This window comes from Cupressus sempervirens, chromosome 3 (genome assembly GCF_028749045.1).
Source record: "Cupressus sempervirens isolate cs-2001-9-10 chromosome 3, ASM2874904v1, whole genome shotgun sequence".
NCBI classification, from domain to species: Eukaryota; Viridiplantae; Streptophyta; class Pinopsida; order Cupressales; family Cupressaceae; genus Cupressus; species Cupressus sempervirens.
The window spans coordinates 481,130,728-481,274,906 of record NC_143120.1 but is presented as its reverse complement, the minus strand read 5'-3'; the positions used below and the strand labels follow the sequence as shown (position 1 = coordinate 481,274,906).

General features: G+C 34.1%; 1 protein-coding gene across 9 annotated transcripts; it reads left to right on the top strand.

Moving 5' to 3' along the window:
- The first annotated feature begins 37,859 nt into the window (after positions 1 to 37,859).
- On the top strand, positions 37,860 to 114,352 carry LOC149567256 (Homeodomain-like transcriptional regulator). 9 transcript variants are annotated; one of them, XR_016362386.1, is made up of 20 exons: positions 37,860 to 38,320; positions 38,834 to 38,945; positions 39,161 to 39,769; positions 40,977 to 41,053; positions 41,922 to 42,350; positions 55,591 to 55,674; positions 55,858 to 56,047; positions 64,498 to 64,598; positions 65,609 to 65,695; positions 74,413 to 74,562; positions 76,376 to 76,522; positions 97,542 to 97,664; positions 97,789 to 98,089; positions 98,171 to 98,427; positions 99,002 to 99,346; positions 99,485 to 100,096; positions 100,468 to 100,572; positions 100,680 to 100,905; positions 113,768 to 113,894; positions 113,989 to 114,352. XR_016362386.1 is itself a non-coding variant. In XM_089820429.1 (19 exons), exons 1-19 carry the CDS (start codon positions 38,219 to 38,221, stop codon positions 113,785 to 113,787), a joined length of 4,077 nt encoding a protein of 1,358 aa, XP_089676555.1. In that variant the 5' UTR covers positions 37,860 to 38,218; the 3' UTR covers positions 113,788 to 114,352. The 9 variants fall into 9 exon arrangements, 3 of the variants coding, with proteins under 3 accessions (XP_089676555.1, XP_089676554.1, XP_089676556.1); XR_016362390.1 differs by having other exon boundaries at positions 55,852 to 56,047; positions 100,759 to 100,905; positions 113,992 to 114,352; XR_016362389.1 differs by having other exon boundaries at positions 55,852 to 56,047; positions 100,759 to 100,905.
- The last annotated feature ends 29,827 nt before the right edge of the window (positions 114,353 to 144,179 follow it).

Here is a 144,179-nt window from a genome sequence, read left to right as displayed (position 1 = left end):
ATTTTGGAGTGTAACAAAAGGAATTACCACTATATTCAATCATAAGCTTTTGAAATATCAAGTTTAAAATCATACCTATCTTCTCATTGTTATATATACACTGGAGAATATCATGGATTGTTAAGATAACATCCAAAAATCATATTCCCTAATTAAATCTCTTTTGAGTTTCAAAGTAAAGTGAGAAAGAAGAGGCATTATGTGGCTAACAATTAGCTTATAAAGTTTTGTAAATTTTTTTGCATAAGCTAATCAATATGACAAATAGGGTATCCATATTTGATGTTTTTTATTAGTTAAACCAATAGAAGTTGTGTTAGCTTGATTTGAAAAATTTCATGGGTCAAATAAATCTTTAATAACAACAGTAACATCTCCTCTAACAATTTACAATATTCTTGAAAGAACATAAAAGGGAACCTATTAGGACTAAACACTTTGAAGGTTCCAAAAGAGAAGAGAACAACTTTGACATCATCCTTTGAAATCTCCTTAGTTAACTTGTTGTTATCACGGTTTATTGGGACTAGGAGTAACATCAAAGATTTTTTGTTGACTAACTCCACCACTTTCATGGTAAGTGTCTAGAAAGAGAGAAATAACCACCTGTTAATTTTCCTCCTCATCCTCCCAAATATACTCATTAGTATTATACTTCTTGTAATAATGTTTCTTTTCTTGTGATCTAAAGTACTTTGATGGAAAAGTTTAGTGATCTTTCCTCCTCCCATATCCATTGAACTCTACATTCTTTCTTCTACTACATCTCTTCCAATTTGAGAAGGTAGTATAAGTTGTCTCTTAATTATTTTCCTTTAAGGATAATTTCAAGCTCAATATTCCTTGCAACCATAGAATCTTAGGTTTCCTTTAGATCATTTAAGACTTGGGATTTTTGAATTGAAAAATGTTTCCAATCGTATATTGGTTCCAACCTCTAACTTAGTTTTTTTTCCTTCAACCTTTTATCTATTCACTATAGCTAGGTCCCATAGATAGGGGTGATCAACGAGGCAAAAATTAGATGTCCAAAGTTAGGCTTGTTCACATGTCTTGTGTGTTTGAGTGTTTAGATCATCCTTTTTGTTTGAAACCAAAATGGGGGGAAGAAATGAAATTGGCCAAAGTGAATGTCTTTTGTGTTTCATTTTTGGAACATGCACTTGCATATTAGTCAAATTTTAAAGAGGAAAAATCATAAAATTTAAAATTATTAAGTTCGAACAAATAATTTGCTTTGCATCTTTTAATCTAAGTAAATAATTTTCTTTGTATCTTTTAATTTAAGGATACATATGTATTTTGCATTCTCTATGAAAGCATAAAAATTTGTAGAATTAGGTCAATTTTTAAGAAACTCTTGTGCAAAGAATGACACAACCATTTCCAAAAATGAAAAATATATTAAAGGTCTCATTTGGGTTCTAAAACTACACATTTGTCATCCTATTGGGCTTCAATGACTTAAGCTTACTTTTTTAATTAAAACATATTTTTGTGCTTGGTACATATACTTGTAGTTTTCTCAACATCATTATTGTTCTAAATTTTTAAGTCAAACACCAAAAATAGATGTTCACGCTCTCAAAACATAAAAAGTTGTAGATAAACATAAATAGGACATCACTAAAAACTTGTAAGCTTGGGCTTAAACTTTATATCTTGATTTTAAAAAAATGGAGAAAAAAGAGCATAGTTTAAGAATCTTTCCATATCATTACTCAAATTTATCCAATTCTAAGTTGGATCTCCTCTCTTTTGATTCATTGATCATTTATTTTTGCTATTTTCTCTTTGCTTGGTCTCACGTGTCTATTACAAGTTGAAAAGATTGATTATCTTTTGTTAGTGGTGACTATATTATCTTTTTGACTCTTTTACTACTCTCGAGCTAGTATATTTCACTTTTTATCTATTTTATTGGACTCACATGTATAGTTCAAGTAAACTTATCTTTATCATTTTGTAGATATAGTTTAAAATTGATCATTTCTAGCTTTGAAGCAACACAAATATTGCATGTAAATTAAAGCATTCAATCTTTTTCAATATATTATATTTTTACAACCTAATTTTGGTATAGAACAACACGTCTTTGTGGCCCATGTCAACATCTAGGGTTGAGCACAAATTATGTCCTATTTAGTTGAGGAAATCCTCGTATCAATATTCAAATGGTAGATGGTACAAATTTAATTCAATTAGACATGCACGTGGTGTAATTTTATGGGGGTTGAAATCAGGAATCCACCTTTCTATATAAGTAAATGTAGCCCCAAATCTCCATTGGTCATCTTCAATGATCCGCTCTTGATCTTCCTTTGAGTTATAGTGGACCACAAAAAACCTTTGAGTTAAAAAGCTTGTGTTTGTAATGGTTTTCTATTTATCTTCAACTTAATCTTGGATTACAAGCCTAGTTGTAGTCTTCATAATGATCCACCATATGATCATAATGTGTTCCATAGCTTTAGCATCTACATTGATCATAGCCAAGACATTTACTACGATCTCCTTTGATTGTTTTCCTCACCACTTGAGCTACCTTAAATTTCTTTCTCTTTCTAGGCAGTACATAATGACCCTCTTTATTGTTGAAAATTTGTGCTACTTATTTTTTGGTCACTTAAAATTTAAAATTGGATATAAACAGAAGGTTTATTTTTAAATCCAAACTATAGTGTTGTAAAATTACACCTAGTGTAATTTTATCATTATGTGATGCTCCTACTTTAGCTAAAAAATAAAATTCCACATAAGCTTTTGTGCCCATCCATCTTTGTTATATTTTTCAGCTCATATTCTTGCCACTCAACTTGGTCAACATAGCATGAGTGTGTGCTATAAATACATCCATGCAATGCACATTTGTTTTCAAATCTACATATGTGATGCAAGGCATTAACACATTAGAATGACCACCCTTGTAGTTTAACACCTCCTATCACCATTCACTGATGTCCATATTCATCTTAAAAGCTTAAAATTCATCTTTTGCCTTCATTTGATCTTCTTCTACATTCTTGCTTTATAGGCTACATTTTCACTTCCCTTTCATTCTTGCAATTTTTAGGAGGATTCTTGCAATCTCTTGAGCTTGCTATTGTATTTGGGACAACTAGTGTATCAACTCTCTTATCCCTTACATGTAACTTCTATTTCTTTGTCAACTAACGTTCACTTTATTGAGCTTCAACTTCTTGGCTTTGAAGGGGGGTCATAATGCATGTATATTTTAATAGTATTGTCTTTACCATTTATACATAATATTTACAATTATCTATCAATAGTTATTTTGTCTATTAGACTGTTGTGGAGGCGAAAACACAAAGTAAAGACTTAACTGAGGCAAGTCTCAAAATAACCACCCAACATTTTTATTATTTCCATGTGTGCAAGTTTCATTGGAGGAGGAAGTAGAACAAATTTTTCCACCTCATCAACCTTCTCCATTTATGAGTGTTCCTCGCCTTTTGTTCATTCACGTCATATTTTTTCTTTTGTAGTCAGTTGTTCTCTTCAAGTTTCTATCATTAGTTCATATGTTTTATTATTATTTTAGTTAGTCTCTAGTTTTTTTCCTATTCTCTGTACACTAACACTATGTGTAATGGACAAATTCATGCCATGTAGACATCCTACATCCATGCTATCATCCTTGACTTGTGTTGGTGTTTGAGGCACCAAGCTTATAGAGCTTGGTAGTTAACTTGATAGTTAGTTTTTTTTTCTTCCAATTGTCTAGAATATTTTTATTTATTATTATAGTGTAGTTATTCTCGTTCTTTCATTTCCACACCATTTTTTCTTGAACCTTGGAATCCTTATCTATTATTAACTCGTCTTGATCACCCTATCTTACTAAAGTGCTAATAAAAATTAAGGTGACACAATTTGTCCTTTAAGTGGTTGACAAATTTATGTTAGCCACACATGTATAATAGTAACTTAATCTTAGTAAGAAAAATAATTTTATTAAATTTCCATAATAATATTTTTTAACATTATTATTATTATTATTTTATTAAATTAATATACAACTAAAATACATAACTATTAACAATTTCATAATATTTTTAATAATTGCACTGAGATAATTTAAAAGAATAGGTGCCTCAAGAAGGATATCTCTTGGCTTATTTTATATATATATAAGCTAGTAGTATTTGTGACACAAAATGAAAGACATTATTATTGTTATTCTAAAAGAGTACATTATAGTTATTAAAAATATGATATTCTATATGTTCACTTCAAAAATATATTTAATACAATAGATTCCCTTTGAAAAGGGAAAATGTATTACCACATATATGATAATCAATATAATAAAAATATTATGTAAGTAATTAAAATTAAATTTAGAATTGAAATTAGAGTTTATGATTTGCATTAGCTTGAGCATATGTTTCATCCTTAAGAGTAGATTAAACTTTGAAATAGATAAAAGCTCGTACTAGGCTCTCTCTCTCTCTCTCTCTCTCTCTCTCTCTCTCTCTCTCTCTCTCTCTCTCTCTCTCTCTCTCTCTCTCTCTCTCTCTCTCTCTCTCTCTCTATTACATGCCCTAACTATTATCTTTCTCTCTTCCTCATTGGTCTTCCCATTCCCATTCTCTCTCTCTACCTCATCTATCCACTTCCCACCTTTCTCCCAAATCCCTCCCCCTCTCACCATCTCTTCCTCCTAATATAATATATCTATACCCCCCTACTCCCCTTGCCGCCCCGCCTCCTCTCTCCCCTCTTCCTTCCCCCATCATCATGTCTATCTATCCTCTGCCCTAATTATTATCTTTATCTCTCTACCTAATATGTCTTGGGCCATTCCCATTCTTTGTCTAAAACATTGCTCCCCATTTTCCTTTCTTCCATCTGCCTCCCCTTCCAACCATTTCTTCCCCATACTTATCATATATATCTTTACCTCATGTCTTTCACTCTTAAACACATCTCTCTCCCCCATCTCTTCCCCACCACCATGTCCGTCTACTCCATGCTTTGATTATTATCTTTGTCTCTCTACCTAATATGTCTCTCCATCCCCATTCTATCTCTATAGATCATTACTTTTTACCCCTTCTTCCATATCCCTCCCACTCAAACCATTTCTTCCCCTTATTTATCATATATATCTTTACCTCACATCTCTCTCTCTCTCTCTCTCTCTCTCTCTCTCTCTCTCTCTCTCTCTCTCTCTCTCTCTCTCTCTCTCTCTCTCTCTCTCTCTCTCTCTCTCTCTCTCTCTCTCTCTCTCTCTCTCTCTCACACACACACACACACACACATCTTTGCCTCTCCTAAACACATATCTCTCTCTCTGCTCTTCCTTCCCCTAACACCATGTATGTCTATTCCATGTCATAATTAATATTTATCTCTCTAACTAATATGTGTCCCTATCCCAATTCTCTCTCTAAGTTATCACTTTCCTTTCCCCCTTCTTCAACCTCTCTCTCTCTCTCTCTCTCTCTCTCTCTCTCTCTCTCTCTCTCTCTCTCTCTCTCTCTCTCTCTCTCTCTCTCTCTCTCTCTCTCTCTCTCCTAAAGGCATATACAATTCTCACCCTATAATTACTCTCTGTGTGTGTCTTTTTTTTCCTCCGCTCTTCCTTCTCCTAACACCATGTATGGCTATTCCATGTTGTAATTATTATATTTATCTCTCTAACTAATATGTCTCCCTATCCCAATTCTCTCTCTAAACCATCACTTTATTTACTTTATTTAGGGTTTGGTTTAGTTTAGTGTTAGGTTTGGAGTTTAATTTAGTATACCATTAAGATATTAAGTGGTTTAATTTTAAGTTTCATTTTGACATTTATATAAGAGATTGATTATTTCTAAATATTTATAGTTATATTTTTCTCATATAACAAAAGTTTTCTTTAAAAAAGGTCAAATATATTTTTTATATTTTGAAAGCAATGAATTGCTCATATGTTTCAACCTTTCAAAATTGTATAATTTATGAAATTGATGAAACTACAACATTGCATTTATTTTTAGAAAGGGGACTGATATTTAAATATTTCTCAATATTTTATTCAAATAAAAATATCAAATTGATTTGCAATACATAATGATATTCTATTAAAAATCAAAGTTGAACATCTCAAAAACATCATTCATTTTTTTAATTATTAATTTATTAAATATTTTGTTCTTTAATTTTTTACTTTATTCAATATTTCAAACACTACACAATCATAATAAAAAACCATTCTTTAACAATCAGCCCTCCAAAACTATAAGCTCACATTTTAAAGATCTCCATTTATGTGCAAAAATGAATCAAAATCACTCTACTCTATTCATCAAAGGATTCAAGACTGATTACATCCAAGATGAATGCAATTGCTTAAATATAAATATTAAAGAAATAATAGATGAGGGATATTTAGGATCAATCCCCTAACCACAAAGAGGAAATCAGTGTAGATGTTTATATCTCAACCTTGCTATCTAGAAGATCTCTTCAATTAATCATTCTAGATCAAATTCATCTAGAAAAAATCAATAGACTTGGAATGGAGAACAAGTATTAAATTAAATATTTTTCATTTAGGTCAAAAAGCTAGATCAGAAGAAGTCAACTTTAAAATCTTAGAAAGATTGCAAATATTATTTGAAATTCTCTCCATTGCTGAGTTCCACCAACAATGTTTAACAAAGCCCCCCAGCACATGGATGAGATAGGATCATTAGTTGAGACACCAACCCTCTGATAACAAGGCCCTTCTCTCCCACTCTCTTCAAACCCCTATTTCTAAAAAAAATAATGGAACTTTCAAAATCTAAATATCAAAATCAGTGCCATAGAGTAGTGTAGCTTTTCTAACATAAATGTCGTCCTCCCTAGTTTTGGGTCTTTACCTAGGGGTAATGCAGAGCATCAAGAAATTCTTGCCAAATTGCATATCTTTAATTCAATATTTATGTAAAAACATCCAATTAAAGGCAAATAAACATTCTCCAATCCATTATTACACATTTGACCACATTAAAATTATGTACCACCAATCATAAAAATCCATAAATTAGACACATATCAAACTTTAACCAATCAAAGATTCTTCAATAAAAAATAAAAATGGCCAGTTATCCAATACTTCTATCTTTACCCAAAACACCATTATCACTTCATTCACACTTCATTCCTATAATGTATAGTCAAGTCATCATATCTTTCCATTAACATATTCATATTACTATCTCAAACCACTCCCTTTAGTAGCTCAATTCTCTACTTCAACTCATGCCTTTACAAATTTTATTAAATTATTAAATTCCAATGATGTTAAAAAATTGAACTTTCATCTTTCTAATAATATTTTACCCCATTACTCTATGGCATTAACTAATGTTTTGACCAAAATTAGCCCATTGAAAATATTTTCATAAATAAAACTTAAAGCTTGGTCTTCATCTTTTCTAAACTCAATACCATGGTGTAAAATCTAAATCATGACATTGTATTGAACTTGTACTTATACATGATTTTAGAGCTCAATATCACATCCCCAAATCAGATTTTTGAATCTCTTAACAAAGTTGTAAGAATAATACTTTGTGATGTCTAATTATTTACCAAACCAAAATAGATATTGATCAAAATAAGTATTTAAATCTATCTTTCATATGTAATAACCAATTCTTTGTTCTTGGTTTCACAAAACATTTATTTTCCAAAACATGATGTACAGATGAAAAGATAAAAAGAAGGAGAAATGAGCTTTGCTAGGATTTGTACGGCCTCCATTTGAATCCTTGTTGGTTTCCACTATTTGTCATACTACATTTATTGTAGGAATACTTTCATTTATAATGAATTCGGCCTTCTCTGGCCCAACAGTTGATGCTGGTGCTAGAGTTGCTGCTGTTACTAGAGAAAATAGTTCCACCGACCAAACACCCATACAAGTTTGCTCCCAAAGTGTTCCACGAGGTAATTCCTCTCATGATATTATTTTGAATGCCAAGGAGTTTGATAATGCATGCACTTAGTCAGAAAAACAAACCCTTATTGGGTATTTTGTGGGTTGTACTCCTTTTGAAAGAACATTATGGGAATGGGTTTCCAAGATTTGGACACCTCAAGGTGTTCACCTTGAAGGCGTTCAAAGCCTTACCAAAGGCTTTTTTCTTTTTCACTTTGGAAATGCAGGCCAAGTTGAACATGTTTTTGTGCGAAGCCCCTGGACTATAAGGTCCTCCCTCCTAATTTTTCAGCGCTAGTGGTGAGATTTTGCTATCTTCGATGATCAAAAAACTTAAGGTACTCATCTGGGTGGAGTTCCCAAGGCTTCCCATTCCTTGCTAGTCTTTTTTACTTGCTATTGTGCAAACTATTGGCAAGGTTGTTTGCCTTGAACCAAACAAGTTTTTCAACACTCATCCCCAATGTAGGGTTTGTGTTGAGGTTGACCTCTCTAGGGACCTCAAAGATACAGTGGATAAATAGATAGGTGGTACCACTTTTACTCAGAAGGTGCTTTACCTTAACCTTCTAGATACCTGCTACCAGTGCTAGTCAGCTAAGCATAAGATTAGGGATTGTCCCTTGTTGGATTATAACCATCTTTCTACCTTAGAAACCAAGCCCACTCTGGCCACCAAGAAAGATGAATGGGCTACGGTGGTGAAAAAAGGGAAAGGTTCGGCTACAACTAAGGCGAGTTCTGTGCCTGTGGATCATGGTAAATAAAGCTCAAGCCAAATACCCATAGAATCTCCCATTCCATTGCTCCCTCCACCTCCTATTTCAAATCCTGGAGGCTAGGGGATAGTGGGTGTTCATACCCCAGATCTGTGCCCTCTATGGACTCAAGCACCACAAGTGATGTTGATGATTGCCCAACAAAAGCTATACCGATCTCGCAGCCCAGATGACTGTGATGAGTTTTTTGACATTGGGGAGAAGCTTCGAATGGTCATTGCTATTGATGACCCCTCTTTTGAACCTCCCTCTTTTTTGCACAAAAACTTCTCTTCTCTTGGGGACAAGGATGACATGCAAGCTGGGTTACCATGAATTGCATGTCATGGAATGTGTGGGGGTTGTCATACCTCCCCAGAAAATATTATGTGCATGATACCAAGTGTCAGTTTGATATTGATGTGCTTTGTCTCTAGGAAGTTAAAGTTGTCGGGGTTCTTCTTACCTCAGCCTATCATGTTATTTGGTTGAATAGTGTTGTTTTTGCTTCTCAACATGAAGCTAGTCAAGGTGGTGTTGTTACTCTTCTCTCCCCTCGTTTAGTTTTCTCTATTGTTTCACATGGTTTCGACCCTTTGCATAAGGTGGTTTGGATTTTGTTGTCTTTTCAGAATCATTCTTTTGGTATTGTTAACATTTATGCTCCCAATGATGCTATTGAATGTTCACACCTATGGAATTGGTTAGTGGATCATTTACCACCTATGACATGGTTTTTTGTGGGGACTTCAATATGGTTGAACTAGCCTCTGACAAGGAAGGCCTTCTGCCCTTTAAATGGGCAACTAGTGAATGGGAGGCCTAGTTTTACATATGGAACAAATTATGACTTTTTGATCCTAATGTTACTCCTCGCTGCCATGATGGGATTTGGCACACTTGATCCAATTTTTGAGCTGGATCTGATAGCGTTTTTAAAAGATTTGATAGGGCTATGATTTTTGCACAATCCTTTTTTTTTCCTTTTCTCAAAAGCATACCTTGCCTGTCATTCCTTTGCCTGATGTGATGCTATTAGATCACTCCCCCCATCCTCTTATCCATAACTTGGCAATCATCTCAACCTCGCCCGAATAAAACCCAATTTTACCTCAACACATCTTTGTTGTCCCATCCACCAACTATTGCTCACATCCTATGTGTTTGGAATCTTAAGCCTCGACCCTTCAATCACCATGGATGGATTAAATGGTGGAATGATGCTATCCTTCATACTGCGAGATTTCTTCACATTTACGACAGACAACTAGCTATGTAATGCAGGAGATCTTATGAAGCCACTACTCTTGATCTACGTACAGCCTTTGAGGATCTTGCCATGAATTCATTTGATACAGATCTCCAAGTTTGGCTTGCCAACCTTCAGCACCAAAAATAGGTTGTAGATAGTTATGCTGCTAGGGGAGCTTAGATCAAAGCCCATCTCCATTGGTTGGAGGTCAACGATCAAGCTTCCAAGGAATTTTTTAATGCTTTGACAGCTTGTCATACGACTATGGGTATCAAATGCATCTAAGAAGATCAACAAGTTCTCACTAACCTATAGAATATTCTCCAAGCTTTTGTGCATCATCATGAGTAGGTTTTTTCAGGGGCCCTCTATTGCACATGATCCTATGCTGCAAGCCTACCTTGATGTTACTCCCAATAGGCTTGCGCCTGAGCAATATGCCTTTTGTGAACAAAAGCTTACTCTTACAAACTTAAAGGAAGCTATCTTATTCATGGTTGATGACAAAGCCCCTAGATGTGATGGCTTCCCTTATGAGTTTTACAAGATGCTTTGGGATGACATTGGCCCTAATTTGCTTCAGGTTTATTTTGAAGCTTACAATTCTAATTCATTGGAAAACTTCATCAACAGAGAGAATATTAAATTCATACCTAAAGTTGTAGATCCTGAAGAAATTTGCAATTGGAGGCCCATCACTTTGTTGAATGTCTCCTACAAAATCATTGCCAAAGCCCTCTCTCTTAAAATTTGGCATTTGCTCCCTCAGATTATTCGATTTGAACAAACTGGATTCGTTAAGTCCCATTATATCTTAGAGAACATCATTGTTGTCTAGGAAGAAATGGAATGGGCCAGGCAATCCAAACAGCAAGCCCTTTTCTTGAAGATTGATTTTGCCAAAGCATATGACTGTATTGAATGGCCTTTTATTCTTTCTATGCTTGAAGCTCTAGGCTTTGGCCCAATTTTTTGTCAGTTAGTGTAGATGCTATTTGGAGATGCTTCTGTTTGCATCACCATTAATGGTCATCAGTCTGAAGCTTTTGGGCTCTTCAGATCTATCCATCAATGTTGTCCTCTAGCACCTTCTCTCTATGTTTTGGCAGCAGAGGGTTTTGGTTATTTGTTGTCCAATGCCATCTCACGTGGTCTGGTGCATGGTATTTTTTTACCAGAATCAACCACTCAGCTGGTTAATGGCCATTTTGCAGATGATTCCTTCCTCACGTTGGTTGAGGATGAGGAAAATATTACAAATGCTTTGCAGTGTTTAGATACTTTTTGTCTTGCTTTAGTGTTGGTTATCCAATGGCACAAAACCCTTTGCTACTGATAATTTTTGCCAGGCCCTCACTGGTTGTAGCAATATGGATGGAAATGGATCCAACATGGGGAAATTTTTTAATTTTTGGGCATTCCCTTTGCTTTTCAAGCATCTCCTGTTGAGTTGTGGAATGATGTGCTCGCTCAAATTGAGAAGCTAGAATATTGGATCACTAAGCCTCTTTCACTTGCGGGAAAGCTTCAAATATGCTCCAAAGTGCTTGTTGGTACTTGTGTTTATTATTCTTCTTGTTGGGCTCCTTCCAAAGCCTCATACCTCAAGCTTGAACGTCTTCTCAGGGACTTTATCTAAGCCTTTGATGCTGTGCATCATGGCTTTCATAGAGTGGCCTGGGACTTTTGTTGTTTACCCAAGGACTTTGGTGGTCCTAGCTTGCTTTCCACCTACAAGCAAGGGATAGCCCTCTGTGCCAAATGGGTCATACGAGCTCTCACTAGAGATGAGGCCTACAAAATTTTATTATGTCACTACATTTCTTCAAGCTTTTCGGTCAACCACCTAGTCTGGAAGGGGATTGGTTTTCAAACCCTTCTTGTGACTTCTAAACTCGCTCAAATTCAGGGCACTTTTGTTGCTAAGAGCATTTGGAAATCCTAGGAAGCCATTAAACCTTGGCTTTGTTGGGCTAGTAATGGATTCAGAGATGGGCTCTCTATGAATCATCAGAACCTTTGGTGGTCGCCCTTGTTTTCCACTCAAGGGGTGCCTTTAGCCAAGCTTCAAGGAGCTAGTGCTTTGCATTTATTTCGCAGGGGTATCAAAACACCCAAAGATTTATTCTCCAAGATTATAATGAATCTTTGCTCATGGGAGGATTTGTAGGTGCATTTTAGGCTTATTCATCTAGATTGACAAATAATAGATCTTTTAGTTTTTGTGATTCCTCCCAATTTGTTACACAAGCTTGGAATTCACTCATCCCACCCTTGGTGGAAAGATTGGAAGTGGTACCCTGCCACTCCAATGGCCATTTATAAGCCCATATTGGGGTATTGATGCCTGGTGCCCCATCTTTCGATGGTTGATACCCTCAATTAGTGTTGGCATTTACATTCTTTACATAAGACTTGGAGTCTTAGATTTTCCACTATTTGGCATACTATCACTGAGCCAAAGATAGCTCACTTCACCTGGTGTCTCCTCTTCCAGGGATTACCTTTGGGTCCTCGGCTTTGACATCTGGGAGGTCCTGATCCTAGATGCCCTTTTATGGCCAACCTGAAAGCTTTCTGCATATCTTTTGGTTTTGCAAAAGAGCTTAGAATTACTGGCTTTGGACTTTTGATTTCTTCAGGCCTTTTCATCTAGAGGCCCTCACTTGGCATATGGTGGTTTTGGGTGATGCTCCTAGACTATCCTTTAGATATGCCCAGATTTGGCATGCTTTTAGAATGGATATATTGTTCACAATTTGGAAAGATTGCAATGCTATTTGATTATCTCATAGCTTTCTTGATATTTATGTTTTAATGTACTCTAAATCACGTATATGTAATAATGTCATTATGCAAATTCAAGTACAAACTGACAAAGTCGCACTAAAAATGGCTCACCTGTAGGAGCTACTTGCTCACTGGGGAAATACCCCTTGTACAATTGCCCAAGTGCCTCCGGATGCTTTTTCTAGTGATTGTAATCCTCCTCGCGGTCCCTAGTGAGGCCAGAGCAATTTTGCTCACCACTCACAGACCCCTAGGTTGTAGCCTTATCATTGCTCTCCCAATGGTGGCTCTCATGGTCATTGTTGCTTGGCTTCGCCTCCTAGGAGGTTAGGCTTGAGTTGGTCACCGAGGGCTCCCCCTATTGCCACTGATGTGAGTTGGCTATCTTCTCATCATGACCCCAAGTGGGCTTTCCTCCGATTGGATTTAGCCATTTCTCCTCCTAGGGTTGAGGAAGATAAAGACAAGGATAAAGATGTTGTTGCCCTTGATGATTGAGCTCCCCCTAAGCCAACCAATAACCCCAAGGATTTCTAGGGTTCTAATGACAAAGACCCTCCTTCGTTTGGCATTGCTCTTGCAGCTTGAAGTTTTATATTTTTGTTTATATATGTTTTTTTTATGAATAGTTGATCTCTGGCCTTGAGCCATTTGAACTCATAGGGTGATCATGTATCCCCTGGCCCCTTTTTTTGTGAATATGTATTTTTAAAGTTTTAAATTAATGGAAAAGGTCTATTCATGAAAAAACATAATGTATAGGCAAGAGCCTACAACACAATGGTAAATTGTGAGACTCTTATCAAAGAGGTCTTGGGTTCAAATCTACCCGTGCTTAATAAAATAATAATTAATAATAATACACAATAATTAATCTTGGATAAAAACAAAAAAAAACATAATGTACGAATTGATGTCTTTCAACTTGAACCGGTTGGCATAAATTCACCTCAATCCATGTTCCCAAAGACGTAAACTAAATGGCATAGTATCTGATTTAATAAGTATCATGATATCTTGCATAGATGAGAGATTCAAGAACAAAATTTCATGCCCAATATTGAATCAATTATTTAAAAAACCATAGAATTGATTTAAATCAGTCTCTTTTGCCTAAATTAATAAACTGACTCAATATCAACAAGCCATAATCAACTTAATACCTTGAATTAAACCATGCATAATAACTCGATACTTAGTAAACATAAGTACAACAACAAACAACACTTTATTGCCTACATGTATATGATACATAACTTAATAAACATGGTCCAAACCTTTGAAACATATGCATTCTATATTCTGCTTTCTTCTGAACTGTCCTTTCCTACAAGTGAGAGCCAGAGATCAATGTATAATAATTACATTTCTTTCATCTCTAAATTGTGTCTCTCCATCAATTTCCAACCCCTTTTTATAGCATTTGCGGGCAGTTGCAAATTTACTTTATTTTGGCAGAGGTACAACTAGCCCAAGCTGGCAATCTATGCATCCCTCTCCCTTCCTTGTGAATGGGCTCTTTTTAGTCCCTGCCATAAGGCAGGAGACTAAAGTTATCAAGCTTCTTTATAGTATTAATTCTTTCATTGGAAATAGTGTTCTTTCTAACTATGACAGTTAAGGCTATTGTTTGTAAGATATATTAAAATTAGTTGATGTCATACATAGAAATTAATATTCTCCCATTGGTTGTTATGCTTTTTGCGGGTGGTTTTTTCCTTTATAACTGAAAATATTAACCAAAATTTTGCAATATGGCAATTGTCATTTGGGAAAGATAGCTATGTGTCTGTTGTTGCAATTTTCCAAACATGTGATGTCTACAAAAAATAAAACTTGGTCTCCAACCATTACTTGCATGGAATGAGGTGTAAGCTTCTTATAAAATTTATAACATAAATCTATGTGTGAACCATACATAAAATTAACATAGAAAAAGATTAAAAGGAGGAAAAAAAGCAAACAAGACCTTGTGCTATACTATGTTGTTCCAATGCAGTAAAGTTGTTGTTCTAGTGCAATAAAATTGTGTAATTGTTAAGGTTATAAACAATTTCCACTAGCAATAATCTATTTCCATCCTCTCTAATATATTGAAATCTTATATGAATATTGAAAACCAGTCAAATTCTTTTTTTGCAGGTGAAGATATTTTGGACACATTTCGTTCCCGCCAAGTGGGCACTAGGGCATAGTAAGAAGGTTCCCATTCCCCAGATCTCTTCAAATTTCTATTTTACTTAGAGAAGAAATAGGCACATAACATAAATAGGATTTGACAACATAGTTTGATAGATGAATGTTTTACTTTTGAATCACCCTAATTTATCCATCATAAGAATTAGATCATGATTAATAAAAATTGTGCAAAATAAAGATTGCTTTTGTTCCAATGATTCATGTTTCAACTGCTTTTTAAGTTCTTGTTGGCCAAAAAAAAAAAAAAAAATTTTGTCTGGAGATTTCAACTCGACCGTTTCTTGAAACATTTTAAGGTTTTGCATGCAGGAAGACATGGTTCAGTTAAGGCTACAGAGGCTTCGATTTCTAAAGGGAGTTCAAGACACAATTGATTTCCTCGTAAGAGCTTTGAATTGGACGCATGCATTTTGGTCACACATGGATTGGTTGCAAGTTCCAATAATATGGGGATTGCTCCTAATAAAAAGATGAATCTCTTTATCTCAAAAACTAATTAAAATTATTGGAAAATGAGAAATAATCATTTTATAATGGAAACTATATCTACAATAGAAAAAAAATGTCAGAAATTAAGGGAGAGGAGATAAGGTTTGAGTCAAAGATAATGTTTATTCCATATTACTGGACATACTATCTTGGAGAATTGATAGTGAAAGATGGGATCTATTCCGAGAGTCACAAATGAATAAATTTTTAGGAAAACACAAAGGTATTGGTGCCGTGTGTGAACTAGCTACATCCTTTATAAATAATAGAAATCATTTCTCACTCAGTGGGAGGCCATGAAAGTTTCCATGCCCACCTTAAAAAAAACTCCTCTCACTTCAGATAATGCACACTATAAAATGATATTTCTCATTTCTCGTAATTTTCATTAGTTGTACATTCTTGGGAATCGCAGACTAGAGAGCAACTTTCCAATGGTGAATCCACATGCAACATTTTGGCAGATCAAACTATGTAGGTGATTCAATGTCTAAAATTTGGAAATTTTAGGCCCCAATAAAGGACCTACTTTCATATAAAATATTGAATATAATGGTCTAAAAGAATGTATCTTAAATGACTTATATAATTTGACCTAAAAGACTAAGTACAATCTAATCTAAAAGGCTCATGTATGCATGATGCCACAGTGTTTGCACTAGCTTAGGTGTTAATTGAAAGATAAAATTCCTCTAGGATGATCCTATTTAAAATTAAATTACATGTACTTTTAGGTTGTAAAGATTACTACTTACCCACCCAAAAGAGGTTAGACTATGATGTTGACCATATAAATTTCTTTCATTGGAGTCCCTCATGTTTGGATGATGCTCGAATACCATTTATATTGGATAAAATCAAAATGCAGTACCTTAAACCATAAACTACTCATAAGCATTGTATTCATATTAATATAGCTTTTTGATAGCTTCCACACGTTTATGATATATTTACTACATAAGCTTGTACAAGTTGGAATTTTTTTTGATATATTTACTAGATAAGCTCGTACAAGTTGGGAATTTTGGAGAAAATTTGCTAACAATCTTCCTCTGCCCATTCCTCCAAATTTATATTTGTAGGAATAACTTGCACTTCAGTTGCGATCACTCAATAACACTATAATAGAATCAACATAATACACCAAACTGACATTTCACTATATTAAAAACCAAAACCTTAATATATATTATTGTTATACCATCTTGCATTTCAAAGACAAATATTGAAGTGCCTTATCATCTAAAAAATATATGTTTGTAGAGGATTGACCTAATGAAAAAAATTAAAATTCGATTAGAAGATGATGCAAATGTGATCTTTCAATTCATGCATTTAAAGGTTCTAGCTAAAATGTTGATATATTTATCCTAGAGGTTATACATTATAATAAATTGTAAGAGTTGGAAATATACAAGAATTAAATTTTGTATCAGACAGTGACTTTCTATCATTGTGGGCATATTTATTTTGAGCTCTTGATTTTCAACTCTCTAGTGTAGAAAAATTTCTCATGAATTACTTTGTGAACTACATAATTTCATTTCAACAAGCAATATCAAAGTTGACTTCAACTAGTTTCTACATTTTAATTAATCAATATACTCATGATTCACTTGAGTAATTTCCATTGTATGTATGGATCATTTGTTAGCCACCGAATAGTAGGGCCCATGAAGAGGTTCTTTGTAACAAGTATCAATACTATAGATCCTACCTGCCTAGTAACTTACGTCTGTGATCTCTGAGCTTCTAAGTTGCATTCGACTTTTGTCTTTAGAATAGAATGATTGGGATTGGAACAAATACTGCATTCTTCAAGCACATATTATAAGTTTTATTGCAAGAAATCTATGTAGCTATAATTAGAATTCTATGCTTTTAAACATTGGACTTTATAGCAGTAAAGTCTCTGCATCTGCTTAGTTTATCTAATAATTGGCTTGATTGGCTTGATGGTGAAGTGCACATTCCTTTGCCTCTTCCACACTTCTTTCTTGTTCCTAGACAGTAGGTAGGGACTCAAGTTGCTCGTGCAACCTTTGTTATTATTGTTCATTAATAAGAATGTTACAGTATCATGCTCTTTTAATTTATTTTTCATTTAATGTGGTAGTAATTGATTTAAAACATTACAAATCTTTGTCCATAATGGTTAAATTGATGAATGCTTTTAGTGTAGAAATGATGTGTTTAATTATTATTATTTATTAAACTTGGGTAGAGTTGAACTCAAGACCTCTCCGATAAGAAACTCACAATTTATTGTTGTATTGTAGGCTCCTGCCTAAGCAAAATCTAATGTTAAATAATAATAACAATATACTTAAAAAAATAGATTATATATATAAACAAGGACGCAAAGCATCTAGTTCCTGCCTTCTTGTCTTGTGATTTGAAGTTTATAGTGTTGAAATAAAACACCTTTTTCAATTGGCCACATATTTGATTTGTTTGTATTTGTTTAGTTGAATTAATAAATAAGCATGATTTTTTTCTAATTTTTTAGTTAGATTATATTGGGAGGAAATTAACTTTAAATTGGAAATTTAGGCTTATAATGCTTCATAATTGTTTAAATTATTACATTGTAAGAAGTTGTAAATAATGGTAACAGTTGTTTTGATAGCTAATAAAATGTAGTAATACCCAATGACATGTACTAGTAGCTTATTATTATTTTTTGTATTTGTATGTACCAGTATTTATTTTCATATTTCTAATTTTCTCTTTCTCATAAAACAGCTAATCTTTGTTAATAAATGCGTATCTATATTTTTTAATGAACAAAATGTCGTTATCATGAATAAAAAAACTTTTCCTACTAACATTTCCATTGTGCTACATTTTCGAATTACTGTTACTTGCAGATCGATGTCACCATATTGGAAATCATTGGAGAGAGGTGGAATGACATTTCTGTTATTTTTTTTTATTGTTTTCATTATTGACAAAAATGCTATCTATTTTAGCTCTATGTTTTGTTTGAGTTTTTGGTTGTATTTGTGAAGTAAATTGTATGTTTTGTTTTATTGTTTCTTATTTTCATCTTTGACCTTTTGCTGAAGATGTGTTAGGTAGTGTAGTTATTGTCAAAAGCATTCAATACAAATTCTTTTGCAAGTTCTTGAATGGGCTATTTGATTTGTAACTATTTGTATTATATTGATGCATTTGCATAACAAGCATTAGATTGAGAAGATAGTTGTGTAATTTTTTAATCTACTTTATACTGTATCAAATTACTAATTAAAAAAAAAAAATTTATCAATATATGGCCAAGGCCTTCATTAATTTTATTTAAATTAACTAAAAAGTTACAATAGCTTATCTCCATTCAAACGGGCACTGGTAGGAAAGAACGGAGAAGAAAACCTCCAGTCTAGCCCGAGAATAAAATTACTTATTTTATAGGTTTTATGTTGTACAGAATTACAAAGGAGTTAAACTTGAGCAACCATTGACATTGTAGTTTATGAGGTTTGCAAGCATTTTGTAGCAGAGATTCTTTTCATATGGTAGGCTGTACTTTATTCATTCTTCTTTAGCCTGCAATATCACCCACAAAATAATGTTACATAGTTGTTGTTGACATATAAAACATATCTCTACTAATTCCTATTTGTGATTTTCTTAAAATGTATTTGTTAACTTACTTTATGACTTGCTTGAGTGTTCTGCTTCAGGTTGACATGCATAATTGCATTGGCCTAGGTCAAGGTGAAAGTGCCTTCAATGCAAAGCTCTCTAAGCATGAAGATGATATTGGATTTCTGTTGCATATATTCCTCATACTTGATGCTGTGGAGTCGTGGGATTAACTGTTCAATTAATGTGTTGTCAATGAAGCATTGGATTGGTTGTTTATTTTCAGTAAGAAGCAATGTCTTCAAGTGTAACTTGTGCACATAGTTGACATCTTTCTTGCATCCAATGCAGTGTGCAGTTTCTTCATCAAGGATTCCATATCCTTCAAATTTGTGGTGGCAGTGTGGACAAAATGCAGCAAATGGATTAGAGAATGGATTTGCAATTTTCAATTTTCCATGTTCCTGTTGCAAAGTGTAGGGTGTAAGTGTTGGTCACATTTAATAGAGACAATTGTTAGATTTTCATATTGCTTATACGTTACCTCTCTATTTTTCTGCATTATGTCATGTAACATTTGCAATGTCATTTTGTCATTTAGCTTGCAAATAAATGTGGAAAGGCCTGTACGAAGTGTATGCTTTTTGTCTATCTTTGTTACAATATTTCTAAAAAGCAATGTTGGTGTTTCATTTTGAGCAAGATGTTCTTCTGCTGAGGTGTAGTGCTGAAGAAAATTTGGATGGATTTCTAGCTGCATAAAATATACATATACAGAGTTGAAATGATTACGTGGATTATTTGCATATTCAATGCTTTATTGATTAGAATAAGTATAGTTTGAGAAATAATTGCCATTAATTCTTACCTGTGCTTTGTCTTCCTCAGAGTGACCATCCTTTATTTCTAGAATGTTGAGATTGCCTTGCTTTTTTGTTGCAAACACCAATGCACCTATTGTTCCAATTGGGTAGTTGCTTGTGCTATTCAATAGGCTCCTTATTGTAGTGTTGGGGATGAAATTGTAGTCATTGCATATGCGATTGATTGTTTCCACTGTGCTTGTTTCCTTTAGTACAATAATGTAGTCGCAATCACCTCTATCAAAGTCTGATTTTGGTTGAATGTCAAATCCGCTAATACAAACACCCATGCCTAGGATTATTTTGTCTTCATATTGCTGTACTAAGTTTGGATTGACACTGACTGTTATTGTCATTTCTGCTTTATGATCTGTCAGATCTGCTCGTAGCACTTCTCGTGTTTTGTTGACTTTGTCCAGGTTGACTTTGTAGACAACCAAAACATCTCCTTCAAATATTTTACCTCCTTTTCTTGCATTCAACTCTTCTATTGTAATGGAGCCAATAGTTTTCACTTTTGTCCTGTATCGACATGTATGTTAGTGCATTTTCCATGTGCATATAGAATTATAAAATTCATGAAAGCAAGTAGATGTTACCTTTTTGTAGATTGTTCTTGCCTCGTTTGTGTAGCCTTTCCTGCTCTTTTGTTTGCATCCATTGATTTCTGTGCATAATTGTGGATACGAGAAATTGGTTTAGTGCATCAAATTTCTTGTTACCATAGACATTTTTCATAATTTGTAGAATGCAATTATTGAAATTTAAAGTTTAATGTTCATATAGTAGTTAATAAAATTTGTTATGTGGAATTGTTTTGAATGTAGAAAATGAATCTTGTGAGTAAATTTGTATTTAAAGTTTTATGATAGAATGACGAAAATGTCATTTTTTTATAGTCATTGTGTCAGGTAAATGTATTTTAAGAAATGTAGAGAAATGATCTGACCAATATGCCTCTATTTTATGGATAAAGCATACATTTGATGTTGCATTTGACCAGATGTGATCTATGAGTGGCTTATTCATGCTATGTCTATGTTGAAGCAGAAATTTGTATTTCATTTGTTGCATATGATTATTTATCTCTTTTGTATTTTTTGTATTAGCTAACATGTCAATGTTAAAATCTCCTAGAATATAAGTGAGTGCAGTTGGATGCATTTTGGAAGTTAGAGTGTCTAACACATTTTTAATATCTGTGAAGGGAGTATTTGGCCTTGTATAGATATTGCAAATATTCAATATATTGGTAGATTTTGTTATGGTTAATGTGATTGCTTCTACATGTTTTGATGTGTGAGTTGATGATGTTGTTACATTGATATTGTTTCTTACTAATGTCATAATGCCATGTATCCCATGGTTGACATGAATAGTGAAGTCTTTTAGAACTAAATTTTGCTTTATTGAATTTATGTGAATTTCTTGTAAACATATAATGTCTAAAGACATAATTTCAATATCATTGAATAAATCATTCTCATGAGCATGTAGACTTCGTGTGTTTAATGTGCACAATAGTAAATGTTCAGTATTATTTGTGCATGAAGCCTCGTTTTCAAGTTTCCAACAAGCACTTGTTTGTAGGCGTTCCATTTCCATGTTTATTTTTGGTTTTACATGAAAATGTTTTTGAGTGAGTGGTTTCACAAGATATAGGTTTTCTATTGTTTTTGTACGTGATAATGCAGTATATGTTATTCCATGTTGTCGTATACTTGTTGGATCAAAAGATAATCTTTCCATTGTCAATCCTTGAGATCTATGAATTGTGCGTGCAGATGCTAATTGTATTGAAAATTGTTTTCTAATAGTAATTTTTTTGCTTGTTGAGATTTTTTGGATTGGTATTGCAATTCGTACAATAGGGATCCATGCTTTCTCAATACTTTGGTTGTAGTATTGTGCATATTTTATTTTTTGGAGATTTCCAATATTAGAATCGTTAAATTTGATCCAAACAATTTCTAAATTGTTGTGGTTTGTGTAATCTTTGAATATTCCATCTGAACCATTGACTAATCCATCAGTTGTATTGTAGTTTCCTGAGTATAACTCTATCAACATGTTTCATTTTAGTTGTATTTCAATTGGGAGAGTTGTCGTATGGTTGTAGAGTCCTATGCCATTTATGTTGTCCTCGTATTCATCTATGGCCCTTAGAACAATAACTTCTCCAGACATATTTGCTAACATTTTTTGGTTGTGTAGATATACATCATTTTTTCTATAGAAAAGGAAAGGAAGTGTTGGGTCATTTGGTATTGGCCGTAGGCATTGTTGGTTAAGATATGTTATATCATCTATTGTCTGTTTTGCCAATCAAATTCTATTAAGTATATGTATAAAATTTTGATCCTTTTGACGCATTGTGCTATGCAATGTGTAACATTTGATGTTATCATTCCAAAATTTGTAAGGCATTAAGTCTTTGTCTGTAGTTCTATTTTCAAATACTGAAGAGTTAAGAACTGGTTGGGCTTGATATAGGTCACCACAAAAAATTGTGTCCAGATTGCCAAAATAAGAGGTTGGTGTGCGCATTATTTCTCTTAGTCGTTTGTCTATATAGCGTAGGAATGTTGAACCCACTAAAGATATTTCGTCAATCAATATAACTCTGAGTTGTTCATAATGTTTGGACATTTTTTCTAGTGTGTCACTATTTAGTGGAAGAAATTCTGATTTATTGAAAGGAATATGAAATGCAGAGTGTATAGTCATCCCACCGATGTTGTATGTTGCTTTTCTTGTATAAGCTATGACTATTCCCTTTGGTTTATCTGGGTTGTTGTTAATTGTGTTGTTATATATACACAAGAATGCTTGATAGATCATCTTTGCCGTAAAGGTCTTACCAGTGCCTGCTCCGCCAGTAAGGAATAAGTGAAGTGGTGTTTTATTTGTGACCTTTTTGTAGACAATGTCTTTCACTATTGCATGTTGTTCTGTATTTAGCTTTTGTCGAATTTTAAAGTATTCATCATTATCAATTATTTCCAGGTGTTTTCCTATTTCGAAACCTACATATTTTGTATTTGTAATTTTGTTATATTTTTCAATTTGAATATCATCATGAATGTCATATATGTCATCTATGACAGTTGTTTTATTTGTTTTATTATTGTGATTGTTTTCTAATAATCGACTATTGATTTCTGTAGCTTCTTTATCAATGTCACCCCATGCTTGATTTAATCTGTAGTAGAATTTTGAACTATTTTGTCTTATTATATTTTTATGAAAAGTATATGCACTTTCCCAAGTTTTGAAAATTTCTTTTAGTTGAGATTCGTTATTTGTAAATGGTACGAAAAGAAGTAGTTTTTCTCTGCAATAGTTTTCTAAGTCATTGTGTTTATTGTAACTAATAAAGCGTATAATATTTTCTTTTTGTTTTAGTTTTTTATTTTTTCTTCTAACATTATAGTTTGAGATGTACTCAACTAGGCATATGTTTTGTACACTATCATGGCGATTTTTATAATGGTCTATTAATGATTTTGCTATTACATTTTCTGAGTTATCTGCTTTTTGGTTTAATTCTGAGGCAGATTTGAGTACAAATACTTGCTCATTGTCTGATCTTGTATCAATGAAAACACATTTTCGTGAACTCTTATTAAGAGGAAGTGATAGAACTAAATGTGTAGCTTGTTGTGCTGACATTTGTTGCAAATTTAGTAAAGCATTTCCTAATTTTGTTATCATTTTAACCGCATCTATATTTTCACTTTGGTGATCATCTCTTATTCTTTTGAATGCACGTGTCATAGACTTGTAAACCTTTACCATATATGAACTACAATACATGGCAACAACATATGCATTTAACACAAATTGGGCATCTATGTTAGCTCTCCATAGTTTTGGTATTTGTTTGCAGAAACTGTTGTTCCATATTTGGGAAGGATTTCTTTGAAGGAATATAGTTGGCTTGTCTATTGTTGATCATAGTAGAATGATGTACTCACTCTCTGTTATTTGCAATTCATCAATTAACATTTGAAATGTGAAGGAGCTATTGAAGTCTCTTTTTTCCAAAGATTGAAAAATTTGATTGGCAGTTTTGTTAATAGTAGAGTCTTTATCAGACAATGGGTCCAAAATCATTGTATTTGGCATAGGCGAGATTGGGAAATTATATCTACATTTTTTGTACAAAGTTCTTTTGCATTGTCTAGTATGGTGATGTTTATGCAAATTAGCATATTGTGCTTCTAAGTTATCAGTATTGCATGTGATGTGCATGTTCACAAAGTCTACTATTTCATCGTTTGTTTTCTTTCCATAGATAGGTGCATTTTCGACCCAGATTAACATGTGCTCATGTTCATTTCCCCTATTTTGAAATTAAGTCACCAAAAAATAATCTACAACTTTTCCAAATAGTGAATTTTTTAAAAATAGTAGTTTTCTTAAAGCATTAATCCTATGTCGATAGTACCTTGCACATGTTATTGGGTCTTTTTTCACAAGTATTGTTTTGTCGGTGTCATTGCATTGAAATGTGTCGTTTGTTTTTATTTTTTCTTGACGTAATTTTTGTAAATATTAGAGAGTCGACATTAGGGGCTCCCAATTCTCTTTCGCACTTGTAAAAGTGAGGAACAATGTAGGTGGCCCAAGTTGTCGAATCATAGCAAATATGTTTTTTTTCAATTGATGCATTTAGTTTGGGGATATTCGAATTCTTTTGAAATCTACATATCCAATGTTTGATCTTAAAAATTCTTCCAAATTTGGTTTTTGCTTTACATCTTTTGCGAGTAACTTGCGTACTTTTAATTGTCCTTTTCTAATTCGTATCCATAGTGTCGATAAGACCTGATGTATAATTATTTTTATGGCTTTGAAGAAAAGATTTGTTGTATGAAGTGAAAAATCTTGCTTGTAATGAAGTAATTCCCACTGTGATAATTTTTTATAACTAAATTTGTCCATTATGTCATTATTGCGTGGCTCACCAAAGAAAAGGGTTGGAAAATTCATTTCTTCTGCATACTTGTCTTTGAAAATACCAATAGGATAACAATTCTCAGCAGGAGCAATTTGAATGATTTTGTCATCCATATTGTGGATGCATGTAGAGTCTGTGTATCCATGTATTAAAGAATCAGTTGGATTGTTATATTGAAGATCACTTTCACTTTCACTTTCAGAACAACTTTTTTTTTCACAACCATTGTCTTCATTGTTGATATCTAATGTTTCTATCCACTTTTCATTTATTTGTACATTTTGCATTTGGTAAAGGGTTGTTTTGCTTAAATTGAATAGAGCTTGCATTATTATATATGGTCGTACCATGCCTTTTTGAAATGCATTTTTATATTGTAATTGTCTTTTAAGAGCCACTGCAATTGTTGTTGTGTTTGATAGTGATAGTGGTAGAGCATTTTGAATATTGTATATGTTTACAGGGACATTTATGATGGAACCACTTAGTCCAAGTTGAGACTTTTTATATCCTAATTCCCAAATTTGTGCAAACGCAATTCTTAGTGAAACTAAACGTTCCTCTAGTTGTGTCATTTTTTGTACAGTTGGTAATGGCTTATTTTTGCATATGTTGTGAGGAACTACATATTTAGGTTTTTTTTTTTTATTGAGAGAATCGTTGCATATTTTACATATGTACTTGGTAAGCAGTGGTATGTAAGATTTTGTCAAATTGCGGTATACAACTCTATGTTCCTCTTTGTATTGTTTTATATCTTTCTTGAAATGGAGCATTTGACAAATTGTGCAAGGATATTTTGGTGTGTCTTCTATTGTGAAAAAAAAATTATCAATTGGTGTCAAAGTTGTCTTAGTTGATTTCCTTTTACTATTTATTGTTCTTGTGGATTTTGTTTGTGCTTTTATATTATTTTGGTTATTGGTTGAGAAAATATTATTGTTTTCGTTTGTCATTATTTGTTGATTAATGTTGCAAGCTTTATTTCTAATTAATCTTTTCACTGCACGCAATGTTATATTGTCTTGATTTTTTACAATATTATGCTTATCATTGGTAGACATATTGTAGTTCTTTAATGTTTCTTTCTTTCTTTTTCTTTCTCTGAGTGGTGTCTTGCCATTGTTTCTTATGATTTTTTTTAATTTGTGCAATTTAATATTATGTTGTTTTTGTTCTAAGATTGCATTTGTTAGAAATGGTTCAAAGTGCCCTGACAAAGGATTTGCATCATGAAACAGGATATTGAATGGAGTAGAATCAAGTTGGTTGTTAAAATCTAAATATCATTTTCCATAAGATGCAGACCAAACACATATACAAATATTGAGCCACTTTGATATCCAATGTATGCAAAATATATCCCCCCACAAACCATTTTGCTTTGTCTTATTTGATGGTTTTGCGGATAAACGCATTCTTTGCAAATAAGTTGTAATGTCTTCTACATTGTGAAGCTCTCTCAGGCTTTGAGGGTGGAGTTCATGGTTATAGGAATTGATAGCTTCCTCATCTCCATTTTGGAGGCAAGCAATGAAGAAATCTATTTTTCCATTACAAATTTCATTTGATGTATGTTGAAATTTTAGTAGATATTCAAATGTATCAAATAAAAAATCATCGATATTGTATTTGAAGTCGTGAGGCCTATATAAGCCATGCTTTAGAAGAGTTTTGTCAATGTGAGTTGAATGTACATTACAGTTACATTTGTTTTGGTCTCGTTGCATTATTTGTAGATGTTAGATTGTTCAATTTGTTTATATAATGAAGTCTTCTACTAATGAGTTTGATTTTTTTTTTTTTTATTGTTAAATTGCAAGTTGTAGTTTTTTGTTTGTTTCAAATGTAGTATGTTGATACTTATGTGCTACATTCTGATTGTACACCATATGCTATAGGTTGGCATCCTGCATTTATTAGGAATCAATGTTTACATTAATGTTTCATTTATATTGGGTCACTTTATAAATAGAATATTTTTTGTAGAAAATTTTGTTAGTTTACTCAAAAACTGCTATCATTTGAACATTGCTATTATACTATTTCAACCAATAGTACTAGATATATAGAATGTTTTGAATTATGGACAATAGTATTTTACAAATTCACTCATTTACACATGATCTATTACAGTATTAGTAATTGTAATATTCTACAAATTTTGATAATCTAAGAATACAAGGCACTATTTTTGAATTATTTTTCAAGAAATATTTCTTTAAATGTTGGAAAATAGTGACTAGTTATAAGATTGGCTAATAATTGAATAAATTTGATAATCTAAGTAACAAAGTAATAACATTTCTAAATAAATTTTATGTCAAAGACATTGGAACAGTATTTTTTTGCACACTTTTACACAAACATTTATACTTTTTATGAATATTGTTTTGTAAACTCTCCAAATAATCACTGTTGAAGCTTTAAATATTATTCAATTCTCTTTGAAAAGCTTCATTGGAGTAAATCCATTATATTGTCATTGAATAAGAAAGCCAAATGTAAGAGTGAGAATTCTATTTTGTTGTCAACTTCAATTTGCAAATTCACTTTTACATTTGTAAAGCATTGTCCTCCTACATCATATATATTTAAATTGTTAAATAACAAGACCTTTGATATAAATGTCTCAAGACATTTCATAGTGGTTGGCTACTTCCATTGAGAGCATTAAATAGACAGTTTTCAATATTAGTTACAATGCTCTCAATTTTCGATACCTTGCACTTTATGACATTCATTTCCAAATTAATTTTCTCATACAATGCAAGGTGTTTATTGTCAAGATTGTCTGAGGCATGCAAATCACCAGATGTTGAGCTTATTCTTTGTTTGTTTGTTGCATAGGTAGAACCGCTTCTATGGTGCATACTATGTTCAATGTTCATTGAACTCAAGTCTTAATTGTATGTATTTGTCTGGATGACTGGGCTAGTTGGGTTCCATGGCAGTCTTTCTTGTCTTGTAGGCCTTGCCATAGTATCATTTCCTACATTAGATCGTGGAACAATATAGTTAGATAAAGTAGCTAATAGAAATGAGGATATGTACAGAGCCAATATTTTGATTGTAGTAACTATTTGTTTACATTTACAAATGCTAATCAATTAATCTATTAATATAAAATGTAGCAATAGGTTTGAGGACATACCAATGCTACCATGTACTTTCATCCATTCTAAGTCTTTAGATTTGAGAATTTCGATAGCTGCTTGGTCAAAATTTGAATCTCCAACATTGGAACTGTATGTTAATGTTGGCTTTGTGGTAACAACTTTGTGAATGGTTGAAGTACTATATGGCTGGCATATGGTTTCTTGTTGTTCTATTTGTTGTGGATTCTGGGTATCTATGGTGTATAATGGTTGTTGTTGAGGATAACTATATTGTGTGCAACAGTTGGGTTCATATGAGTTAGATAATTTTGTTGGACATTGTAAATGTTGACAATTCCAAGATTGACAGTGATTCATATCTATAGATGTCAGTAAATATTCTGCATCAGAAGCCACTATATTGTCAAATGCAATATCATCAAGGCATGGTGAGTGGAATTTTTTTCCTTAAGAGATATCAGTCAACTCTCCACAGACATGACTTTCCATGTTTTTTGAAATATGCTTACTTTGACAAAGAGATTCTGTCATTGTCATTATATCACCACTATGAATTGCTTCACTATTTGCTCCCAACAAATTTATATGACAATCTATACAATCTGTTACACCTTTCATGGAGAGAGCTGCTTCTCTATATGCATTTGCAGCTTCCTCAGGAGTTTGAAATGTTCCAAGCCATTTTTTATCTTTAGTCTTTGGATTTGTTATTTCTGCACCATAGCTACCCCAAGGTCGTCTCCTCACACCCTTGTACTTTTTATTCTTGGAACATTTTCTTCTTTTGCTACAGGTCTGCTTGTTTTTTTCAAAAGCTGATGTTTCTTCATTATCTAAATCAACAATTGGTATTTGCATCAAAGTAGTCATGGTTTTGATTGCTTCTGTGAAGAGAATAAACAATTTACATAAACATTATTATTTTAACAGATGAAATAGGGAGAAGTCATTATTTTCAAACATTGTCAGCACCCTATATTATAACAACTAGAAGATTACTTTGTTACTAAAAGGGGAATTCTTTATGAATAGCATATATAAAACATGAATGAATATAATTATGCTTTAATATTAAAGACACATTATAAACAAATAATGACAATGCATATATCATTATATTTGATAATTTTAAATTACTTTAATTACAAGATACACTTATTCATTAGATTGGGTGATGCAGTCATGTCATGACATCATCAACATTAACTACATTTGAATGTAATAATATTTACTTTATTGTCTATGAAATTCTTCTTCGCAATGGACATTACATATATTTCTCAAATAAATAGAGAATTACATAGAAGAGTACTACATTCAAAGTCAACAAATAAATGAAAGTAGGTGTTTCATTCACAGTGAAAAATAGAACCAAGAGAGAGAAAAATTCAACTCCCAATACTATTTCAAGAAGTTCCATTGTCTGCTGAGAGTTTCACACAGTGACTTTTGAACAACTTGAATGGCTCTCGATGTGAAATTGAAATTTATAGAAAATAGATGTGTCCCTCAAATGTGTCAATCCTGCCACATGAATATATTCACTTCAACTGGCCATTGAAAAGCAGATTATGGCTCAATGATGACTATGTCTACATTGGAACTTTGAATGCTTTTGCTTTAATTATAACAAGACATTGTTGCAACTCTATTGAATGAGAAAATTGCAATTGGATTTCTAATGAAGAAATTTATATTTTTAAAAAGATCACAACCTTCCAAACTGAAGAGATTATTATCCGTCCACATTAAGTGCAATTCATGAAATTGCTATAAGTTTGTAATAGTAAAAGACATAGTTAGGTAAACTTAGATATGCAGACATTATTGACATGCCAATGAGCAGATACATATTGCTCTAGATTTTTTCAACTTTTCAGAAATGGAGGCTAATCTTATACATCATAAGTATTGGCTTCTGTCAATTGTCATGATGTAATAGTTAATTCATCCATTTGGGATGTGTCATCTTCCAATATCTGCTACAAGATGAATGCTAGGTGACATGTCACTATTTGAAAATTCAAACAAATAATGGTATGAGTAATGATGCTTAATGGTTTTAGTTGCTAGATGTCCTCTATCATCATCATACCATTGTCCTACAAGCTCTATATTATCATATCTTATAATCCATTCAAGTGAAAGAGTTTGATATGAGATGATAAGGTTTATTATGTATATAAGTGTGTCACTTTCATTACTTTCCCTAAATGGTGATAGCTGACAAAATAGTGTTTTAGATGCTGGATTGAAAATGGCAGTCAATTCTTCAACAGTATGATTTTCGTGAGGGAAATGAATTAAAATATCTTGACAACGAATTATTATATGAGCTTCCCTATATATCCGCACCAGATATTTTAGGTAAATTAATTCTCCATTTGTCATGAATGGAGACAAAACATGAATTTCATTGGTCTCTTGTATCGGCTCAATGTTTCCCCATCCATGATATCGAAACATTAGAGCATGGTTGTCATAAAAATAGCTTTCCAATATTTTTCTTTGGCATTCACTTGGAAGTTGTTGGATTCTTTCAAGGATACAAAGTTGTGGAATTTCAGAGAATTCATCTGTTCGAGGGTATGTTAAAGTAGATGCATTTACAGTATTCATACTGATGCAATGTGGACAGAGGAAAACCTGTTGAAAACGAGCAACATTTCTTAGTTTTTTCTACGAATAATTGAATTCTAAGATATAACTTAAGTTCAACGTTATCCATTTTTTTAGAGATATTCTTTGTGGGAAATTCATATGCATCTAATTAATGTGTAGGTTTCTATACATAGATAGCACAAAAATTTCAGATATGTACAATAAAAAGTAAGATGATGTAGGAGGACCCTATACATTGTTACTATTTATAGAAAAATATGCATTTTGAGGAATATGAATGCATTGCAAATATTTGAGAAACCACAAATTATAAATGCATTTTAATTCAATGACATATGATAGTACAATTTTCAACTTGTAAAAAAAATTCTACTCATCTTCTTTTATTTATTCACTAATTAAGTTCTCATTTTTAAAACTAAATCTAAATTATATGTTTTTCGTAATACTTGTGTTATTTTGTAAGCAAAAAAGGATGGAAACATACCAGTTACTTATCAATTGTTTCTGAGACGTTGTTCTACTTTCACAACCTTCAGTGTCTCTTTTACAACCTTTGCACTTGAAAAACAAATAAAGGAGAACAATTAATTACATAATTCACAAAATCATTCCTTACAAATCTATTATATTTATTTTGATAAAGATTGCTAAACGAAAAATTGTATAAAACATAAATAATAAGAAATTTTATATAAATATTTGAATCATGGAATGCATTATAGAATATTTCAAAATGAAGAGGAATGTGTACTAAATAATATTAACTTATAAAAAAAAAGAGTACAAATATGGCTCATATCACTTTTTCAATATTCATTTTGAAATTTTCAAAATGATCAAGTTCTGGTTTAATTTTTAATTAATTTGGTTTATGACTTATACATTGTGATAATCTAAATAAAAATAAATACAATGCATCTAAAACAAAATTAGGTTGTGGATAAGGAAAAGCAAGACGAGAAAAAGGAGAAGGACACTAAAAAGCATAAGACTGTGGATAAGGATAAGTGATAGAAGGAAAAGGACAAGGATGCTAAAAAGGGAAAAACAATGAGCAAGGAAAAGGAAGACAAGAATAAGGAGAAAGACAATGCTATAGAAAAGAAAATGGTTAAGAGTGTGAGTAATGAAAAAAAAGGAAGACGATAAGAAGGGTAAACATAATGCTAAAGAAAATAACTATGAGAACAAAGAGAGAAATAGTGACCAACAAAAGAAGGAAAAGAGAAAAGATGGGGAAAATAATGATGAGGGCAAGAACAGAGATGATAAGAAAAAAGAGCAAATCTACATTAAATTGATCAAGTTTTGGTTTAATTCAAGGAATATAAATGCATTGCAAATATTTGAGAAACCATAAATTATAAATGCATTTTAATTCACTGACATGTGATAGTACAATTTTCAACTTATAAAAAAAAACTCCTAATCTCCTTTTATTTATTCACTAATTGAGTTCTCATTTTTGAAACTAAATCTAAATTATATGTTTTCTGTAATACTTGTGTTATTTTGTGAGCAAAAAAGGATGGAAACATACCAGTTAATTATCAATTGTTTCTAAGACGTTGTTCCAGTTTGACAACCTTCAATGTCTCTTTCATGACCTTTGCACTTGAGAAACAAGTAGAGAAGAACAATTAATTACATAGTTCACAAAATCATTTCTTACAAATGTATTATATTTATTTTCATAAAGATTACTAAACCAAAAATTGTACAATATATAAAGAATAACAAACTTTCTATAAATTTTTCAATCATGGAATGCATTATACAATATTTGAAAATGAAGTGCAATATGTACTAAATAATATTAACTTCTAAAAAAATATAGTACAAATATGGCTCATATCACTTTTTCAATATCTGATTAATTTGGTTTATGACTTATACATTGTGATAGTCTAAATGAAAATAAATATGATGCATCCATAACAAGATAATTATATTATGTATTTTTATTGCAAAAGTTATGAAACATTTTCATTTATCCATTGCATATGTTCTTTACTATGTACATATATGTCTAATATGCTCATCTACTACAATTCCGTATAGATGAATGTGTAATAGGTTATATAACATCCCCAGCAGGTAGAGGTTTTGTTGAGCAAATGGTGCTTACATAAGGTGAAATTACAGGAGGAGAAATATGTAGTTGTAGAAGTATCATTGCATTGCAAACATCTGAGATTCTTGATGCACTTAGCTCACAGAAATGAGTTTGGTGAGCAAGTAATGCATGGTCCACTAGAGGTTTGTACTTACTACTTATTGCAATTTTCAGGGAATAATAGACACAAGTCGTAACATCACAAGAGCTCAAAGATTCAAGAGAGAACAAGCCACCTATGAGGCTAGTACTCATCTCTATAACATATGCATTGATGTATGCATCATAGTCTTCGAGAGGTTTGAAACATGGCTTCACGTATGCATTTGCCATTTTCTTTACAATTTCAGAATTTTCTAAAAGATCCATGCAATTGGTGAGGAATTTAGAAACAATATCTGCATAAGTTGTTCTCCCAGATTTATTTTTCAAGAATTCTTCACCAGGTACATTGCGTAATGCTTTCTCAACATTTCTGCATTCTATGACAAATACATGCTCCAAAGTTGTAGACTGAATTGCACCAATGATTGGACAATCCCACTAAGGATCGGGACTTGGAATATAAATTCGTTCAGACATTTTGATAACACAATATCTGTCACATATTCAAAATGAATAAACACTTTTAAGACAAGTCACATGGTTGACCTAAAATTTTAAAATTCAAACAAAATTATAAAATGCACCTTAGAAACTAGAGTAGTTTTGGAAAATACTAAATAAATCCATGTGTTATTTACTAAATAAATCCATGTGTTATGTTATTTCAAAAAGTCACAATTTAAGCTGTCATTTATAATTTATTGTCTTTTAATATTTTCACAAATTATAATCATCAATTATATTTGTTTTCTCAAAATAAATATAAATAATATATAAAATCAAATATATGTTGTCATATTCCTATTTAAACTAAAATAATTGTTTTTGATTCATCATGACAAGAACCCATCTCCTATCCATGTTCTTTTTATATTTTGTAAAATTAAATAAAACTTATGAAAAATAAAGAACATTTCATTTTCTATTTTAGAACAACTATTTTCTAATATATTTTTGTAATGCTAATATACATTCCTTTTAGTTACATTAAACACAACACGCTATAATTACAAATAGCTTAATATTTCTTTACATTATAAGAAATATTTCTCCAAATTTAAATTGAAATCAGAAAATGAAATCACATATATTTTGCAATTAAATAAGCTAATATATATTTTCAGTTTCCTTTAATTTTTAATTGTACTAATACCCTAACCTTACTTCATCAAACACTGTGTTCAACTGTCTGCAAAGGACATTAAATATTAATCTTTAGTACCACCTAGAGTTTTGTTATGGCAAATGTTGTATACACTGCACACTTTCTGCAAATAAACTTAATAATGATTTATGTTAAAAACATAGAGCAATAAACTTTAATAAAGTCTTAAAAGAGCCTAAGTATCCATCTGGTATGAAAAAATATATGTTTCATCCTAAATTCTTATTTCCTACACAGAATTGGGTTTACTCAGATTTTCGTTCTTAAATCGTTGCCTTCAATAAAGCATGGAATGCTTTCAAAGGAAGTCTGGGAGCTCAACACTCTCCTCCAAGGCTTCAAGCTTTTTTATAGTAGAGAAGAGAATCTCTTTGGATGGGATCTAAAATGGACATGGCTCTATTATGTTAACTTGTTACGGTAGGGTATATTAAGCTTCACCTTACCACTAATCCCTCTACCTTTAACTGGAACAAGATAGGGAAATCCAAAACTTGACGCAAACTGGATACTGTCCCGAGGCTTGCGTGTCACTCTTGGATGCTCAAAGGGGCTCAGCTTCAAAGAAAAGGTTAAAGTCATGATAAATTCAGCACTCACCGAGCTCTCCACTATGGTCACATGAGAGCAATTGGAATAGATTTCTTAATAGTTCTAATCTAAAATGGGCATTCTTGCTGTATTTCAACAATTCTATTGAAGCCTAGTAATGTCTAGTAGTTCTTATTATCTTACTGGAATTATTGAATATGGTTTCAGGTTTTATTGTCTGGAAAGTATGGTTGAAACTAAACAACAAAATGAGAAGTTTCAACGGAAAAGAAAGGAACCATGTCCAAATATAGGAAAAGGAGGCTTGCTTCGAAAGCATATCTAGTTAAGCTTATCAAATCTAAACAAAATAACCCTTAATACACTGTTATATTAAGAAGCGATAAATAACTCATAAAGCCCAGAGAATTGATCTTGAAAGAGATTCGGTATATTAAAAATCATCAAAGTTTGGTTAGAGAGCATGTGATCTATCACATCGCTCGAAGATGGTAGTGGGTTAAGCTAAATTTTGGTGGTACTGACCAGAAGAATCCATAACTTTCTAGGACTGAAGCTATTATCAGGAGTCATGAAAGCACGTTATTTGCACTTGCTACTCATTTTACACGTCCTAACATGAAAAATGTTGTTGAAGGTGTAGACACAGGTAATGGAGGTGAGGGTGAGCATATTCTAAGAGCCAACTTGGAGAGTTTTGACACCTGAATCTTTTATTTATTTCAACTATAATACCATCTCAAACGACCTTTGGCATTTCAAGAAGCCTTTGATTTCACAGCAGGCCAACTTTGGGTGTCAACTTTTGGTCCTAGATTAACAGAAACAATCCTACTGGCAACTTACTACTGCATCCTTGACCCTCAACTGGTTCCTCAACTAATACATTTCAATTAAAGTGCCATCTCCTTAGCCCTTTAGATTTTGTAGAGATTTTCATTTGAAAGTAGGCTCACCTTGGGTGTGAACCATGTGACCTAGATTTTCCATGAACATCCCTGTGACCCAAAATCTGCACAATCTACACCCATGACAAACTGAAATACAAACAGAGACCAGAAATAGTAGAGCCTGGATTTGGACCTCTATTAGACTGAACCACTTAACATTAAAAAAGAATATAAGAAAAATGATTCTTCGAAAATAGCTTTAAATAAGAGCCTTAAAACAAATAAAAAATAACAACTCATACGAAAATTAAAGTCTGTTGTAGAGATCGAAACTGGCTATCAGCCATTCAATATTAACAGCCAAGTTTGTTTTGTACACATGCTTCAATGTTCTAAATGATATATACCTCAAAATATTGTGTAAAATCTATGATACAGCGGAATGAACACCCATAAGTCAACAAATGAGATACAAGTACAACCAATTAGAAAAATAAACAATACAACTTTTACAGAGACGAGCCAACTACTCTAATGTATTTGGCTTGTTTCCTGCAAGAATGAGGGAGATCTCAAGGCCACGAGTAAAAGCTTGACTGACAGATGACCATCATGATCATGAGGCTCTTGATGATTGTTTGAGTTATGAAGATTTCACCGAAATCCCCTACAAATTGGAAGTTGAGGAGGGTGCTAAAGAGCTAGCAGCTTCTGAAATCAGCTCTGTGGAAGAGAATTATGACTCCAAAATGGATCCAATTTTAAATATGGGAACGTGTTGGTTCCTACCGGTCATTATTTGATCTTAATATTTGCATACAATCACTAAAGGTCAGTCTAATTTATGAAATACCCTGGGAAGCCTATATAAGAGCATCCTCTCATTTATTTTCATCATCCTACATCCACAAGTCTTTAAGAGCAAGCTTTACTGGCAAAATTATTCAGATCTGAGCACTGAGCAACGATCCTCTAGCTGGGCAGATTCTGGTGGACGGTGTTGACAGGGTGCATATGTCGGGGCAAAAGCAGAGGATAGCCATTGCGAAGGCCATGGTTACAGATGCACGACTGCTAGTGCTGGATGAGGCAAATAAAATCAAGAAAGATGGTAACAGAGTAAAAATTCAGAATTCTCTAAGCAAAATAGACAGTGAAGATACTGATTTAAAAATTACATACTGAGATCTCTGAAAAGAATGAAAAATGCTTCAAATCATGAATGAAGGAATGATAAATTGAATACATTAAATAAGATCTCCTTTTCCTTACAAAACTCCTAAAAATCTATTCAAAAAAATCCTAAGCAAAATACATTACAGAAGGAGAAAAAATACCTATTCTCTGCAACAAAACTACTTCTCAGAAGCACACAGAAGGGACTGTCCAATTTTCCCGATGCCTCCGAAATCAATAATTACTAATAAATAAGAACTTTAGATGACCAGAATTCAAGAATCCAATTAAATGCAGTCGACAGACATTCGGAAAACATTCCCCAAGACAATGAGTAAAAGACAGACCAAAGAATTATGACCACATTTTCTCCCAAAACTGACATCTTCGCTGACAATATGACACCTATACAGTGCACAGTATAAATCCAAATCAAAATATGGTGGATTTGCTACAGATTTAGATATGGGAATTGGCTGAGAATAGTTGTTCAGATAAGACAATTGATGAAACATAAAGCCAAGCAATAAATACTACAAAGAAAAAAATGTCATTGACAATACGCTTATTTAATGTTAGATCAAATGTTGTCAAAATTGGCCAGATACTGTTCAAAGATAGGTGAATAATATTAATGAAATCACTATTGCTATGTTCCATCCATAGGCCACCACTGCCACAAATTGATTTTTTTTTAATAGAATCGAAAAAGCTCAATACCCTATTGTTCACCACAACAGTCAATGGGAAATTCAAATTTAACATGTTCTTATAAATTCAAATAATGACCTGAATTCAAAAACATTATGAAACTAGGTTGGAATGCATTAATAAAACATTTCAATTGGTAAAACTTATTGAAAATTTGCATCCACTTGGATGCTATAGTATCCTGCCATACGACAGGAACTAATAATATCATCTAAATATTATTCCCCTCAAGACTTTTTACAATCAAATATACAACAAAAAGACATCTCTAACCTTCTAAATGTAAAAATGCGAGTTCTTATAGCTTAATCTTTATAAAATTTAAAAAAGTTCCTCGTGCCCTAAAAGGGGAGAAGAAAGGGGAAACACGAAAATTCGCGAGTGAATTCTTTTGAAAAGGATATAGAATTTATTTAATGGTATGACAAATAACCATTTAAAAAAAGAATATTCTCGAATATTTTAACGCTAATGAAGTCAAGGGCGACAGATATTTTTCTGTTATGGAAAGTTCGTGGTCACATTGGACTCCATAAGCCTAAAGGCAAACCCACTAACTAATGAAGTACGTACACTTAATAAAAATATATAACCGCTAACAATTTATGTAGTGCAAGGGTTTAGGGTTTTAGAACATCCGGAAAATTCCCTAAAATGTGAGGCTGTTTCTTCAGCGGGTGGGGCCAAGGCAAGCCTCACATAAGCCCTCAAAAGATTTTTTTTCCCTCGTGGATGGTTCAAAGCCTGGAAACCTATCAAAAACCGAGCGTTAATTCTTGCTCGCTTTAGCGACCGGACGTATGGTTGCGTTTGAGTCCTCCGCTCTTAAACCCTTAAAACCCTTGCTTAATCAGTACCGCCGAGCACGGAAATGCGAATTTTCCGAAAAAATGGTGGTGCTCCGAGCAACATCAGTGCAACATGGAACACTCATTCGAGCGAGCTGGAAAATCGTTTTCACGTGCACATGGTCTGGAGCTTGTTTTAGTTCATCATTCCGTGACATGTGATCGTTGTTTTTACGTAAGTTGCTTCGCACCAGATGTTATTTTAGACTTGTTGGGGATAGTGTGATCGGCAATTATAAGACAATCTGATGCTAAATTTCTCAGTAACCGTGACACTTGGTTCTAAACGGAATTATCGAAAATTTGTTGACAGCAGGTAGAATAACAGGTAAAACTACTAAATGGCTTCTATCGTATTCTAATTAAAATTGCAAGACGAGACCTTCAAAAGTTTATTAGTTTACTTAGGGCTAGAGACATGCATAAAATGACGGAGGAACTGACATGTCGTATAACATAAGATAACTACATCATCGTTTAATTAAAATGAAGTAAAATTTCTGTCCTTGCCAGTACCGAAAATGAAATTTGATGCCAAGCACTATAAATGCAAGAACTGGGGGAGATTTTTAAACTAAATATCGACAACGCGATCTTTGATATTTTGCCAATTTGACTAAGATTCGGTAATTCCGTACTTTGATTTAAGTTTTATATTTACAAAGAACTATTGTCGTGATTTTTACAGCTTGATACAAATATTGATAAAATGGTCAAGTATAAGCTTTTTATGGACAAAAATGTTGGAAAAAAATTCAAGAGTCGAGAACAAGTTGAGGCTTTGGAGCGATTCTATTCAGGTAGGTTCTGACTGTTCACTAACATCCGTTCTATTAGCCTTGAAATTAATCAACCGATAAGTTTGTAATTAGATCTCTTAGAATGTGACCAATATATGGTATAGAGCTTGAATTTCTCATCAACTTCTTGAGGTCCTATTATGGAAAGGTTGTTTCTTTCCCTTTATCATGTAAAGTCATTGCAGATGTTTTTCTTTTGTAAATTTGGAATGCAGAGTTCATGTATCCTTCGGAAGATATGAAAGCTAAGCTGGCAGTAGAATTAGTGCTATCGAAAGAACAGGTCCACAAATGGTTTTGCCATAGAAGACAGAAGGAGAAAAAGCTAAAGAAAGCTGATCCAAGAATGAGAAGTAACCCACATACCAATTTGAAAAGAGAAAATAGGAAAAAGGTGAAACACCTTTGGCTGTCCAGATTGAAGGAGGGAGAAAGCAGGGGGCTCTTAAGTGCCAAGGATTATCCGAATGCTATAGAGAACACTGACATGGGAATTAGTTCATCACAAGAAATATTGACATCACAGAATGCAAGGCCTCGTGAAATGGAATCAATCAGAAGTCAGTTTCAGAGTGCCAATAACTTTCCAGTTAATCCAGATAGACAGCTTCGAAAAAGGCGAAATCCTTATTGTCTTGAATCAAAGAGAACAAAAAACAGAGCATTGGATTTGGATATGGAGCTGAATGATCTGCAAGAGGACGGTGATAATGAAGATTTTAGAATATCTAGAACTCATTTACGTATGGGAATTTGTAAAGACGGTCCACTGCTGAGTGCTGAGTTTGATTCCCTTCCTCATGGTGCTTTTGGTGTTCCTATAGGTAATTCTGACTCTGTATGTCTTTGTCTATAGCCTTTTTCCACTTGGAGTCTCTTTCCTATATTTTGTAATTTAAGCTTTTGTATCCAGTTTTACCTCTGGATCCTAATAATGCCATCATATGCATGCTGTTTGTGATTAAATTGTGTATAGCATTCAGAGATACATGTATGAAGTTTGGTGTATTAAGTTTGTCCGCTTGGTACTATGCACTAGTAGATGCTTGAATAAAGCATATTCTCCTTGAAATGCTTTGTGAGGGTAATATCATATATGCAACAGAAAAATCCTGGATAGATATTGAAGGGGTGTTTTAGAAGGATATCTTAGGCACGATGTCTAGTTTTTATAAGTATTTTATGGACTTTTGTCCATTTAAAGATATCTTCCAAATTTACCATTACTGTCAGGTTTGGTCAATAAAATGGAACAAATTTATTTCCCTCCAAACTATGAACTATCATGGTCAAAATGCATAACACATTTGATGCAAATAATATTTTGGTAGGGCAAATTTCACACCTTGATTGGACATTTCAATCCTTATTGTGAACCACACCCATTTGATGCAAGTAATTTGTTTGCATGACACATTTTACTCCTCCATTGCATTTTTTACCAGCAGTTGAGATATTCAATAATCACTGTTTTATTGTACCTAAAAATTTCACCATCCAGCTCTTGTTTTAAACAGGATGGCAGATGCTATTCCTAACTGATGATCTTTTCAGTGCTCCATCTTGCTTTAACTTTTGAAGAGTGTTGACATAGACCTGTGGTGCTCTTGATTGATTGATGCCTTCCCCAAGTGTCTAATAATACATATTTAGTTCAGACGGTTGTTTTTAGCTTTCATGAATACATTTTCTTCGTGTCATATTTGTCACCTTACCATCCCATGCTGTTTTTATCTATACTACTGATAAGAATTAATCGCTTGCAGGTAGTGGCCATTTTGGTGTGCTTTGCTGTCATCCAGAAAGTTGTATTAGTGTTATACAACAGTTTAACTTGATAAAGTTCATTTTCTGGGATTCTTATTTTAGTAGTTTTTTGCCTTGGGATTCTGATTTTAGTAGTATTTCTTTGGGAAGTCTTGTTTATATCTGTACAGATATTCTGATATTATTAGCTGCAGTTGTTTTGGTCCACTGGTATAGCTCGAGGATTCTAATATATATTTACTGGATGAATTTTCTTTTGGACAGAGTCATGCCATGAGGACATTCACATTTCTCGGGATCAGTTACAAATGCCAAAAAAGAAAAATGTAGAAAAAAGAAAAGTAAGTGTCAGTTTGATCTCTCTGATTGTACTTGGTGAATGCAAGACAATCTTCTTTTTCTCATTGGGATCATAGGAGATATTTTAGGGAGTAATTATTTGGAATTTTAATATGATTGAACATTACAATTTGATATACAGATTATGGCCTTCGGTGTTTATGAATTGAGGAATCTTGAAAATGTGCAATGTTGTGTTCAACCATTCTGTTTGATCCTAATTTCTAAATGCAATCTTGGAAAGAAGTCACCACTGACATCTGTTTTTTGTCATAATTATTGATTCCATGCGCGGCATTAGATCTTATGAACTGATTTATGATTTTTTCTTCATCTATTTGCATGTACATCAATTGCCACAACTCCCTTAGAATTGCTTAGTTGGATGAATGACATATCATATGAGTTTTCTCTTGCAATTGTTCTTCATTTCACTGAGTTTTATTAAGTGATTTCCAGGCACTGGACAGTAATACTATTTATAGCTTCCTTTGTATAACTATATTTATCTGGATCAAATTCTATAGAATGTAATAACATGAATCATTTCCTTCCCTTGTTGGATGGAATTCAATAGTTTTAAATAAATTTTAAATTAAAATTGCTCTGGTTTTTAATACTTTAGATTTAGGCAATATGTGTTTTGTCTCTGTGCTTTAATAAGTTGCAATATGTGATTAGCCAAGTTATGTGTTATGCACAAGCTTGAAGTATATGGCGAGTAGGAAGGATTCTGTACCATGTGTATTGGGGGTAAATGAATGCTTTACAGCAACTCTTTGCTGTGAATCTAGTCTTGATAATTCACTGTTTTAATCATTATCTGTTGAAATCTTAGACTAACTTGAGTAATGCAAATAATTGTTACAGATGGAAAGAAACTCCCTGTCTTGGCACAAGAAATCTTCATCAGAAAGATCAGGTTGGAAGGGGAAGGATTTATTGGTATCAATATCTGGTGGGATGGGGAAAGCCTTTTTGCCACCAAGATCTGGTGGGATGGGGAAGGCCTTTCTGCCTCCAAAATCTGGTGGGATGGGGAAGGCCTTTTTGCCTCCTAGATCGGGTGGTATGGGGAAGGTTTTGTTGCCACCTCAGTATTCTTCACCAACTGCAGAAGCTGAAAACGAGAGTATGGAAGTGGATGCTTATGCCCAAAATAATATTGATGGTCTTTATGCTGATGTTGGAGCATATCAGGGAAACAAAGGTGTGAACCAAGAAAGGCCTGATGGGGAACAGTGCCATCTGTTTTCATCTCAAGGGAGTGATAAATTTCAGCCTCAAGGCAAGAATAAGGTATGTGGTTTTGCTCTGTTATTGAACTTATTTGTATATTTTCATGTAGATGAATAATAACACATGCCTGTATGTATAGTAGTCTGCAGTCTCTGTCACCGTGTAGATGTTTTAAAATAATAAAAGAAGATAAGTGAACATTGAGACACTTAAATGATAGTATGATTATGATATAAAATTAATTAATATACATCTTTGATTGAGAATTCCTTGATATACAGATGTTAATTTACAATTTTACATGACTTTTGCCGATAAGTAAGTAACATGGATGAGTTTGTGTAGGCTTGTATGCAGTTCTATCTTTAGGATACTTATGTTTATAGTATGGGCATAAGTCTTCTAGGCGCAGATTAGTAGGAAAAGGAATAATGTCATTTTGTTTGGCAAATGAAAAAGATAGCATGTAGTATGTTACAAAAGAGTAATAGTTTACATGAATCTAACGATTCATATTCGTGACGTGGATGAGTTTGAGTACATATATATGTGGTAAAAATTCAGTGTTCTGTGGGGACATGTTCCCCCCAAAACACTCTGTGTCCCTTGAACGGGGATGTTTCCAAGGGTCGGGGACTTGGTTAAAACATCTCCCCATTGCACCACTACCTCTGCCACCTTTGCAAGGGGTGCTGCTGGGTCGCTTGCTATGTGGCACATGCCTTTACATACTAATTTCAACTCTAACTTTGTGACAACTAACTTGCTTTTTATGGGCACTTGCAGAGATGTATTGCAGATTTTTCCTTGAAGATTTCAATTCGCTTCAATTTGTATATCAGTGCCACTCCCCCACTGCTGCTTCACCATTGTTCCCTTTCTGTCACCAAATATGGGTCCTTTGTCGTCCCTAAGACCTGTCCCTGCTTCTCCCCACCCCGTCTGGAAACTTTGTGGAACTATGTAAAAATTACAATAACGTACTCAGGATAAATATTTTAATTGTAATGGGTACAATTCTTTTATGTTTTTGTGCTTAGTGAATTGAATAATGCCATTTTTGTTTGTTTAAAAAAAAGTAGGCCTGTATGTTTCAAAAGAGTAGTATAGGCCAAAATTTCTATAGCCAAATGACAGCCTGCACTGTTTTTCTCAAAACAGTAGGGTAAAGATAAAACAAATATTGCCTATTTGAGAAGATGGCCTTTTAAATATCCTCATGTAATGGTGAAATTAAAATGACATATAAATAAATTAAAGATTCCGATATCAGGATGAGTATATGATGCTGCTGAGGAACCATCCAATGAGAGGAATTTTGAGAACATGAATGCATTAAAGATTGCAATTATGCCCTCACAATAAATATGTTAATTGTAATGGGCATGGGTCTTCTATGTTTGTGTGATTAGGACAATGATCAGTATGATTTTTGTTTGGTAAACTTAGAACTAAAGTATAAATGTGGTATGTTAGAAAAGAGTAAAATATAGGCCAAAAGTCCTACAATCTAAAGGTTGGCTCACAATATTTTCTCAAAATAATAGAGTAACGATAAACAAATTGTCTTTTTTGTGCAGACTTGGGCTTAAAAAATTTCTGTATACTATACATATCGAACTTCAAATGTTAGTTATGAAATGACGTTTCATTAAAATGTACCAAATATCATGGACATATCACAACCAGAACCGTTCAACATTCAACATAGTGGACATAGCACATACCCGAGAGTAATTTAAAAAAATCAAAATTCAACTAACCTTCCCAATGGCGGCATGGTTTTGGAATGGCAGAGGCGGGGGAACTCGGGTAATCCAAGTTAGTGTTTTGGGACTTTGCGAGTCCGAGGCAGAGGTGGCCTTTCCGAGGCAAATGGCCTCTAGACTCTGACTCAGCCGAGTCCTGGCAGAGTCCACGCGGACTCGCCGAGTCCCGAGCCTAGGACTCTCCTGAATTTTTAAAAAAAAATATATAAATAAATAAATAAATAAATATATATATATATATATATATATATATATATATATATATATATATATATATATATATATATATATATATATATATATATATATATATATATATATATTTTTATTTATTTATTTAAAAAGATAGAGATTTCTGGAAGGTGTTTTTTTTTCAGTTTATTTTAATTCTGAAAATGATGTTGTGGTATGTCACGAATTTATTAAGGATTGAATCTTAAATTTTAAATCTTCAACTTTATATTATGTTATTCAGCTTTTTTCCTTCAAAAATTCGCTGTTATACTTATGTAATCTATGCAAAATTGTGTATGAGTGTTAAGTAGCTTCTATTTATCTCAATTATTGTGTATTTGATGTTAATTGACTAAATGATGCATGAAAAAATTGTTAAATCCTTAAAAATCTTTGAATTTCATGGGTTTTCCAATTTTTCGAGTCCGGTCGCCGAGTCTGAGTCAGAGTCAAATTTTGACTTTCTGAGTCAAAGGCGAGTTCGAGTCCTGTAACTATGATCCAAGTACCGTGTGCCAGGGCATCTCAATGACAAGTGCTTAAAGGATTTGGGTGGTTAAAGGATTTGGGTGGGGTTGGGCGTGAGTTTCTTAGTTTCTATGAGTTTAACAAAGTCTTAGATCACGGAGCTGACTCTAACTCAAGTCATTAGCCCAATCATGTGGCTTTACAACTTGCTAGTTATGAAATGATGTTTCAGTAAAATGTACCAAATTGAAATACATGAACATAGCACAACCAAAACCATTGATCATTCAACATAGTGGACATAGTACATACCCTAGAGTAACATTCAAAAATTAAAATTCAAGTAACCTTCCCAATGATGGCATGGTGGCAGAGGTGGGGGTACTCAGGTAATCCAAATACACAGTGCTAGGGCATCTCAGTGATAGGTACTTTGAGGTTTTGGGTGGGTGGGGTGTGAGTTTTTGAGTTTCTTTGAGTTTAACAAAGTATTAGGTTACGGATCCAACTCTAACTCAAGTCGTTAGCCCAACCATGTGGCTTTACAACCTACAATGACAACCGTGTTGTGCCTTGCTTCATTTTAGACAAGGTAATTGTATGGTGGTGTTTGCTTTGATTTGAGTCCTAGGTAGCTGATTTGGGTTCAAGTACAATTGTTTGGTATGTGTATTTGGCAAAATATATTTTAGATTTGGGTTTATTTAAATTTTGTTTTAACAAAAATCATGCAGTTATTTATGGGCAGACCAAAAACAAGAATAAAGAATAGAATGGTACATAACATAATTAACAAAACGGTCATAAAAATAAAAACTACTTCAATGACAATTTGCCAAGATTGAAAGAAACAAAAAATAAAAAATACGGTCGCCACTTAAATTATGGAGCAAAGAAAGTTAGAGCAATGGCCTAAGAAAGGACTCCAAGAAGACTAAGAGAAAGATTGACAGCATTGTGATTGAGGTTAGGATATTAGAATGCCACAATATTGGCATTCTTTCCTTGGATGGGAATGACCAAATTGATCCCAACATTGTAGATATGAATAACACTTCCCATCCTGAAGGCAAGTTTAAATAAGCACTTGTAGAGACCCTTTGATTGTGATCCCCTTCCAATATGGTGTTTGTGCCACCACAACATACCATTTGCTGTGCTTATCATCTCTTTCGTACCTCTCGTCTTTTTGTCTTTCCTGGGCATACTTAGAGTTAGTTTTTTTTTTTGAATAAAAAAATTAAAAGTTTTATTTTGCTCAAAGTCTTGATGGATTTCCTTTTGATTTTGCTCAAAGTCTTGATGGATTTCCTTTCGTACCTCTCGTCTTTTTGTCTTTCCTAGGCATACTTAAGAGTTAGTTTTTTTTTTTTGAATAAAAAAATTAAAAGTTTTATTTTGCTCAAAGTCTTGATGGATTTCCTTTTGATATTGCTATTAGGATTCAATTGTGTAGTTTTTGAGTTGAATTCATTGACCCATGTTTCATGAGTAGTGTTTCACAATAATACATCTCTCATGACAATGAATACAACACTTAGCACTCATTGCATCTAGGAGAGCTCTCAGGGGTGAAGCATTGAGATTTCCTGGGAGGTCGCCCATCTCATTACTACTCTAACTCAAGCACGCTTAACTACATGCTTACATGGTGACGCACTAAGACTTCCTGGGAAGTCACCCATCCTTGTTCTACTCTTGCTCAAGTCCCCGTCCTTCACTCTTTTGAGAATTGCTTAGATGCAATGAGTGCTAAGTGTTCCATTGATTCTCATGAGAGATGAGTTATTGTGAATGAGTACTCATGAAACATGGGTCAATGAGATTGACTTAGAAACTACATAGTTGAGTCATGATAGAAATAACACAATTTGACTTGTTGTGGATATCTCCTACTTATCAATTTATGAGCTTAAGGGGTTCTCTATTGAATGGTTCATAAGGCATAACACTTGTTGAAGGTTTTGCAAATGGAGTTCCAAGCAAAGTGGGCTCAACCATGGAGGAAACTCCACAGTTAAGAATGCTTGAGTTAAAATAATACTTGGATGGGTGACCTCCTTGACAATTGTTCACCTCGGCGAGCATTGCCTAAATGTAATGATTGCCAAGTGTTCCATTCATAGATGGGTTCACCGGTACTTATGAATCATGGGTCAATGAGTTTGACTCAAAAACTACATGGGTGAATCTTGATATCAATATCACAATTTGACTTCTTGTGGAAAATACCTCCTACTTATCAATTGATGAGTTGAAGGGGGCTTTCTAGTGAAGGGTTCTTAAGGCATAACACTTGCTGAAGGATTTGCAAAAGTGATTGCAAGCAAAGTGGGCCTAACCATGGAGGAAACTCCATAGTTAAGTGCACGTGAGCTAGAGTAGTACTGGGATGGGTGACCTCCTGGTAAGTCATGACGCTTCACCATTGTGAGCACCACATATATGCAATGAGTGCTAAGTGTTCTATTCATACTCATGAGAGATGAGTTTTTGCAAAGCACTACTCATGAAACATGGGTCAATGAGTTTGACTAAAAAACTACATTGTTGAATCGTAGTAGCAATATCACAATTTGACTTGCTATGGAAAATATCTCATACTTATCGAATTTTCCTTTGTTCATCCATTATCAATAAATACCCCCACAAGAATGGCTTGGATTGACTCAAAATCTAGGTCGAGTTCAAAACAAATCTAGTTCTAGGGCCTAAAGGGGATGAATAGGCTACATAACATGAGACAACTCTTGAATTCATATCTAGGACATGGCCAATAGTAGATTCTACTTGTCAACAAATTTTTTCAATTAGTGTCGAGGAGATTGACAATGTGAATTTTGAAGATTGGTGGTACATGATGCCAATTTCAAGTGCACTTTTGACATATTAGTTTTTTTAAAGCTTCCTATTGGATTATTTTAGTTATACCAAAATTGAGAGATATGATAGCTGAAAATAGATATGGTTTAGTGGATGTAAGATGAATGAAACTACCCTCCAAATGTTTGAGTGTTGGTGCATTGATTAGTGGTGAATTAAGGTGGGCTGGAAGTTTTAAGTCTATCAACCTCTATAGGTGTAGATGGAGGATTATAATTGTCCGTCTTGAAGTTCTTTAGAAATATTTATACATATTTGGTCTAAGAGATAAAGATTGCATGGCTGAGTTGCTAAAATTCTACAACTAAGTAAATTGTAGGAAGCTCTAGTCTATCGTTTCAAAAGATAGGCATAAGTTCAATTTGTAGAGTTGGTATAGAGTGGTCACACCATGTAAAATTTGTCTATAAAGGTATCCACTAGAGGTCTAGGAGCTTCAATAGAAGCACAATAGAGACCCACATCAGATTATAGTTCATTTCTATCAAAGGATGCAAATATTTATGTGTACATGATGTAGTACATTATGAGATTACTAGGAGAAGGCCTTGGTTAAATAGGCCAAGGTGAGACATGGCAAAGCATAACCCGAGGCATTATGAGACATTATGACACGTTTTTTAATCTTATAACTTGAGGCATACATTAAAAATGCCCTAAGGATGCTTTATTAAACTAGTGTGAATTGTACCTAATAGGGAAACTAATTAAGAAATATACACCCTTCACAACAATACCCTCACTCAAGTGCACCTTTTAGAGAATGAGAAAACTTGCATAGACGGAATGATGCAAGGAGGGTCTCAAGTATGAGGCCATGTTAGCTATGTGTGTACGAAAGAACCTCTCACAAATGGAGAAAGGAGGAAAAATTATAGGAGAAAAAACCCTTCACAACAATACCCTCCCTCAAGTGCACCTTTTAGAGAATGAGGACACCTGCATAGATGGAATGATGCAAGGATGAGTCTCAACTATGAGGCCATGTTAGCTATCCATGTCCAAAAGAATCTCTCACAAATGGAGAAAAGGAGAAAAATTTATAGGAGAAAAATTGTCTTCTAGAAAGAGAAAATCCAAGATGTTCTTAGAAAGGATAAGACCAAGAAAATCCCATGTGAGGAAAGGTCCATATCATAAGAGAGGAGAGACTATGCATATCCCCCCGCAAAGTAGAATTTCTTGCACTATTGGAAAATACATGGCAATGGATGTTGAAGATGATCCAAAATCGTTGAATACCATTTCTCCCCTTAAGAATAAACAAAACCAAAGGTTGATGCAAGATGTCTTCCCATTCTTGAAAGGAATATGAGGCAAACACAAGTTGAGTGAAGTCTTTGAACTCTATGTAAGCGTTATTGTGCCAATTCCAAAAGATGTTGTATTCAAATTAGGAGTATTAAAAATAATTAATGAAGGTGACAATTGACAACATTGTTGAAATGAATGTAGGACATGATTTGAAGACGAGGATGACTCCTCCAAATGTGCAAGGGTCTCCAAGCTAATGCAAAATTGTGACAAATGAATCAGTGTAGAAAGCACAAGAGGGTCTAAAGATGTCCTAATAACATTTGGAGAAGATAATGCAACTTCATAGGATATCCTCATTAATGTTCTTCAAGCCTATAGGATAGGACTTACAAAACAAACCATCAATGCTTGTATCTAGAAGGCAAATGTCTTGATGCATTGATTCACTAGAAGTGATGGATTTATCAATCTTGCTCTCATTAAAAGCAATAATAGATGAAGCGGAAATGTTGGTGCATGTCTCTAGAATCTTAGTTGATGAAAGAATATTGAGATTCAAATGACAATATTGTGTCTAATCAAAATTTCTTTGAGATGCTTGAGCATGTAGATTAGTTGAATAAAATTTGAGGTGTATGTTCAAGATATGATCTGTGTCCCCAATTGTGACTATTTCCTCACTATGGGAATCTCAAATAACTAAAAAATTAACTTGAACTGAACACCCTTCCTTGCTTCACACTGTGTGTTTTGATAGATAGAAAGGATATTGGTTGACAATGACGACACACAAATAACATCATTAACGATACTTTGACCATGTCAGTAGGCCCTTTCCCACAAACATATGTGTTTTTTATCCATTAGGATGTGTGGTGACAAATGCCAAATGAAAATTATGTACTTTGTGATGAATCCATATGATTGAAGCCCCAAAATCAATTATCCATTTGTTTGACTTTGAGCCCCTTTCTGTCTTTTTAACTTGAAATAATAAGAAGATGATGAACCCTTAGACCTACTTGAAGTCAAAGTGATTTGACTTTTCTTTCGAAGATGGTTCTATTCCTTAATTTGTTTTGAATGATTGATTTTCATCATGCCTTGGTTTCTCGCAATATTTGCATTTCTTCTCCTTGGATGATTCTCTTTTGGAAGAGAGGGAGTGTTGTTTGTGTGCCCTTAGCTTCGTTCTCTTTCCTTTGTTTTGTTAGAAAGCTTCTCATCATGCGCAATCAAAGTTTGTCATTTTCAATATTTCAAGGTGCCCATGTGAGCAAGCTTATCTTATTCCCTAGTCAACGACATGGTAAAACACTTGAAAGGAAGCATCTCAAACTCACTAGCCAAAAGCACTCCTTGTAGCATAGAATATAGATACATACATTGAATGATTAGGACCATTCTTGGAGAGAAGACTTAATAACAACTATTTATATGATTTTCCAGTTTTACAATTCTTCCATTGTTGCTCTTTATGTCTTGAATTTGGTGACAGATTGTTCTTGTGATTGGTGCTGTTTTACAATTCTTCCAAAGGTACTTATCCTATGAGCCCAAAGGGCTCTTAAAAAGTAATGACCACCCACAGAAAGTAACTTTGAAATTCTGTTTTTCTGGGTATAGTCTGCTGGTTTTTGCTTTTTTTCCCCTAATTTTGGTAGCTTTAAAAAAAATAAAAATATTATTTGTGTTTTGTAATATACCTGATAGGATATTCGCTCCAAAACCCTTAATGATAACTCAGAAATTTTAAACAAATAGCCTCATGCAATAACTTTCAAAAGTTTCCCGCAAAATTCCAATAAACAACCAGATAAAGAAGTCCCAAAATATTATTGCATTAAATCTTCAGCAAAAATACATTTCAGAATTAACATTTCATTGAAGTTCTTTAATAAAACAAGCCAGAAATCCAATTGTAGATACAAAAACTAAAGCGAGATTGGATAATAGGAAAAGTGAACTTGGAATACAATGTGAAACACCTGCGTGATGTCTCCAACCGACAATGGGTTTTCGTCCATTGCCCAAGCTTGAGGGTTTCCACCCTCTCACCTGCTGAAAGCTGAAGCTTTCAAGAAAAACTCTCCACAAGAGAAAAGTGAAAATCAAATCACTAAAATCAAGTATATTGAAAATGAGCTCCTTTTTTTTTGAAGCACAAACATGTGACTCTTTGCATTCCCCACTTAAGGAAATAAAGTGCCCATAGGTAATAAAGTGACATTAACAATTAAATCTTTAGGCATAAATTTTTTAACCGAATGGAGTCGGATATGCATGTGTGATAGCTTGCCGAAAAGTTCTTGGCAAGATGCTCCAAATAATGGAGAGCAGATTTCCACAATCCATAGGCTAATTCTTTGAATGTTTCGGGATTCAATTGTGTCACAGTTTTTGCATCAATGTTTTGGATCACACTCTGTGATCCATCATCATTCTTGTTCTCTATCTTTCATCCTGATGATGAATCACAAAGTGTGATCTGAAACGTTGATGCGAAAACTGTGACACAATTGAATCCAGAAACTTTCAAAGAAAACACTCCTAGTCCAACCCTGAAATGTAAAGAATGCTAAGCCGGCTGTCTTACTAAAAATAGTAAGTGTCTGGAAACCCCACTGGAATAACCCTGATTAGCTTGCAACTGACCTAGGCCAAAAACTGCTCCGTCCGCATAGAAAACCTGGTTTGCCCATGGGACCAAGGCAAAACAGGCTAATGGCGCAACAAAACTCACTGGTTAGAAAAGGGGACATGACATATTCTTTGACAGTGATTGAAATTGGTGGAAATAACATAAGCTTATGCTGCTAAAACTCACTACTATATTCACCCCCACGATGAACAAATTCAGATTTTTTTTATATCATAAAAATTTGAAAAAGTGATTATTCCAGAAAACCCTAGTGTCAAAATTAGTAATTTGGATCTGTTACAACACATACCAGGTATTCTGTTCCTATCTCAGATTGCAACTATGGTTTATTTTCTGCTTCTGCAAGTTGGTAACGCCCAGATCTGGCAGAAAGGGGGCTGTCTGAAGGTGTATGGGTGGATTGAAAACCAAATTCTCCTTACAAATTGCTGCAGCTTCAAAGCAGTCCTCATTTTCCACTGTTTTCTTCCCCAAACATGCCGTAACATTGTTCTGATCTGATTTTTCCTGACCTTGTCCAAGATTGATGTGTCTCATCAAGCCCTGGGCTGTATGACTAGACAGGGGGTCTGAGATACTTAGCAAACTTTTGATTTTCACTGGTAAATTACTGGAAGTATTCAATCTGCAACAGCGTGAAGGAAATTATACCAAAATCTGCCCTATTTATATCAGACATCCAAGATGGGAAACAATAAAATCCTTTCTGACTTTGTATGGCTGGTCTGGTATAATACTATGACGTAATGATTGCTTTCAAACCCTGATCTGCACTATAGACTCTAAATTGACTTACAAATCAGGTCTGATGATTACTCCACTGATATTGATCTCTTTCTTCTCTTTCCCAAACTGGTATATGCTGGAATGTCGATCTCCAAGGGGGGTGATTTCGTCCACCACGTAATCTCTCGGAGAGGCTACATTCCTGTAGATCTGATTGCTGAAGAACTCACAGCAAAAGCTCCATCACCAAAAGCTTGATTAGGAAATACCTGGTATGAATCAATTTTCTCCCAATTTGCCTCCTTTATTCTTGTTACTTTTCCTCCAAGCTCATATGAATCACTTAGGGATTCTCTTCATTTTGTTTAGTAACTTTTGCTAAGTTTAATTTTAAATTTCTTCCCACCTAGGAGTTTGACCACACGAGTGTCCTGTTTATCATTAAAACATGGCCATTTTAAGCTACAACTCATGTTATTGCCTAGGGAGGTGTGCCTTAAACCCCTTTATATTATATTTTAAAGTGACTATGATAATCACTTTTATTATTATTTTATTTACATCCAACTTAGGAAATAATTAAATTATTTCCCAAATTATTCATAGTTTACTCATCTAGACTCCAATCCGAGTTTTGTCTGATGGCACCCATCCACTGATGCTGTATGGCTACTGCATGCTAACTGGCAGTCTTCTCCTAAAATTTAAGAACCCTCCTAAAAATAAGAACTGCGCCAAATGTCTCTAGGCTGATCGTGGAGGTCTCTTTGTGTGTCCTGGTCAACTCCCAGTCCGTTACTTAAAAATAGGAGATTCCTTCTAAAATCTAGGAGATCGTCCCAAACTGGTCAAACTGGCTCACAAAACTCTGATGTCTATATAAGCTCCTGAATGGGTTGATTACACAATCTGCTGGCGTACAGGATCACATAATGGGTGAACCCTGCTAGAAACACCTAAGTTGCTGAATCTTCCAGTTTAACTGCCGATTCCAGATACAGTATGTATCAGAATCAGGTACCTCTTGGAAACCACTGCACTAGATATATCCTGAACCTCTTCCAACCTAGTAACCCATTCATTTATAATATGATCAAGTCTATTTGCTAGACACCTGATTTTTGTGACAGCATTTAAAGTAAGGCACATTTCTATCTTGGAATGTCCTTCTTGGACCCTTCCATAATATCTTCTCTTGCCAAACATGAAGCTTGTTGTGCTACAATGTGCGTTCCTTGCTCTAGAATGTCATCTGCCAAGCCATCTTTTTGAATAGGAGAGGCAATCTTCTTAGGGAGGCTTAGTGGCATCTCTATCTTCCAATATATTCCCAAAACTTATGCATTCCCAGTTCAAAAGTTTATCCTCAATAATAAAAAGCTTACAGGCAAAACAAAACACGGGAGTTTCTCTTGCTAGTGCACTAGACTTCTGCTAGATTTGAGACTGAGAAAGAATGTTATGATGGAACATCTACATTAAGTCCTATTTGAAAGGTGATTGAGTTGTACTATATTAAGAGGGATTTTGATACACAGAGGGTAATGATTTGATCTTGACACAAGTAGAGCGTTGGACTTGAAAATACCCCTTTGTGTCGCAACCATCTGACGGAGATCACAGATCTATGTAATTTTTCTGCTGTGTAATAAGGCCCGTTTTTCTATTATTCTAGGCAAAGGACCTTCCTTTATGTTGCAACCATCAGACGGAGATCACAGATCTATCTGATTTCCCTTCTTTGTAATAAAGGACATTTATTCTATTATTCTAGGCAAAGGGCCTTCTTTGGGAATCAAATCATATAAGCTATATCTATCCACAAATGTACGAAAATCAATTTTAGATTGAGAGGGCTGTTGCAAAGCTTCTCTCTTATCCATAAGCTCCTAAAATAGCATTGAAATTTTCCTAAAATTTAATGTCCCCGTTTTAATTTTTTCTTATTTTCGTTTAAATAATAAAATCTAACAAAAAATCAGTTGTATAATTAATTAGTATATAAGAAATCAACTTAGAAAATCGTAGCTGAATAGTAAATATAGAACTTATTCTCTTATGAGTTATCTCTACTGTAAACCTTCCTTCAGCCTGAAGCAATTTCTCTTTATTTAAACGACATTGAAATGTTTTAGATTTTCCCTGGCCAAAATAGCATTGAAATCCCCCTAAAATGCAATGACCCCTTTTTAATCATTTCTTATTTTTTATTCAGATAATAGAATCTAACTCAATATTAGTTGCATAATTAATTAAGAAATTAACCTAAAAATTTTCGTTGAGCAAATAATATAGAACTTATTCTCTTGTCAGTTATCTCTACTGTAAACATTCCTCCAATCTGAAGTGGTTTCTCTTTATTTAAATGCCCTTGAAATGTCTTAGATTTTGCGTGAATCAGGAGTTTTCATCCACTAACTTAGCAATATTCTGAATAAGCCTTCGATCATAAATACAGACTGATTTCAATAGTTCAAGTTTTAAATTTCAGATCTTTGTCTCGTTTGACAACTGAAATTGAAAAAACCAGTTGCTGTAACATTAAAAAAATTTAATTATATTGTTGAAATTTTGTGCTACTTTAATATCCAACTATTGCATTTATGCTGTCTTTTATTTTTAGATTGAAGTGCTGCCATGAGACACTTAAAGTCTGTTCATGTCCTAAATTGTTCATTCTTCAGTTTGTGATGGCTCCGAGAGGTGAAATCCATAAATTTTCTCATCTGAACATCAATTTGTTAACTAAGTGCAGCCTATTGGCTAAATTTTCATTCACCGTGTTGGCCACTGTTTGGTGTATGTGATGTTAATATTCCCAAAAAACTTTATCATGTTCTATATATGCTTTGCACATGTTCTAAAATATGATAAAATTTTTTATTTGTTCTTTTCCTTGAATAACATACCAGTGGCGATCTACAGGTCATGATCAATAATCAGGTTCTTTATCCTCAATCAGAGTGCTATTTCCAGCTAATTAATAACCCCTCTATAGTTGAATTATATCCCTGATAGCTTAGAGTTCTGTAGCAAGGGTGCAAAGCCTTGTCTGCAGTGTTCAATTACACTTCTTTGCCTCCTTCCTTCTTGTTACAATTTATTGAAATGTGCTTGGATTTGAAGGATGCATGGATGCTTTCACTTGTTACCATTCTATTTAGATTTTCAATTTATATATTATGAATTTTTTATACCTTTTTCAGGCATTGCCTTAGTTTAGGTTCCTAGTCTAGTTGATAATGGATTGCTTTTTTAAAATTATTTTGGTTTGTGGCTTGTCTGTTTTTATGGATTTTAGAGGAGCAACTGTGAGAAGAAAGCGCCACAGAAAAATCAGAATTATGCATTGAGGGAGAAACAGAACTCAATTCAGAAAAAAAAGGTGAGTAAAGATTTACTGTTGCTTAAAGTGGAAGATAATTAAGGGAGTTTGCCATGGAAATTATTACAAATTTGGAATTTATATTATCCTCTTTGGGAACGTTCATATTCAGGAAAGCAATTATGAAGTCCTGGTCCTATTTCCTCTTAAAAATATTTCCCTGAATGGCGTTGGCAGGTGCAGATTATTCAGAAGCAAAGATGTGTAATAAACGGCAATGCTGGTGTTCAAAAAGGAAAGGCAAGGAAAAAATCTACGAAGTTGGTTAATTTAGTTAACAACGAGTACTTGGAATTGCAAGAACATCAAAATGTTTTGTCAGTTGGAGCTGAAATCAATGAAATTGGCACAACATTTGCTGAACGCAATGAAGGTTCTACTTCAGACTTTTAATACTTTGTCTAGAAATCTTTGTTTTACTTTTAACTTGGCGAGGTCATTTGTTCTGATGTGAAAGCTTAAGACGTGTGGCTTTGTGATTGTCTCCCATTTTGCTGACACTGACCAATGCCAAACACACCAATGTAAGGGGCTTTACATACATTACCGTTTAAACGAGCATGGATATCTTAAATACATCCATCTAAAAAATACCAAGAGATATTAGCTCCAAGGCAGCTATCAAAATCTGTATTGTGAATTCAGTATAAATGTCTGAAGACTGATATATTTGACATCTTTTAGATGTATTCAAGATATCTGTGCTAGTTTGCTTTCACTTTTAATTCAAGATCTGTTAAATTACTCTATATGGATTATAAATTATAATTATTATTTTCCAAACTACTACACAGGTTACTTATTTATTTGACGATTTATTTAAACATTGTTTTTACTTAATCTATTTGTGTTTTTTACAAATTTGAAAGTTTTATTCATAAAGTTGAAAGGGTAGAGGCCAGATAGAGAGCGATGAGAAGCTTAAGAAAAAATAGAAAATTAAACTACTCCAAGAACCTTAAGAATTTTTAATGTGGTTATCCTCCTTTTTAATAGTCAAATTGTTTGGTCTAGCAATTAGGCCTTCATCAATAAAGTGAATCTAAGCATTTATTTGGTCATAGTTTGCAAATGTTGCCTCATATCTTCAGGGTCTCTTATAACCCCTGTCCCCGTCCCCTGAGGCATTTCAAGGATGGGGGGCCATCAGGGGACATCTTTTAGCCATCCCTCCACTACGAGAGAGTCTAGAAACGTCCCAGAATGCATCCTCATAATGGTGGATGGCTGGAAACATGGAGGGAATGCCTAGTTGTCCCCAAGGTTGCTAGGGACTTCTCAGATATCGGGGATGACTAGACATCCCCTACAAAAAGGCAATTTTTTATTATGTTATAAAGGTTCATAATAAGTAAATAGAGACTGCTATATAAAACTTTGCAGCATTATTACAGAAATATAACATGACAGCATTTATAGCAGCAGCAATAAATATATCATGTCAACATTATAACAGCAATTAAATTATCATGATATCAGTAAAGGCAAAACTATATGAATATATCCCAATTCAAGTTTATTATAGCTGATGATATTACAGTTCAGACTAACAGCAATAATTTGTATTTCTGGTTTCATTTTTAAAAGAAGTTGTAGACTTCAAAGTTCTTTAATGGTATTTAAGGTGTATTTGTCAGAGTTTGGTATAGTGTGATTTTTCTTGAGAAGTATAAACAAATAATTCCTTTACTGATTGTGGTTGGCATGCAGGCTTCTGCAGACATTGTCCAACATCTTCTTTAACATTGTCAAGTTATATTACTGCCATTATATTGCTGTTATATATAAATATAAAATTATCCCCCCACTGCTCAAAAATGGCCTTAAGGCTTCTGTCCCCAAAATGTATCCCATACCGCCTTCCATCACTGTTCTTGAAATACAGTGGAACATAAGCTTGTAGTTTCATTCGCCAAATTATCAAACATCTTCCTATCTCTAAAGGCAGGCGCGAATAAGAAATAAAAGGTAGAGAGATTTAGGTGCATCCTCTGATCTGTACCATCAACTTCTTAAGTATTTTGTTCCAATCATTGGTATTGGAACAAGCAATATTGCTATTCCTGTTAAGCCAGAAACTAGCCAAGAGGCGAGGGTAATTATCAAGGGTTGTAGCAATCTCTTGAATTTCAGCACCTTCATGAAGACTTTGAGAGGGAAACTTCATTGAATTCACAATGATCAAAGCTCTGTGAGCCAAGGAGAACAAACCCATTGGAGGATTGTGAACCTTAATAGGTTTCGCCATCTTTTGCCAAACATCTATTAAGACAGTCAGAAATAGACACTAGAGGACAAAATGATCCAAGATCTTAAAGGGGAGAAGTGATCGGTAGAAGTAGGCAATATGAAATGGAATCATATTAATGAGATGCATGTGTTTTTTTCAGCGATGAATGAAGGTACAACTATGGGATATAATGCAGAGGAGCTAACAAAAATGCCAAATGCAAGGCATTAAAGAACCAACAAATAAAGGAGAGCAAGCTTCCAAAAAGTAGGAATAAACAACCACCAAGAGACAAACATTGAGAATGGATACATCCTTTGCCATCATTGAAGAGTATAAAAAGTTGTCACGAGAAGGCATGAGAAAAAAAGAAAAAGAAAGTGGCCAGCTTGGCTAGGTTCACAAAAAACCTAGGTTGGCGGTTTGGGTTCAGGTTCAGATTCTGGTTTGGAGAGCCGGTTTGCCGATATGACAAAGGTTTTAAACGGGGTTTGGGTTCATTAGTACAAAAGCATGTAAAAATTCCATGCATATATATATGTGTGTGTGTGTGTGAATAGTTCTCCAATAGATTTGAAGTTAAATTATTTAAAAAAATAATATAGTAGAATGTATTATGTATTAATATATGATAATATAATATTTAATTTAAAATTGATACACTTAGTTTACACATTAAATTAAAATTATTAATATTAGAAGGATATTAATCTATTAGATTATTACATTTAAAACAATATAGAAAAGTTACCATCAATTTACATCACTAATTCTTCTTTTAACATTCATATAAATTATAAACAGTAATAATAATTTTTTTACATTCATATGTAATAATATTGTGATAATAAATAAACCTAGTGTTGGACGGTAATAAATCCTCGACGGCAATTAATGACGATAAATCCTTGGGCATAATCATCTAGTGTGAAAGTACTGAGGTGATTGCCTAGTGCAGAAAACATGTTGATGTGGGTGCTCTTCTCAAGTGTACACACAAGGAGCCCATTTTTTTTATGGTTGCACACAGAAAGGGCTTTTTCCACAAGTGTTGGACAGTAGAAATTGGCAAACTTTGAACCAAGTTGACACAATACCCGGACCTGGTGCAAACCTAACCCTGGTACAGCCACAAAACTCATGTACTTGGTAAGATAGCAAAAAAGTGCGGTTGCCACCAAAAGTGAAACAACTAGCATAGGCCAAAAAATTGTGAAGAGTTGTTAGAAGAGGCAAAATAGCAAGGGCATGATAGAAGTCTCACCAAAAGGAGAGAGTAATGTGAAAGATGCTAATCCAGATAGAAATTTCCTTTCGGACAAAAAAAGTAATCAAATAAATAGTCATTCTAATAATTAGAAAGATACTCTAAAGCACCCTTTAGATAGAAACTAAAAAGCACTTCAACTAATTTTTGTAAGTATTATTCCAATGTTTATTGTATGCATTAATCATGTCCAAAAAATAGATACATTTTTTCCCAATCATGGGGTTGGTACTAATAGCTGAAATATGAATGTAAACGATTTTGTGGACTAAGGTTGTTCACCGGTTTGCCTCTTTATTCCTTTTTCAGGGAATTTGTTTAACATAGTATCAGCCAAACATGTCAGAATTCTTTTAGCCTTCCTAATATAACTTTGTAATTCTAATGGGAAGATTTTTTAGTAAGCAAGCCACCGATAAGTAAAGAGGAATTATCTTAATACAATGAGCGACTACATGTAAGATGAGCAAAAATCGTTAAACCCGAAGAGAGACCCTATACATCTATTGTGTTTCAACTTTTGTTAGCACTTGTTTTAAGAGTACTAGTGACAAGTCATTTGTTGAATTCTAGATTAGGGCACCCACCATTGGCATATCATGGTTATTTTGTCATTTTAACAAATCCTTTAGGGTTTGTTTGTTTGCGGGAATAGAAATATGGAAATTGTTATTGTTATTCTGGAATAGAAAATGGGGATACATATTCCTATGTTTGGTTCAGTCAGAATTTGATGGGGAATTCACAGACCCAAAAATTTATGTTTTCTAAAATAAATAAAATTGGAATAGGAATACATATTCCAAATCCACCTATTTAGGTGGAATTGCAAATTATCATTTTTGGGCCAAAATTGGAATACACATTCCTATTCGCAATTCCAATTTGGTGCACCCAAACAAAGAATTCAAAATTATAAGAATTTACATAAGCCTATTCCACTCATATTCCTACTGCCAAATAGGCCCTTAGAGATAGACTACAATGATCATTGGGCCTTGGGATTGAAACTTTAAGCTGTGAGTCTTCTACTTGTCTTTTCGCATATAACCAAATCCTCAAATAGCTTTTCTTGCAGTGTTCATCTGTTTATACTTTTAAGGTCACAAAATGAAAGTTGTCCCCCTCAAACATGAGATATTAAAGGAGAACTTCATTTGAAAATGGGGAGAGAGGAACAAAGAGAAAAGGGAAGATGTGAATCAAGAAAGAATTAATGGAAGAGAAACAAGGAATGTGAAGAAAATAAGTAACCGAGTCTTCAAAAGGCAAAAGTTAAGAAGGGTTGTGACTATTTCAAAGGGTAGAGATGATAAAGCGTTATTACTCTTCCAAAGGGGTTTTAATTATGAAAGGCCACAACTTAAAAAAATGGAAGTCATGATGAATTGTTGGAAGTCTTTGAAAGAGTGATAATTATGAAAGGTTGTGATTCTCTCTAAGGGCAGCAATAATTAAGGGTTGTGACTCTTTCAAAAGAGTGACAATAATGGAAGTTTGTGACTCTTTCAAAGGGCAGTAATGTTAAAGGGTTGTGACTCTTCCAAAGTTTGGTAGTTGTGAAAGGTTGTGACCATTGGAAAAGGTAGACGTGATGAAGAAGTGTGACTCTACTACCCATTGGAGGATATAAATGGGAGAAGGTTTCAATTGCGGAGGACATCCAATGGAGATCAATTTGTGGAATAATATATTATTCTCATAGGCAATAACAAAAGTGGTCATTCAATTCTTATGAAAGTTGGCAACCCTTTCACCAATAAAGTGTAAAGAAGATTTCATTTTAAGCATTGGAGACTTATCAACCATCACTTGTGAATCCATCCAACAAATCCTTCATTTATCAGTCATTAACCCCTGAAGAAATTAAGCAAACAATCAGTGAGAAGGACCAATCACACAATCATCAATTCATCTAGAGATCAAGGAAACATACAATTCAGCAATCAGGCATCACTGTATTGAATCAACTTCCATTCTACCATAAAACTAGAATTCATTATATCATCATTTTCAATCATCTAATCAACAATTACTTAATCATAACTCACCAATAGATCAAACTATCGAATCAAAGGAATTCATTCAATAAATCAATCATTTAACAACAATCGAATGGTCACTCAAGGAAGGAATTCAATCAACATTGGTGCTCATAAAGAGCAGATCAGTTCGCAAGATATCAGCATGAGGCACATAGATTAGATAAAAAGTTAATATTAATTGCAGCCAAATAGCATTCTTGCTAATGTGTGGTATGCATTAGTATAGGTTTGTTATGTATGCTTAGTATATGCAATGTGGATAAATGTTATCCTATGCATCTATGCTCTTTATTGTTCTCTTACCATATTTTATTAAACTTGTTATTATGCTTATTAATTTATCCCCATTAGCAATCATATGAGAATGAGAGGAAATATGTTAGGGAGAGGCGCTATACATAGATTTCCACAAATTAAGTAGTCCACCACAAGGGATGGAATCACAAAATCTTCTTGCTGCTTGTGGGCCAAAGGGCGAGTTGTCTTAGTCAAGTGCTACACACTTTTGGACTTAGTTGGGCTGAATAGTCTTCCTTGCTTATCCATGTTCCCTCAAATTAAGTAGTCGACCCTAAGGGATTGAATAATCACAGAATGTTTCTTCCACTTGTGGGCCAAGGAACAAGTTGTGTTGGTCACGCATTACATGCTCTTGGGCTTAATTGGGCTAAACAATAACCGATCACCCTTTATGGATCCCCTCTCCAAATTATAAATATGATTTTTTATGGGAAATGGAACCGTGGATTGGTATTGCATGATTTATCTAAATAGTATAAGATAGGTATGTATGTGCTTATAATTGTTGATTAGGATCCGTAACCCTATTAAATTGTGATCAAGTCCCAAGTTGGGTGGGAAACTATAGCTAGGTCAGGTGGGCCCTACGGCTTCTAGGAGCCTTACTATTATTAGGGGCAAATTGTAGGGAGATTAATGAAAAACAAATATTTATGTATGTACGTAGAGGTGGTAGATTTGGGTTCCCCTGAATTAAAAAGGCCACCCCAAGGGATGGAATCGTCAAGATGGACATTCTTGTTGCTTGTGGATCAAGGGCTGAGTTCTCGTTAGACATTGCACACTCTTGGGCTTAATTGGGCTAAACAGTCTTCCTCAATGACTCGAGACCCCTCAATTTAAGTAGGCTAACCCAAGGGATGGAATCATTGAGGTAGATGTTCTTGCTGCTCGTGGGCCAAGGGGTGAGTCATCTTGGAAAGACGCTGTGTGCGCTTGGGGTTAATTAGGCTGAATAGTAACTTGGTACCCTTTATGACTTTCCTCTCCAAACCCTATTATGCTTGATTTAGGGAAACTTAACCCTTGGTGCTTAATTTCTAAGATCAACAAGTTGTATGGTGTGTCTAAATAGGGTAATATGATTAGGGACACACACACACACACACACACATTTTGTTGAACCCCTAACCCTAATAGAAATGACTAATCTATTTTAAATATGACATAACATGATTGCATGACATTAATTGGGATTTGTGTTGATAATTTTTAACATTCAAAATTTCAGTAGGTGATTTTAGGGCAAGATCGAGGATCATCCAAAAAGGAGACATTACAATGATTTTGAGCAATTGGGCTTTCTCAAGTTTCAATTACCTATGCAAGGGAAACTAGGAAAAAATAAATTCCCATTTAATATGAAAGCTTTGAATGGCTCTATTTTAGATGTTTTCTTCAAAGTCACTTTGAAGAGTTAGGTGAGCACCCTCTTCCTATGATATAAGCATAGAAGACATGGACTAGGACTTTATAAGCTTCTTCTTTGTTGTTGATCACTTTTTCTTTTTTACTTTATTTCCACTTAAGGATTTGTTTTTATTGTTCTACAACTTTCGAAATAAACATGTGCAATTGAATTCTACACAGGTATAGTAAAATGTGTTGTTGAAATCTAGTTTGTTTTTTAATAAATATAATTATCTACTCCGTAGTTGCAAGATATGTATTCAATATACCATGCATACAAGCACAATATACTTAAGTAAATTGAATGTGCACAGACATCAAGTGAAATCTATAACTAAATTATATTGTGCAATGAAATATAGTTTGTTTTTAATAAATATGATTGAAATCTACATGCTAAATGACATAGGTAAATCAAATGTGGAGTGAAATCCACTTATGTGAAGGGTGTAATTTTGATAGCAATATCAAATTATGCTGTTGTATTTGGATTCAACTGTGTACTTTATTTTTGTCGATATAATAATCTACTCTGCAGTTAAAAGATATGCATTTAAGATACCGTGCATACAGTTCAAATTTACATAAGTAAATTAAAATGTGCAGGCTGGTTAGTTTCTTCCCACAAATCCTAAAATCATATAAAAGATATACCAAATTTAATTAAAAAATTTATTGTTTGCGTAACATTACACCTTTGAATTTTGTTTATCTGAGATAATCTCTACTCTCATGTGCTTTTGCTCTTTTCTTTTCATATCTGTCTTGATTTGAAAATTTTTAACATCAAAAACTTAATATATACATGATTAATTTTATTTGTATTGGCATTAGTATATATTTAATTCCAGGCTGCCATTGTAGCTATTCCTCTCAGCATAAATATATGATCGAATTGATTCCAACTTTTTCACATTAAGAAGGCAACCCCTGATTAGTGACTGGGATCTATCGCCTTGTGGTGTATTACAAGATGCAAAATATCATTAATAGACCATATACTTAGCAAGCTTTTGCAATGATAACTATAAACATAAAAATAGACCAATCCATAGTGGGTACTGAAAACAGTTCTCAGCAATTTATGGTGGTTAATATAGCTAGGGTTGTCTTCACCTGAAAGCCTAAATCAGAGATTCTAAACTTGTGCCACTCACAGAAAATTCGTCCGATTATTAAAATATAGGTTTGCCTGCCTTTAGAAATGTTGATTTACCTTCAGATCAAGCATTATTTTCAGGAAGCCTTTAAATTGAGATGGTGTATTGGAAATACAGGTAAAATGGTTTTTTGGATTCAAACTCATCTGAATGAGTGTCTATTCATCCTTCAAAATTAAAATAGTCATTTTTTAATGTTATTACTTACATTAAATATACGATTGCTAAAAATTTCGTTGTGATGTTCTTTCTAGTCATCTGATAAAATCTCTCACAATTTGCTTTTTATCTCCTAATTTACAACTAATGGAATTGTTTCCTTAAAGTCAAATCCTCTATTATAAGTTATGAATATTAATTATATCTGTATCCAAGCTTGGTGTTTATAAATGAGTTTGGATGCTTTTCTAGGTCCATTGGCAAGGTTCCCACCCTCTACATTCAGAATGAAAAGGCCCTTGGCGGCCCATCCATGGATAGATTCGAAAGAGAATGTGAAAAAATTGTTCATGGTAACTTCATCTCCTATCACGATTTGTTGTATTTGTATTATTATAAGAATGGTTGCCACAGTGGCAGTTTAGGCTTATTCAAAGGAAATTGCTTTTGACTGAGTTAAGGAACAAGTATTTGTAAAATGGAATATGAAATATGTAAGGCATAGGGGGCCCACAAGGTCCTCCGTCAATTATAAAACCAATTTGCATTTTGCACTTTTCATAGTGTAATGCAATGAAAATTTAATTATTTGCTGCTACCATATTTGAATCAATGAACGTTGAAGCTTGAATTTGATGCAGTATGTGAATGTGTAAATTGAATCTTAATGTCATCTGCAGGTGAGTATTAAAAATTTGAATTTTCCTGACACACATATATGCATATGCATACATGTATGTTCATGATATATAATTTATGAATTTATTATAAGTAGATATTTATGCATGTATTATATTTTATTCATGCACGAAAGATTTTTAAGCTTGTGGAACAGGAATTGATAATATGTTTTGGTTGTGGATTCTAGATTTGTTTTAATTTTATATGCAAAAAAAGTAGCTGAATATAAATCATGGGCCCAAATTTAGGGTGTTGGATCATATTTAGAAGTTTTATGGTGTTTATTTTGATTTTTTCTGCTAAAATAACCATAAGTTCTTGTAGTAGAATTTCTGATCTCGTTATACCTTCATAGAATTGAATCTGTTATTTAGATTCTGTTATAATGCTATACACTAAGGTTGCCTTTTAGTTTTGCACTCTATTTTTTGCCGCAGCACTAAATAAGATTTGACAAGAGAAGAAGCCCTTTTGACTTGTTGAAAGGAAATAATGCAACTTGAATTAAATATTTTGAATTGGAGAATGCTGAATTTTGCTAAAACAGAAGCTGAAGGATGCTGGTTTCTTCCTTTATATTTCTGAGGAATGAAGTAAATAAACTCAAAATGATACTAATTCACATGTTGGTATGGCATTGTCTGTTTGATGGTCAAAATTTGTTTTCTGCTTCCTTGTGCAGGTTTTCCGATTTTTATATACTTTTGCTGATGTGATTGACTTGTGCTCATTCACTCTGGATGAATTTGTCCAGGCCTTCCATGATCATGTACGTGCCATAATTCCTTTTAATTATGATTAATGATGGAAGTATGTGATCGGTTGACTTTATTTATGGGTATTGTATTTGATTCAATGTTTGAAATGTAAAGCAAACAAGTCAATATGCTGTAAATCTTAATAAATTAGCCTCCATTCACAAAATGGAACAATGAAAGATATCACGAGGCAGAAAGAACAGTCAATATGGCTAGTTTTGAAGACCTCTATGAACTATAAACAACATATCACAAAGTAATGGCAAGAGAAAAAGGGTGGTCATGCACTTTGAATTCATTTTAAACAGGTGAATGATACTCAGAATCAGAAAGCTGCATTGGGCATGATAAATTGCCCACAGGAGTTCCACTGGAAACACTTGTCTGGGAGAGATCTTTATAAGAATGGGGGTTTCCATAGAGAACCCTGAATAGAATATTTGTTTTGGAGCAAGTCATTGTATCCAACAACTCAACTCTTGCAATGAAGTGGGTCTGTAGACCACAAACTATCAAACTAGTAGCCCAGGGGTTTCAATCCAAAAGTTACTGGTTAAAATAACACTGGTCTTTAGTTAATGGGAAACAGTTTGTCATCAAACAGCCCTGAATCTCTCATTAAAAGCTATTGAAACATCAACAGGTCGAGCAGAGGAATGAGCATGTACATCAATCTCTTCCCTATTGATCAGAGGAATCACATAAGTAGACCTGGGTGAATGTTTTGGAGAATACGAGGGTAAAGTCTGGGGCCCAAGAATGCAGAAATTTACCCTAGACTTTATTAGCTTTAACTACCGAGGAAAAAGGCACCATGACATCTTTGCTCTAGCTAATATTCAGAACAGGTTCAACGAGGATTTACATTTCATCATTGAGTTCGCTGATGCTCAAATTCACCCAAAATTGCCAATGTGAGAGTACTTTTGTTTCTCTTTTCTCTTTTCTTGTAGCAATAGGTTGTCTGGGTTGAGAATATCTATAATGAATTTTATGGTAGTGACATCTGTGGCCAGAAATACCCCTCAGGGATTTTTCAGTAATTTTCTCCCTGAATATTCAAATGCCATGACAGTTGTATCTCTTACCAACTATTGTCTCCTATGCTGACATGTGCACCATGTTTGAATCCAGACATGCTTGGGCATATTTTTGAAGTAGAACATGGAGTAAGCAGGCAAGGGATGAGGATAGTATAACCCAAATTGTTGTCAAATAATGTCTCTTCCATAGCTTTAAAACTCCCCAGGCTCCCCAAAAAAACTCAGCAAAAACATAGATTTGATTAGAAGTGCCATTTTTTGGCAAAATTTAATTAGGAGATGCATCTAAATAGCCAATAAATAAGTAAATGAAAGAAACAAGCCGCCTCTAGATGTATTTAATTGATTTAAATGCAAATTGGGTACAAACCGGCATCCTTGTGTGGAATGGTGATGGTTAGTCACCTAAAATCTAAAGCAAAATTAAAATCACAATTTTTTTTTTGTAAAACTAAAAATAAATACAACTTTGAAACATTTCACATCTCTCTTTCCAGCACTAGTAAAAACTAATGGAGAGGTAGAACTAGATGGTCTAGTCCTAGGAGTTCTCTGTGGCTGCACCTCCTTGCCCATCAAGATAGGTTATGGCTTAACTTCCATTCTAGATGCAAATGCTGCTGGGGCTGGCAATGATTTCTACTCAGTATCCTTGACCTCTTCATCCTCCTTAATGTCATGATCATCCAATGTGAATCCAAATTCACCCCCCTCCTCCATAACCCGTCTCTCCAAATCATAGATGTCATCCTTGCTGAACAATGGAAACTGCTGTTGTGCTGTCAACTGTTATATCATTTAAATCATAGTTGAAAAATTCGGATTCGGCAATATCTTGGCTGACCTAGAACTTTTGAAAAGCTCGGAATCGCCAAAAAATCGGCGAAAAAATCGGCAATAAATCAGTTTTTATCGAACATTTAAAAATATATAATTTATTAAAATACACACAGATACACCAAATTTGAAGAACATATAGTAGATTTCTCTGAGATAAAAATCAAAGTTTAGAGTTAAATACATAACAACACAAACATAGCAAATTAGTATTTGTAGTCCTAATGTTAGCTACTTATTATTTACATTTTAGATTTAAATAATAAATATATTTTAATTTTATATACGAATATTTATTTTATCTAAATATATTAAACATTAATGTAAATATATTTCAAATATGAGCAAACTACGTAAATTTATGTGTTAGATAATATAAACAAGTATCGAAATCTATTGGCAAAAAAGCCCTTGTCAAATTTATTCTATAAATTAATGATAAAACTATCTAGCTATACTAGTATATAAGAGTTTTACTAAAGAGTTATATAATAATTTAAAAATAAAACTTAACAATAATTTTATAATAAATTTATAAATTTGTGAAACAAAATTTAAGAAGAGTTCTCAATATTATCATAATTTATAAGCTCGTTACTAAACATAACAAATTAAAACATAGCTTTCACAAATACAACTATATAAAAAGAAATCTAAATATCCTAATTTATAATGCCATAAAAGATAGACTATTAAACGTAGACTATAATATAAATTTTAAAATCCGTAATGCTGTCGGGTGCAATGAATGTCATCTTCGCAACCTGCAGGGGCCGATGAATGCAGGAAGTAATGTTGTTTGCCGTCTTTGCAATCACTAGCGTCGGCAAAAAAATTACACAAGCATTTGACATTTTAATTAAAACAACGGAAGCAAAACCTAAAATGTGTTTTGTTGTTTCACTCGCCAAATTTAACAAGCCAAATATGCGATGTTTCGTGAGATTTTCTGAAAAAAATGCGGCGGTATTTGAAAAAATACGTCACCGATCTATTCTGCGTTTTAATCAGCTGCCTGTCTGACCTGCAGTTTATCGCGATTTTGGTGATATACTGCCGGTTTTTTCAACTATGATTTAATTCAATTGGACCACTTGATATTTTGTCTATGTTCCTGGTGCACAACCAAAGATTACAGTGCACAGGGACAAGGTCATTTAGGTATTTCCAAGCCATTGTTTTCCTTGAATTTATGTGGATGTCCTTCCAACAACCTCCAATTGCACTTACAGCTGGAGGAGCAAATTAAATCATCTAAATTGAAATTAGAATGAGTTTTTTGCATCCTAGGCATTACATTCTTTTGCTATCAAGTTTTTGGCCAATTTGTGAGTTTTTGACTGAAATACTCATCATGCAAAAATCTCGTCGAGTTTTTGGTGAGTTTTGCAATTTATAGTCTCTTCTATTCCTCAGTGCAATGAGACGTTCTATTTGAATAATTGTTCCTTGGAAATGCTTAAAATGACACACAACTACAGTTTCAATAACAATCAAAATCAAAACTGTAGAATTAAAGCTAGAAGTGGGTGGGACAATTCCTAGGGAAGGGCATAAGGTTAGCTTGGGCCGAAGCACTTCCCAATATTCCATATAGCTCCTAGTTGTGATCTCAAGTCCCTCTTGTAGCTTGCTAGTGTTTGCTAGGTGATGGATTGGCTTAGTGTCTTGTGTCTAACAATAGAAGAAGAAGAAGAAACGAAAGGCACAAAGGAGATAGATTTGGCAAGGATTCCTTGGAGATGCCAGCTTGAAGTTGATCAATATTTGAGAGCATTAATGATAATCTATCAATTTACCCCCACCACCAAGGATTTGAAGTTGAGCTAAAGGATCACTATCTTTCAACAAATCAAGAATTCAAGGGAGGGGTAGAAGTGAGTGTAGTGAAGCGCTTGTCGGACAGGCTGAGGGAGAACAGTAAACCAACAATGGGCTTGATGAATGAGAGAGGCGATGAAGGTCATTTATGTGCTGATACAACATGGAGGGGGAGGCAATCGATTTTCCTATTCTACCAACATCAAGCCCAGTGGAAAGGGGAGAGGACTTCATGCTTTTGACCAACAGCAGTGTGAGAGGCTGATTGGTGATGGAGCGCGAGCATGTGGGGCTTGATTGCCTCAAGCTATTAGGGGGAGGTAGAGCATTGTAGGAAAAAAATGAAGAGGACTATCGGCCTCTTTTTTATCATGCTTAAACTGGAGATCTATTGTTGACACAACTGAAGTATTCTTAGTCTTTATGAGGTCCAGTCAGTGCACATTACTTATTGCTGCAATCATCAGCAACATCAATCTTGATGAACACCTCAACGTTGTCTTGTATAAGGAAGATTATAATTTTTTTTAATAGATAAAGAACCTAGCTGGTTGGGTCTGAATTCCCATTCCTTTTCTCCATCACCAAGCCAATTGTCCACTCAAGGTTGAATCCTATATGTTTTGGATTTACACAACTACAAGAAGCTAGATAGTTTCTGGATTGGAGTGTGTAACTTTTTTTAAATCATCTTTCTTCTCATTACGTTCTCTTGCTTCCTGATGATGGATCACATTGGCGCAATGCAAGGCAGCAGAATCCCCAAAGGAGATGTCCAAACTCCCAACAAACAACCACATAGTGGAAATACAACAACACAAGAACAATAATGCAAGATCTGATACCAAATCACAACTCCTTATTCATAGATATAACTGATTACATGCAGTATGCCCGACTGTAAGGCCTTCCAGGTTAGGGCCAAATACAAAAAACAATTACAATACTAGTTCTGCAAGATCTCGCAAGATCTAGTTACGGCATGCCAATTTCAGCTAGTCCAAATCCACAACTGGATAAGAACACCAAGAAGAATTCACACTTGTACCCTTAGGTCCACCAAGCAATCCTTTGGTTCCTAAGCCACAACCCTAGCGCTTCAAAATTCACATCTACACTTCATCCCCTTTTCCCAGCTGGATGATCACTTCTTACCTAAAGACTCTACAAGATCCCTTACTTATACCCAACTAAGTCACAAGTCGGCCTAGCTACTTACAAACTAAATTAAATCCCTTACATTAAATATAGGTTGAGCCACAAGTCGGCTACAACACTAAATTAAATACCCATACAAAAATTAATTGCCAAAAATCGGCTCACAGACAACTCGGCACCAACAAAACCAAGACCAAACTGAGTGTCAGCAAAACCAAGCCGAGTACCAATAAATTCCCAAGCATTGCCGAGTTCCAGAGACAATGCCGAGTTCCCAAACCATGCCAAGTTCTCAGACCATACCTAGTTCCAGACCATGTCGAGTTCCTAGACCCTGCCGAGTTCCATAGACCATGCCGAGCTCCCAGTGTTTGTTAAACACCAGTGTTTGCCGAGCTCCACAACACTTAACCAAAATCCCTCCAAACATGTAGGATTGCAAGCAAGCCTAGGATGCTCCTGCATCAGACACCCCAAGTTTGAAAAGATGTTCTCAGTAGCTAGAAGAACATCTTCTAGGATTCAATATATAAATCCCAAATCGGTTCTTCACATACATATCCTCCAAGCCCTCAACTTGTACACTCTTTCTTTTGTTCTTCGCCTACTTCTTCACATCCATCCTCAGTGTGCTACAGGTTTGCTTTCCATGTTGATCTCCAACCTTCTCAGAATCTGCCAACTCAACTCGATTGCCAATACTCAGGTTCCTCCTATCGAGCTCTTCATTTTGTAAAGGAATCAGGGAAAACTTCCTGCCATCTTTCTCAATAGTAAACACATTCTTGACTAAATCATGCACAACCCTGCAATCATACTACCAAGGTGTACCAAGCAACACATGACAACTGTTCATGTCCACAATATCACACAACACTTGATCCTTATACTGCCCAATCTGGAAATCAACAAGGCATTGTTCCCTCACTTCCAAAGCATGTTCACCTTGCAACCAACCAATCCTATAAGGATAAGGATGTCTTACTCTCTTCAAACCACGTTTCTGAACCATCTCCTCATCAACAAGTTTATCAGTACTACCACCATCCATAGTGACCTTGCTGACTTTACCACTAGTCTTACAACAAGTCCTGAACAAACTAGTCCTCTGACAAGATTCCAATGTCCTCTCACTAACTAGTACTCGTCGAGCCATCAAACTTTCTTCTTGCTTAGGCTGACTGTCTTGAACTACAACATCATTCACAACAACAATTGTCCTGCTAAGTGGACATTCAAAAGATCTATGCCCTTCTTTACCACATCTGAAACAATTACCTTTGAACCTACCTCTACCTATCCTTCTTTTCTAATCAACAGGTTTTGGTTCACCTTCAGCACTCGGTTTAGCTTGTGCCAAGCTATCTTGCTTCCCTTTTCCTCTAGCATTACCTTGACTTTTCCCCTTCAACTTATCTTTTGCCTTCAGGGCATACTGATAGGCATCCTCAACTGAAGAAATGTTCAACATACCAACCTCATCCTGAATATTGAATCTCAAACCATTAATGTACCAAGCTACCTTTTCCTTTGACAATTCTTTATGACCAGACCGAATAGTCAACTTGTAGAACTCCTTGGTATAATCCTTCACAGACATATCTTTCTGTTTCAGATTTTGCAACCTTTTAAACAACTCAAGTTCATAATCAGCAGGAATGAACTTAGCCTTCAACTTAGTCACCATCAATCTCCATCTAGAGATCTTCATTTCACCTTCCTCCTCTCTGTCTCGTTGCAGTTCCTTCCACCAAAGAGTAGCTTGTCCTTTCAACTTAGTTTGTGCCAACCTCACTTTGAGTGGATCCTCAATATCCTCAAACTCAAAGTAGTCTTCCAATTCACCAATCCAATCAATCAACTTTAGGGGTCAAAGTACTCGAGAAATTAGAAACCTCCATCTTATGCTTCAGCTTCAATAGAGATCCAGGTCGAGCAAACTGACCAGCCCTAATTCCAATATTTCTCTCCACATGATCAGTTCTGTCCTCACCACTAGATCCAACAACTTCAAAGTCTTCAACAACTTCCTCATAACTTCCTTCAGTATCCACATGCCTCGGTACACCACCTTAAGCACTTAGAATATCAAAAATCATGTCACTCTTCAACAATGCAATCTCAGATTTGAACTTTGCTCCTATCTTTTCTAAGATCCTTTCTTCCACAACATCACTAAGATCATCAATTGCCCTAGGGTCCAATTTTCTTGGAGGCATTTTCCAAATTTTATTACCAAACCCTAAGCAATAGATCCACCAATCCAGACGATCAATTAGCCACAAGATCAACCTTCTCTGCAAGTCCTAGTGTAAACTGCCTCAGCTTCGGGGAACTGTCAACACGCCCAGGAACAACCTTCGCTCTAATACCACTTGACGTAGTGCAAGGTAGGAGAATCCCCAAAGGAGATGTCCAAACCCCCAACAAACAATTAGACAACGGAAATACAACAACATAAGAACAATAATGCAAGATCTGATACCAAATCACAACTCTTTATTCATAGATATAACTGATTACATGCAATATGCCCAGCTGTAAGGCCTTCCAGGTTAGGGCCAAATACAAACAACAATTACAATTCCAGTTCTGTAAGAGCTCGCAAGATCCAGTTACCACATGCCAATTGTTGCTAGTCCAGATCCACAACTGGATAAGAACACCAAGAAGAATTTACACTTGTACCCTTAGGTCCACCAAGCAATCCTTTGGTTCCTAAGTTGCAACCCTAGCTCTTCAAAATTCGCATCTACACTTCATCCCCTTCTCCTAGCTGGATGATCACTTCTTACCTAAAGACTCTACAAGACCCCTTACTTATACCCAACTAAGCCACAAGTCAGCCCAACTGCTTACAAACTAAATTAAATCCCTTACATTAAATATAGGTTCAGCCACAAGTCGGTTACAAGACTAAATTAAATACCCATATAGAAATTAAATGCCAAAAGCTGGCCCACAAATAACTCTGCACCAACAGAACCAAGACCAAACCAAGTGTTAGCAAAACCAAGCCGAGCACCAGTAAATTCCCAAGCATTGCCGAGTTCCAGAGACCATGCTGAGTTCCTAGACCATACCGAGTTCCAGACCATGTCGAGTTCCTAGACCCTACCAAGTTCCACAGACCATGCCGAGCTCCTAGTGTATGCCGAACACTAGTATCTGCCGAGCTCCACAACACTTAACCAAAATCCCTCCAAACATGCAGGATTGCAAGCAAGCCTAGGACGCTCTTGCATCACACATTATCATAGAATCTGATCCGAAACATCGATGATAATTTTTTTTACACAATTGAATCCAGAAACTATCTAGCATTCATACAGATTGTGGAAATCTAATGGTTTTGATTAACTACGGGCAGGTCGAGTAGTTCCACATTTCAATTTGTTTGGTCTCCTCTCTTGGCTTTGTTGGTTGAGTCCCTCTCCTTTGTTGGTCATTTAAGCTTCAGCATAGTTGACCATGGAACCCCTATAAAATAAGTTATATTTTGTCAGGTAATCCCAAACAATCAATGCTCTACTTGGCTTTTTATTGGATATTGTTTAGTTAAATGTGTACTTAGTGGTGTAGTTGGAGTTCAACTTCAAATGAATAAACTAGCAGTGAATAGTTCTATTTGGGAAAAAAAAGCATTTGATATATTTAAAGCTTATGTTATAATAAATACAGATAAAATTAGTATATTTTGCATGAATACTTCATAATAATAACTTCCTTGCTAAAAATTACTTAAAAGAGTCAGAAATTCATAATGTTTTGTTTAATTTCATATTTTCAGATTCCATTTCACTATAACAAGTTACAACAATGTTTAATGTTTTTGGTTAGCTTCTCTTTCTAATCTTCAAAACTTGCAGGATTCAATGCTACTTGGGCAAATTCATATTGCCCTTCTGGAACTTCTTTTTGAAGATATTGAGTATGAGCTTAAGAGCTCAAGAGCGAAGAAATCAGCTAAAACTGATTTTGCAGTAAATGATTGTGGCTTTTTGCAACTGATCCAAGCTGTAAGTTTATCATTTCCAATTTCTACATTTGTTTTATTTTTCATTGTAATCATTCTTACCGTTTTGTTTGGTACCTGGAAGATTTTTATTACAGCTCACTATTTCCATGATCATTTGGCTGCTACTGAAATATCTTTTTGATGTTCATCATCCTTGATGTTCCTCATCTTTTGCAATTTTCTAGATTCTGTTGTGCAATGACACAGCTTCACCATCAGGCAATCTCAAGCCTACAAGCCTACTACCCTCCTATTCATTCAAAGATGTGAACTCAGGATTTGATTATAGATTACATATTGTCTGTGTATGCATATTTAGAGAAGACTTCAAACCCTAGTTGACCTTGTTTAACTTCCAATAAATTAGCATAGGTCTGATAAACTTGTACTTTCTGTTTCTGTCCTCAATGAAGCTCAGAAATATCAAATGTGTAATCTCAACTCCAAATTAGCCTACACACAATAATTATTATAAACTTAGCTCTAAACTTATGCTTCAGCAATAATATAATTAATTTCCCAATCAAAATGACTTATTTAATTTTTCAATCAAATTAATTACAGAATTATCTTTATTTCTGAATCAATCCATTAACAACTACAAATTCGTCTTCAGTGGAGACCTCACAAATTTGGTCCTATTGTGAATTCTGTCATGAATCCATTGTTACAAAGAGTCAGAATTTCGTAATTAAATCCTCAGATTCACATAAATCATGACTTCATAATTAAATCCATCAAGTATGTTGACCATAGAAGATTAGTTCACATTTCATTTTTGCAAGGTCTCATTAAATATTTATCACAACTTGAGAGAATTTTGAAATATAGTGAGTATTGTACTATTTTCACTTTAATTCTTAATTAAACCAGTCAACTAAAGACATCCCTTTGAGTAATTTTTTTTTTTGAACAACTTAATCAATTAATTTTGTTAAGTTACTCTATGATTATCTGGGAACATTACATTTCTGAGTCTTTAAAAGCATGGAGTGACCTGAATTGTTTATACATCTTTTGATTTAAGCATAGTGACCTGTTAGACATTTTGAAGTACCAAAATTTGCTGCACTTATGGTCCCACTGCTAGGGACAGAACCAGGAAAGTTTATGTCAGATACTTGGTTCCTCAATACAAATATCAACAATTTTAAGTTTGATTTTCCTCTTCTCATTAGTCATGCTAACTAAAAACTGTGATTGATTATGATGTTATAATTCACATATCCAATGTAGAACTTATGTTGCTGGTTAGTAAATGCCTCTGTTGAACGCTGCAAATGGATAACTTAAAGGACAATCAGACATGAAGCGTTGATGCTTTAAAGCATCAACTGCTTCTGAATAGGATAATGAGAACATTTATGTATGCTACCAAATTACCCTGAATTTTTAAACAGTATTATTGGAGGTAGCTGCTATCAATTTATTACCCTCTGTGTGCCATGGCATGATGCCTTTATGATTGTTTATCAAACATTATGTTTGAGGGTTTTGAATTTAATGTGTGGCCTTCTAATGAAATAGCAAAATTGAGTTCCTTAGCTCTATATGGATAATTGACACAAAGGAGAATCTCTTAAGGCATATACTACCAGGAAGAAATAAATACATGTAATCCGAACTCCAGTGTTCTTGCTGATAGATTTCATGGTAACCTGATTATTCGTAGTCCTCTAGCATGTCTTCCAACGTTTAGTGAATATATTGACATGTCGGTTTCACTGAATATGATTTGTACAATCCTAAGTTTTATAACTAACATTTTGGATCTTTATCTGATGAATAATATTTTAGTTGTCTCTCTTTCACAGGTTAAATGTAAGCGTTTTGATTTTAAAGTTCGGCATAAATTCTTGAGCCCTCTTACTTGGCCAGAAATTCTCAGGCAGGTTGTACTGGAAGCTGGTTTTGGTCCAAAACAAAAGGAGCTGCAAACAGAAAATAGAATTATCAGTAAGGTAATACTAATTATAGATGCATAGCGTAATAGGATCACCTAAATTCTAACATTTTAGAATATATATTTGAAGATTCTTTTATTTTGGTTGGTAAAATATATATTTTTAATTTACAATTATAATAAAATTTTACATGCAATCTTTCACAGAGATTTCAGCTTCCATCACCCTACAAAAGTAAAACAAAACCAGAATACTTCACAACTATCTCTGGAATTACAAATTTTATCTACACCCTCGCTCCCACCAGAGAGAATATGCATATCTACATTATTATCCTACGTTCTGTACAATTTCAATCCCTACATACAACCCTACATGCTGTCATCCCAAAATGCGTTCAAAATATAGTGTCATGCACATAAACGGCACAACGAATTTGGGGCAACCCACCAACATGGAATAATCTCCCAACAGTTTAAAAAAAAAAAAAAACCAAATGATTTCTCTCTTGTGGATGTCACCCTTGTACACTCCGATGACCCCAACACCAATCCTCAAGTGCTTCATCTCACCATTATCACATCTCTTTCCACCTCTTCCCACCCTTGTCCCACGTCTATGGCGCTGGTCCACGAAATCCAGAAATCTGCAAATTCGTACTTGAGGTGAGACTTGTCCATTTGATCCTGGAACACCAGCAACCACAGTCTCCCTATCCTGCACATAATCTTTGATCATATTCCAGTACTTGGCTTCTTCACGATGCTTGTCCTTGTTCTCCAAAGCATCTGAGAGGAACAAGGGGTGCACATGGCTAGGGTGGTTAGGCATCCCTATCCAATCACCCCTGGATAGGGATGCCTAGCTACCTTACACCCAGTTCAGCCAGATTCAGGACTTCCTCAGGCCAATTCATCATTCTGGTTTGACACAACGCTCCACAATGAGCCTCACCCCTGCCTAGGTGTCCATCTCCAAACCCCACGTGCAGAACATGGAAGAAAGCATAATCAGCAGTACCTTGGCCAACATTAGGAAGAAAGAATTATCAATGGTGGAGACGATCGTCAATCTCTCCTCTGTTGTTTTGATCCCAGAATGATATCTTTTGTTTGTCTTCCCTGAAGCTAAAATTTGTCTCCATCTCCCTCCTGCAGCTGTTGCTGTTCTATAAAATCTCACCAGCTATTTGCAGAAAACATTCCCACCAAATGCCCAAACAGACGGAAGAAATTCAGACAAACAGCCTGTTCTGCCACCTTCATAAATGCGTCATCATTCTTTCACCATTCGCACACTTAGTCCAGGTGAAATGTCAGTTTGTTGTGTCATCCACACATCAACCTGCATACGCTATCAAGTGTGGTCAACATTGCACATCCAAAACTGCTATCGTCAATTTTTTGCCAAGTTGGTGCCAAATTTATTGGTGAATAGGGTAGCCAATTTGGAGAGAGCATCCACCAATTTATTACCTTCATGAAAGATGTGGGCAATTTTAAATATTTTGAAGCTTTCGGGTTTTCCTGAAGGAGCTGAACAATCTTATCCAGATACCCCACATGAGACTGTTCCATTTGATATCGCATTGACAATAACCTATGAATCTCCTCTAGATAAACATGCTCTACTTCAATTTTCGAGGCCAAGTTGACTGCTAACAGTGCCGCCTGTGCTTCCGCATCATTGTTTGTTTGAAATGCTGACTTTTTGGTCTCAATGGCCAAAATATTTCCCTTTGGGTCCCTAGCCACACATCCAGCACCGGATGGTCTCAAGTTACCCTTGGAGGCACCACCAAAATTGGTTTCTGACCCATCTTGCCTCCAATCTCTCTTATTGAACCTCACTTCTTGATATTGCAGTAGGATTAACACCTGAAAGCCCTTTAATGGCCTAATTCGTGAAGATTCCTATAAACGCTCATTTTGATTTTATTTTGTACTCTTGTGTTATGAAATATTGGTTTTGTCATTCATGTTGAATAATTTAAATGTTTTATGTTGTTCTCGCAATTATTTAAATCTTCCTTCATGTATACCATAATTATAGATTCCTGCAGTGTTTGTGTTAAGCTTTTTTTTTGGAAGTGAATGGTTAAAGGATTGAAGCATTGCATATTTGTAACATTTAATAGTTAATACTAATTAGTAATTACCTTTTGGATCTTTCATCTATTCTATAGTTGTGTATTCTGTAATTGTTGTGGATCTTTCCTTTATTATGTAGTTTAATCTATAAACTTTATTTCATAAAGAAGAAGGCATATTATAGAATTACTTATTTTGTTTGGCTCTTGAGCTTGAAATTCTTGGAATGTGAGTTGAACTACTCGTGCGAATTCTGAATTGGTTTACCTTTTGATTATTGCTATGAGTCAATATCTCACCACAATCTTTGCAAAGTCAACTTCCAAGTATGTAACTAAATATCAAAACCACTCCTCAAATCTTTGGAATGAGTGGATGGTGGGAGAAGTCTTGTTGACAGTAAGTCTTTTCCAAAATTTGGTGATGGTCATTGAAATAAATTTGCAAGTTTTGCTTGCAATTGGGGTTGCAAGTAGAGTGGGTTTAACCATGGAGGAAAATTTGTAGGTAAGCTCTCCAGCTGGAGTAGTACTGGGATGGGTGATCTCACAAAAAATCATGATGCTTCATCTTTGTGAGCATTCACCTAGATCCAATGAGTGTTGTGAACTCCATTCATTCTCATGAGAGATGGGTTCTTGTGGATCACTTCTCATGAAACATAGGTCGATGAGGTTGACTCAAAACTACTACATAGATCAATCTTGATATCAATATCACACTTTGACTTGCTGTGGGAAATATCTCATACTTAACAATTAATGAGCTTAAGGGGATAGGTTTTGCAAATGGGGTTGCAAGCAAATAGGTTTAATCATGGAGGAAACTTTGTAGTTATGTGCACTTGAGATGGAGTAGTACTGGGATGGGTGACCAACTGGGAAGTCTCGGTGCTTTAGCTCTATGAGCATTGCCTAGATCCAATGAGTGCTAAGTGTTCAATTTATTCTCATGAGAGATGGGTTCATGTGAACCACTACTTATTAAATATGGGTCAATGAGTTTGATACAAAAAATTATGCAGTTCAATTCTAATAGCAATATCAAAATTTGACTTGCTTTGGAAAATATCTCGTACTTATCAGTTGGTGAGCTTAAGGGGCTTTCTAATAAATGCTTCATAGGGAACAAAACTTGGTGAAGGTTTTGCAAATGGGGTTTCAAACAGATTGGGTTTAACCATGAAGGAAACTCTATAGTTAAAGTAGTATTAGAATGGGGTGACCTCCCAAAATGTCCTTGTGCTTCACCTCTGTGAGCATCTCCTAGATCCAATGAATGCTCAGTGTTCCATTCGTTCTCACGATAGATGGGTTCATTTGAACCACTTATCAGGAAACATGGGTCAATGAGTTTGACTCAAAAAACTACATAGTTGAATCCTGATAGCAATATCACAATTTGACTTGTTTCAGAAAATATCTACTACTTATCAATTGATGAGTTTAAGGGGCTTTCTAATGAATGGTTCATAGGCACAACACTTGGTGAAGGTTTGCAACTGGGGTTGCAACATAGTTACACCGGCCTGGGGAATGGGGGGACAAGTTTCTAGGACGGGGTGACGAGGGGCCTCAATTTGGGGACAACGAGGGGACAGTGGCGGGGGACGGGAGGGGGGGACGAGGTTTATATTGTATATACTATACATATGATACTTGAAATGCTAATTATGAAAAGATGTGTAACAATATAAGACATAAATATGAAGTATAAGCTCATCAAGACCGCTATTGCTAGTTTAGTTTTAGTATTTACTATTTACATTGCATTTAATATTGAAAAATGAACAATGAAAGGGATCTAAGTTCTAAGTTCTAACTTCTATCAAATTGAAATAACTTAAATTAAAATAATCAAAGATTGAAGATTCAAATGGCATCAAAGTATGAGTCATTATCTCATCAATCATTAACTGGCATCATAAACTTAATTACATCAAGTAGCAACAACGATGGTATGATCAAAATGTTCAATGTTTCAAACTTCAAATTACAAATATGATAATCATAATAATATAATATCCAAGTCTGAAGTACAAACTACAGAATCAAATGACGAAATGTCAAGTACTAAAGACCCAAGGGCCGCCAAAATCTAGTAGAGGCTGCCTAGAGGCCTCTAATCATCCATGTCAACGTGAGGCTCAGGCTCAACAAACTCATCCTCGAACGCTCAACCTCTTCAAGGGTGAGAGCCGTGAGAGGAATACCAACCAACCTCGCATCATAGGTATCTGCATCTTCATCAACCTATGAGGGCTCCTCTGGCTCCACATTCCATCATGCTGCAGGGCTCTCCTTGTACACACGTGTCTTGCGATCTTTAATATGCAAGGCACAATGTACAATCACTAGCTTCTCTGCTTTCTTAGAGGTAAGTTTGTTCCTCTTAATAGAGAGGATGAAGCCATAAGTAGACCAGTTCCTTTCAGAAGATGAAGAACTAGATACCTAAGATAACATCATAACAATCAAATGACTAGTATGAGAATAAGAAAATTGAAATTGAAATACATGACTAAAAGACTAAAGTAAAAGTGAAATTGGAATTTCAAATTGAAAAGTAAAGGTTTTAAAGTAGGAGAACAGGAAACCTGAGAGAGGAGACAGAGGGCTAGTGTGGTAGTTGTTGATTTGGGTCCATGACAATTCCACCACAAAATAGGATCCTCTTGTGCCATTGTTTTTATGTCGACCTTAGCTCTACCTAGATAGTCCCTAAGAGTAGCAAATTCGGTCCACTCTGTGCGAACCTTCCTTGCTGTCTCAATGGCATACATTTTATTAATGCACTTGGATAATCCTTCCTTCACCTGAAATTTAAATTATAAAATCAGTAAATTGATAAATTAAATATTTGTAAGTGCAAGTGTACTAAATTCAAAATTGATATTAGATTACCTCATCATCATTTAGTGGTGTAACTCTCCTAGGCGTAGGCATGTACCACTTCGGATTCAATGCATAAACAACCATATGTAAGGGAGTGTTGAGGTTGTCCCATCTACGCTGAATAATAGGCCGAATGTGCTCAGTGTAAAATGCTAAACTTGGGTTCCTCTCCTGCACAACTACCCTCATTTGGCAAAGCATAGCATCAATGTACTCGTACACCTATCCAATAGTGGCTGCATCCGTATCCCCATATTTGATGACCTGGAAAATTGGAGTGATGAAAGAGACAATGTATTTTGCATCACTCCAAAATACATCACTCTACACTATCTCCTTCACCCTCAACCGTTGCTTTGTCTTGGATCCATACCACCTATTCCACTCATTCGTCATAACCATGAGTTACAATGGCTCTTGCAACTCAATCATTCTCTCCAAAAGAATGAAGTAGGATGCATATTGGGTCTCAACTGGTTTTTGAAACTCATTCCTTGCGAAGCTCTTGAAAAGGGCATGTGATGTGTGGTGAATGTAGATAAACGTTTGCATATCTTTGGCATCGCTCACTACTCCCTTAATCTAGGGAATCTTCCCCATGTCCTTAGTTAATTGTTCATGGCATGCACATAACATGGAGTCCACCAAATTTGTCTGTAAGCTGTCTCAACAAGTCTCCCTGCAGCTCTACACACAGGTGCCGCATATGTCACTACTTGGACCACATTTTGTGGCCCAACCTCCTCAATAGCATCTCAAAGTATATGAAATTGAAAATCAGCATTCTTTCGATGCCTTGAACAATCAATAGCCCTAAGGAAAAATGGCCCCTCTGTGCATGTAATGATGATATTGATGAGTGGACGGTTCCTAATGTCCGTCCACCCATCCATGATGATGCTGCAACCATACTCCTCCCAGACATGCCTCAAGTTCTCCTTCTCTAAAGCAATCTCGGCGTACTCTTTATCCAAGATTGTAGTGCGCAATTTGTGCTCACTTGGTGGCACAGAGGATGGCCCTGCTTCCCTTGCCACCAGCTGCACCATCTTCTTATAATAAGGAAACCATGTCACATGAAGAGGTATGCCATTGGAAAAAAGAAATCTACCAATGCCCTCCTCTATCTCATCTCTCAAGTGAGCATTAAATAAATCAGCAATGGGGTTACTTTCAGATGACACCTTTCTTTTCCCCTTGTTGGATTGTGCTTCAGGCATAGCACTAGCTGTAGAAGAAGGACCCGAGGCTGCCCCTGCAAATGTTATAGCTATAGGTCTCTGCTATGGTCTACACCTAGGACTAGGAGTAGAATAACGTGGCTACCCCCACTCATCAGCCTGTTGAAGACTCTAAACCTGTTGCCTACCATTCAAGGTGGTAGGTACCTCAACCCCTAAGTCATTTGGAACACCCCAGAGATTGGTGAACTTAATTTTTGTAATGCAAATTTTTGATTTTGTCAAAAACTTGCATGGACCCACACCTTTTCCTATCCAAAAGAGGAAATGTGCATTAACTCTAGTGATTCTCCCAAACCATTCTGTCTTACAAATGTTACATTTCCACTTCCTTGTAACACCACTTGTAGCTGTCCGTGTAGTTATCCTTGTTGAAAACTATTTGAGAGGAGATTTAGGGTCATAACTACCCCTAGCCCACTTTGCCAAAAGATTGGAGGGGCAATCTGTAGTTGGGGGACTGGGTGGCCAATTATCTGTTGAATCTGAATCCTCAGGGTTATAGTCTTTCTGGCTGCTATCACTATGAGAATGAGCCTTTAAATCCATCTCATCATCACTGTGATTTGACCCACTTGAGTCATGAGTGTGGGAGCTCATTTTGACATTGCATTTGACAAAATGAAAAAAATATAAAATAAATACATGTTTTCAGCCTATGCCTTTGTTCAAAGTCATAATTTTTTGAAGTAAAATTAAAGTAGCAAAAATTTGTAAATGAAACAAGAAACATCTACTAAAATCTAAAAATGAAATTCAACTAAGAACAAAAAGCTACAAACTAGAAACAAAAAAAAATGATCTTGACTTGCACAATAATTTTTTTAAAAAAAAACCAACAAAAAGTTAAAACCCTACCTTTTGCTTCACAAATCTCTTGAACAAGCTGAAAAATCTTGCTTCTCCACTTCTTCTTGCTCCTTACTCCTCTTTGCCTTCCACACACTCTCTTCACTCGAAAAATCACCCTACTATGAGCTCTTAACTCTTCTTCTTGCTGCTGTTGCAAAAATTAGAAAACCATGAGATGAATAGAAATGAGAAAACATAGAGATTTAATGGGCTTTCAACCTCTAAATGGGCCCCACATACCCTAGGGTTAGCAACAACAAAAAACAAAATATAAATACTTTTTAAAACAATTTCTTTTTGCACTTTTTAAAATGCCATAAAGGGGGACGGCCTGTTGTCCCCTACTTGGTCGAGGGATGCATCCCTGCCCCCAAGTCCCAAATGGGGACACGGGGACATCCCCCTCCCGGTGGCGACTTGGTAGCATTGTTGGGGATGTGGGAATGCCATCCCCCCATCCTGGGTGCATCCTCGTCTTGGGTGCGGTGCCCAAAAATAGTAGGGACTTGTCGCCGTGTTACTATGCTGTTGCAAGTAGAGCAGGTTTACCCATGGAGGAAACAGTAGTTAAGAGCGCTTGAGCTGGAGAATTATTGGCATGGGTGACCACTCGGGAAGTCTCAATGCTCAACCTTTGTGAGCACCACCTAGATCCAATGAGTGCTAAGTGTTCCATTCATTCTCATGAGAAATGGGTTTGCGTGAACCACTTCTCATGAAACACGGGTCAATGAGTTGGACTAAAAAAACTACAGAGTTCAATCTTGACAGAAATATCACAATTTGATCTGATGTGGAAAATGTCTACTACTTATCAAAATAAATGTCTTTTTTTTAATAACTAAAAAATTAATAATGCATCTTGTGTGTTTAGTCATCACCTTGCTATTTACACTTTGTTTTTGTCCAATCTTTCTGATCTTTTGCTTTATTTGTTAGACCTTACATGTAAAGTTTCTGCAAATTCTATGCCTGAATCAAAGATTAGATTTGACCTTCTTCCTCTCCTTGTAGCTTGCTGTGAATAACTTCAAAGTATTGTCCTGAATTAAATTAGAAATATAATTCTGAAAATTTTCTTTTCTTTTGCAAGTTGTATATAGGCAGTATTGACTAAGGAGCAGACTATTTTGTGTTCTTGTGTGCTCTTAGACTTCAAACATACCAATTATAAATAGAGAGACCTAGTGTAAGGATATGTCCCTTCCAAAACATTTTTCAACTCATCCTAGAAGTCGGCGACTTTTCCAAGAAATAACAAGTTTAGTTATAACTTACCACAAAAGAATTTTAGTTAAATCCAAACTAGTTCTAAGGATAAACGCTGATATCCCTAAGAGGATAAAATGAAGACTTTGGATCAATCTATGTCATGTAAGAATAGATCAGACCAATCTGTTATGAGATCATTAGGATTACAAGTTACAGAATTAACACTCCTTAACTTGAGAATCATACTGAGAGATATCATATCTAGCAACATCAATAAAGATGAACAAGCAAGAATTGATACTTTATATCTATTTGAATATTCTTAGCACGTGGTATCATAAAACGCATGATACAATATCATATTACTAAACCTGTGATATGACAAATCACTGCTACTAGTGATAACAATATTGCAAAGAATACAATATATAGTATAAATTTGAAGAATAATTTAAGTTCTTCATTTATCCAAGTTATGACTCATAGATACTGGTATTCCTATATCACAACATGATCTTAAGATCTACCAGAACACAGGATAAACTCCCGAAAAAGATAAATTTCTTCCTTTATCCAAATTGTGACATATAGACAGCAATGTCTACATCACAATGTGATCTTGAACTCATCTAGATCCTACAGTAGAACTCTATTGTTTAGCACATTATCTAAGAGATCGTCATCTCTCATAATGTCTTTTATGTGAGTGTTCATTATCTCAGAGATCGTCACCTCATAAATAATGAATACAAATGGTGGATCCCATAATAGTCAATATCTTAATAAAATTATTTTATTAATAATTTAAAGAATACAAATGGATTACAATTCAACCATACCAAGTCTTCTCTTGAAGTGGTCTATCTTTACTTTAGATAGGGGTTTGGTGAGTATGTCAGCTGTCTGATTTGTCGTGCAAATGTATTCTAATTTTACAGTATTCTTGTCTACCATATTCTTAAATAATGGTAAGGAATTTCAATATGCTTAGACCTGTCATGAAAAACTGGATTCATCGAAAGCTTGATAGAACTCTAATTATCACAATAAATAATCGTAGGATTCATCGCTTGGCCAGATAATCCCACAAGTAATTTCCTTAGCCAAACTGCCTCTCGAGAGGCCATTGCTGCTACAATGTATTTGACTTCTGTGGAGGTTTGAGCTATTGAAGACTGCTTTCTGCATATCCAAGATATCGTTGCTGATCCTAAACTGAAACAACATCCTGAAGTACTTTTCCTGCCTTTAACACTTCCACCCCAATTTGAGTTAGTGAATCCATGTAAATCTAAGCCAACTCTGTCATGTTTGAGCCCAAGATTAAGAGTGCCTTGTAAGTATCTCATAATGTGTTTAACTACAACTAGGTGAATCTCCTTTGGCTCACACATAAATTGGCTTAAGGCATTAACAACATAGCAAATATTAGGTCTTGTATTTACTAAGTACATAAGGGACCCAATCATCTGTCTATAGAGAGTAGAATCTATGGAAGGTGATTCTGCTGCTGCTTCTTTAAGTTTATGCAAATTAGTCTCCATTGGAGAAGATAGACTTGAAATTCCATTTTCAAATCTCCTCAAAATGTCTGATGTATACTTCCCTTAAGTATGATACTGTCAGAATTCTGCCGTACTTCCAGTCCTAGGAAGTAATGAAGGAATCCCAAGTCTTTCATCTCAAATTCTCTAATTAGATCTTTCTTGCATTGATCTATGAGATGATCATCACCTGTTATTAGTAAATCATCAACATACAGTATCATAATTACCATATCATCTTTATCTCTTTTATAATATAAATTTTGATCGGCTTCATTTTTGGAGAATCCTAAGACAGTGAGATACTTATCAATTCTTTTATACCAAGCCCTTAGAGGTTGCTTAAGCCCATAGAGAGCTCTCTTGAGCCTGCAAACAAAAGCGTTAGGATCATGAGTTTCAAATCCTTCAGGTTGCTCCAAATATACTTCTTCTGTAATCATTCCATTTAAGAATGCTGTTTTTACATCCATCTGATGTATTTTCCATCCCTTCGATGCTGCAATTGCTAGGACTGCTCTTACAGAGGTATATCTGGCAACAGGAGCAAACGTTTCTTCATAATCAATCCCTTTTTTCTGAGAGAATCCTCCGGCTACAAATTTAGCTTTATATTTTTTAATGCTACTGTCAACAACATGTTTTATTTTAAATATCCACTTGGAAGAAACAACAGATTTTCTTTTAGGTCTTGGAACAATTTTCCAAACATCATTCTTCATAATAGATTGGTATTCTTTTGTCATAGCTTCTTTCCAAGTTGTATGTTTAATAGCATCTGAAGGATTGGATGGTTTTGTTTTGGACAAATCATTCATGTTTTTTGTATAACTAGAAAATCTTTAGGTCTTTTGCTTTCTTTGATTCCAGAAGGTGCAACAAAGTCTTGTACTTCCTCGATTGTTTTAATGGCCCAAAATGGTCTTTTCCAGTGAATTTTGAGTTTCTCCAAGATTTAGATTTTGAATTTCATCTTCAATTTCTTCAGTGTTCTCCCTCTGAGACTCAGACTCAATATTTCTTTCAGAATTAGGTAAAGGAGAAGGTTCTTCAGAACTTAGGGTTTGTATGCTAGATCTTCTTCAAAAATTACATCCCTACTAAGTTCAATACTTTTTGTCTAGGTATGAAAATCCTATATGCCTTAGATGTTTCACTATACCCTACAAAAATACCTTTCCTCGAGGGTTTTTAGTTCTCTTTTATTTTGGAACATGGATATATACAGGGCACCCAAAAATCCTAAGATGACTTATATTGGGTTTAACCTTAGTAAATACTTCTTCAGGAGTTTTATCTGTAAGGTAAGAGTGAGGGCTTCTGTTTTGAATATAGACAGTAGTACAAGAGGCTTCTGCCCAAAGATAATATTCTAGATTTGATCAAATATCATTGCTCTAGTAGCTTCTATAATTGTTCTATTCTTTCTTTCTGCTACCTCGTTTTGTTCTGGGTTATAAGGAATGGTGTACTCCCTCTTAATTCCTATTTTTTTACAAAACTTTTTAAACAAATCTGAGGTGTATTCCCTTCCATTATCAGTTCTAAGAGTTATAATTTTATGTCCTGATAAGTTTTCAGTTAATGTTTTGAATTCTTTAAATCTCTTTAGGATTTCTTCTAATTCTTTGCATTTTAAGAAGTAAATCCATGTTTTCTTAGAGAAGTCATCTATGAACAAAATATAGTACTAGAATCCTTCAAGAGAAGGAACAAAGTCTTGTACTTCCTCGATTGTTTTAATGGCCCAAAGTGGTCTTTTCCAGTGAATTTTGAGTTTCTCCAATATTTAGATTTTGAATTTCATCTTCAATTTCTTCTATGTTCTCCCCCTGAGACTTAAACTCAATATTTCTTTTAGAATTAGGTAAAGGAGAAGTTTCTTCGGAACTTAGGGTTTGTATGCTAGATCTTCAAAAATTACATCCCTACTAAGTTCAATACTTTTCTGTCTAGGTATGCAAATCCTATATGCCTTGGATGTTTCACTATACCTTACAAAAATACCTTTCCTCCTTGAGGGTTCTAACTTAGTTCTCTTTTCTTTTGGAACATGGATATATACAGGGCACCCAAAAATCCTAAGATGATTTATATTGGGTTTAATCTTAGTAAATACTTCTTCAGGAGTTTTATCTCTAAGGTAAGAGTGAGGGCTTCTGTTTTGAATATAGACAGTAAGAGGCTTCTGTCCAAAGATAATAATCTAGATTTGATCAAATATCATTGCTCTAGTAGCTTCTATAATTGTTCTATTCTTTCTTTTTGCTACTTCGTTTTGTTCTGGGTTATAAGGAACGATGTACTCCTATTAATTCCTGTTTCTTTACAAAACCTTTTAAACAAATCTAAGGTGTATTCCCCTCCATTATTAGTTCTAAGAGTTTTAATTTAATGTCCTGATAAGTTTTCAGTTAATGTTTTGAATTCTTTGAATCTCTAGGATTTCTTCTTGTAAGAATTTGGCTTAACCTAGAATTCACTCAAGAACTAAGAACTCAACACAAACACACAGTAGACCAATTAGAGAGTATGATCAAAATGACGATATTCATTCAATATGCCATACTTGCCATATCAAGAGTACACTAGGAGTGCCTGTATATAAAGGTCTCAGGAGAGCTTCTAGAATGCATAGAAGTCAGCATTATGATAAGTCATACAACCAGGCACATGTCCACCAGATATGGGTTATCCTCCATTAAGCACAGAATTAAGTGCGATGATGTGAGGATAAGCCTACAATGGTGTAACATGCAAATCAGTGGTGTAGACAACATGTGCTAAATTAGGAGTGCGAATAACTGTGTTGTCAACATGACAACTTAGTGAATGATGCAAACTCCTGCGTTGTAGACACCATGTGCATAATTAAAGTTGCGCACTTTTGTGAGAGTACATAAACTCCTAAATGTCTCACCTAAATAAATAATAAAATAATACATTAACCTAAGTAAACTTAAGTAAGTGTAATAAGTAAATACTTATTTACACCAACACCCCCCCTTAAGTGCAACTTAGGGGAATGCCCTTAAGCTTACGAAATCTAGGATGCAATGCATGATGGGTCTCGGCTACTAGGCCACGTTAGGTACTCATGTACATAATGATATGAAATCTCTCATAAAGCGGAGAAAGAGGGAAAACCTCGTGGGAAAAACCCTCCCCCAAAAAGAGAGATGAATAGGGACACATGGATGGATGGAGTAATCAAGACCCCCCCATACGACATACATCTAGTATATGCATAAGAGAATGATGAGAAGAGGAAGAGAGACAGAATAGGCTCCCCCCCCAAAGAAGAATGCCGAACAGTGATTGCTTCGATGAAGAAGCTGATCCAAGATTGTAGAATGGTGTTCCTCCCATTAGGAAGAAACAATATCAAGGGTACAAATGAGACGCTTTCGCTATGTGTGGAAAGAATCCTGTGGATAAGTGATGTCTTTGAAACCTGCTCAATTGGCTGAAGAACCTATCTCAAAGAACTATCTGTCTCTGCAACTGATGAAGAACCCTTCTGCAACTGCTGATCATAAGTATCCACAATCACTTCAACCTGTGAGGATTGATCATGTAGAGAATGAACAAGAGGGTCGGATGGAGTCCTCGTGACAACTGAAGAAGGTGCTGCCGCATCAAGAAGAAGAGGCAGATCATCAATACTGTCCCCCAAATCTGTCACTAAACCTGTACCTGGAAGACTGGATGTACCCTACTGTGCTGGACCTATCAATGTGGCGATGTATGCATGTGGACTGAACTGATGTAGCGACGTCTCGCTACAACTGTCGATAGAACTCCACGTGTCTGAATCTGTTGAAGCACTATTGCTGGTGTCACTATCAATTTCCACACGATATGATGTGTGGAGAGGAGTAGAGGACAAGCTGGGTGAACTTTCCTCAAAGTGAATGGCCTTCACAAAAATTTGATGTGTCTCAGGATCCAATAGTCTATATGCCTTTACACTGTCTTCATAACCAATGAAAGTACAAGGCCGAGGTGACTGTGCCTTGCGTCCCCTGGAAGATATCTTTGCCCATGCGGGACAACCAAAGACTCTGAAGTGTGTCACAATAGGTTTTCAGCTGCACCACGCCTCAAAAGGAGTTTTGCCATCTAATGCTAGATGAGGAGAACGATTAAGAATCTGAGTGGCACTAGAGATTGCTTTGACTTCTAATGATGGATCTAGAGACTTGGCCTTTATCATGCAACTTGCCATAGACTTAAGAGTTCGGATCCTTAATGCTGCAACATTTGTCTTATGCGGACTGAATGCAGGCGAAGTCTGAAGATCAATTCCCTCGAGTCTACAAAAGTCCATAGTCTTCTGTTCACATACATGCTTCCATTATCTATTCGGAGAACTTTGATGGCTTTCTTGGATTTCCGCTCTACATGAGTCTTGAAGGCTAGAAACTTGTCTAACACTTCATTCTTGTTATGAAGAAAATAGACCCAAGTGTACCTTGAAAAGTCATAAAAAAAAAGTCAATATGTAGCGACCCTGGCTGAATGCAAAAGGACCTGCTAATACCATGTGAACCATCTGTAGAATACCTAGTGCTCTTGAAGACTTCCCTCTTTGTAACTTCCTCTCTGGATGCATATCCATTGAATCTGTTGAACATTCACCCTTATAAAAAGTTGATTTGAGGTAGACCTTTGACCATTTGGTTTGTGCAAAGTTGCTGAAGGTAGCAAAAGTCAAGATGACCATACAGTTGATGTCATAATTGCATGTTTGAATTTGATTGTGTTAACAAGGCCTTTGAAGGAGACTTGGGCACAAAATGGGAGAAAGAGTACAACCTTTTGTTATGATTCACTTTCCCCACTGCAACCAATGAGTCGTCTTTAAGATTGTGCACCTTTATTGAGTCAGGAAGGAACTCAACTCTATGTTCATCTCCAATGTGAGTGATTTGGTAGATTGATAGGAGGTTAGAACTTAGGTTTGGAACATAGAGAACATATTGAAACTCTCCATTTTCTATTTCCACGTTTCCTTTTCCTTCAACTTCCTTTTTTCTATCATCTCCCATAAAGATGTGCGGTACCTTTGATTGCTTCAATGAAGAAAAATCCTCCTTTGAAGAACCCATGTGATAAGAGGCACCTGAGTCAAATATCCATTCCTTTGAAGAGTTTGACTTAGCCATGAGTGCTTGCTCTTTGCCCTTTGAATCTGAAAAAGAACCTTTATCCTTGTAAGCATTAGGCAATGGAACATTATGTTTCTTCATGATGTTGGTCAACTCATCAATCTTCTTAAGATAACATTCATGCTCTTCATGACCCGATTTCTTGCAATAAGTGCACTTCTTCTTCTCCTTATTGTTGTCCCCCTTCTTTTTGGAATTTGAGGAAGACATGCCTTGTTGATTGGATTGTGGTGTTGTCTTTTTTGCATCCTTAGATTTGCTCTTCCATTTCTTCTTACCCTTTCCTTTATTTGAAGACTGTCCAGCTGAATTTTGAGAACTCTCATTGTTGGCCACCAATGCTTTAGACTGAGGTGATTTGAGAATCCCCATTGATTTCAACTTCTTTTTTTCAATATCCAATATATCAACATATTCATCAAAAGTGACTTTCTTATAGGTAGACCCTAAGGTAGTCTTAGAGGTGTTAAAAGAAGAGACAAATGTGGAATACTCCGATGGCAGTTTTTTATGTATTAGAGAGATCAATCTGTCATCTTTGATAGAACTCTCACAATCGGTAAGCTTTGTCCTTAGTTCATTCACCTTGATGATGAAAGCCTGAATTGAGTCATATGACTTAGGAACTAAGGAAACAAGCTCATCTTCAATTTTGAACACATCCTCTCCAGAGACTTTACCATAAAGGTTTTCGAGGGTATTCCAAGCTTCCTTGGATGTAGAACACTTCTTAATCTGATACATGATCTTATCATCAACCCCCAAACATATATCACCTAGGGCTTTCTTATCCATTGCTACCCAAGCTGAAATATCACTTTCTGAAACCTTATCACTTGCTGGTTTAGGAAGAGTACCATCTACATATTGTGAAACTCCATTATACATTACGTGATACCACATTTTGATGGACCATGTAGCATAGTTATGAGGAGTTAATTTTGGAAACTTAAAGTTGTGCATAATGCAGAAAATGAAAGAAAATTGCAGAAAAGAGAGAACACAACACCAAGAACACCACCCCTTTTCACTAAATCAAGATACTCCCCCAAAATAGATGCTTTGGGCACTTTATCAGTAGTGCGATTACAATGGGCCACTTGCCAATTTTGGCCTTTGTGGACTTCTGATTTTGCTTGTTACAACCTCTATATGGATTACAAATCCGGAACTTTACAATGTGCTACAATTCTGAAGCATTACAAAACAAAGAAAGACCCTATTACTGAGAGTGACACTTTTGTCCACACGACTCTACAATTTGATTGAGGATCTGGAAAGTAGATGAAAAATAACGCACTTTCAAAAAAAGGAACCTGTTTTCGACTCCAGATGTGCTCGTACGAAGCATTTGAAGTTGCAAAATGCAGGATTATGCAGGTATAGTCGCCAAAAAACACAAATTCTGAACAATCTATGCACCAAAACCAGAAAAAAGCTGCACCACTGAAAAGTTCAGGAAATTCTACCCAATTTCAAAAAAAATCACACTTGATTTAGAGTCCGGATGTCTGAGTTATGGCCTCCTGAAGTCGGATTGCAAAATCGAAAATCGATTTGGAGAAGGGTTGCATCAGCAAAAGACGGGGTTAAATTTGACGGTCATACAATTGTTGCAATAGTTCAAATTTGTCTTGGAATGATAGTCAGACGGTCGTCAATTTTAAGCTCATGAACTGGATGATGTCAGCGGACCCTAGGGCCGGTGATGATGTCATTCGTACGGATGATAGCATCACTTGTATAGAATTGTACATACACGAGCGACAAAAAATTCGTACTGTACGGACTCGATTATAGGGGTGTACGGTGCTGACTATACTAATCTGATGTGTCGCTGAGTCAGATTGCCACGTAATGCTGATTTGGCGCTGACTCAGATTCGGTGACGTGGCGTCTGTCGTGGTAGGTTGCCACGTGGAGGTCTATTATTGTGCGGGCGAATGAATGTGCGACACGTGTCCACTGCTAACCTTGCCACGTGCCATTGGACATTGTTGCGTGTCCTATGCAGGCTCTGTCTAGGGGCCCTTGCAGGTTGTTCGCATGGCGCAGGAGTTGAGCGCCGCGTGTCTTTCCTTTGGTAGAGTTGGAAAGACGTTGGAAAACGTTTTACCTACCGGCAAACACAAATTGCGTGCCGGAATCTTCCCTGAGCGCAAGAAGATGCCGCGGGAATCTTCAGGCTTTAGTCCCACATTTGTGGGAAGAGTGCCTTGCGCATGTTATAAAATACATAACGCTTAAAGTTTGAAATAACAAAGCCCGTCGACTTTTGAAGCGCCGATGGCAAAAAGGAGCCACAGTCGAATTTAGGCTAGATTTACTGAGGGCTCGGCCAGTGTTTGTGTTGACCCCGTCTAGATTTAGTAGGTACGGCTTCAGAGGTATGTCCCGAAATTTGCAGTGCCATAGGCTTAATAATAAGCCTTGCGAAGATAATACAAATATTCCGAAATTGCAGAGCCGGGATTTGACAGCCCAGTTCTGCAAAATTACTTCCTTGATTGGGCAATTGTTCCGAAAATAAAAATTCGAAAAATACCCAAAAAAGCAGAGAATGAAAATAATTTAGATCTGAAAATTAATAATCAGATCAAATAAATGACCATACCCGAACTACAAATCGGGGTCTCCGGGTTCCAATTTGCAAAATTTTTTTTGCCCCACCATCAATGTTCACCCAACATAGGCAAATTTATAGTTGATCTTCACCGAATTGATGCTCCGGACGCAATGGCGAGGTCAGCTCTAGCTCTAGACACTTCCAATTTTTGCGGATCCTCCAGATTCGGGTCGAGGTGCTGAAGCATGAACGGTCTCGAACGGCTGTGTGTAGAGAATCTCCCTCAACTTTGATACCATGTAAGAATTTGGCTTAGGCCAGAATTCACTCAAGAACTAAGAACTCAACACAAACACACAGTAGACCAATTAGAAATAGTATGATCAAAATGACGATATTCATTCAATATGCCATACTTGCCATATCAAGAGTACACTAGGAGTGCCTGTATATAAAGGCCTCAAGAGAGCTTCTAGAATGCATAAAAGTCAGCATCATTATAAGTCATACAACCAGACACATGTCCACCAGATATGGGTTATCCTCCATTAAGCATGGAATTAAGTGTGATGATGTGAAGATAAGCCTACAATGGTGTAGCACGCAAATTAGTGGTGTAGACAACATGTGCTAAATTAGGAGTGCAAATCACTGTGTTGTCAACATGACAATTCAGTGAATGATGCAAACTCCTGTGTTGTAGACACCATGTGCATAATTAGAGTTGCGCACTTCTGTGAGAGTACACAAACTCCTAAGTGTCTCACCTAAATAAATAATAAAATAATGCATTAACCTAAGTAAACTTAAGTAAGTGTAATAAGTAAATACTTATTTACACCAACACTTCTGATTCTTTGCATTTTACAAAGTAAATCCATGTTTTCCTAGAGAAGTCATCGATGAACAAAATATAGTACCAGAATCCTCCAAGAGAAGGAACAGACATAGGTCCACATAAATATGAATGAATTAATTCCAAAACATTATTTGTTTTTCTAGTGCTATCACGAAATGGACTTTTGGTGTTCTTACCCAGAGCGCACCCTTTTCAAATGCTTGTGTGGTCTTTATTTAGTTTAGGTAAACCAGTAACCATCTTCTCCATAGTTGATAAGGTTTTGAAATTTAGATGCCCTAATCTTCTGTGCCATATTTCATTTTTATCTATAGCTTCATGAAATAAGGCTTGAATAGGTTGACTAGATTCTCAATTTAATTCATACAAATATCCTTTTCTCTGACCAATCTTAGCTTTCTTAGTTGAGGAGCTCTTTGCCCAAGTTATTACTTTACTGTCCATGAATGCAACATTATGCCCATTATCTTCAAGTGTTGTAACCGAGATTCGATTTCTTTTTATTCCTGGAACGTAGAGTCTTTGAGGAGAAGAGAATTTCCTAATTTTAGTTTCAAGGTATAGTTTGCAATTCCTTCAACAAAATGTGCTGAATCATCACCAATGGTGACTTTGCCATTAACCTTTTCTGATATATAGTCTAGTGCTTCTTTATATCCTGTTATATGTCTAGAAGATCCACTATCAATTACCCATGCTTTACTTGAGATTTCATTTGATAGTGATGAATACAATACATGATTCTTGGGATCATAGTTATCTTCTTCCCTAGTAACATTTGTACAATTTACTTGTTGTTTAGAATTCTAGGGATAATTAGATCTATAGTGTCCAAACTTTTCACATCTAAAACACTTTATTTTGGATAGATCTTTCTTGGGTTTGCCATTCTTTTGATTTCCCTTTTTCTTCTTGCCCTTATAGGAGTTTGTATTAAGAACATGAAGTTCTTTATCTTCTGCTTTCAGTTTCCCTCCTTTCTTTAAATCTTTGGCACTCATTTCTTGTGCAAAAGTTTCCCACGAATCTGGTGATCCATCTATAACCATCAGTGTTAGTTATGTGTCACTAATAATGGTTCCTATATTTGACAGTTCATCTCTAATGCTGGCAACCCTTAGGAAGTAAGAATTCATTGATTCTCCTTTCTTTATTTATATGTGATTTAGTTGCCTTTTCGGTGCGAGAACTCTAGTTGCATTGTTGACCTCATATGCATTTAGTAATGCATTCATCATATCAAATGCTGTCTGATGTTTTGTTAGCGTAGGTACAATATCATTCTTTACTGCATCTATAATATGATTTGAATGGCGTTTCTATTTCCTTTGCTCCATATAGTTTTGTGAGGTTCAATACTAGGTTGTTTGGATGCTCTATCAACAAATTGTTTTACATCATTTTCTTCAAGAATCATCATGATTCTGAATTTCCATGCATTAAAGTGTTCTTTCCCATCAAACCTGTCCTCGGGTCTGATTGTGTGTGCCAATGAAGATAGGAGATAGATGCTAGATATATATAAAGTCTGATTATTGAATTTTGCAAAGCCTAGGTTCGACAACCTGGCTCTAATAGCATGTAAAGTTTCTGCAAATTCTATGACTGAATCAGAGATTAGAGTCGACCTTCTTCCTCTCTTCATAGCTTGCTGTGAATAACTTCAAAGTATTGTCTTGAATTAAATTAGAAATATAATTCTAAAAACTGTCTTTTCTTCTGCAAGTTGTATATGGGCAGTATTGACTAAGGAGCAGACTATTTTGTGTTCTTGTGTGCTCTTAGACTTCAACCATACCAATTATAAATAGAGAGACCTAGGGACATGTCCCTTCCAAAACATTCTTTAACTCATCCTAGAAGTCGGCAACTTTTCCAAGAAATAACAAGTTTAGTTATAACTTAACACAAAAGAGTTTTAGTTAAATCCAAACTTGTTCTAAGGATAGACGTCGATATCCCTAAGAGGATAAAATAAAGGCTTTGGATCAATCTATGTCATGTAAGAACAGATCAGACTGATATGTTGTTAGATCAGTAGGATTACAAGTTACAGAATTAACATTACATTCTTCCTATCGGGAATATAACAGTATATATTTTATCTGGCCATAAGTCATGCAATATTGTATGCAGAAGAAATAATGTAGAGTCATCATGTAAGGAAGTGAGTGAAAAATATGTTAGTTTAGCTCTTATGCTATTTAGTTTTAGTGAATTCCACTTCTATTTCACATTTAGGTTTTATACTGAATTTGTGCGTATGCAAGCCAAATGGCTCGAGACAATTGATATACATACAATTGATTTTCTGAAATACTCTAACCTGAGAATTTGAAATGCTAAATCTTCTAGAAATATATTTTTGTAGTCTTTTGAACTTATGGATAAAATGCTTTTTGTGTAAGAGCAACTGCAAGTCTGCACATAAAGGGTGTTTCTATGCAGATTTGAATAAATTATTCTTAACTGTTTAAGATTTCAGAATCCATGATTTGTTTTCACTAATGGCTCCAAGGAATGACAGGTTGAGCATTTTCTGCCAATAGAGCATGTTATGTATGGTTTGATCACTTTTTTCTCAATAAATGGTTTTCCATGTTTAATAAAAAAGCATTTTCTTTTGGCTATTTGTTTAATACTATAGGATGGGAGTCAAATAGGGCCCCATGGACTGGTCCCTGGAACACTAAAACATGCTTTATTCCATATCTTGTTGCGCGAAGGCACTACTGGTTTGAAAGTTTGTAAAATGACTAAACTTATACAGGTATAATAATAACGTCTTTTTAGGACAAGTCATGACTAGTTTTAATTTTTCTTTTCTTATTCTGTAATCTTTATGTATTCAATGGACTGACAATGACATGTAATGGTCAAATTGGCTTTTGAAGGATGCTGATTTGAATAATATCTCATCAAGCAATGGACTTGAAGCATTAATATGTTCTACACTTTCAAGCGACATCACCCTTTTTGAAAAGATTTCATCTTCAGCATTTCGTCTAAGAGCAAATCTTTTACTTACAAGAGACATAGAGCAGTATTCATGCTCAGAAAGTTCAGATGTGGAAAGTGATTATGTGGAAAGTGATTCCGAAAAATCAGATGCGGATGAAACTGGGGAATTGGGCGATGAAGAACAAGGTAGACTAAATACAACAGATTGCACAAGAGAGGGTGTCCACAGCACAGGTAAACTTGCTTGAAGCACTGAAGTCTTCTGTGATATACCAAAATCTGGATAAGATGGTTCACAAACACTTGCTTCTGCAGGTAGACAAGAAATTTCACCTTCAATGGAAGGTAGGAATCAAGTTGAAACATTAGAAGATGAGAGAAACAAGACTGAAGGGAATGACAAACTTTGTGATATTGGAACTCCAAGGGATGAAAGGCATGTAGAAGATGCTTGGTTGTTGAGTTTGATGGAAGAGGAGTATGAAGAACTAAGTGTTGAGGAAAGGTTGAATGCTCTTCTGGCCCTTGTGAAACTAGTAAAATCTGGATATAGCATACGGAATTCAGTTAAGGTACATCAAACTTTTTGATTGTAGCTAGTTGATACCAAAATAAGCAAGCAATATTACTCAGTATTCATCAAATATTACTTTTCTGTTCATTTCGGATACTTCACCGTTTGTTATTTTATTGTATAGTTGTCTTTATATATTGCAAAGCGTTTTTGGTTCCCCACCAAGTAACAAAGTTGTATCGTACGCCTGTCTGTCAAATTAATTTGAGTTTTAAATTGTTACTGACATTTGAATAATTGGAATAAATATTCAAATTTATTCTTGGTTTTGTTGGAATTCTGCTGTACCCGGGGGAGATTGGTGTTCCCTGTTATCATTTTGCAAATCTTTGCTCTATGATTTTAAGTAACAGAGCCTATGATATTTGTGGTTACAACCATTGCAAACTAATTTCTTTTCAACATGTTTAAATTTTGTGTCCTGGTTAGAATTTTGTGGAATTTTAATTTAACTAGTTTGTTCTCTCTTGTTATTTGCAAATTTTAGCTGTCTTCAAGCAACTTATTTTTTGTTTTTGTGATTAAATCTACATTGAACTAATCTGTTTCCAAATGTGCATGTGTGCAAAAAGGATCCACTAGAAACATCACAGATTTTCTTACCAGTTCGATCTCAAAGAATCGGCGGTCAGGATGGGAGACATAAAACTGTTGCACGAAAGAAATATAATAAACATGATCTGTCCCACAAGTTAAATGATCTATCAGGTCAAAAGTCTCATTCGAAAGGATTGCCAGCTTCACAGAAGCGTGGCCGAGAATCATGTCCCATGCAATGTATATGTCTAGGGTCAGATCGCATGTATAATTTGTATTGGCAGTTTATAAGTCGATGCAGTTCAGAAGACCCGGGATGCGGAAGGGTTTACTTTCAATCATCTGAAGATGGACATTGGGAAGTGATTGATAATGAAGAGGTATATCTTATTTTTGAAAAAGAAAAACAGTTTTTTTGCTTTTCTGGAAGATGAAATTATGCCTCTACAGTGCTATAGAGGTATGGTTTAAGTGAAAAGCAACATTGAATTTCTAACCTGTTGCTTGCAAAATTGCAGGATCTAGAGAACTTTATGTTGCTTTTGGACAGTAGGAGCACTAACGAAGCTACCCTTTTGGCTTCTTTAAGAAGTTGTAAAGCTATACCCCGCCGAGAGACATGCAAGTCTAAATCATGTAGAATTCAAGATATTTCAGGCAATGGACGTGAAAGTTATGAAAGGGAGATGATGTCTAGTGACAGTTCTGCAGTGTCACTGGTAGAGAATAATCAAAATAGCATTGCTTCTGAGGCTGAGAATGATTCTGCTGGTCCCACTGGAGCTATTTCACTTGAATTTGGGAGGACTGAAATGGAGAAGCAACATGAATGGGATCGTTATAGGGCCTTTGACAAATGGGTGTGGAGTGGTTTCTTTCAAATGCTTTCTGTCTTAAAATACAACCCAGATATGCTTATCTCGTGTGAAGGTTGTCATGACCTTTACTGGCCGGAGGAAGGGCATTGTAATCTTTGCCATACAACATTTGAGTTGGATTTTGATTCAGAAGAAAGATATGCTGTACATGTTAAAACGTGCAGAATAAGCACTCAAAACAACAGCAGCCATAGACATAAAGTTCTATCTTCACGGCTTCAGTCGCTGAAAGCAGGGATGCAGGCTGTTGAGGTGAGCTGTATGCAGGATGTTTCAAGACGAGGACAATATTTATGGTTCCATTTTTGTGATGTTCATATCTGAAGCACATATGAGTTGGTTTTTTGTGAAATGTAGTCCACAAATGTGCTTATTATTGTGTTTAAAGTCATTTACTGTAATATAAATTTCATGCCAGACATATTTTCCTATACAGGAGTATTGTAGAAATAAAAATCAAGTTAAATAAGACTCGAATGTAGGATTTTTGCCTTGTTTATCTTGGTGTCTTATGGATCCTCTATGATTAATTGTGTTCTAAACAGGTGTTAGATTGCAGAAGTCTATTGCAAAAAACCATTTCTGCTAGAATAAACTATTTTCTGATGCCATTTTTTCTGCAGGCTGTTATACCTGAAGAGGCCTTAGAGGTTTCGTGGAAGAGGTCAGGCCAGAAAGTTTGGATCAAGCGACTTAGGCGTGCTTCATCTTCAAGTGAGCTTTCTCAGGTTTGAATTTTAATACTCTTTTTCATTGTCACTGGCTTTATCATTCTGATGCTTATGTATGCTAGCAAAAATAGTCTCTACCTTAATGTGCTCTTTTGTTATTCCAGGTCCTTGGAGATTTTGAAAATGCAATTCACAATGATTGTTTACAGTCCTGTAATTTATCATTGCGATCAAATCCTGCAGGCAGGGAGATGATGCCCATTTTTGCAGGTGCTCCACAGACCATAGCTTCCATGGCATTCTGGCTAGTGAGATTGGATGCTATTGTTTCTGCTAATCAGAAGAAAGTTCCAACTAAAGCTACATGTCCGAGAAGGCTGCGCGCAAAAGGTGTGCGCATGTTTTCCAGTGTAAAAATTCAATAGACCTAGTAGTTTCCGTTCCTCTTATCAATTTAGTTCCTCGCAGTTGTCATGAATCTGTACTTTTCTTAGACGAGTTTTTAATTCATGGTGTAAGCTTTAAACCTTTTTTTAAAGTTCTAATAATAAACAGTCAAATATTATTTTTAAGTGATGCAAACTTAAGTAGATTAAATGAGCAATTGACTTACATTTGCTCAGACATAAAACAAAAGTACAGGAACAAGGAAAATGTGAGGAATGAGGAGCGCACCCTTCCTGTTATACTATGTTAATATCATAGAAGAAATTACATCCTATGTGCCAAATCAAAATTGTACGGAACCCAAACAGTCTACTCTAACCAGTCTAGTAAATTACAGAAATTCTGTGAGTCTGTAGTACAATCTAAAACATTTTAGCCCAACTATGCCTAATGAAACACCATATATTCCTCTCTCAACCTTAATTTACTTTCTCAAGTCTGCAATTCTTCAGCTCAATTTTTCGGACTTCAGCCCAACTTCAGCAGTATACGCAGAAGGAAATTTTCAAGTTTATGCTGATCCGGTGACTATTGACCATCATCAGTGAGGCTGGAACTAAAATCTTTTTGCTGTGCTGCACATCTACAACCGAAGTTTTATAGAAACTTGAGGCTCTAGCTACCATCCTATATTGTTCTTGATTCCTTATTGCTGTTGTATGCCTTGGGTGGTCACCCAAACACTTTTGACCATTTTGGAGAGTCTGACATAAGTGACAAAAAAACATTTTCTATTTTCCACTTGTCTGCTAGAGAATGGCTTGTCAACATTTTCAGCTTTTGTTCCAGGGATCAATCTCACATAGTTTCACTAAGCTTGCATGTTAAAACACAAAACCTTTGTGACACACTCTGCTTTGTCCTGTTTTATGAGGGTCCACTATATTTACAAAAGAAGAGTATCTTTTCCAGGCAGTGCGCATTATGTGCTGTACCTGGTTGGACCAAGGGAAAGAGCAACAAGAAGGCATCCACACCTTTGCCTTTTTAGCAAGTACTCTCAATATATTCACCCTTAGCAATCACTATGACAACGAATTGGTGATCATTCAGGCTTGCAAACAGACAACCAAAACTGCACATAAAAATACCTTACACAATTTCAACCAAAATGCTACAAATCAAATGGATTTTTTTTTGGAGCTGCAAAATTGTTGCTTAGCAACTACAAATGAGGGGAATAGAGAACCTGTTGATAGCAACGGGGAATATGCAGGATTATGTGATATCCTTACATCAAAATATCAGTAGTTGATCCAAATTATATGGCATGTTCAACAGGTTGAAGCATAATTTTTTTAATATTGTGGAGACCCAAGTTCAATTCTCAAAAGGACATCTAGTCTGGAATTCTAAATTGTGATCCTTGGTCTTCCATAGCTGGCTTCTGTTGTGGAGGTGGTTCTAAATAACGGTATTTCTTAATTGTGAGTCTTGGTCTTCCATAGGTGGGTCATAATGTGGTTACTCAAGAGGAATTGATATTAATCTCATGTTAGGGCTTGCAAGAGCTTGTATTGGTCTCATGGTGATGCTGGTATGGGCACAATATATGTAGATGATTTGACAATATGAAAAAATGGATGTGGCAATTGGTTTTAAGAAAGATCTGAATGATTTGATTAAGAAGAATACATCAATCAAGTACCTTATGGCATTGAAGAAGAATAGACTTGGTTGGTTGCAATTAGCCAAGTGGAGGAAGGAATTGGAGTTTCATGAAGGCATTAATGAACTTGCGAATCTAGATGGGAGAGCATTGATGAAATGTGCATTGATAGTATCAAGAGTAAGAAGATAAAAAATAAGCTAGAGAGGGGAGCACATGGGCGAATGTATGTTGAATGTTGACCCAGTAGAGGACGGGACATGAACTATAGGAAATTAAAGGTGGTAGTTTAGAGCTGCATGAGAGGTGGTAATTGTTGAAGGGAAAATGATTGAATGATTCTATAAGGAGCATCAGAAGGTGCAATGTAACATTGTAAATTGATGCAAGAGCATTAACATACCTTGAGAATCTGAGATGTCATAGTATGGAGTAGAATTTAGTGTGCGTTGAGACAAGAGTTGAACTAATGCATAAATGTGATGATAGTTATGTTGAGGGAGATATGCTCCACAAGAACAAAATGGAAGAATACTCGGTGAAGGTGTATGATATAAGTTAGACTTTTGTCTTCAAGTAGAAAGAGTGTATGAGAGCAAGTGCTTAGTAGAGAAGGTTGACACATGCCACAATTTCTTCTAGAGTTGAAAGAGGTGTTGGGATGTGCAGGCATGTTTTCTAAAACTTGTTCAAGTGGAGGTTACGTTGAGGATGGACCACCAACCAAAATGATGGTTCTTCTATTCAATCCTTATTTGTAAGCACTATACTCATACATCCTTGCTTAGGGTGCTTAATGTAGGAGCATCTTAGGACTCGTTCAATTCTGCATCACCCAAAAAGATATATTTAATGTTTATTGAACTTTTTGTTCTTTTGTCAAGTAATGGGAGTTATGTTTGGAGTTTTGCTTTGCAGTTGCTATAGTAGTTCATGCATGTGCCACATACTTCTTCAAATTTATAGCTTGAAGTTCAAAAATCAGCAAACATTTAAATAGGGTATGAAATTTGTAAAAGTTCATGTTAATATTTGTATGGAAAAGTGGCAGAGTTTTATTAGCAAAAATTTTCAGAACACCAAATCTGTTTAGGATATTTGACTTGTTTTCTTTAGCAAACAAAACATTCCTGTTCATTTCAACAAACTAGAAGTCCTTGAATCTAGATGTAATTAAAAGACTACTTGTTCAGTCGTGCTACATTTCTTTTGAAGAGATTACATCGAGTATGCCATTTCTCCTATAATGTGAGCTAGTTTTCTCTGGGGCACATTTCTTCTGTTCTGCCACATGTCGTGATACACATGACCTCCTGTACACTGGCTGCTGATTCCAACAACTAATGAATGTGTGGTTGTAACTTGTTTTAGTATAGGTTTTTATGAAGTTTTGAAAAAAAATTAAATTAAATTAGTTTGTTAATATAATATGTATGGGTGTCTATATATGTATATATATTTTATGTTTTTAGTAAAAATTGGGTACATTTCCTTTTGTTTTTTATGGCTAAAAAGAAAATATGTTTTTATTTTGGATTTTAAAAAATAAACTTCAGTACATAATGTCTTTTAAAATGAAATTAATAATTGATATTGCTTATTTTAATATTTTAAAAATAAAGTTAAGTGAATTTTTTAAATAGTATTATTTTTAGTTCTTTTAGTAATTTTGTAGATATATTTATTGCACTAGAAAATTAAAAGTGTATTAGATAAATTTGATGTCATTTTTTCTAGAATTATTTCTCCTTGCCAAAGTTCATCTGAATTTTACTGTTCTCAAACTCAAATTAGAATTTGAACCTTGTGACTTAGGTTCATGCTAAGTTAAATGAGTCACATGCGGTGGTGCAGACTCAGTTGATTGAGTTCTGATTGATGCTTGGTGATGGAGGCATGATTTGAAGTCTTAAGCTTGTGCAAAAGCATTCAAGGAATAATTCACCTAATGGAGGCCATGTAGTAATATGGTTTTCTTTAATAGCTTTCTCTTTTATGATTTGAAGTGGAGAAAAAAAAATTAATGAATTGGAGCCTTCTTTTTTCCCCGAATTTGGAGATTAAAATGAACCAATGATACATCCCATGAATAGAAGAACATAAATTCAAGGTAGGAGGTTAGATCTAGGCGTGAGTCTAAATAGCCAATGACCAAGTTGTTAGATCATAAGTACTCTGTCACACCTATATTTATTTAAAAACACATTCCCAGGATTATTTTGAGATGCATTGCTAGAAATGAAGGAGAGGACCAAAGATTGGTCGTATTGCCCGGGTTGCAAAATTAGTTTGTGTTGCATGCATGAGTTGGGATTTGAGTTCTTGACTAAGTTTCTCCTAGTTGAGTAGATAAAGGATTTTCCTCCAATCTGCTTAGACAAATGACTTGCAAGTGGTCGAAGTTGGAGAGAAAGTCAATACAACTTAAAAGTGTGAAAGAATTTTATAAATAAAATTGGTTGCTTGTGATAAAATTTCAATTGCAAGAGGTTGGAAAAATATATAACTTTTCTAATGGCAGAAAAACAAATTGTTGCTTGTGATGTAATAGAAATTTAATTGCTAAGGGTTGGAGGGACATTTATTTTCCCAATGGAGGTATCACCAATGTATGAGGATCCATTTTGTATGTTTGTCGCGCCCCAGACTAAGCACCTAATAACATATAAAATACATATGCAATATTATGAAGCCTAACAATCAGTAATCTATTTGAAATCACAAAACTCCCGATACATTAGGAAGGTATGTTCTTAGCGAATGAATTAGTAATGATTCATCGTGCTTCTACCATGAAAGGAGGTGTCAATGCTAGAATCTTCTTATTTATGAGACTTCATGATTTTTTTTAGACATTAATAGAACAAGCCAGTAATTATCTTCATAAGGAAGATGAGAAGGCAGCAAATCCTAAATGAAAGATAACCAATTAACCAAGGCTAAAGCAGAAACTAACTAATACACAATGGTAGTATATATGGGCATTAGCATCTTTAGTAAAAGGCAGTCAGTTAACTATTGCTGCGATTAACTAATAACTAAAGCAGCAATAAATAAATACACTAGGTAGCGATTGGTTTTGAAGAGGCATCATTAAGAAGAGTTATGACTATTCTTAAAAGTCAGCATCTTCCAAACGTTGTCTCTCTTCAAAGAGACAAAGTGTAGGAGACTTCATTGGAGTAAGGCATCAAGGAAGATAATAAAAGAATTCAAAGCAGAATATATATACATATACGTGTGTGTGTGTGTGTGAGAGAGAGAGAGAGATAGAGAGAGAGAGAGAGAGAGAGAGTAGGGGACAACTACAACCTTGTCAAAATCTCCTCTCACTCATTCCAATCGGCTAGCCTCCCACCCACTCTACACTATAGAACCTATCCTACACTATAGTTGATCAAAATTTTGGCTCACATTACTTCCACCATCCTCAAGATAGCACTAGCATAATTTATCACCGACGTGCACATTTAAAGCAGCTTAAGTGTCCTATATATGTTGGTCCTACATTGTGAGCTAATGGCTATTCTTGGGTCTGAGGGTTTTTTTAAATGGATGAATTCCAAAAAAAATCAAACAAACGCCAATCTTGGCTAGAATTCTTTTCACATCCGGTCTTTTTTTGGTAAGATCTTTACCCAATTTCTTATGATCATCATTTAGATAGATCTGGTTTGGGATGGACAGGAATTACAATTGGTAGAATTTAACCAAACTAAACTATTTTAGTAGCCGACAAAACTTGACCCCCCACAATTAATTAGGGGTGGGTAGGGGCTAAAATTGGGATGGGTGGACCCCTACTATTCTATGGGATAGTTATGATGTATAGAATCTGGTCTCTGATGAAGAATTACACCTTCAGTTTGGATTTTATGACTGCCAAAGTGGCCCAGGATGGGAGGAGAGAGGGGTGGGGGCTACCTAGAATTCTTGGGGGATGGGCCCCACCCTATCCAATATCTCTGCAGTGGTCATGCACAAATCAGTTAGTGAATCCCTCCTTCCCGTTTTCACACTGATTTTCTGTCCTCCATAAGAAGGTGCTTCATCCGATCACGTTACTCAAGGGTCCCTGGACGTTGTGTGTTTATTCCCCACTCATATCCCGGCCCCGGGTATCACACTCCAGACTACTGAAATCCATAGTTTCACACAGATGACAAGAGCTGGAAGGGATCATAGAATTCTGAATTAGACTAGTATCCATGAGAATGTAATTATGTTTGATATGTATGCGTAGTAATATGCAATGTGGTTAGACATCTATATTATTTAATACATTATTAAGTAAGATATTGATAAAGTCTTGTCAATCAGTTGTGTTTCTTCAATAATAAAATAAATAAGTTTATCTATTCCTCATTCCCACAAGCAACCATACAGTTTTTCGAGAATGGGAGGAAATATGTTAGGTAGAGGCAATAGACCAATTCCTTGGAATTAAGTAGGCTACCCCAAGTGGATGGAATTTTCTTAGTTGGATGTTCCTTCCATTTGTGGTTCAAGGGGTGTGTCTGATTTGGATCCTCTGCATTCTTGGGATGAATTGGGTTGAACAGTCATCCTCAGTAACTTGGGTTCCCTTGAGTTAAGTAGGCCATTCCAAGTGATGGATTCATCTTAGTTTGATATTCTTACAATTTATGGGCCAAGAGGTGAGTTGTCCTAGTTAGATGATAAACCCTCTTAGGCTTATGTGGGCTGAACAGTCTCCAATCACCCTTTGTGGGTTTTCATCACCCAACCCTACTATGGATGATTTGGAAAATGGGACTATCGATGGTTTGTTTCCTAAAATTAAAAAGCTATTGCATGATTTATCTAAATAGGTAAAGATGACTATTGATATTTGTTTATTTATATTTGTTGTTGGATCCCTAACCCTAATAGGAAAATTGATATTATGAACAACATTAGTAAGAATAGGTAGGGGCTGATATAGACCAGTAATAGTAGTTAGTAGTTACCCTGTTTGCTTTTTGGCACATCATACACGACTCACAGGATTAATCTTGAAATACGAATTTTTATTGGTAAAGATATAATTCTAATTGTGTTGTGTTTCTTATTTTAAATGAACCTATGATTTTAGGGCAAGACTGAGGATCATCGCAAAAGGGAACACCACAATGTCTTGAATAGCACAAATGCTATCTTCTCATGATGAGATGAACTTGCCAAAATTAGTTCAAAGCATAGTTTTCCACCTTGATGAATGGACAAGTACTCTTGAAATTTTTTCACTACTGAATTTTGCCACATTTACTTGCCAAGTTTTTTCAGAAGTACCTTTTGAGTTTGATGACTTGACTTGTCACCTCAGCAATGTATAAAAAGTTTTTCGCCTTATAAAATTTCGAAAGCAGTGTGCTAGATGATCATCTATGTGGTTTTGAAGTTCTTCATTTGGGCATGGTGGTGGGGGCATCGTGTGTAAACCCTACCTTATATCATGACAGGAAATACATACATTTTATAGCATTGCATTTTGCATAGTTTTTGTTTTTTTTTAAAAAATTAAGTGCTTAATAAGTTGTTTTCACAAAGTCAGGATTTTTTGTACTCAGAATTTGCACACTCTGGCCCAAACATTATACAGTATCTTTGTGTTGTACATTAAGGGTATAATGTATATGTAAAAGTGTGGTCATCTTGTTTCTGGAAGTCATGATCAATTTTTTCACCCTTGCACAAAAATCTTCTTTGGAGATATTCTCCTTGGCTAATATGGCTTTTATTATCTGTCATGGAGTCCATACAATTGTAAATATCTCCTAAACATAGTCAACCTATATCAGCAAAATTGAGCATATTCATGACAAGCTCAACATAATTAAGATGTAGGCTACACGAGCTCGCTGTTTATCGTCTGGGATCAACAATTTTACTTATAGTTAAAAGCCTTGGACAAGGAGAGCACTTGGCAAGCCTAAAATTTTCAAATTTTAGGTAGAATTTCATCAAAATTGACGACATGAAAAAAATTCTCAAATAATTTTGAAAAAATCTCATTTTTTCCCTTAAGATTTGATTACGAGATCTATCAAATGAGTCTTAAACACTACAAGGAAGTGTTTAATACTGGATTTATGAATACATATGGATTACAAAATCATGTCGTCATGCAAAGATGAATGAAATCGCTGGCTAGTAACTGATAATTCTGATGCTTATTTTTGAATTTTGATGATTGTTTTTGAAAATCATCATCATAAATTGTGTATCTAGGAAAGAACAACAATTACAAGTTATATTTTTTTCTCTCTTGGATTGGTGAAAATTTGGGTGGTAAAGATTGCATCAGTTGTGGCTCCCTGCTTGGTTACACCATGCTACTAGATGGTAGTGACTCCCTTGCCATATCAATTCAGTGTTGGTATGTGATGTTAGTGTTATTTCTTCTAGTGTTGACTATGCAATTAACAACTACGTACGTGTGCATTTATGCTTGGGAAGATTTTTCTTCTGAAATTTAAGAAATTGAGAAAAGAATTCGACAAATTTGAGATTAGCCTAAACATTCTTGCTGACTCATTGCAAAATTCTTGCTTGCTGTTATTTGTGGCTTGGAAAGGTGAATGGGGGTTTTATAGAGAAAAAATCATGCTTTTTATTGAGTCAAAATTGCATCGTTAGTGAGTCAAAATCTTGTTTTACTCATACCAAAAACATGTCATGAGCCTACACCATTTTGTTTACACAATATCATTGCCTTATGGTGACTAGTCAAAATATAGGTAGTTTGTTTGCAAGAAATTGGGAAAAGGGTTGGAGTTTACTATGTGAGTACTTTTGGAACCTAATTTTGTTTATCTTGACTTAACTATTAACTTGTTTACGAACTATAATTTGAGATTTTGGAACCTAATTTTGTTTATCTCCACACTCCATTGATTGCTGACTATCATGGTGCTCAATGTGTCTTGCACCCCCATAAATCTCCATAAACAATTGTTTTGTGCAAATCGAGACTCAACAACAGAATGTATAAAAAATAAGTTAACAAATTTAAATTTAAATGAATAAATATGCCATAGAAATCAAATGTAAAATATTGAACTTTCACAATTTTAAGTTCAAAAACTACAAATAGTAGAAAGACTTGAAGATGCCTTGTGATATGTGATGGTTTTTCATGAACATTTAAATCTCTTCGCGCTTGGTGTATATTTATCTCATCCACTCTAATTGCAATCTTTTGCATTGCCAAGTTGAGGTAGTCAATGGTACATGGTTTCCAAAAAATGTTTTGGTACCGTTCTTTAACTAAAGCACTTGTTTCTTTATAATTTTTTGCATTTTTTAAAGTTGGACAACGTTCTTAATACCCACCATCTTTATGGATGAAATGAAGATTTTGGAAATGTGGTTTGCATCCATCACAATCAACCGCCTTCAAAAGTATTGCCCCTCGCCCCTCTATTACACATTGCAATGACCTTAATTTAAAGGTAGGTTATTGTAATCTCTCATCCATAAAAAATGGACACACTTGTTGCAACTTGTGAATATCTGATTGGGTTTTAGTGACATCTCAACATTTTTTTTCCTTTTGAAAATTAGGTAGTCAACACCTTCTCGCATTTAGATATGTGTAATAGGAGGGTGTTTGATTGATTACTGTCACTATTTCCTGTCAAGATGGCGATCCAACTAGTTTGAAGGGAAGACCATTGATGTAAATGCAACTTGCAATGTATTCTCTTACATTGATCTCTCTTGGATAGACAATATCTATGAGAAAGGATACAGGCTTGCATTATTGAAAGAGACCTTGTAGGTGGCCTCATTGAGCCTTTCTTCATCAACTAAAGTAAGAGGTTTTAATCTTATAACAAAAGGATACAGGTTTGCATTATTGAAAGAGACCTTGTAGGTGGCCTCCTTGAACCTTTCTTCATCAACTTAAGTAATCTTATGTCACTCCTAACATCAGACAATTCTTGTTCTCTAATATATGTTGTGATGTTTTCCTTTGACAACCCCTTCTTGTTTGGCTGTCAGCAAACTTAAATTACATGTTCTGTCATAGGAAATACGTGAGCTTTCTCTTGACTAGAGTTCATATACTCCACTTTGCATTGACTCCAGTGGTGAACGAAAGCCCAACCTCTTGTAACACAATTTCACAAAGGTGATTCTTGATCATCTTTGAACTGTCTATTTGCTGCAGGGGCCACTAGAATTGAACTAGCAGCCATTCTCAATAGATTGTTGTTAAAAGAAAAATTAAGGAAAAGGTGAAAATACAACTCTAGATTATGCCATTTTAATGAAACAAAATAAAACCCTACAATACATATAAATGTAATAAAAGTTAAAACTAAGTAATTGACAATTTTCTTAAAGAATCAAAAAATTCTTTGTTCTTTGTCAAAAAATTAAGAACCCTAGATTATGTCCTTTGTGCAAGCTAGATGCCTCTCATAGCATTTGACAAATATCTTGGCATCTTTGCGTTAGCGTAGGTTTTTATATCCTAGCTGGTTATTTGTTTTCCTATTCTTAGATTTTTCTATATATTAATTAAGCTTGCTTAGGATCAAAAGAGTGAGTATTATTGTCAGTATGTGCAAGGTGTCAACATGTGCCATGGGAGCTACATATGCCTTTTCTAGGCAATTTTGGCGGTCTCTTCCCTTTGTTGTTTTTGCCTTCTCTCCCATTTGCTTTATATACTCACTCCTAGCTAGTTTTCTTATTTAATACCTGTAGTGCCACCTCAACCCCGTTCCCATACTAAGGTAAAATACCATGGTTATGGGGAGACCCGTCTCCCCCCTAAAAGTTGCATCTCAGAGATTGAGACGCGTCTCAGAGACTTTGCACGTCTCTGGAGACCTCAAAAAAGGTTGGAGACTTCATGATGAAGTTCCCTGAAGTCTCCCAGTCTCCCAGTCTCCTATTCCAAATAGTGAAGTTTCCCCTAAGTCTCCTGATAAAATATAAATGTAAAATATAATATTAAATAATTTTATATATTTTAGCCCTCATATTAGTGTTTTTATTGCAAAAATTAAGACCAATGAGATACAATATTGTGATTATGTGAGTTTTGAAATATTTGTCTCTATATTTATGTGACATTACTATTATTATTTACTTAAGTCTTTTAGTTTTACAATATTATTATTTTCAAATTTTGTATTTAGTATTAGACTCTTTAAACTATTAAAAAAAAATTGCCGTCTCCAAGTACCCCTGTCTCCTAGTTCTGAAAAATTGTCATACCAGTACCAACACCAGTACCGAAGACCTCCAAGTCTCTCCGTCTCCCAGTGACCTTGTAAAATACCCCTGGACTCTAGCTTGGTGTAGGATGAGGTAACCATAAGTGCTTTATTGAGGTAAGAGTGTTGATGCATTTTATTTTATGATTATAGAATTGATATTAAAAAGGTTACGATTTATGAAATGGTATCTAGTTATATTGATGATCTGGGTTGGATAATATAGTTACTAGATAATTATGTTTTATAACTGATTAGGTGACATGTTAGCTAAGATGGAATATAGTATGTTGATTATTCAGGTTCTTAAGCAGTGAATGTATATGCACTACGTGTTCCAACAGATGCAATGATGTTTCATGATGATGGTTACATATGTATGTACCTTCTGATCTTTAGGTTATTATTATGCTCATGATATTAGTTTTAGTTCATCCTGTATGGTCTGTATGGTGTGCTTGTATGAGGAGTGACAAAGTCTTGATCCCCTTTTCTATTGGATATCATATATGCACATGCTTCGACTATTTTACTAATGTGGACAGATACCAACCTTAACTTCCCCTGAATTGGCAGGGATGAGCTTGCCCAAAAGATATATGTACATATCAACCCTGATGGTGGTTAATACAAAGTTAATCATATGGCCAACTGATTTCCCTAGACACAATTGTCGTGCTTGGCTGGACGACAATTGCCACATTATTTATTTTGGCCAGCCAGTTAGTAGCTAGTAACTATCGGCAGCCCTGTTTGGTATGTTACTATGTTGAGATATGTGATATGGTAGTATGTGGTTGGTTTCATGTTCGTAGTGTTTCTGGGTCAGCGGAAGAGTTTATTTTTGCTGTGTTTCATTGGGCAAAGTCGTTGGCAAATTTTATTATTATATTCGCTTGTTGCTGACTAATGTTTCGGAATATTTATTTTAATTGGCAACTGTAATTCTTTGAATTTGGGAATTCTAATTTTTAATATTATGTTTTTAATCTAATTTAATTGTTTAACATGTTTTATGTTTTAAAATGTGTCTTCTTATCATACCAAAAAGTTAATGTTTGGGTATTCAATGTCATTTCTCATTTTCTAAATTTATGAAGTATTTGAAAAAACACTTGAGACTGAATTCAAAATTGGCTTGTGCAGAATATTTGGTTGGGACTTATTTTTTGGTTATTGTTTGCTTGAAATGTGAGGAATGCTCCTCTGTCTCCCTTACTCTTGTATGTTACATGATCAACAAGAAGGTTAGATAATTATGCCACTATATTGTTCCCGAGGGTTCTCTGGTGGGGTGTGACGATTCCATTGCATTGTAATTGCATCTTGCAGATTTTGCTCTTGGATTCTACTAATGCAATTTTGCTTCTTTAGCATTTGCAGTTCTCTCTTGGGGGCTAACTCTGTTGTTATTATGATATTGTCTCATTTACATTCACAATTTTATATCTATTTGTGTTGCACTAGTTATTCTGGGTTCTTTATCTTTTCAGATTCTAACGCATTGCAATCAGCCACCTTTGAAAAAAATCAGCAAGCTCGTTAAAAAGAAAGAATGACAACTTGATGCCTGTGTTGGTTTGTGTTTGTGAAACAAATTGATAGCAAATATTGAGTGTGTTTTGGTTTAAAATTACAATTCAAGGTTCGGAAATGCATTTTTATTATAAAAAGTGGTGGTTTTGATATCTTTTGATTAAAAATATGTTGTTTTTAAATTATTATATTCAGGATTAGGATGGTCCATTTGTTGTCCATTCATGTATTGCCAAAGGCAACAATAGTTCTAGAGAACAGAGATGTCTGAATTATATTCTTGGTGATATTTATTGGTTTGTTGTCTAGAGTAGTAGTTTATTTTAGTCATCTGCACAAAGCAACAACCAGTTTTACCTGAGGTTATTTGGTTTTCCTGATGTTCTGATATCAATTCTTAATCTCTGTGCTTTTTCATCTGCTGTAGGAAAGAATGCCATTCGATGACTGGGATCCACTGCGAAGTTTTGAGAATGTTTCTCACGGTGCTGAATTAAATGCACACTACAAGGAAATGTGGTGGTGAGGATTCATAGTGTATTTTAGGATTGCAGGTATATTCAAAGACTGTTATTAAAGGATTGATTAATTGTTTATAGATTTATATTCAATATTTTGCTGCAATCAGTAAACTCGAATGTTCTGCAGCAGTATTGCACAGCTGACAAAAGATGAATTCTAATCTGAATAACACGAGATGAGTATACTGCATCTCTGGAGCCTTATTTCAGATTATTACTATAGGAGAGAAATGATGGGTTATCAAGGTTGAATGATTTCCCTTTTTCGTATAATCCTAGAATCTGCTTACCGAAGCCACAAGATATTCGTGATTTAGCAGTTCAATAACACTTGTCATACTGAACTGCTGTACAAGCAACTCTTTTGTCAATAATATATGTGATTCATGGCCAATATTAACATACGGGAGGCACTGTAGTACTACTGATGTAACCTTCTCCTGAGGGTTTGAGAAACATTTTTGGTTGGAATAGAAAAATAATTTTTTCCATAGTGTTTTTATTAGAGCTCTTCTAGTGCATTTTTCCGTGGCAACTGTTTACCATAGATTGATTGGACACTATTTCACTGATCTCTGTGCATTCACTTAGAATTTACTAATAATGTTACTTGTGTTTCACAGCTCTTATGACGATATTACTAAACGAAAACCTGTTTCTTAATTGGATCCTTGAATCTTTTTACAGAATCTAAAGGATTCTCCATGCTGTTTTATAAACTGTGCTTGCTTACTACCCAGTGAAGTATTCCTCAGAGAATTTGGTTGAAAATTTATACACATCAAAAAATAAGTGATGTATATCTCTGAAACAAAGCTCATAGTTTGGCTTCTAGTGAGAATCTTTTAATCCTTGTAACTGCTAAACTGAGCACTTTCAGACTGCATTGTTGATTTACGGGCAAACAAATAAAAAAGATGCTTGCAGCAGCAAATTGATACAAAGTGTACGTAACCATATGAATATAAGATTATTAAATAGAACTCGTAAAAAAACATTCAATTCAAATTTGCATTACAGATAATGGTTTGCTTATATAACCAGATTGGATAACTCTGTGACTAAAGCATTATAAGATCAATAGAACAATTTACAAGCATGATATTTTTTCAGAGATTAGTGTCTTGTCCCGACTTATTCAATAAGTACAAGAACGGGATTTCAGAAAATAAACATACTAATCATTTATATTTTTAATTTCATAAAAAAATCTGGAAAATACCAAATACAACCAAAAGTAAGAATACTAAATCTTGGTTATACAAAAATCATTTTAACCCCTTGCCCACAAATATTCTAACAAATATTAATGGGAATAAACAGTAGAATTGTTGCAGAGGCAGAAGGAAAGTAGGCAATTCTAGGCTTCAATGCATAAAAGACCCTAACTTCTTCCCGCTTAGCACTTTTAGGCATTCATGTAGATCCCTTCACAGGTCTCTAACATTCCACACAATATTTGTGTGACAAGATCCTTTTAACTGTATTCTAGTACTAACCTCTCATACGCTAGGTTTCACTCCAAGTTTCCAAATGAATCTACTCTCGAGGGAAGTAAATGAGGATGCCATCTACTATGCACTTGACTCCAACCAATTCATTTCAAGAGGATTTTTAAAGGTTTGTATTCATTCAAGCATGCTTGTGTAGTAAAGGTTCTAATTGGCAATTAGTGTGACCTAATGAGAATTTCTGACTTATCTCTCCAATCTTTTAAAGGATCCTCCAAACAAACTAGGGTTTTAGATACCCTTTTGGAGGTTCTACAAGACTCGAACGTTTCAGGCTCCAACTCCACCTTTTAGTGGTCTAACTTATTACTAGGTCTATTAAGTCAATTAGGCCTCATCAGGCTTGCATTATAAAGCAAGTACCCTTCACTGGTTTGATCCAATCACAGCAATTGTTCTATTAGTGCTGCTACACCTCAATCAGATCCACCATTAGATCAACCAAATTCACTCCCTTTGCTCGTTTATTCAACAATTTGCTCTTTTACACAAGTTGATCACATTACATGTGTGGCTAGGGCTTGATATTTTGACCCAAAAATCAAAGTTTCATGTCTAGCTCTTTTTGGATTATGTAGTATACATCCTCTTTTGCATTTCTCCAAAGGTTATTAATTTCCCATGGTGAAATTGCAAAGGAATGCCATCAATGTGAAGAAACCCTTGAATGGTGAGGATTTCAGACCTAGTGTTGGAAAATGAACGAATCTACTTCCAATCTCAACTTAATTTGGTCAAATCAAGTTTAGAATGACCCTAGTCCATTCCTCCATACATCCCAATGGTAACTCACACAAATCAATCAAGATGACAAAGTGGCATGCATGAGAACAAGGAAATTGCAAGAAAACTCGGTAATTCAACTTGCTCAGAATAAACTACTACTATTGCTTTCAGCACCCAATTTACAACTTTCCTACCTCCAGTTGATCAAATGGGCCTTAAATAGATCAAAACCATCTCACTCAACCTAAATTTTAAGGTTCTGACCGTTGGAGGTAGTTTGGCACCCATTTTAAAAAGTTGTAAATGTTGTCAAGCAACATTATGACAACATTGCATCTTTTTATGCAACATTTGCCAGTTGGGTAACTATCACCTACAACATGACCCAAATCCATGCTACATGTTTAAAAACACTCCTAAACATCAAATCTATGTTCCATAACATCCTACTAACCTATTGACTAGGTTTGATTATGTTGGCTTAGCAATGCCAAACACAACAATGACCTTACATATGGGTGTTATTGCATTGCAAACTTGGTCTCAAGGACCTTCATGACTTCTCTAACCTATTTACATTATTTCTCATGGCATACCACGAGTCTTCATGAGTTTTTCATCTGGGGTGCTCCTACACCATACTCCTCAAGTGAGTTGATTTCAAACCCACTTGAGATGAGATCTTCCAAATTGGAACCATGCTTCTTGATCTCCACTTCATCCATCCAAATTGCATCTTCCTGTATAAGTGCATGCCATTTCACTAAGTACTGCTTGTATGTGTTTTTGCTCGTCTTCTTCACAATACTTGTGTCCAAAATCCTTTTAAGCTTTAGAGGTTCTTGCAATGGAAAGTCTTTAGCCAACTCTTCATATTCTTGTACCTACACATTTGTACCTACATTCATATCTCCCTTGTAGGGTGTCCAATCTGCAATATTGTGAATTGGAGAAATATCAATGTTAGAAGGCGATTGAAGTTCATATGCATTTAAACCAAATTTATGGAGTATTTCACAAGGACCAAGTTTCCTCATTAATTTGGTATTCTCGCCTTTAGGTAGTTATTCTCTCTTCAGATTTTCCCAAACCAAGTTTTTATTTTGAAATTGAAAATCCCTTGTCTTGTTCTCTATAATTTTTTGTAGACTTCTATAGGGCAAACCTCACTTGATCATGAATTTCCTTAATACCCTCTACAAACTGCTCTCCATGTGCATTGTTTTGGCCATTGGTAGATAAATCTCTAAGTTCCTATACTCTTCAAGGATTTAGCCCATGCACAACTTGAAAGGGACTCTTGTGCATATATTCACATAATCATTGTACGTTTACTCTTCTTGTGAGAGTATGGCATCCCACTTTTCTCCATATTGTTTTTTAAGGCATCTTGGTATATTTCTAAGGGATCTATAAACAACTTTTGTTTGACCATCTGTTTGTGGATGGTAAGAAGAATCGAACGATAAGTTTGTCCCCAACTTTCTCCAAAGGGTTCTCCAAAAGTGCCCTACAAACTTGAAATCTCTGTTAGAAAAAAATGCTTAACGACAATCAATGTATCCTTACTATTTATTTGAAGAATAGACCTACAATATATGATGCATCACTAGTTGTTTTTACATGACAAGAAATGTGCCATCTTACTGAAATTATAAACTACAACAAACACACTATTAAAGCCCTTTTTGTGTTCTTGGCAAAACCTATCACAAAATCCATATTGACACTACGTCTAGATGGAATCGATAGGGGTTGATTTAAGCCAACATTAGTAGTTACCCCCTTTGCTTTTTGACACACCATACATGACTCAACAAATCTACTAACATTAGATTGCATTTTAGGCCAATAATAAAATCTCAACTTGTTCTACTGTTTTATCCAAGCCAAAGTGCCCATGAAAACTCCCACAATGCTTCTCTTTTACAAAGTTTTCCCTAATGAAAAATTTGGGTATGCAAAGTGGACTACCCTTAAAAAAATAACCCATCTTGTTTTAAGTATTTTGAATATTCAACATGGTATAAGACAAAATATTCAAAGAAAACCTTGTCGATTTCACGAAAGTCTTCATCTCCTTCATACATACCCTAGAGTGCTTCTATCCCTACACTTTGAAGTTGCACTTATTGTACAATTAGGACCCTCCTACTTAAGGCATCTTCCACCATATTGGCTTGTCCCTTTTTATGTTTGATACTGAATGCACAGGCTTCAATGAAAGCCACCTGCTCCACATGCCTACGACTGAGTTTGTCTTGGCATTATAGGTAACTTAGGGCTCGGTTATCTATATAAACAAAAAAATTCTTTTGGCAACAAGTAGTGTCTCCACTCTTTAAGTGCTTGGACTAAGACATACAATTCCAAGTCATACAAGGAATTCTTCCTCTTTGCCTAATTGAGAATCTCACTAAAAATGCAATTGATCTTCCTTCTTGACCGAAGACTACTCCTATAGCCATGTTAGAAGTATCACATTCTAATTTGAATATTTTATCAAAATCAAGTAGTGTTGGGATTGGTTGTTTTTGTACCTTTTCTTTCAATTGTTTCCATTTTCTGTCTACACAAACTTCTGCTTTTGTTCACCTTTGATTATCTCCAATATTGGAGCACATATTTGGCTAAAGTTCTTTATGAACTTCTTAAAGAAAGTGGTGAGACCATGAAAACTTTTGACATCTGTAGTGGTTCCAGGGGTTGGCTAATTGAGGTTAGTCTCTACCTTATCAAGATCCACACCAAGATTCCCTTTAGAAATCACAAAGCCAAGATACACCAACTCTTCCTGTAATAACACACACTTCTCTAGTTTATCATTAGCTCTTCATCATGCAAATTTTCAAAACTTGATTGAAGTGCCTCAAACGATCTCCTCCATTCTTGCTAAACACGAGGATGTCATCTAGATATACTACACCATATTCTCCAATAAATGGTGTCAATACTTCATTCACGAGCCTCGTGAATGTACTAGGGGAATTTAAAAATCCAAATGACATCACTCTCCATTCATAAAGACCCTAATTAGTCTTAAAAGTTTCTTTTCATTCATCTCCTTCCCTTATCCTTATCTAGTGGTAGCTACATTTCAAATCCACTTTGGAGTAGAATCTTGCACATCCTAAACAATCTAGCAAATGCTCAATCCTAGGCATGAGAAACCTGTATCTAATGGTGATTCCATTGATGGCCTTAGAATCTGTACATAACCTCCACGTTCCTTCCTTTTTAGGAGCCAAAGTTGTTAGGGCTTCACATGGGATCAAGCTCTTCCTTATCAAGCCTTTATCTAATAATTCATGCACTTACCCAACAATTACTTATTTTGCATTGGGGTAATTTTGTAGACTACTTGTTGGGAAATGTGGCACCATGTATGCAGTCTATATTATGGCTTATTTATCTGATTAGTAGTAGTGCCCTAGGTATATCTTCTACAACTATCCCTTTGTATTTGTCCAACAAATCCCTTACCTCCTAATTAGGACCTACTTCTCTCTTCTTCTCTAGTTTATTGTCTTCACGTTTCTATTCTTCTTGTTTAGGCAAGATCACTAAGGCATACCATGGGGTATCCTTCCGTTCATCACCTTTAGGAATTATTTCCCTCCTACACACATAACCTTGGATTCTTTATGATCGTCTAGACTATCAAGTAGTCATCTTCTAGTGAAGATTCTATTATCTTTTTGTAATGGTATATGTATTCTTTTGGCCATCATGATGTTCCTTAAAGTCATATTGCCATGACCTCCCTAGAAGCAGATGACATGCATCCATAGATACATCACCACCAAGTATTTTATCCCTATACAAGCCCTAATTTTAAAGTTTACTCATGCGTATTCTTTTACCAAGGTTTGTTGCCCCTTTGTGAGCCAAGATACCTCATAAGGGAAGGAGTGTGGTGCTCTCCTTAATTTCAATTTCTCTGCCATTTAAACAAAACAAGATTAATAGTAGATCTTGAATCTACAATAACCTTACATAACTTCCTCTTAGCAATATGGCTAAGTAGGACAAGTTGGTATAATGTTAGAGTTGTCATTTATGGAAACATATATCTTATGTGAAGAGGACACTACGTATAGATGGAGTTTACACAATTATACATGTAAAATTGTCTAAGTATCAGATAATTATCCAATAGAGTAGAGACAATTTTGATGTGTATGGATGATATAGTTATAACTGACACGTGCTCAGTTAGGTACAAACAGTACAAAATGTTAGGATTATGTATGTAAGTGTGCAAGTTATAATAGACAATACATAATGAGTTATGGACTAAACGCTAGTAAAGGTAGTGAACATAGAAGAATAGAGCATGGAAATAATTGGGTAATCATGAGTTAAAGAATTATTTTATTCACGAAATAATTGTTTAACCAATTAGGGACGACATCCTAGATGTTAAGCCTAAGAGGGAAAGAGTTAATTTTGCATTTTGCCAAGCATGTGAAAGCTCGAAAGACGATTGGATCTTTTTTGTAAAAAGTAAAGGTATAAAGGAATGTTTGTTATATGCAAAGTAATGTGAAGAATGTGTAAGTAATATGCGAATTCATATACGAACTATATGATATGAATTTTGATGTATAATCAGAGGTATGTGAAGAGCAACAAAGGAAAAATAAAAAATTAAAGATATCAATATTGTAAAGAGGTTTTGTATCTATCTCTTTTGTATAAAGAACTACATTGTATAATTGCATGTTTGGGTGGTAGGTTCATCTTGAATACATTTTGTAATTGTATATATCAACTTCTAATAGGGTTGAAATAACTCCTAACAGGGTTGAGACTTTTAATAGGGCCTAGTCCTCTAATAAGGATCAAGACACTATGTGTATGTAATAGAATCCTAACAAGGTCAACATCCTTAACATGATAGTTTTGTTTAGTGGATCATTTTGTGGGTACCATCACCACCGAGGTTTTCCCTTGAACAAGGTTTCCCTAGTTAACAAAATATGGTGTTATGAGTTCTCTTATTGTATGGTTATGTTTAATGTTCAACATTGTTAGTGTACTTTCATATGCATGTTATAAAGTAATCAACTATTTCTAGTTTTGTGAAAAAGTTTGTAGAATATGGATTCACCCACTCTTAGTATTTCCTATTTCTAACAATTGACATCAGAGCCCAATTACTCTGAAGAGGCCTAACATCTTAAGTAAGATCCCTATGGATATGGAACAGCTGCAGAAGAATCTTGAAGAATCTCTTGAGTAGATTGATCTTCTTACTAAAGAAAGAGATAACATGAAAGAAAGGTATGGAGATGCAAAAGACTACATTGGGAAATTGAAAGATAATATTGATAATCTCAAATCTAGAAAGGAACCTAGAGAGTAGACAAAAGATAGTGATGAGGTATCAACATTAGAGAAAGAAAATGAGATTCTAAAACATGAGTTGAAGATTATTGAACTAAGGCTAAGCTTGAAGAAAGATGATAACAAGGTTGAATTAGATCTTAAATCTGAAAATGCAGATCTAAGATCCCATCTTACTAAAATGACATCTAAACTTAAAGCCATCAAGATAGAGCATGTAGAACTTGAGATGTACAATATCATTGTGAAAGGAGAGTTAACATAGGCTAAGAAACAATTAGAAAAGTTATATTCTAGTAGTGAGAAAATTGATGAGCAACTATATTTTAAGAGGCCTTCCTATGATAAGATTGGTCTTGGATAATTTATTAGAGAAAAATAAAAAAAGAGAAATGAATCAAGAAAGGAATCGGCTCCTGTATTTGAACACCTTGAATCTAAGATGAATGATTAGAATGAGATTTGAACCTAGTCAATCTAAAGATGTACATAAAGAAGTTGAACAAGTAAATCAACCTGACAAAATTGATGAACCTAAGGAAACAAAACAAATTGGATCACCTAAAGAGGTAAGGTAGATGCTTTTTATGTAATGAATTTGGTCACATGAAAAGAGACTGTACATGTAAGTCATCCAAGCCTATTGCCAATTTTTGCTATTATAATTGCCATGGTTTGGTCATAAAGCAGTTGATTGTAAGAAACCTAGATTTGATAGTAATAATAAAAATAGTAGAATGTTTAGAGATAATAACTCTATAGGTAATGAGAGAATGGTATCTAGTGAACGAACATCTAGCAAATCTAATGAAGGAGAAAGATCTAATGGAATAAGGAGTAACATTGTATGTTACAAATGTAACAACTTTGAACACATCGCCAGAAATTGTAGAGCACCAAATAACCAGTCTGGACCTAATCAGAGAAGTAATGCACCCATATGTCAGCTATGCAAAAAAATTGGTCATATAGAAAGATTTTACAAAATGGACATAAGGAACATCAACATGTATCCAAATTATAGAAGGAACAATAACAACAACTTCAGAAGGAATGATAGCAATAACAAGCAACAAGATGAATTGAACGAACATGTGGAAGAATTCAAAGAGGTATTTGTCAAAGAAAAAAATCCATCAAGTTCACATGTAGCATTATAAGAGAAATATTTTTTGATGCACCTGATGAAAGATTAAGGTCAACTATTATATGTGATTCATCGTATTTGAATTAAGTACCTTTTATTGAAGACCAACTATCAAAAAGAAAAAACTGAGGTTAGAGATCGAGTTAAGAGTTACAAAGTTAATATGAAGTAGAATAAGATAAGAGAAAGCTCTAGTTAAGAGCACATGTCATTTGGAGATCACATGAAGTTATATGAAAGAAAACAAGTTCACTAGTGAATAAAAACAACTTTTTATGGATTGATCAATTGTGCAATTAATGCAAAGTTTATTTTGATAAGATATAAGATGTGTAAGCAATATTGCAAGCATCATTCAACCGTGTGAAGAGTTAAGAAGCAATTAACAGTGAAGAGACAATGATTTGAAGGAGAATTAAATTATTTTCAAGTGCAAATTGGAAAGAAGCCCTCACTATGTGATTGAATCAAGCTATTTCTCTCTACAAAAGAGTTTGAACAATTAATTGAGTTACAAGTTTCAGTGTGAAAATGGACAAGTCTTTGATACATAATGTGGAAGATGAAGCAAGACCCAAGATGAAGATAAACCCTGTGAAACCTCTAGTTGATTACCCTAGAACCACATTGTCAAAAATGCTTGAAAATGTTATTCACATGAAAGATGTGAGTAGTTATCTTAGAAGCAAGTTTGAAACTCTAGGAGAAGAAAACATCTCTAAGGAATTCAACAAGATTTACAACCAAGGTATGAGTTATCAACAAGGATATGAATACTTGAAGGACAATGACCTAGTAAGTTCCCATTTTACTATGAATTTGATAATGAAGAGTGGACTAAGGCAATAATGAGTAGAATTCATAATGGAAAGTTTTGGTTAGGAGATAATGTGGTTGAAATCTCAGCTAACCTTATTCATGAGGTGACCAGACTATAAAATGAAGGTACTATTTCAATAGATGAAAAGAATGTCAAGAAGTTAGTACTTGACAATACTAAGTTTGTATAGAATGGTAGAGGAATTGTGATTAGTAAGATTAAGCAAGATGACATTAGATTCCTAAGCCTAATCATAGAAGAAAGAATGTGCTACAGCTCCAGAGAAGATGATATGGTAGCTGGCTTTATACAAGCATCTTACATGATCTGTATTTGTGTGAAATCCTAAGAGCACAGTTGACAGAGAACTTGGAAAAGATCAAGAAAGTCAAGAACAATCAGTTTAGATTTCAGTCCTTGATCACTCATATATATTTTCATTTGATTAAGAGATTTCTATTTATGCAATCATTAACACATAATGATAAGTGATAAGAGAACTATGGAAAATATTTCAAAAGTATACAACAAACACCTTATTGAGAAGGTCAATGATAGTGCTGATTTAATTATGAAGACATATTAGACTGAGATGAGGGAAAGATTTAGAATCCCGCCCTCTATGATAAAAAGTATAAAGATGACATTTTCTTTATGGTAGATATTGATTTTACCTACATAGAGCCAGTAGAGCCTAGAATGTTGTATGTTGAGCCATTAGGCTATGAAATAACTGAGGATGAAATTGAAGGCTACGTCAAGGCTATCCTTGAGTCAAACAAGGATGAGGAGTTTGAAAAATTCGGAACTTATGAAGAGATGATTCAATCTGCTAGTCAAGTTTAGTTGGAAAAGTCAGCCAAGAAGAAAGTAGAATTAGTCATGTGAAAGACTATGGAACAAGAAGGGATGACAACATAAGAAGCTAGTAGTGAGGCAGACCATCACTAGAATGAGACAATTTGGTCAACAAGGAATGATGTACATTCCACCGTCAACACCTGCATGACCATTAGGAGTAAAAGTGGACACACTAGCTAATGCAACACCAATTGCTCCATATGCAACCATGTCCCAACAATAGATACCTATTACACCTGCAATACCATTGACAAAGGAATCAGAAGGAAAAGAAGTAGAATTTGTATAGGTAAAGTGAAAGTGAGACTAGTAGAGGTGAAGCAAGAGTCACCTAAATCTCGAAGAAGAAGAGAATGAAAGGTATGGCTACATGACCAAGAAATAGGCAAAAGGAATTAATGCCTAGTGTGCCTAGCAAGAAAATGTGAGGTCAAGTAGAGCTAGAGAAGAAGGTAAAGAAGCAACCAAAAAGTGTGCCCTCAAGGAGAAAGGTACGGAAGCCCAAAATTAAAAATGGTAAACAATGCAATCATAAGTGAAGGAAATTTTGTTCAACTGAATAAGTACTATCATCTATATATAGGGATGGATAGATTAGAGTTAGAAAATGCTGTTATCAAACACATAATAATGTCTAATAAGAGATTTGAGAATGTTAAGCATAAATTTTCTAAAGACTAAATAGAAGGAAGCGAGTGGCTGAGGAGGATAAGAACATCAAACATAACCAAATAAGGAAACTATGCCAAGTAGATAGCGATGAGCATATGGCTATCTTGATGAAGAATCTTGAACCCTATCTTAGAAATAAGAAAAGGGCCATATTGATAATAAGAGGCAGTTATTAGGAAGTAAATGATGAAACATAAAAGGCCATTGTGCAAAACATGGCATAACTGAACAAGGCAGCAACAGTAGCACCTTAGACCACAATTGGAACAAACAAAATGTAGATTGGTGGCACAAAAGTCATAATTGATACAACTGGGAATCCTTTTAAGGATTATGGTAAAAATATTGTTGGTAATATCTCTAGCTATACCAGTTCATAAGAGGAAGTAGGTGAAGATGAAGAGAAAAGGAAGAGTGACGAAGAAGATAAAAAGAAAGAACAAGAAGAGAAAAGAAAGAGTGAGAAAGAAGAGAAGAAAAAAGAAAGTAGAAAATGAAAAGAAGAGGAAAGACAGTGAGGAGAAGAGGAAAGACAATGAGGAGAAGAAAAAGAAAGAAGGTGAAGAAAAGAAAAAGAAAGAAGACGAGGAAAAGAAAAGGAAAGAGAATGAAGAAAAGAAGAAGAAAGAATATGAAGAAAATAAGAGAAAAGAGGTTGAGGAGAAGAAGAAGGAAGAAGATGAGAACAAGAAGGAGGAAGAAGAGAAGAAGAAGAAAGAAGAAAGAAGAAAGAAGAAGAAGAACATAAAAGAAGAGAAGAAGACAAGAAGAAAATAAAAGAGAAGGAAGAAAAGAATAACGAGGAGGAAAAAGAAAAGAAGGCAAGTGCACCAAGCACATCTCTTACCCTTGTAGCATTAATAGGATCAAATGATGATGGTTAGTTAGAGCTGATATCATCTCTAAGTAAGATAATAAATAAGAATAGATAGGTGAAGAGTTTGGAGAAAAATGTTATGGATGTAACTAAAAGGTTGCAAAGAACACTTGCAGTGAGATTATTAGATCTAGATCCAAAGGACGGAGCTAAGGAAATGATTCAAGCATTTGATGCTAAATTTAGTAACTTGTTAGATGTGGCAGTAGTCCAAGTCCAAGTAAAGCATGATGCTCAAAAGTTTGACACTATGTGTCAGAACATTAAGAATGACTTAGGAGCTCTTTATGCACGTGTCAAGGAGCTAAGGAGATGTGAACAAGAAGGGAAGGAATTGTATTTCAAATGTGATGCTCTTAAAAAAATATACAATTTTATAAGTATTATAGAGAAATACCAAAACTTTGAATATGTTGATATCTCAAATATTTGGATAGTCCTTTGATGTCCCTTGCATCTCTACACACTCATTTACCTCTATTTTTGCTTTGATCATCAAAACACAATATTTCTAACATAAATAGATCTTACACATAACAATCATAACATCTCATAATCATTGACAACTTCTCTCATTCAAAATAAGACTTTATACCCTTTCCCTTTATACCCTTTCTTTAAATTTTATCTTCAGTCAACCTTATATTAACCAACACATCACCAAAAATGTACTATTGACATCTTCTAGGTAAGGTTTAACATCTAGGATGTCATCCCTTTATTCCCAAGTCCTTGAATCGATAAGTCAATTTAATGCCTTTGCCAAAATACCAAAATAGTCCTATATACTCTGCCTCTGCGATATTAAATAGTTCACTAATTTTCAACCCAAGACCTATGCCAACTACAATAATAACTTGAGAGAACACATATTTGTATTAAGTAGAGACATTATAGTAACATATCCCAAAATTATAGCTCTATATCTGCCTCCAGTGAAGCTTGTTGATGAAAACAATATGTTTGTACTCTATTTTTCCTGGTTATACGTGGGCAATTTCTTCATGCTAACATACCAAATTATATATCTATTATAAGATAACTTACCCTTATAAAGTTTCCATTAATGAAAACATTCACGTGTTTAGCTCAGCCAACTTGCCAAAAATTAGTACCTAGATCTATCTTACTCTTCTTATTGAATTATTATCTCAATTGCACATTTATATTTACATATCTTTAATAAAACCCTACACTGCATGAAAGGTGACTTTCTTGCATTGACATCCCTTACTCCTTCAAGTTTTTTTGATCTAACTTTAGTTATATTGAGAGTTATATTTGGAAGCCCCTATTTCTCTTGTATTGCATATTAGTGTGGAAGTGGCTAGTTAATGAATTCACCTCACGTAGTTTAATATTGTTAAATTCATTAGAGCCCCAAAATTTTTTTTTAATAGAGGGTTCACACCTACGAGGCAACCCAATGAGGTACGAACCCTGCGAGCTACCAACCAACAAAGGCCACCACATAGGTTATTTTCACTACTAAACACATCTTTTTTTGCATAGTCAATATTATTTACAAAAAATAAATACATACGCATATCTATGAAACAATATTTGTATTGAAACATAAGTGTAAATTTTCTAGAGTTGGCCATACTTAATTTTAAATCTTCAATTAATTAGATACAATAATATTTTATTATAAATTGATGAAATGAGATAGTCATTTACCGTTAGAATAAAATACAAGATTACAAAATCATGAATGAATGTAATAAGCTTGTAACAAAAAAAAAACTATAATCTAGTAAAGAAATTTATATGCTCCAACATAAAAATCCTCCTTAAGGAAACAATACTCCTATTAGGATAATCAACATTGTTAGAATAACCTATTTTGTATAGTGTTTCTTTGAAATATAAAGAAAAGAAGGCTTATGTTGTTTCTATCGGAACTCAACACAAGAGTTATTATGAAAAAAAATGATGGTTAATTGCTTCTATGGAAAATAGTTAAAAATTAGGTACAATTCCATGAGAAAGAGCATATTGATTTCTAATGATCAAATCTTTTCCCAAGGTTCACATTATGCATACTTAGTTTTTGAATAGAAAAGAATGAAAGTTTTACTTAAACTCTCCAAATTTACATATGGATTCTAACACTCCCAAATATTCCGGCCATATTTTAAATTAAGGAGAAGTGAGATTTTTCTTCAACTGCAATGTCATAAAATTGAACTAAGGTAGAAAAAATGTCTTCAAATAGAAATGGAACAACATCTCCCCCAACTAAAAATATATTGTAATATGTTAACACAAGTTGATATTATTAGTACTTGTGGTAGGCTAAGTACTATCATGATACATTTTGAATTTTAGACTTTAACTAGTATTAAATTTTTTAGTTTCAGAGTTAATTGATTTTAACTTTTGTTATCAAACTAATATGTTGAATACCATAGATGCAAGATTTTTAACTTTACAATTTTTAGAAAATATTTTGCTAGGATTTGATTGGGTAAATTCATTTAGCTCTTATATTAGCCAGTTATTTGACTTTTATTGAGGGAATGTGATTCATTTTTAATATTTTTTTAATGCAATTGAGTTGGTTTAAATTTTTTAATTTTAATATTATAATTTTTATAATATAATTTTTGTCATTAAATTAAAATACTAAATCAAATATTTCTTATATTATATAATCATTTAAGAAATATTATTATAATAAAGATATTATAAATTATTTGTAATATAATAGTATCACATGATATATATACAATAAAAAATATATATATCAAAATTTATATTAATAAATAATATATAAATTTAAATTACAATTAATATCATTATAGAAAAATATAAATATATAATATTTTTATTAATTAAAATATTTTATAAACTATAATAAATTTATTAAATTAAAACTATATTTATATAAAAACTAAAGGCAAGTACTAAGCCACTATGTGGCACTTGTTATGTAATAAACAAGTAGGTGACATGCAACCATAAAACTTTAATTCAGTAGAGGTGGTAAAGAAAATTTGTTAGCATATCAAGATAATTCAAAATTACACCTTAAGTTGTTTTAATTTATTCTTCAAAATTGTTCATTTCTTTGTCTAAAGTGGATATGATGTCAAAGGAACTTGTAAAATTAGAAAATTTTCAAATTCATAAAGTAACAATGTATTCTACCATATGATAAAATAATTTTTTTTTAAAAGGATAAATTGACAGTTATATTAGAATACAAAGAAATAAACTCTAATATTACAAAAATAAACAAATCAATTTTAATTTAGAAACGTATTAAAATTTACATGAATAGTTATTTCAAATAATAGAAATACGTCTTTCATTTATATGCATGTTTAAATAATATCAAAAGATATCAAATTCAATTTTTAAAAATATTAAATTTCCAAAACAATATCAAGTAATGTCAAATTTAATTGAGAACATAAAAAAAAAATACATCAAATTCAATTTACATTCTTAACAAATTTATAAGATTCATAAAATTTGATTTTCAATACTAAACACAATATATTGTTTCTAATAAATTCTCCTTATGAGTCATAATTTTTTAAAATTTTTTGTTTTAATAACTAATGAAAGTTTGCCTTTTTTTTGAACTATAGATTTTTGGAAAATTTATAATAGTAATTTTTTTTAATAACTAATGAAATTTTGCCTTTTTTTTTGAACTACATTAGCTCATTTTTGGAAAATTTATAATAGTGATATATCTTAACAATTTAATAAAATATTTTTGGAGAGAAATCCTAAGTTTTTAAAAATTATAGTGGAATTATTTGTTTAAAAATTAGAAAGTATTTGAAGAAACTAAATAATAAATAAATTACGACAATTTTAGAATTTTATTTGTTAAAAAATTAAAAAACATATTGTAACAATAGAGAAATATCAAAAGAAAAATATAATAAAGAAGAAAAAGTCAAATCAAACAAGAACTTTTCTATATGATTTAATTAGTGGATTGTGCTTTAAATAGGGTATACATAAACACTTTTTTTTTTTGAATTTCTATAGGCTAATATCAAATTGATATTTTTATCTATCAAAATAATCTCATTTAGAGTCATGAATAAATATTGAAATGTTTCATGTAAGGTTAAAAATTAACCTTTATTGTAATTTTTTTTGAAAAAAATTAAATTGGATATCTTGACTATGAATATAAGATATCTTGAAATTGGACCTCTAGTTTATTTTACACAAAATTTTAATCAAAATGTTACGTATGCTAGTATATATCCCAAGTGCATTCCTTACTCATAAACTTGAGAGACATATGTGATATTAATAGTGCCAAATGTTTAGGTAATATGATAAAGTAATGGTTGCAATGGAACCTTAGGTCAGAACAAGATCAACTTGTAAATCCTAAACAGAAAATAAAAACATAATATTGTGGAAACCATAAACTATGAGCGAAAAATCTCAAATAATGTCATAAAATTAATCATTCAAGTAAATGGTGTGTAATTTCAAAGAAAAAATGAAAAAATACAAAAATAAATTCTTTTGGTTCATGGAATTGTAGAAATCGTGATTTCTACAAACCTTGATTTAGCCAAGTCAAGGTTTTGCTTGAACCATTTGTTTCACTCGAAAGATGAGTGAGAAGATACATTTTGATGGGTAAGCTTGGAGTTGCAACCAGACTCCAAAAAAGTAGTCCAATCTATTGTTTTTACACTCCTCAAAAAGCGTAATCAAGTTTTGATTTTCAATTCCTAGTTGCTAGTGGGAAATCTGCTAACCTAGTTTTTGAGACAAAATTAGAAGTCTGGTATTCTAATTCCACTTTGCCAATTTTGAAACAAATACAAATTTTTTCAAATCCCAATTCCCTTTTATCTTCCACCAACCAAACGAACTCTTTCCTAATATAAGGTAGAGGAAATAGAAACTATTTTACCCCATCATATTAATAGAGAATACCCAAAATTTCTAGTACATTTGGGAAAAGAAGAAAAATGTCAGCATATTTTATTTTCTGACAAAAGGAAATACTTTTGAAAGGATTGATAATGTGTGCCACTGATTTTTAATGGACAAAATTGTGGTTGATGACAATTTGGTGGATGGAGTTATGTTGAATTGACTTGGTTATATCATCCTTCATAATGTAACAAATGCGTGCACTTTGTACTCATATTGATAGTATGGTGTGGTAGAGAGTGAGTTGTTTGAATGTCCTTGTTCAACATGATTATCGATATTTTTTCTTCCTCCTCTCTTCAACTGCACCATTAAAATAATAAAATGGTAGAAAAAATAATAATATTAAATTAACATTTATCTCTTCTTATTCAAGGTTTTATTGGAATAATAATAGAACTTATATTACAATGGGAATGTACAACTAAAAAGATTTTATTTATTCACCTTGTTTGCATTTAGGAAGATTTAGCTAATCTAGGATATGCTTTTAAGATAAGAAATAATCTAGAAAGTTATTTTCTTGAAGGTTGTTTATTATTTTTAAAGAAAATTACTTTATGTTAAAATTATTATTTTTAAATATATTATTAAAAGGTTCTTGAGTTTTGGTAAGTAAGTTTTCTTAAGATTTTATTAAATGTTATTTAAACATAATAAAGTAGAATATTGATACATATTCTTATAATAAATAAATATAAGATTTTTTTATCACTAATTCATAAAGAAGAAATTCAGTATTTTTAAATAAGTAAAACAATCACACAAGAGGTCATGCAAATATAAAATTTTAGAATGTTATAGAACAAAATTCAAATAGACAATATTTATATCAATTTATGTTAATATTGATATAAATATTAATACTTAAAATGACAAAGATTGATCTATAAGGACAAGGGAGTTAATTTCACAGTGATTACCATTTGTTCAAAAAATTATGATAATTAAAATCATTATTACCATTATTATATAAGGAAATTTTAATAAATTTTAATTTATTTATAAATTGTAATATAAGTGCGACATCAATATAAATGATGACATTACCTCATCTTCTAGATAGTGCCAATGTCTCACAAGTTGGATATTCTAGTTATTATCCAAGATTTATATATGAAGAGGAAAAAATGGTTCAATAAATAAAAATAAAATGGTATGTAATGAGTAAGATTCATGCTATTTAGTGTATAACTCAAACATACATCAATCCACTAATTATGAAATTGACCACCAAATCAATTATAATTTTCTAAACTAATATTATCATGATTTATTCAACACTTTTTTATTAGTTTATAATATTTTAAAAATAATAGTCATAGAAACCATAAAGTGGGGAGTAAAGTTGAGGGGGCATAACTAGGGTATGGAATATTTTTTCCTATATCCATATGATAATATATATTATGCAATATTGTGTATATAAAGTTATAAAGTTATAAGGAAGATGGAATGTTTGTAACATACATTAGCAATGATGTTATTATCATATAACATTGATATTTATGCTATTAGTAATATTAATTTAAATATTAAAATTAAAATAATAACGATGAAACTTATTATTAAAGAATTGAAATATTAACATCAAAATAACAATAAAACTTAGTATTAAATAAACTTAGGAATATAAATAATGAAGCCGTTCGTGTTAAAGAGGACGAAGATAACAATGTTATAATTGAAATGAGATTTAATCATACAAAAAGAAAAGGTTTAGTTGTTACTTGATTTGAATGTTGGTGTGACAATTGTTATAGGTGTAGAGCATATCGTTTTATTATAATAGTTATTCTATGATTGTAAATGGTAAAAAAGTAAATTAGTTGGATTTTCTTGGTTAAATGTTGGGCATTACACATATGTTTCTTAGTCTCTTTTGATTTCATTTTGAAGAATACAAAACATTTAAGAAAGGTCCAAAGAGTCTTGAAAAATTGTACAACAAAATATAATAATATGGGATATCAAATTACCAATTTGATGAATCTTGATTCTAAACATTTTGATCACATCCAAGACTATAATCCAAGACTAAGTAGCTAAGAACATAGTTAAAAGATTTAAATATTGTTGAGGATGATTTACAATTGACATTTTAAATCTATTATCCAAGTTTGGTAATTAATCATCTTTCTAAGAGACTATTAGATTGAGAAAATTAAAAAAAAACATTAATCATCAATACCAACTGCAAAACCTTAGATTTATGCACATTTTTAACCTATCTACGAGGAAAATGTAATTTAATGCAATAACTTGACTTAAATGCAAACCGATATAATTTCGCATCCATTTCCAAAGACCTCTATCATCCTTCTCTTCTTTGTGTTGTATGGAATTTGCTCTCAAAATTGTAGCACAAGTAGCATACTATGTATATCATCTTAAAATAGAAGTATCCATCATTTAAGAAAGTTTAGCTCCCTTCCTTTAGTGATCTTATGAACCATGGATGCATTTATGGTCAATCTATCTTTTCTCTTGCTCAGTTTTTTCTTTTCAAATTTTATCACTACAATTTTTGAAACCTTAGGGTTACCCCTTCTTAGGGTAACCATGGTATAGGTTGACCAATTGTCTTATACTAGTATAGTCGGAGCTAATTTAGTCTTGGGGTTAGTTTTGCCTCAAGGATTTTATTTGGAAATTTGGATGCCCCCATAAGCTTACTTTTTTTTTAAAATCTTGAAAACTAGTATAAAGGGAAGCCTAAGAACCTTATTTTTATATCCAAGGACATCCACTAGACATCAAGAAGAAACTATAAACACTCAAGCTAGAATATTTCAAAGTTTTCTCAAGCATTCATCAAGAATTCAAGGTGTTTTCAAAGATTCAAGGATCCTTTGTGAGCATTTCCTCTTCAAGATCTAGCCTTTTGTTGGTCATCAAGGGAGGAGATCTACATTAAAACAATCATCTAATTCTTCTTCTTCTTATTTGGTACAAATTTACATCCACATATATATGATTTGGTGTTGGTAGATCCACTACATTTATGGAGATTTCAGGTACACCCTTCATTAAATATTCAACATCTAAAACATTCAAGCATAGCAAAATCTTTATTGACAAGGTTTTATCTAGCAAGGTGAATATTTACATTTGTATTTCTTTTGTACACACTTTACATTTCATTTCCTTTCAAGGACAAAAATCAAATTTTCTTGTGTGTAGGAATAGGGTATCAATACTACAAATTTGAATATGGAAAGTATTAATCACAAGATTTAAAAAAAAAATGGCTCAAATTTGTTTAGATGCTCTGGGAACATGTCCATCATCTTGTAAACCTACTAGTATATGTCACCCAAATCATAGGCTCATGGGATATTTTGATTACGATTCCTCTTTTTTTTTGAGGGCCCATGATGATATCAACATTTTTACTCATGATCTCAATACTATCATGGAGAATAAGTCTTCTCACTCTTCCCCTGATGAATATGAAGCCTCAAGAGTTCCTCTTTCCCAAGTTGACAAGCCCAATCATGAGTTTGATAAATTGAAAAATTATCCTATGTGGGAGAATCAAAATCTTGATAGTGTTTTCGCTATTTACGATATTAAGAAACTTATTATTCATGATGATAATAACATTAAAAATTTATATGGCATATCACATCTTATTAATACTCATCCTAAGCCTTTGAAAAAATGTTCTCAAGAGTTAGGATACACTCCTTCTTCCACAACCATTGAACCTTCCATTCCCATTTCAACTTTCATTCCTAACATTCTTACTTATGCACCATCTCTTGTGACATCTTATAAAAAATCTCATAATCCTTTAAGTGTTGGTCTTCCTAACTCTACATGTCCCATGAGTATTTCTCATACTTCTACACTTTCTTCATTTCCTTCATACAATACGATGCCTTTTACATATTCAATCCTCTTCCCACTTCTTCCAATCCTCCACCAACATCTTTGCATATTCCCTCTGCTTTCTACAGTAAAATTTCTAACACATCTAATGTGTCTATGCCTACTATCACATCTTCTAATCCCACTATTAGTAGCTTGGTTCAAACTATCTACTCTTTGCAACAAGAAGTGTTTGATTTCACTCAATCTAAGTATAAAATTATTACATGTGGCATCACTAATCCCCTTTCTTTAGATATCCTTCATGCTATTATTCCACAAAATATTAAGATACCTCATTTTGGCACTCATCTTGGTAAGGGTGGTCCTATGATTCATGTTAGGACTTTTCAAACTATATGTAGTGATTTTTCACATGAATATAGGCCCATGGAAAATTTATGTTGGAAATATAGATGGAAAGTGAGATGTCGAGAGTGGGGTGAATCATGATCTCTAAAAAATTTACCACATCAAACATAAGCCACATTCAAACTTAATTACCACACATCTCAACCTTAAGTAACCTTAATCATTATCATCATATAAAAACACATAATATCAGATCTAACATCTAATAACATGAATAACATGTGCATAAAATATTGATCAACACATAACACATGATGTGTTAATGTAGAAACTCTCTAATGAGAAGGTAAAACTGCGACGGGGATGACACCCACAAAATCTTCACTACTGCAAAAATAAAGTGTGCCTATTCTACAATTTTGATCGCTTGTAATGAGCTACCCTATGAGGGATATGCTTTGTTAAAATTTTACAAGACTATTAATTCAACCTTAATTAAAGGATTTATACATCACAATAAAGTGAGCACTCTGTTAAGAGATTTACAATAGGCTTGTTAGGACCACTATGTTAAGAGATTCACTTGATACACTAGTTAGAATGTAACCAATACCATGATCCTTTGGTTTTGTTAGTTATCCAATGAGTCACCATATTTAAAAATCCACCCTTAAATTTTTTCCCATCCAGTTGCCGAAGTACTTCTTTCGTCATTCCATGTATTCCCAACTATTTGAAGTGTTGTACAAAGTTTCCCCCACACTCCTCATTATTGTTTCTTCATTTGAATCACTTTGAAATACTTTGAACTTTGGTTCAAAGTAGTTCAATCAAATGATTTTGCACTAACAATTTTCTTGCAAGAAATGCGGGCCAAAACAATAGACTATTCTTTTGAATCACTTTGAATCACTTTGAACCTAGGTTCAAAGTAGTTCAAAGCCGTTCCACAATAAAGACTTTTCGACGAGATTGGATCATGTTGTACAAATGGGCCACCATTTCCTAGAACATTAATTACCATGTCAGAGGGTAATCATTAAAAAGGGTGCTTCAATTCTAAATGTGAAGAATCATTTTTATGATTAAAAGTGGAAACTCTTTTGCTGAAAAGAGGATTGCATGTCATTATGAGGCTAATTATTATTGATACAACCACAAAGGGAGTTATTAAATAAGAGGGTCATGTTAGAAGGCTTTCAAACATGTAAACCTTTCCGTGAGTTATTTTTTATGAATGCCTCATAATGAGGTTGTACTTTCACACATAAGTACTCTTTCCTTTTAAAATGAGTTCAACTTTCCCTTTTTGTTTATTGTGAGACAAATCAAGAATTTGAAGGAGAAGCTACTAAGGAGAAAGGAAAGGAAAATTATTTTTTTCGGTAGGTCACAAATGAGGACACAAAAATCCTTCTTTTTGTTCTGTAATCTGTGTTTTCCAAGATAAATCAGTTCCAAGCCTTGTTTAATTTGTTTAAGGATGAAATCTATGTTACATTTCTTTGGCAATATTTCAAGTTTGGAATGCAAAAGGTCTGTCATATGTGATACCAACTTAGAAGGTGTTAAATTGGAGAAATTGCAAAAAAACTTCCTTAAGAATGTTGATGAATCAAATGGGTGCATGGAAATTCTGACTAGTGGTCTAGTTGAAGCCACAACTTTTTCCCTTTCCCTTTTGAGCCTCAAATTGCTTCAAATTTGCATTGGTCATTATGATGTAAGGAGAAAAAGTATCATGAACAAGGATGGGGAACTAGTGCTATCAATTTCAAGAGAAACCATTGCCTCTATACTATGTCTACTAGAAAATACATTTGCCACATTTTCTCCCATTCAATCCCTAGATGAATACCGAGAAACTCCAAGAGAATACTAGAGTATTCTAGCTAGGAAATGGATTGAAACTAACTATGGTGGAGGTTCTAGGTTACCTAAGATAGTCACCAAGGATCATCTTAAGCCTCATATTCATGACCTTGTAGTGCTGTTACACCGAGTCAAGGGTTCAGCTAGTGTTTTCATCTTCGAGGACTAGATGTATCGTTATATAGAAATCATTTTGAAGGAGAACAATGGATGGATTGGGCTGAAACTATTACTAATTCATTGAGGACACAACTAAAACATGCTAAAGAATCTAGGGAAAGTTTCTACATGGTCTCATACTTGACATACTACATCGCCTGTGTTATTGATCTTACTCCTCTCCCTCATGAAGTCTGGAATGAAGAAATAATAGTTTATCAATATTGCCCCCTATTGCAATAAGACAAAGTGTTGGAGAATTTTAGGAAGGTTCATGATGTATTGATAGAAAATGTGCATGTATCTTTGAAGAAAACACCCATGCCCAGATTGTCTTCTGAAGCTCAAAAATTGGTTCAACAATACGAAAGCTATTTCATACAATTTTCCAAGTTCACCTATTTGAGAATAGGTGGGTTCAAAGATGAACCAATAAAACTTCCACGATATGCATTGGATTGCTTTGTTTTAGCTGAAATTTGTAGACAATTATTCTCTGTTATTAAAGATAACTTACCATAGGAGAATTGGGAGACATTATTCCCTGTCAAACTTGGTTCTTTGGTTTGTAATAGTATGATCAGTGCCTTTGTCATAAGAAGTAATTTTCTTGGATTTAGTTTTGGTTCTTACCAAAGTAGAAGAAATTTTGATACTAAATGCTTTGCAGATCAAGTCTTTAGTCTCAAAGGTTACTCAACAACAACTCCACAATTAGAAGAATTATGGTAGGACTATAAAGATGAAGGAGAAGTTTTGAGGAGAGATTATTCAAGATTGACATTGCAATAAATCAATTCCCTAAAACTAAAATTTCAAATAGAGGGGATAATTGAAGATGGTTTAGACATTGTTGAACTAGGCTAGGAAGGGCCCCATGAATCAAAATCACTGGAAGTTGATTGGAACCAAGAAGAAGAAGAGGATATAAATCTAAGGGCTATATTTATACTCACTTATACAGATGATTGGCTAAAAAGATAGAACATGAAAGCTGTGAAGGAACCCTCTCCAAGGGTAATATCTTTTTTTGAACCATTGACATCTGACATCCAACTTTCATCTCCTGTTATAGGTAGTGTGTTGGCTCCAGGTAAGTAGAAAAGGACACCAATTCATATACAAAATACAGCTCCTAGAACTAGGTCTAAAGCTAAATCTAAAGCCCTTAAGCAACAAGAAATTCAAAAAGAAAAGATGTTGACTCAGGGACAAGATTCAAATGATGGTCTCAACTTCTTGGATAGTGTCGATGGTGATGTGCAATTTATTGAAGCCCCTAAAGTGGATCAGCCTAGGTTCATGATTCCCACCAAGGATGCTTGGGCAATTTCTATCAGCCCTACTATCCTATCCTAGTTATCTAATTCAATCATTAAGAAAATAAATTTGCAGCCAGTTTCAACACCCGTGAAGGATATTGTAACCAAGTATGCTGCTCAAGGAACTTCAAAATCAAAGAAACTAAAAACTGATGCTCATTTGACTAAGGACCCAGTGACTGGGAAAATAACAGTTGAGGTAGCCATATATAAGAAAAAATAGAGTTTGGAGAAATCGACAGTGAAGGTTTCAAAGTCACTTCAATCGAATTGGGAGCTATTAATAGGAGCACGAGTAATCACTTTTTCAAATTATTTGCCAATCATATGTTAACCCAGTCTGAAAAAGATAGCAGGGAGAAAAAGGAATTCAAGGGTTTAGTAATGACTATGGCTGCTTATATTGATTCTTTGATGAATCTTGGAGCCTTACTTGTTGTTCAAGCTCCTCAATCCTTTGACCCGAATTCTGCAAATAGCCAACAATTAGTAAAGTGAATGCAAAGGGGGAAGCTGTTGTCACATGCAATGCAAGACTGGGTGAACACTATTATCAAAGAAGGTAACAAATTTATCCTAGAATTCACCACTGTATATGCCAAAGGAGAAACACTCTTGGGAGAGATTCAAACCCTAATTCTAGGATGGGAAACTGAATAGAGCCGGTGCCAGGTAATTTTATTCTAGGTAACCGAAGTTGAGAAGTTTGGAGTACTTAAGTTTCAAAATGAAAATATGATGAAGAATGTAGACCCTTGCATGTTATTCATCATGAAAAATAACATCGGTTGGAAAGAATTGGTTTATAAAGAAGCAATCAATGAGATGCAAGCCATTAAGGGAAAAATTACTGGGATGCATGAATAACTTCTCAAAGACATGAATATGGAAAATCCTACAGGGATTCTATAGTTTGATGAAGGAAACATGGATTTTGAAACACTGACTAAAAACTTCAACAATGTTGTTGAGAAGATCAGAGATAGCGAATCACCTACTGGTAGTGATTTCACTATGTTGGCAAATATTGAATCCATGCTATGTCTTAACAAGAACCTCATGCCATGTTAGAGCCTGGAATTCAAGGAGTTTAAATGGAAAAAGGACGCGTGTAGGGCTAGGCTATTGAGTTTGAAAAATCCTCATTCCCATGCAATGCAAGAGTTTGTGAACACCTTCAGAAGCTAGAAAGTGGTGTGACAAACCATGGGCAAAGAAGAGAAGACCGACAATGAAGCTTGAACAAGATAGTTATTTTTGGTCATGTTTTGGCAACCATTTTTATAACTATTTTTTTTGTTCGTATCTTAACTGTTTGACCTGAAATGGTTGGGTTTTGATAGAGGCCTTTCAAATTTTTAATGAAACTATAAATGATGGGGCATTGAACTAAATAGGGGTTAGAATAGATAGCTAGAAGGAAATTTTGATTAATAGATACTTTAAAACAACAATTGACTGATAGCATATATATGTTTGCTTTTGAATGAATGTGTGCATGAAGGAGATTTAATATATATACATATCATCTTGGATTTTTCTTTGAAACTTGGAGTTCGAAGTGTTTAAATCATTGTTACTTGGTGAGCTTTGATTTATTGGTTCAAGGTATCTGTTGCTATTTTTACTGTAAGTTCATTCTAATTAAGATTCTTGAGTGATTAATATCAAGTTGTGGCATTATTAATTTCTTTGAATTGATGTCTTTTAGAAGAAGAGTTTGATGAATTTTCTCTTTATTGTTTGAATGAATTCTCACCTCACTACCTAAGAGTATGTGAGAGAACCTTATGTGTTTTCTAGTAAAAGTGCGAAGATGATCTTTTGAATTCAATGAAAATTTTATAAGGAAGCTGTACCTTTAAATGTAGAGAGAAAACCAAATAATATGAAGTTTTCTCAATTGTGGTGAACATTTTTGTGTTTTCTAATACCCTTGGCATAGAGTGAATTTATTAAATAGTTGAAAAGACAATCTGTTCACAAACAGGTTTGTACTGAATTACTGATGTCATATCTTCTCTTTCCAATATGTAATCACCTCACTGTGACTGATATGCAATATCTCCTCTTTGCACTACTTAGCTACCTTAGTCCTTCAAGCTCTGATTCACCTTCAACTACGCAATCCTCTCACTAACAACTTCAACAATATAGAATTATGTCTTAAACCCTTCTTTTATAGCCATCTAAATAAACTTCTAGATCTTGATTGATGATTAGGATTCATTGTTTTTACTACTTAGTCATTCCATTTTTCTAATTGGTTGATAACATACTATTGGTATTAATGATCAATAATTGTAGGCATAATTAGCTCCATGATTCGTACCTCAAACTTAGAAACAACTTTCTAGCTTGGCAAAAAATGGTTTACATATGATTTGTACCATTCTCGACTCAAATACAAAAATTGTTTAACTCAACATATATGGCTTCTGGCGCTTGACTATGCTTGTTCTTCATGTTTTCCCTTGCCATGAACTTCACTCGACATATATTGGATTTACTTTATGAATTGCTTGATGCATGTTGCCTCCTAAATCACTTGACGACCACTGAAATGATTTGCAAATATGGATTGCTTGATGATGCTTATGTGCACTCAACAACTATATCTGCCTTAACACATTGAACTTATTCACTTCAATAGTTTGTAACTTGACCTATATGATGGATCAGTCATAGTGATGAATGACCAACGTTGCCTAGTAAATGACTAAGTGTTTTGCATTAATAGATAATTTACCTTCAGGTTCAACAATTTATTCATGTGGACTTTTAAGGACAAAGGTTTGAAATGATATTGCTCTTTACCCTCTTATTCAATTGATTCCTTTCAAAATCTTGTCAATGATTTCATTAAATAATTTCAAAACAACATTGGTCCTCAAATTTTTTATTTGATTTGATGCATTGTAAACAAAATGTTAAAGTAAAGTTTAGTGACTTTATTGGTAGATTTAAACATTTGTATTCTCAAATGTCTTATCCTATGGCTAATAATTATTTTCAATGTATTTTTTATTTCTATTTTGCAAAAATACAATAGAGATAATATTATCCTTATGAAGTTTACTTCCTTCTCACATTTTTGTGCAATGTTTCACCATTATCAATTACAAGTGATCTAACTTAAGAGAATCACTCCAATGGCTCCTGATACTATTGATAAGAGTGCCACTTCTATTCATCAAAACAAGTTTCCTAAGCCTAACAACTACATCAAAATCAACAAGACAAAAAACACAATAGATGATCATTTTTCTACTACATCTAAAGGTATGACTACTTTTTCCTTTGTGTATCATCCTAATTGTAAATACATTGATTTATCTAAACCTTTGCATCATTGAAGTTAATTAATAATAACATTATTAAAATTCCTCCAATTTGTCCTATTGACACCATCAAACCAATTCCTAAGTCACTTCATACAAAAATAAATTTTGTCAATATGATAATTATTTAGGAGTTTTATTTTAAATAATAAACTCTAAATAATGTTATTAATTAAGTTAACAAATATATTATTAAAATGTCTGTGAATTTAATTAAATAAAAGAATAAAATTTGAAGATAAAGTTATAGTTCTAATTTTGGCATATTTATAATTATTTAATTTAATAATTTATTTAGGAATTTTATTAATAAACTCCAAATAATATTATTAGTTAAATTAATAAATATGATATTAAAAATGTCTCATGATTAATTAAAATGACAAAGACAAATAAATTAATAAAGATATTTAAATTTAAATTGCATAAAGTTGTTGCATGAAAATTGTATGTAGAAAAGTCAATATTTAATTATATTTAATTAATTAAATAAAACAATTAAATTTAAAAGATTAAATTAAAGTTTTAATTTTAGCATATTTATATTTATTTAAATAATAATTATTTAAGAGTTTTATTTTAATAATAAATTCTAAATAATATTATTTGTTGAGTAATAAATATTATTTTATTAAGATTTAATATTATTTTATTATGATTAGTTAATTAATAATTATTAAATTAGAGTTGCATTTAAATAATAAGCTTTAATTATTCTTATTAATTTAAATAATAAACTATGCTTTAAATAGTGCTTACATTGATTAATAAGTGGAGGAAAAGAAAATATAAAAGAATATTTTAAGTAAAAAGTTCTTTAAATGTGCATGAAAGAATTAAATTTAAATGATTTGATTAAAGTTATAAGTTAGGTGTATTTATATTTATTTAATTTATTAATATTTTATTTAGGAGTTTTATTTTTAATAAACTCTAAATAATATTATTAGTTAAATTAATAAATATTATATTAAAAACATCGCATGATTTAATAAGGGAGAGAAAGCTTTAATTTAATAAAATTTATTTTAATTAAATTGCATAAAGTGTGTGCATGAAAATTAAAATATAGTAATTAAAGACAAAGAGTTTTCACATGATTACATGATTAAAGCCTTGATTTGAGGGAAAAATTCTTTATTAAGGAAATTAAAGCTCATTTCTAGATACATAGGTTTGGGGGAGCCAATTTCTGAAAAGAGGGTTTTCGAAGGAAAAGGAAGATTCTTTTGTGTTTGTAGGTTTATTATTTTAGCATCAGATCTAGGTAGGATCTTGTGGGTTTGTGCAGTAGTTGCTCATTCTTCGAATTCCTATCTTCATCGTGTCTGTTGTGTTTTTGTTTTCAAAATTTCTCTAGGTTGAAACTCTTGTTTGAGAAAATTGATTTCCATTATAGAATTGTCTGTGATTTAATCTAAAAACCTTTAGCAAATATTGAACTTTAGTGTTTTCAAAACCTAATGAATTATGAAATTCACTTTTGTATGTGCTTTATGAGACATGTGATTTACTGGTGTTAGGGTTTGACTTAGCTTTGGCCAGTCAGGATATTTCATTGGTACATTTGCACTTTTTTTTCTACCAAATTTTTTGACCAAAGCTATTATTTCTCTTTTTTTTAAGTTTTCATCCCCATATTGGTAAAAAATATCCTAAGTTTTCCCGAGTTGGTCAAAATTTCAACCAACTCAATCACATAACAAAGAAAATCACAAGTTGGTCAAAAATGTCATAACAAAGAAAAGGTGAATGAAATTGTTATTATTATATATTGTCACCTTATGTAGGCCGAGCTTCATTCCCGCATAGGTTGGAAATTGTGGGGGTAATAAGACTTGGTTGAAAATCGTGGGGTAACATGACTTGGTTGAAAATCTCAAGTAACAGGCTTGCAGGTTGCCTTTTCATCCTTCCTGACCCCAATATACTATTATTCTTTTATGTTGGCTTACTTCGTTCTTGGGTTGGGCTTGCTCAGTTCAAGTGAATCTGATCTCCCCATCTCCGTTCTTAGGTTGGACTTGCCTTGTGGTTTGGCTTACTCCATTACTGGGTTGGACTTGCTCAGTTCAGGTGAATCTGACCTCCCCATCTCCTTTCTTGACTCCCTTTTTTGTGAAGGGCATTTGCTATCATTCCTAATAATTCTGATCCTGAAGAAAAAACATAGTTGAAGCCCCAAGCTAGATCCAAACCAATCAAACTGAGGTCCAAGGATTCTTGTTGAGATAACAAATTGGTAGTCATTTTTTTTTGAATATATTAATTTTTATTGGTTATAAGTCATTGCATGCTTTGTTTACCCTAATAAGAATTTGGCCCATAGGTGTGGTATCAAATCTATAATATTATAAATAGGGGTATGTAATGTGGTGAAAAAGGGCTTCATTTGTAGAATGACATCATTAGGGATTCTCACTTGCAAAGACTCTCAAGGATGTAATTGAGGTATTTATTGTTAAAAGACAATCAATGTTATTCAATTAAGTGTTATCTATGGGCCAAAGGTTGAGTTATTGTTTTAGTAACCAACTAGGATTCTATGCT

What these genes read in the sequence shown, in the direction of transcription:
- LOC149567256 (XM_089820428.1), top strand. Translation starts at nt 38,219, where the DNA reads ATGGAACACTCATTCGAGCGAGCTGGAAAATCGTTTTCACGTGCACAT. An exon ending in TGCTTTTGGTGTTCCTATAG is followed by an intron (nt 39,770 to 40,976) that starts GTAATTCTGACT and finishes TCTTTTGGACAG; the next exon opens with AGTCATGCCATGAGGACATT. An exon ending in GCATACGGAATTCAGTTAAG is followed by an intron (nt 98,428 to 99,001) that starts GTACATCAAACT and finishes GTGTGCAAAAAG; the next exon opens with GATCCACTAGAAACATCACA.